At 38.3% G+C, this 126,086-nt stretch overlaps 3 protein-coding genes across 3 annotated transcripts; 2 read left to right on the forward strand and 1 right to left on the reverse strand.

Moving 5' to 3' along the window:
- The first annotated feature begins 2,684 nt into the window (after positions 1-2,684).
- On the forward strand, positions 2,685-31,553 carry LOC132559805 (uncharacterized). The gene is made up of 16 exons (XM_060224431.1): positions 2,685-2,689; positions 4,877-5,070; positions 6,071-6,151; positions 8,781-8,900; positions 9,976-10,142; positions 10,676-11,407; positions 13,302-13,436; positions 13,792-15,228; positions 16,210-17,330; positions 17,753-18,074; positions 18,787-18,949; positions 20,790-22,111; positions 22,699-24,171; positions 25,471-26,515; positions 27,310-27,427; positions 29,231-31,553. The coding sequence occupies exons 1-15, from the start codon at positions 2,685-2,687 to the stop codon at positions 27,420-27,422; spliced, it is 8,430 nt and encodes a 2,809-aa protein (XP_060080414.1). The 3' UTR covers positions 27,423-27,427; positions 29,231-31,553.
- A 6,168-nt stretch (positions 31,554-37,721) lies between these two features.
- Positions 37,722-43,015, forward strand: LOC132559806 (visual pigment-like receptor peropsin). Its single transcript, XM_060224432.1, has 3 exons — positions 37,722-38,390; positions 41,582-41,687; positions 42,588-43,015. The coding sequence occupies exons 1-3, from the start codon at positions 37,722-37,724 to the stop codon at positions 43,013-43,015; spliced, it is 1,203 nt and encodes a 400-aa protein (XP_060080415.1).
- Positions 43,016-47,720: 4,705 nt separating this feature from the next.
- LOC132559808 (GAS2-like protein 2A) lies at positions 47,721-114,056 on the reverse strand. The gene is made up of 5 exons (XM_060224434.1): positions 113,002-114,056; positions 70,068-70,175; positions 69,501-69,597; positions 60,836-61,412; positions 47,721-54,406 (listed from the first exon to the last, which is right to left on the reverse strand). Exons 1-5 carry the CDS (start codon positions 113,650-113,652, stop codon positions 50,878-50,880), a joined length of 4,962 nt encoding a protein of 1,653 aa, XP_060080417.1. The 5' UTR covers positions 113,653-114,056; the 3' UTR covers positions 47,721-50,877.
- Positions 114,057-126,086: the final 12,030 nt, after the last annotated feature.

The following is a 126,086-nucleotide window of genomic DNA, read 5'->3' on the forward strand; positions in this document are numbered from 1 at the left end:
GTATAGTATTCTTGCCTATCAACATGAGTGCCATGCTGAGAAACTTTGTTGAGAATCTGTGTGTTGTTGTCAGATGTGAGCATTATTTCTACTGTGTTTAGTCTGTGATACATTAAAGGTTAGAAAATAGGTTTTAATGAATCCAATGATACTAAGTTATATCAAATCAATATAAAATTCAGTCGTTCGTACAAGTACAGAGCTCAGATTATCATATCACAAAATGGTTGTTTTTAGGAATATACCTGATGTGTTTTTTGAGCCCACTATCACCAGTAGGTCAGAAGTTTGTAGCCCTTTGGTCCATCTGTGAACAACTTTTGTTATCACAATCTCTTTTGTGACATTCTGGATGGATCTTTCTCAAATTAGATTTGTACGTCCCTAGTTGTGCCCGTTTGATTTTGAGACCAATCTTTAAAATAAGGGCCGTCAGACAGCCATCTTGGATTTTGATTATAACAGTTTTTATGGCTGATACTTGTTCCCTCATTTGGGACTGATCAGAAATCAAAATGGCGGACAGGCAAATTCTATATAATTAACAACCAAAGACACAAACGGTAAAAATTATACTGCAAATGCAGTTAAATGTGATTTTTTTTTTAGTTTCTTGATATTGAATGGGCCAAAAAATCTCCCCAGTCTAATTTTGATCTTCAAGGAACTTTTCCAGCTACAATATAAGTAAGAAGTTCATCAACCAAAAGTCTGCAACAAATTGTTTGGCTTTTAATTTTAGGTTAAATCCTAAAATGGCCGGACTATATGTAAGTTTGATTCCGTAGATCTCCAGACATGTAAGTAACAGTCACCATGTCTGTTGTTGTCATTAATCAGAGATGAAAATCCAAATCAGAGGTATTATCTGTAGTACATCATCTTCCTTTAGAAGTTTTAAATTATTACATCTATACCAGAGGGACACGCTAGTCAATGTACATCTATCATTATCATGTGTTTTACACATAACCAGTCCCTGTAGTCTACCTCAGATTGTGAGATCAAGGGATATTGTGTGTTTTCCTTCATTTTAACTGTCTTAAACCTAATATATACATCTAAATATTTAGATACTGTGATAAACAAATGATTACCTAAAGTGTTGTTTATATGTTTGTCTTGTCCAGTTCAAACATTAAATGTTCTTTACTGTGGTCTATGTTTTCAGTGTTTTATTTTCATAGAACCTTCCTTCGATTCATCTATGTGTTGTGTTTTGTTTCAAAATTTTGTCCACCTTTTGATTATATCTGTACAAACAAAATTCTTATTAAAGAGGTGCTAAACATCGAGGAAACGCCTCCTCTATATTGCTGAAAACTTCAATTTAAATCCTGATCAGTCCAGGTAAGTAATATCATGTTCTCAAGTAAACATGTTATAAAAGCAGGCATGTGGCTGTCTGAAAAAGGAAAATTCACGTATAAAAGTTTTATATCTTATTAATTAAATCTTATATCTGATTAAGTAATATATATAGATTACTTAACTCTTATAAAGGAAAAGGAATTAGGTATCTAATAAACAGTCAATATTCTAGATAAAATATAGGATAAATTAATAACATAGCCGGTATTCTATTTAAAATATAGAATAAATTAATAACATAGCCGGTATTCTAGAGAAAATATAGGATAAATTTATAACAGCCAATATTCTAGATGAAATATAGGATAAATTTATAACATAGCCGGCTAAAAAAATATATGGGACAAATTGCATATTTCATTTAATGAAAGACTTGCACACAAACATATTTCACAAACACTGATGAGAGTTCAGATCTGTCTGGTCTTAAATATAAGTTCAAGAACAACGCATTTTGCCGTATATATGATTATGTATTGTCAACACACATGATGTGCACGTTCTATGTGTTAAATATAACAATTATTTCCTAAATAGCTGTTACTTAAAATCACGTCCGGTTTCTGTGATACTCACCGGAGAGCGGCGCGTGACAATTATGCGCGTCTCAGCTGAAGACTGCAGGTCAGCTTTAATTTACAGCGTAAAACGGGGGAAATTGTTTCGAAAGATATTGTTAATTGCATGTGTTCAATAGTAATTCTGGGGTAACAAAGGAAATGTAAATAATACTATTTCGAAGCAGCAAGCAGAAGGAAAACTTTAAAGCTGAGAGAAAACTAATTAAACATCCGACTTTTCTTACAAGGTCCTTACGATACCGTTATTAACCATATTGTCATTTTAATCACATTTTAAACATATTATTATTAAAGAAAGATTTATAGATTCATGATAAACATGTGAAAGTGATGAACAACCTTGTTACACCAACGTCCCTTTGTATTATTTTTTGTCTAACGTAATATGTTTATTTAACGTCATCAGGCTATGTGTACCTATGTCCATTTTGTATGCAAATGAGATTTCAAGCCCCGCCCACTTTGAAGGTTGTCAGACTTGCCGAACCAGTTTTCACACAGGTAAGCCAGTCTACTGAATGATCTAAAAATAGAACGGTTATTTTTACAACTGGGCTACTACCGTGCAAAACATTGGAAGGGCCACAACGTTGGGTTGGGCTGCTGTTTCTGTGAGCACGAGGGAGAGAAACCTCGGATCCAGGGGCCGAGAATCTGTGAGGATAACTTGTATCCGTGTGGACAACTTTCGGAGGGACAGGGCGAAATATCGCCTTCAGTTGCCTTTTCAACATGAGGTAATGTATGATGTATACAGCTACGCCGGGAGGAGTATAACGATTTGTGAATGTTTTGGAATATATGTATATATATGTTGTTTATATCTAACAATGATCGATTTCCAGGTAAGTGTTTCGTAAAATAATAATTAAAAAAACAAAACTAAAAACCTGCGATATCTTCAAAAAATAATTCCATACAAGCACTAAACTTTTTATTGAGAGATAATTTCTCCTTACCGAATACTGATACCCATACAATCATTTGACACCCTGTTCCATACACCTCCCAACTCCACTATCTTGACAGCCTGTCCCCTACACCTCCCCACCCCTATATCTGGACACCCTGTCCCCTATATCTCCCCACCTCTCTATCTTGACACCCTGTCCCCTATATCTCCCCACCCCTCTATCTTGACACCCTGTCTCCTACACCTCCCCACCCCACTATTGTGACACCCTGTTCCATACACCTCCCAACTCCACTATCTTGACAGCCTGTCTCCTACACCTCCCCACCCCTATATCTGGACACCCTGTCCCCTATATCTCCCCACCCCTCTATCTTGACACCCTGTCCCCTATATCTCCCCACCCCTCTATCTTGACACCCTGTCTCCTACACCTCCCCACCCCACTATTGTGACACCCTGTCCCCTACACCTCCCCACCCTCTATCTTGACACCCTGTCCCCTACACCTCCCCACCCGTCTATCTTGACACCCTGTCCCCTACACTTCCCCACCCCTCCATCTTGACACCCTGTCCCCTACACCTCCCCAACCCTCTGTCTTTACAGCCTGTCCCCTACACCTCCCCACCCCTCTATCAAAACAGCCTGTCCCCTACACCTTCCCACCCCTCTATCTTGACACCCTGTCCCCTACACCTCCCCACCCCTCTATTTTGACAGCCTGTCCCCTACACCTTTCCACCCCACTATCTTGACACCCTGTCCCCTACACCTCCCCATCCGTCTACCTTGACACCCTGTCCCCTACACCTTCCCACCCCTCTATTTTGAAACCCTGTCCCCTACACCTCCCCACCCCTCTATTTTGACACCCTGTCCTTTACACCTACCCAACCCTCTATTTTGACACCCTGACCCCTACACTTCCCCATCCCTCTATCTAGACACCCTGTCCCATACACCTCCCCACCCCTCTATCTAGACACCCTGTCCCCTACAACCCTGTCCCCTATATCTCCCCACCCCTCTATCTTTACAGCCTGTCCCCTACACCTCCCCACCCCTCTATCATGACAGCCTGTCCCCTACACCTTCCCACCCCTCTATCTTGACACCTTGTCCCCTACACCTTCCCACCCCACTATCTTGACACCCTGTCCCCTACACCTCTCCATCCGTCTATCTTGACACCCTGTCCCCTACACCTTCCCACCCCTCTATTTTGAAACCCTGTCCCCTACACCTCCCCACCCCTCTATTTTGACACCCTGTCCTTTACACCTACCCAACCCTCTATTTTGACACCCTGACCCCTACACCTCCCCATCCCTCTATCTAGACACCCTGTCCCATACACCTCCCCACCCCTCTATCTAGACACCCTGTCCCCTACAACTCCCCACCCCTCTATTTTGAAACCTTGTCCCCTACACTCCCCACCCAACAAGGCTCTCTAGGCCTCTTGTTTAGCTAGATCATCAGCTCTTTCATTACCAGGTATATCTACATGTGATGATACAAACTCAAATTTTACCTGTTGTTTTTAAGTTTTTAACTAGATTTAGTATAAAATTATTACGTTTGGTCTTACTTTTTCTAGTTTGTATTTATTGTAACGAGCCCCTACACTACCTCTACCTCTTTATATTAACACAAAAGAGTTCCACAGAGGTGATCTAGTCGTTCATTTACCAACAGTTCATTCAACCTTGACTGCGGAATACACAGCCATGTCAAGGGCACCTCTGTTGCACAGGGGTTTGTCTCTAAAATTTTCTTTCTAAACACCAGTGACTATGAAAATTGCTTGTCTGCAGCATTTTTGCCGATAGATATTTCAAATTTTCAGTCAATCACGTTTCACTTTCAGCCTTTGCATCGATGGTGATTGTGATTCGGAGCACCCATGGATCTCTTGTCTATGTATTTTACTGATATTCCATTGTATAGTTGTTACTGCCATTTTGTTAACCAATGATAGCTAATAGATAATTGTTTGTTCAACTAGTGGTGTCCAGTTGCTGTGTACTCTGGTCTTAGTGGTGACTTTGACCAGTGGTCAAAATCTAGAGAAGGAAACATGTGATGCCTCGCGTAGAGAAGTGGACGTCCAGATGACCAATGCCAACGCTATTATAGGTGGACTGTTTGGGATGCGAAGTCCAATTTTGGGGGGATATGCTTGTGGTCAGCCTCACAAAGGTAAGGATGTCTTTTGATTTCTGATTCTTGAAATGGGATGGAGAGGGAGGTGGGGCCAGGAGAAGTGAAATATATGTGTAGTCAGCCTAACAAAGGTAGAGATGGTGATGGAGAGGGAGGTGGGGCCAGGAGTAGTGAAATATATGTGTAGTCAGCCTAACAAAGGTAGAGATGGTGATGGAGAGGGAGGTGGGGCCAGGAGTAGTGAAATATATGTGTAGTCAGCCTAACAAAGGTAGAGATGGTGATGGAGAGGGAGGTGGGGCCAGGGGTAGTGAAATATATGTGTAGTCAGCCTAACAAAGAGAGAGATGGTGATGGAGAGGGAGGTGGGGCCAGGGGTAGTGAAATATATGTGTAGTCAGCCTAACAAAGGTAGAGATGGTGATGGAGAGGGAGGTGGGGCCAGGAGTAGTGAAATATATGTGTAGTCAGCCTAACAATGTGTAGAGAGAGAGATGGTGATGGAGAGGGAGGTGGGGCCAGGGGTAGTAACAAAGAGAAATATATGTGTAGTCAGCCTAACAAAGAGAGAGATGGTGATGGAGAGGGAGGTGGGGCCAGGAGTAGTGAAATATATGTGTAGTCAGCCTAACAAAGAGAGAGATGGTGATGGAGAGGGAGGTGGGGCCAGGGGTAGTGAAATATATGTGTAGTCAGCCTAACAAAGAGAGAGATGGTGATGGAGAGGGAGGTGGGGCCAGGGGTAGTGAAATATATGTGTAGTCAGCCTAACAAACCAAAGATCCCAAGGAAGACAAAACCAGTCATTATGTTTGGATGCAACAAACTGAAATGAGAAATTTCAATATAATCTTTAATTTGCCCAACCTAATAAATGCTTAGTATTCCTTTACAAGGAGTGAAGATTGAACAAATTAGGAGGAAGACACAGGACCTGGTTTTGGCTTAATGTTGATAATATTGTTGTGTGATTGTGATGCCTCTGAATGGCTTTGTTATAGAGATTTCATGTGTCTATCCTCTGATTTCCTCGCAGAAATGATTCAGGTATATGAAGCAGCCAGATGGGCCCTCAACAGAGTCAACACATTAAACTACATCCCTGGAGTCCGCCTGGGTAAGTCAACACATTAAACTACATCCCTGGAGTCCGCCTGGGTAAGTCAACACATTAAACTACATCCCTGGAGTCCGCCTGGGTAAGTCAACACATTAAACTACATCCCTGGAGTCCGCCTGGGTAAGTCAACACATTAAACTACATCCCTGGAGTCCGCCTGGGTAAGTCAACACATTAAACTACATCCCTGGAGTCCGCCTGGGTAAGTCAACACATTAAACTACATCCCTGGAGTCCGCCTGGGTAAGTCAACACATTAAACTACATCCCTGGAGTCCGCCTGGGTAAGTCAACACATTAAACTACATCCCTGGAGTCCGCCTGGGTAAGTCAACACATTAAACTACATCCCTGGAGTCCGCCTGGGTAAGTCAACACATTAAACTACATCCCTGGAGTCCGCCTGGGTAAGTCAACACATTAAACTACATCCCTGGAGTCCGCCTGGGTAAGTCAACACATTAAACTACATCCCTGGAGTCCGCCTGGGTAAGTCCCTGGAAGTCAACACATTAAACCACAACACATTAAACTACATCCCTGGAGTCCGCCTGGGTAAGTCAACACATTAAACTACATCCCTGGAGTCCGCCTGGGTAAGTCAACACATTAAACTACATCCCTGGAGTCCGCCTGGGTAAGTCAACACATTAAACTACATCCCTGGAGTCCGCCTGGGTAAGTCAACACATTAAACTACATCCCTGGAGTCCGCCTGGGTAAGTCAACACATTAAACTACATCCCTGGAGTCCGCCTGGGTAAGTCAACACATTAAACTACATCCCTGGAGTCCGCCTGGGTAAGTCAACACATTAAACTACATCCCTGGAGTCCGCCTGGGTAAGTCAACACATTAAACTACATCCCTGGAGTCCGCCTGGGTAAGTCAACACATTAAACTACATCCCTGGAGTCCGCCTGGGGTAAGTCCGCCTGGGTAAGTCAACACATTAAACTACATCCCTGGAGTCCGCCTGGGTAAGTCAACACATTAAACTACATCCCTGGAGTCCGCCTGGGTAAGTCAACACATTAAACTACATCCCTGGAGTCCGCCTGGGTAAGTCAACACATTAAACTACATCCCTACATCCGCCTGGGTAAGTCAACACATTAAACTACATCCCTGGGTAAGTCAACACATTAAACTACATCCCTGGAGTCCGCCTGGGTAAGTCAACACATTAAACTACATCCCTGGAGTCCGCCTGGGTAAGTCAACACATTAAACTACATCCCTGGAGTCCGCCTGGGTAAGTCAACACATTAAACTACATCCCTGGAGTCCGCCTGGGTAAGTCAACACATTAAACTACATCCCTGGAGTCCGCCTGGGTAAGTCAACACATTAAACTACATCCCTGGAGTCCGCCTGGGTAAGTCAACACATTAAACTACATCCCTGGAGTCCGCCTGGGTAAGTCAACACATTAAACACACACATCAACACATTAAACTACATCCCTGGAGTCCGCCTGGGTAAGTCAACACATTAAACTACATCCCTGGAGTCCGCCTGGGTAAGTCAACACATTAAACTACATCCCTGGAGTCCGCCTGGGTAAGTCAACACATTAAACTACATCCCTGGAGTCCGCCTGGGTAAGTCAACACATTAAACTTCATCAACACTGGACATCCCTGGAGTCCGCCGCCTGGGTACAAGTCTGGGTAAGTCAACACATTAAACTACATCCCTGGAGTCCGCCTGGGTAAGTCAACACATTAAACTACATCCCTGGAGTCCGCCTGGGTAAGTCAACACATTAAACTACATCCCTGGAGTCCGCCTGGGTAAGTCAACACATTAAACTACATCCCTGGAGTCCGCCTGGGTAAGTCCAACAGTAAACTTCATCTCTGGAGACTGACTGGGTAAGTCCAACAGTAAACTACATCCCTGGAGTCCGCCTGGGTAAGTCCAACAGTAAACTTCATCTCTGGAGACTGACTGGGTAAGTCAAACAGTAAACTTCATCTCTGGAGACTGACTGGGTAAGTCATACAGTAAACTTCATCTCTGGAGACTGACGAGGTAAGTCCAACAGTAAACTTCATCTCTGGAGACTGACGAGGTAAGTCATACAGTAAACTTCATCTCTGGAGACTGACTGGGTAAGTCATACAGTAAACTTCATCTCTGGAGACTGACTGGGTAAGTCATACAGTAAACTTCATCTCTGGAGACTGACGAGGTAAGTCATACAGTAAACTTCATCTCTAGAGACTGACTGGGTAAGTCATACAGTAAACTTCATCTCTGGAGACTGACGAGGTAAGTCATACAGTAAACTTCATCTCTAGAGACTGACTGGGTAAGTCATGCAGTAAACTTCATCCCAGGAGTTTAATTAAGCTAGTCTTACAAGTCCTGTTGCCTTTATTTTCAATTCTGTATATACATGTTCTATCAAGATAGATGTAGCTGTGAAGAAACAAGACATTATTATCAAATACACGTAGATCATTAAATCTTTGTCTAATAATCACCCAACACTTCTATAGCAGTTTCAGTATATGTATATAGATAAAAACTAAAGGAATTTAGATAAGTGACATCACTGATGTGATCATGTTTTTTCTATGTAAACTTTGGAGTTCCTATTTTATTTTTTATTGTACAGGGATGAAGGTGTATGACACATGCTTTTCCCAGATGATGGCAGTAAAAGCAGTGAACAGATTTTACCCACAAATCTCCAGTGCTTCCACTTCCTGTACGACAGGAAGCACCATCAATCTAGGCAAGTATTTCTGTCTTCATGACATCTTTCAAGCCTCAGAAAGTTTAATATTCTGTGGACTTTATTCACAAATTGATGCTTTGTGTAACCCTGGTGAAATACTAGCTACAACATATCACTCAGCTAGAGAGTACACAAAATTCTCTTTAGCTTGATCGGTTGTCAGACCAGTAAGACAGGGGTACCAGGTTTGAATCCTAGCAGAGGCATTGAAATAAATAAGGACCTCAATTAAAACTGTTATAAGATTCCTTAAAAGTTCTGGCCAACTAATCAGAATTTTGCTTTAAAATTTATCTGAAATAAGTTAAAATTTTAAGCAATGAATAAATCTAAAGAATCCGACTGAAACAAGGCATGAATACAATATGATGTGTCTATTAGAACTTCATTTTTAAAAACAAATAGTCATAATGCATTGATGCAAACCTTGGTTGATTTTCATATTTTGTTTGCATTACTGCATTGTCTTGGTCATATAATTCTGATAAATATGAAAGCCAAATTGGTCTTCTTAGACGAGAGTATTTGTGTAGTCAAAATATTTTATTACGAATTATATATATTTATGGCAAACTATATTTAGTTTGAATGCATAATTTTCTTCAAATTGTTGAATAAAATTCTTGTGTTGATGGATAAATCGGAACATAATTGTTGTAATTCAGTGAAAGAAAATGCACCGAAGCAACATTTGTGGTACATTTATATAATGGAGGTAACTCTGATCTTGGTCATCTGGGCACTTGTTTTCTTTGTAGAACTTTCAAGAGATGTTTGAGCAAGACCATTTCTCCAGTGGAATACTGTTACCAGAATAAGGATTATATGATTATCATGGTTAATACATATTTGAAGGGAGGCAACCCTGTATAACAGTCATGAAATCTTCAGGCTTTAAACAACTCCTCCAGAATTCTGGTCTCACTGCATTTAGTTAGAGTTCCAATATTTAGATGGAATTCCAAAGACAGCTTCTCTAAATATGTCCAAGAATATTTCTCAGTCATTTTTCCAAGTTGAAGGTCCATCCATCTTCATTATTTATGTCATCACTACAATATTCTCCATATAGGTATCCTCGGACCAATGTCCAGTTGGACCTCCAAGCCTGTAGCAGCATTAACAGCCAAGATTCCTGCCTCTGTTGTGTCACCACGTGCTGTGTCAGCCGAACTGAGTGAGAAGACAGATTACCCCTACTTTATGAGAACTACTCCAAATCTCGTTTCCCAGACAGAGGTTTGTACCACATGACTGATTTTATACCCTATTGAACAGGTGAAAACATTGTTCCTGCTTAACGCCTAGGAGGATTTCAACCAAATTTTGTCTGAAATATCATTAGGTGTTTGATTGGGCCCCTAGGGATCTGGGGATGGGGCCCAAACAGGTAGTTAGACAAAACGCTGCTCTCCCTTAATGCTTGAATGGAATTCATTCATATTTTTCTCTGCAACATCAGTAGGAATTTGCAAATAATTCTTAATTTCAGAAATTTGATTCAACCCCTAGGGATTTGGGGCAAAGATTATTTTTTAAAATGCATTTCCTTTCGTTAAATTAATCAATTTCAGCAAAGTGAACCAGGTGAGTGATAAGGCCCTATGGGCCTCTTGTGTTTTTTTTTTTCTTTTTTTGTCTTTTTTATTCACAAAGACTTTTTCAAATTTCTTTGAATATTTGAAAAAAAGATACTATATTTCAATTGAATTGTTAGACCTGGTTAAAGACAGTTATTGATAAAACCTATAATGTGACCATTGATTCCACAGGCTATGCTTGCTGTCCTTGAAAGGATGTCATGGAAGAAAGTGGTGGTTGTGTATTCTGACAGTGTTTATGGAAAGGATGGCTACAATACCTTCATGCATATGGCATACAAAAAGTCTGTATGTATTATAAAGGGAATTTCTATTCCCGTATCTGGATCAGTTACAGATATTCAACAGCGATTGGCAGGAATCGTCAACTATGGTGTCGATGCTGGATTATATGTTGGCTCCGCAACTCTGTCTTTGAAGCTTTTTAGTGCATTGGAGAACATACCAGATGCAGGAAAATTGCAATGGATGTTGACAGATATGAATTTAATGGAGAGCTACGCATCACCTCTTGCAAGGGGAACCATTTTTATAGGTCCAAGGACGGTCACTGTGACAGAGTTTAGAGATTACTTTTTGGGCCTTGATGAGAACAACCCATCTTCAGAAAACCCTTGGTATAAAGACTGGTACATGACCATGTACAATTGTCGCTTAAGTGGAGTTAACTACGCGCCCTATAACTCTCTAAATCTGTGTCCAAACCTCAGTTCAGCACAAAAAGAAGCTGATTACAAACAGGTGATACACGTTGAGACGACCATTAAGGCAGTATTTGCCTATGCGTCCGCTTTACGTGTGGCTCAAGGTGACCGATGTGGGTCAACAGGAACATACTGTTCTGCACTCCAATCTCTCTCTAGTAGCGAATTTTTCAATTACCTCCGCAACGTTGACTTCCAGGTATGTCTGCTATTAGTACTCCTATGACGTCTCATTTAGTTCTTAATCAACCCGATATATATATTTTTATGATTTATTACTCCTGGACTGATAATGAAAAAATACTACAGTGGTCAGGGTTTGCAACGCTGACCCCAAGTGTGACACATAATGCACACTGCTGCCAGTGATCGAGGAAAAAATTAACTCTCCATTCCATCAATTTTACAAATATCAATATGAAACTTAAAAATAGGCGTATTGTGATCATATCTATGATGTCACTAATTATATTTATTATTTTAAAATCTATTCTTAAAGAGTCTTTATGACTCTCACAGTCACTGATCATCACTTGTTGCCAACCGTTAGATTGACAGCTAAGAATCGATATCGTTGTTCCCATAATTCTGTGTGTTTCTCACAGGCCACTGTGATGCTAGTTACATTCACACTGTTAAGCTGTTTGTCCTTTTTTGGATGAGATGGAGAGTTTACATATAATAATTTTTTTTTTTTTTTTTTCATATTAAATGATTAATCCCGACAATCGATTAGGGCGACTTGCAAATCTTTGATCTTCCTAGAGTTACTTGATGTGTGCACTCTTCAGTTTGGACCTTAGATTTTTCACGAAAGATTGCACACTTTACATACTGTGGATTTATTTTATTTCGTGGGGGTCCAATTTTCGTTGTTTTCGTGGATGAGCAAATCCACGAATTTAAAAACACAACGAAATATGAACTACTTACTAAAGTAATTTTGAAATTTGACCAAGTAATCTTTGCCGACACCGGAAACGTCCACCGGTAATGACAGAAGCCCCGTAATTAGTCGGGAGTCGGGTTCTGAGGCTCGACATGGATACGCTAAATTGGTGTCAACGATATATAATTATATATTATTAAACATAACAAAGGGTAAGTACCCATTGTGATGCTAAGTATGATGGGATCGCAGTCGTTAGCGACACTGTGGACACTAGGCTTGATCGGACCATCCTGTCGATTGAAGATTTGATCCGTATTTCTATCCGACTACAGGTTCACAATAATTATTAATAATGCAGATCTTGTTTGGTCCAATCGATACGCGTGGTGTTTTCATATGACTGCGGTACACCGACTGATCAGCACACAATGTTTATCCACTGAAAACAATTGTTTCTGATAATTACCGATTGATTACACGCCAGGATATATACTGATTTGTGGTTTGATATTTTAATGCGAGACTGTTGTAAACAGCGTTATAAAAACACAGGACGCCATCTTGAAAAAAACCGTTCTTTTATTCTTGTCATTAGTGTTAATTCCTGTGAACATAGCCTTAATACAAACAGAAAAAAATTCGACTGGAAGCAAAAAGAGAAAATTCTAACGTTTTTGTTTTTTTCCCACAAAATCAAAAATCCACGAATTTATGAGTCCACGAAACTGTCTAATTTGTAGAAACAACGAAAATTGAACCCAACGAAAATAAATGAATCCACAGTACAGGTTTTTAAGATAGCAAAACAAACCATTTATAAATCTAGCTGTTCTAAGTACACTATACAATACCACTGCTAGTGGCAATCTCTTAATTTGAAACTTCAAATTTCTTCCTTGAATCGTACATTTTGCACAAATTTCACTTGATGATTTGATGGGAAATATATTGAAATGTCAATTTTCATCTGCTATTAACACGTATGATGGGTTAAATCTCACACTACTAGTAATCAACATGTTCAGCCTTTCAGTAACTTCATTACTCTGATCATGAAATTTTAACACTAATTCATTTCACAATGTTTTCAACAATTTTCCATAATTTCAAATTCCATCAGTAAATTTGTTCATGATTATCAAAAGATATTTAAGGACCTATAAATTAGTGTTGATTTCTGTGTTATCATTTTGTTTTGCAGTTTTCCTCTGCACAAGGTATCACTTCCCTTTTGGGACACAGAGTCAAGTTTGATAAAAATGGGGACATCACTACTCAGGACTTCACTGTATATAACTACAATAATAAAAATGGTCCCGGCTACTCCTTTGTGGAGGTGAGAAATGCTAGATTTATACTTTGTGTCAATATTTTACAAAAGAAATCACTCTTTTCATTCATGTTATGTAACTATTACAAGTTATATGTTACAGTACGTGATTGGGACAAGCAAAGAAGTTCCAAATCAATGAGAGCTTATTTCAGTCTTGTATCAATAACACATTTTCTAATTTTCTGTTGTGATTTCAAAAGTACAATTTTGGATTAGTTATTACATAATCCTCTCACTTTTTAGCAAATTATCAAGGAAGATAATCTATTAACACACTAATCAAATTCTTTTAACTTCAAATCTTCCGTAAACCTGTTCTTAAGATTGGTTTTATATGATAAAATTGTATGAATTACAGGTGGGAAGTTATCAGTCTGGTGCCCTTAGTCTCAATATACCAGACATAATGATGTACGATGAACTTCGAACCAGTGCACTTACCAGCCTGCCTTCGACATCCTGCCCCAGCCCTGGGTGTATGTATTGTGAGATCCCTAGGGACATGGTGGAATTCTTGTACACGCCTGGTGATGTCGTCATTGCTGGACTGGTCAACGGTCACTATGCAGGAATGGATCCCCTATCCTGTGGCCTTCCGAGTGGCATGGGAATGGCCGAGGCAGTGGCATTTCAGTACGCTATCAACACAGCCAAAACTGCACTACCTGGTGTCTTAAACGGTGTGAGTCTGGGAGGACTGGTGGCTGATATCTGTAGCCATCCTCTTATCGGTAGGATGTTTATAAACAACATCCTAGACGGCCGGAACAACGTAATGGACAAAATGGGGCATATGGTGGACCCACATGCAATCAAAGCTGTTGTTGATGGACAGGCTGACTTCTCCCTGGGTTTAGGTTCGAATATGGTGCCAGAAGTTGGTACAGTAGCAGGCAGTTATTCGTTTGCAGATAAGGAAATGTTTCCATACTTCACACGAGCCAGTGCAGGAGCTGAGCAGATGACCACAGCGCTCATAAATATTCTGTCTAATATGGGATGGTTCTATGTGCAGACAGTCCAGTCATCCAATTACGACATGGAAGTAATTGGAAAGCTCCGCGAATATGCAGCATTAGCAAAGGTGTGCATATCTGCATCACACATGGTATCAGAGGATGGCAATTACGATCAGGTGATTGACGAGATTCAGGAAAAACCTGCAGCTGCTGTTGTCATACTGTTTGTAAACCAGGCAGATATCAGGGGCCTGATGTCAAGTGCCAAGGCTAAGGGTCTTGTTGGCAAGATGTTGTTTATTGGAACTGCAAGCTGGGGAAGTCGTCTGAGCTCTGTTTCTGGGCTAGAAGATATTGCTCATGGCAGCCTCATTTTAGAGCCAATGGCGTCCCCTATATCTGGTTTCCGGGCATGGATCAACGGTCTAGATCCTCGCACAGCTGGAAATGTTCCAGGCTTTAAGGAATGGTATCAGGTTACTTTCAATTGCTACATTGATGCTGAAGCAAAGAGTGACTATCCAGGAGAATGTGGAAATAGCCCTATCACAAGTGGACCAAATTACGAAAATCCATTCCAGTTATCATACATGATTGACTCTGTGTATGCTGTCTCTAAAGCACTCGATGCTACATTAAAGCATTACTGTGGTGCCACCTATACAGGAGTTTGTGTTCAATTCCGTGCTGATCCAAAAGCTATGGATATGCTCAACCATTACATTCAGAACACTTCGTTCACTGGAGAGTCCAACTCACTTTTTCAGATGAGACATGGTGAAGGCACAAACGGATTCAACATCCTAAATTATAGGCAGGGCAGTGGATATGTTAACGTAAGTTATCTGTTGAAATTCAGATTTTATTATGTTGTGACCAGAAGGGTCAAGATGACCTTTAGCCATCATGTTTTGTCCGTCGTCATGCAACTTGTGATGCGTAAACTTTTCTTTACAACCCTACTCCTCTTTCATACCCAGATGGATTTCTACCAAATTTGGTTTGTTGTATCAATGGATGAGGGTTATCATTTTTTAAATCAAGATTTTTGATTCGACCCTTAAGGGCCCAAAGGGGGAGGTGCTGAAATTAGATTTAAAACCCTACTCCTCCTTTCTGCGTGGTTGGATTTCAACAAGCTTTGGCCTGATTCATCAGTTAGGGTAGGCAATTTTTTGTTAAATTCAGAAATTTGATTTGACCCTTAGGGATATGGTGATGGGCCCCAAAAGGGAAAATAAGACAATATTTTGCTTTAATATGCTACTCTTTCTTAATTCTTGAATGAATTTCAACCAAATTTGGTCTGAAACAACATTAAAAAAACATTTTTGAAATTCAGAAATTTGATTGTGACCCTTAGAGACTTAAAGGCGAGGCCCCAAAAGGGGAAATTAGCTTCAATTTTTGCTTCAAAATATCGACTCCTTTTTAATGCTTGAATTGATTCATGAAAATTTGATTGAAAACATTATTGTGATTAGAGAATCATTTCTGATCCTCAGAAAGTTTATTGGACCTGTAGGGACTTGATGAGCCATGGTTAGGGACATGTATTAATGAGGCATAGTAGGGGACATGTGTTTAGGGGGCCAGGTAGGGGACATGTATTAATGAGGCATAGTAGGGGACATGTATTAATGAGGCATGGTAGGGGACATGTGTTTAGGGGGCCAGGTAGGGGACATGTATTAATGAAGCATGATAGGGGACATGTGTTTAGGGGGACAGGTAAAATTAATAAGGCTTAATTTAGGATCAATGATGTTTTCAGTTGTTCATTTATTGTTCTTTAATGTTTTGTAAATTTGTTACAGGTTGGTAACTACAACGTGAGAGAAGGGCTGTTTACACTGGCTGCCAATAATATTCAATACCCAACTGGGACTGGAGCAGATTTCAAATCTAGTTGTCCTGGAAGTTGTGCCGAGTGTAGCTATGTTGCTGCATCATCTAATGCCATGGTTGATATTCCAGGAGATATCCAGATCGGAGGCATGTTTGGTGTACACTCTGTGTCCGATTATGATCCGTTTGCCTGCGGATGGTTGAGGGCTTCTAATGGAGTACAGTTCTTTACTGCAGTCACATACGCCCTTCAACAGATAAATTCCAAAATGTCGCCTGTGAGTTTGAATGGCGTTTCCTTGGGAACACTTTTATTTGATCATTGTAATGTCCAGGGACGTTCACTTGATTTGGTGGCCAATCTGTATGCTGGACTTCTGCCTGTATCACCAAGCAACCCAGATTCAGAGATGCTGCATGCCAGAAATGTCAAAGCATGGATCACCGACAGTACAGCGGCAGTAATTGACATGAAGGATGCCGCTATGACTCTCAACTTGCCTCTTATTAGTCCATTTGCCTCTAGTGAACCACTAAACAATGAAGAATTATTCCCAACATTCTTCCGTACCGTTGAAGGGGACGTCACTCTATCAGTTTCCATGGCAAAACTTGTAAAATCTATGAATTTTAGATTCTTAACTGTTGTCTATTCCGATTCTGATTATGGTCTGGCGGGCTTATCAACATTCCAAACTGTTGCTTCACAGGAGGGACTTTGTATTCTTCAATCTTTCATGGTCAGCGATTCTTCTCCAGCAGCAGACATTGTACAGAATATTGCGATTAGCACAAGTCAGGTAGTTATAATGTGGACCAATGCTGCTGACTCAATAGCTATGTTCCAAGCACGTAAAAACAATGTAGCAGCTGCCAACATCCTGTACGTGTTTCCCATGCCTATGATGACATTAGCAGAACAGTATGGTAGTGGAGGAAAGTCGTTGATGTTGAATATTAAAACGGGAAATGTGCAGGGTTACCTTGACTACATGACGTCGTTAACAACAATGGAGATGTTTTGGAAATATCCTTTCTTGATTGAGTACTACATGACTCTGTTCCTTTGTGATTTGCCAGGCGTATCAGTGTGAGTTTAGTAATAGAATAATTCACATAAAATGTAAAGACATGTCAGATTGTGATTGTCAGATAAAAATTGTGTTATAATACCATTCGACGTGAAAACTTCCTTTGTTGATTTTTTTTCTTTCTTAACCAAATTATAAAGGTCTAGTGCCTTGATTTACAACACATTTGGCACAAAGCGAAAATGATTTCAAATGTTTAATTGACACATGTGTGAAAATTTTAGTCGACATGACTCGACATCAGGAAAGGTTGATATATTGAAAATATAGTTCAGCTATCATTCTTTCTTCTTGTAATCTATTCATTCATGTAACTTTACAAAAATAAAATTTGGAAATTTCATACCGGTAACGTGTGGCTCTTGTCAAAGTCATATCGTTGTACATAATTGTTGAATGCATGTTTGTTTTCTTACTGCAGGTTCAAGACTCCATGTACATTCCCACTGAGACCTTTCATGGACAGTCCCTCCTTCTCCCAGGATAACTATGTGGTGCCAACCATCAATGCAGTGTACTCGTTTACTGCCGGCCTGGATGCCCTACTGAAGGAAAAGTGTGGACCTGATTATGATGGATTGTGTACAGCTTTCTTAACCATGGATTCCATGAGTGAAACTCTCATGGAGAAGATGGAAGGAATCTCCTTTGTTGATCCGACTGGAAGCACCTTCCGTTTCCTAGATCGAGAGGGCAATACTGGACTTGACTTATTCTATTATGATGGTACAACTACAAAACTGGTGAGTGATTTAGGTAACCTTGTCAGCACTCTTACCCCAATAAAATCACTACCCCATTTTATGTTTGGAAGGAAGAAAAAACTGTACGCCACAGGTCTTCTACTAAAACATAACTCGCAGTATCCAGCCTTGATTGTCTGTCTGTTGGATGGGGCCCAAAAGGGGAAATTTTGCAAGTTCTTTAAAATCTTACTCCTCCTATTTGAATAAATGGATATTGCCCAAATTAGGCCTAAAGTGGAAAAAGTGGACTGTATAAACAGTGTACCCTGGAACCCGTGGGACGGAAGGGAGGAGTGAAACCTATCAGGGAAATGTTATTTCTTAAAAGTCCTTCCATATAAGGATATTGTCCAAGTTTGGTCTGAAGAAATTTTAATGAACGGTGAATCTAACCTCTCATTGACCACAAGGGTAGGACCCGCTAGTGAAATTATATCAGGTATTGCTTGACATATTTTAAATTCTTTATTAAATGCCTGAATAGCTGAATTATCCAGGTGAGTGATGCAGGCCCTTTCGGCCTCTTGCTTAGAAAGTAAAAGAAAAGTAGAATTAGTAAAAAACCTTGATAAATATATCACTGGTATGTGAAATTTTCATTTTATTAATTTTTTTTTATTTATTTGTTGATTATTTAAGACCAGCAGCAATTTTTTTTACACATTTGAAATATGTCTTCTTGATGATTTGACCTTGATATGTTATCTAGGTCGGCGACATTGCCGGAGCTTCACTCCAGATTACTGATCCAACCTTGAAAAGCCAAGTTGTTAATACAGCATCCGCATGCTACAGTGACCCCTGTACAATCTGTATAAACAACATCAATACCTTCAACTTCACCTATAAAGAGGGAGACATCTTAATAGGAGGTAAATTAACAATTATTGAATGGTGGAATGTTGGTAGCAGGTAATTACACTGTCACTGGAGGGTGACATGTTGATATCCGGTAATTACACAGTCAGTGGAGGGTGACATGTTGATAGCAGGTAATTACACTGTCACTGGAGGGTGACATGTTGAGAGCAGGTAATTACAGTCAGTGGAGGGTGACATGTTGATATCAGGTAATTACATTGTCACTGGAGGGTGACATGTTGATAGCAGGTAATTACACAGTCAGTGGAGGGTGACATGTTGATAGCAGGTAATTACACAGTCAGTGGAGGGTGACATGTTGATAGCAGGTAATTACACTGTCCCTGGAGGGTGACATGTTGATATCAGGTAATTACACAGTCAGTGGAGGGTGACATGTTGATAGCAGGTAATTACACAGTCAGTGGAGGGTGACATGTTGATAGCAGGTAATTACACTGTCACTGGAGGGTGACATGTTGATAGCAGGTAATTACACAGTCAGTGGAGGGTGACATGTTGATATCAGGTAATTACACTGTCACTGGAGGGTGACATGTTGATAGCAGGTAATTACACAGTCAGTGGAGGGTGACATGTTGATAGCAGGTAATTACACTGTCACTGGAGGATGACATGTTGATAGCAGGTAATTACACAGTCAGTGGAGGGTGACATGTTGATATCAGGTAATTACACTGTCACTGGAGGGTGACATGTTGATAGCAGGTAATTACACAGTCAGTGGAGGGTGACATGTTGATAGCAGGTAATTACACTGTCCCTGGAGGGTGACATGTTGATATCAGGTAATTACACAGTCAGTGGAGGGTGACATGTTGATATCAGGTAATTACACAGTCAGTGGAGGGTGACATGTTGATAGCAGGTAATTACACAGTCAGTGGAGGGTGACATGTTGATATCGGGTAATTACACAGTCAGTGGATGATGACATGTTGACATCAGGTAATTACACAGTCAGTGGAGGGTGACATGTTGATATCAGGTAACTACACAGTCAGTGGAGGGTGACATGTTGATAGCAGGTAATTACACAGTCAGTGGAGGGTGACATGTTGATATCGGGTAATTACACAGTCAGTTTATGATGACATGTTGATATCAGGTAATTACACTGTCAGTTGAGGGTGACATGTTGATATCAGGTAATTACACAGTCAGTGGAGGGTGACATGTTGATAGCAGGTAATTACACAGTCAGTGGAGGGTGACATGTTGATATCAGGTAATTACACTGTCAGTGGAGGGTGACATGTTGATAGCAGGTAATTACACAGTCAGTGGAGGATGACATGTTGATATCAGGTAATTACACAGTCAGTGGAGGGTGACATGTTGATATCAGGTAATTACACAGTCAGTGGAGGGTGACATCAGTCGCCAGACCGTAAAGCTGAGAGTAGATCAACAATATATTGATATTTAGCTTGAATTATGTTAGTTTCCTGATAACAAACAAATGAGACATCAATTTATCGAACCAAAAGTTTACGAGATTTTGTAGATTATTAACACATTGAATCTATGTTTCAAAGAACAGAACGAATAGCAATGTTTTACAATTAATCTCTACCAAGTTACATTTATTAATAATGCTAATTTTAACAAAAGATAAATAGAGGTTTTGATAGTGAAATGCTTAGATGTAAACACTTAATTCTAATGGTACAGTAAGTGATACCCCAAGCAGGTTTCTACATGTGTGTTTGATATAAAATCATTGTTTTCATAATAGCATATGTTAGTGACATTAAATGAAAAATTATAATAAATGTATAATGTGTTGTTCTCAAAGAATCCAAACAATTTATTTCACCAATGTTACAGGTATTTTTGATGTTCATGTCCGGGACTTGACCCCTTTCTCCTGTGGCGATCTCAAGACTCTCCATGGGTTCCAGCTCTTAGAAGCCTTTAACTATGCAATTGACAAAGTCAACGACAAATCTGGTATCTTTGCAAATGTTCTCAAGAACGTCAAACTTGGAGGTGTGGCACTTGACTCGTGTGAAAGTGCAATTCGCACTGGATATCTTGTGTCCAACATCCACAATGGATTGACCAAGTTGACCCATAATGCGCAGACAGTGAACCCTGAAAATATCAACATGTACATTGGAGCCTATTCTAGCGACAGTTCTATATATCTGGCCAGGATTTTAAAAGCTTTGAAGATTCCCCAAATCAGTTACGCTTCAACAAGTACACAGTTACTAGATACCATAAGATATCCTTATTTCCTGCGATCTGTTCCAACAGATGACAAGCAAGTGGAAGGCATCATCAAATTCCTGGATAAATTCAACCTGCGATATGTCCAGGTGGTGTATAAGCGTGACAACTACGGAGAGCTTGCTACAGAAGCATTCACAAACATGGCTGCCCAATACAAAATCTGTGTATCAAACACCATTGGATTCCCTGACAACGGGTCTGTCACCCGAGAAAGTGCCAATGAAGTGGTGACCTACCTTCTGGAACAGCCGAACGCTAACACTGTTGTTGTTTTTGCTAGCACAGAGTACATCAAAGGCCTTGTACAAGGTATCAGCAGGAATCCAAACGCACATGGCAGATTCCACTTTGTTGGATCAGAAACCTGGGGCAACAATATGGAGGCAATAGCTGGAAACGAAGAACTAGTTAAAGGAGCAGTGACACTTACATTGGAATCATCAGACATATCCGACTTTGACATCTACCTGGGGTCAAAATCTCCTGGAAACTACCCAGAAAATCCATGGTTTCCGGAATTTTATGAAGAAATGTTAAATTGTTACCTAACCATACCAAACGGAAAACATCCATACCAGTGTACAAGTATCTCGGAAAATATTGTTGCCCAGAGGGATTACATTCAGGACCCCGGAATTCTTCACGTGATTAACGCCGTCTTTGCTGCAGCTTTTCTCATTGATAAGACACTGAAGGAGACCTGCGATTCAAACTACACAACAGTGTGCGAGAAATACCGAAACAACCAGAACCGTCATGATCTGTTGATGAGTCACATAGATGATGTCGATTTCAGTGATCCGACAAATACGCAATTTGAGTTCACTGACCGTAGGGAAGGCAACAAAGGCTACCAAATCTACTCCCTAAATAAGAAAATGATCGCTTTCGATGAAGGATATTCTTATGACAAGGTAGGTAGAAAACGTTTTTCATTTGTAGTGAAATTTGTAGTATTGCTTTACGTGTGTGATGACATGTGACTTAATGCTATAATTTAAAATAAAAGTGATATACACACAGTAATAATGATATGAAACAATCAGAATTTTTTGCACATTTTTTGTATGGAGGGGAAAAGTTTTGACAACATTAAATAATTGACTTAATCTTGTTTTGTTATCGACAAAATTGACTTGTCTCTGTTATCCCCGCCCAATATAGCTGATGGGGGATATTCGGATGGGTTCTGTTCGGATGCTGCTTTATGCATGATATCTTTTGAAGGACAGGTCAGATTTTGATGAAACTTGGTTGGTACACTTGTTACCTTAATCCCTTGTCCAAGTTTAATTAACGGCAGATTCTGCACATATTTAATGAAGCTGCTGTGACCTGATTGGCTGATATCTGTTTCAGTTTTCCATGTTGCTCTCATTAGATATATATATTTTACAATTAAACGTGGGCAGGGCATCTTGATGACTATGTCCTTTTAATATTCTGGATTATAGATAGATATAAGATATATATATAAAATGAGGTTTATTACTTCTTGTAGATTGGTTCATATTCATTTACTGGCGACCTGAACATTGACCCAACTTACTCACCGTCCTGGGACGGCAGCTGTGACCGACAAGACGCCTGCACTGAATGTCCTACAGTGAGAAATACGAAGGCACGTGACATGTCACAGCCTGCTGTCAATGCCAATGCTGCTACTTTCCTTCTTGTATTGGACGGCCACAATCAAGGTTCCGATCCATTTAGATGTGGAACTCTCAAAATTGGCAACATTCATATCGCTCTAGCATTTTTCTACACTTTGGAGAAGCTGACTCCAAAGCCGTACGACGTACGAGGTGTAGTTTTGGACTACTGTTCAAATACTCTTCGAATTGATCAGGACCTCTATAGCTTGCTAGCCGCAGGACAATTGTGCAGCACTGCTTTTGGAGCTAACGGGATGGTAAACAATAAAACCATTACTGGAATATTGACGACTTCCTCATCATCCACTGTTGCTGTCAACAGGGTAGTGAAACCTTTGAAGATCCCAATTATCAGTAGTCGGGCAACCTCCGCACTTCTGGCCAACCAAAATGATTATCCCTACTTCTCCCGCACTGTTCCTCCCGATGACCATCAGATGGGTGTGATTGCTGACATTTTGGCTTCAAATGACTGGACCTATGTTTCTGTTGTGTATTCAATGGAGTCTTATGGCATTTCTGGTCTAGAACAGCTACAACGGAATGCCAGGTCTAGAGGAGTTTGTGCCACCAATGCTGTTGGAATTTCTGTCCCAGGCAGTATGGAAGAAGCTAAAGCTGTTGTCCAGGAACTCACAACATTTGCTGGTGCTAATGTGGTTGTTCTTTGTACATTATATCCTGAAACCATAATGGCCGCTGCAAAGGAGCTAGATATGGTTGACCGCTTCATTTGGATTGGTACAGATACCTGGGGACGATCTCCCACCATACCTGTTGGAATTGAAAACAAACTTCATGGATTAATTACTGTAGATATACGTAGCGCCATTGTGCGTAACTTTATAGATTATGTTAAAGAAATTACGTACAACAGCCGAAAAAATATGCCTTTGGATTGGTTTGAAGAGTTCTACCAAGAAGTACACCAGTGTCAGCTGTCAGATGCTCAAACACCGGTCACAAAATTCACAAATCTCTGTAACAAAGCAGAAATTATTACAGACAGTATGGTGATGTCCAGTAATGCATATATCTTACATACCATAGCAGCCACTTATTCTCTAGTTAACGGTCTGAACATTGTCCGTACTGGAGACTGTAGTCTGGCTGCTACGTTCGCTGACTGTTTCTCCGATATGCATAATTGGGACCGCCTCCTGAATGCCATCCTTAGCACTGACTGGGATATGCACAATACCCTTGATCTCGAACCACCAGATACTTTTAATGTGCGTTTCAACAGCCAGCGTTTTGTTGATACTGGTTACAACATTTACACTTACATGAATGATGGAACAGGATACAAGTACCATCTGGTAAGCCAAACATTTGATACCTGTGTGTGAAGTAATCATGTCCCTCTGTCTGATAATAACACAATCTTTTGTCAACTTGAGGGTTACTTTTTTTGTAACCTTTACCAGCAGGTTTCGTGTATTAAGAAGGCTGAGACATCTCTTGTCTGCATTTTATTTCTCCCATACCTTTTTTATACCCTTAAAAATACTGCAGAGGGGCGGGGCCTAAGAGAGAAAATCTATCAATTTCTTCAGAATCTAACTTGTTCTTTAGGAATTGGAATTGCAGGATATTGTTCAGTTTTGGTCTAAAACATGCCTGGGTGAAGGAGAATCAGTTTTGTATAAACGGTGGGTCATGGGCCCATGGGGCCACATGGGTTGGGCCCAACAGGGAAAACTATCAATTTCTTTAAAATCTATCTTGTTCTTATGTAGGAATTCTGTCTTAACTTGGTGTGAGACATTTAACCCCATTTTGAGGAGGGTCAATCTTATTGCTGGGAAATAGATATAAACGTTTTAAATACTATTCCGTTAGTCAGCAAACTATATCAGGTGAGCAATACAGGCCCAATGGGCCTCTTGTTCTTTGATATTATGGTGCCTCACCTTTATTCTTGATGAAATTGTAGTAAGTACTCTTATCAACAATAACAATTATATGTCCATTTCAATTCTGTGTAGGGCAATGATCTTGTCAGATTAAGTGTTGTTTTGGAATTGTGAAGAGGAATTGAGTTATCCCCCCTTATCTGTCAGGGAAAGTGTTGATTAGTTTGGAATTGTTTAGGGCAATAGAGTTACCCCCCTTACCTGTCAAAGAAAAGTGTTGATTAGTTTGGAATTGTGATGGGGAATTGAGTTATGCCCCCTTACCTGTCATGAAAAGTGTTGATTAGTTTGGAATTGTGTAGGGGAATTGAGTTATCCCCCTTATCTGTCAGTGTTGATTAGTTTGGAATTGTGTAGGGGAATTGAGTTATCCCCCTTACCTGTCATGAAAAATGTTGATTAGTTTGGAATTGTGTAGGGGAATTGAGTTATCCCCCTTACCTGTCATGAAAAGTGTTGATTAGTTTGGAATTGTGTAGGGCAATAGAGTTATACCCCTTACCTGTCAGGAAAAGTGTCAGTTTGATGTTATTTATAAAAAGTGATTCATCACATTAACATAAAATATAGAATATGTGATTCAATTTTTTTTTCAAAGCAAACTTTCAATTTATACGGTTGAATTTAAGTAAAGTCGTTTTAATTCACTGATAGTTGATATTTTGTAATGTCTGTATTTCAACTCTTTCCGTGTCTCTTTAGGTTGGTTCCTCCACAGGTAGAACAACAAGTCTAGACGGTTATGACCACAACCGAGGTGAAAGTTTTACATCAAAATGCCCACCAGCTGCTGTTTGTGACTGCGATGTCATAACCAATTCACCTCAAGCTCTTGTTTCAAATGAAACAGACGAACGTTTCACAGAACCCAGAAATTACTACTTTTACAATGAGCGAGTAAATGACTTTGGACAGACAGTATTTGACCAAGTGTATACGTGGCCGATCTGGGCAATCGCGATCGGTGTCCTCACTAGTGCAGGGCTTCTGGTGGCAGTTTTACTTTTCCTGTATTTCTTGGTAGCCTATCCCGTTCGAGGCGGCACCACAATTCTTGGCTTCATGGTGCTGTTGGGTGTTATTGGAATATATGCCATTAATTTTGCATTCTTCTTGCCTGCGTCTGATTCTACTTGTGGGGCGAGGCGGTTTATGATGGGAGTTGTATATGCCATCGTCTTTGCTGCGCTTCTTGTAAAAGCCCTTGACAACTGGCGGTACAGTGACATGGAGTACAGCGTTCGCAAATACAAAGGACTCACCAGTGCGTGCTCTCTCTTCCTGGTGGCACTTGGGATTGTGGCCATTGAAGCTATTATTCCAATCATGTGGTTGATCCTTGTGCGTCCCACCGCCAGTTTGTACACAGAAGGAATGCAGATGGATGACTGGTCATGGTGTGACCCACACGACCTCTATGATCGTGCCTTAGTAATGTCCATGATTTTTGTCATGTTCCTGGTGGTGGTTACGGGAATTGTGGCATCTCTTGCCTGGGACAGTGACAGTAATTATTACGAATCACGCTGGATCTTTGTGTCCAGCGTGTGTACAGCAGGCTGTTTCCTGGTGTGGATGATAGTATCCACCAATGCAGGACCTCCGTACAGAGACCCTGCGGTCGCATTAGGAAACTTTGTAAATGCGACAGCTCTCCTGATATTTATTCCCATCAGGAAACTGGTGCTTCTCTGTTACCTAAAAAACAACGATGAGGCAGACAAAGTTCAACATCTGGGCGATGAACGTAAGTCTTTTTTTTTTTTTTTGCATGATACATATAAATAACGAGACATGAAACATATGTTCTGACATTCGCACATATGACTGACTCATCCTCATCATCAAAACACCATGATGATTTTCATCACCATGCAATTAACATTATCATGATGATCATAATTATTGAAATCATCACAGTCATTCTTATACACACAATTCACACACATTCACACACATTTTAAGGTTGAGAAGAGAGAGAATGGTTTGGAGAGAGTATAGAAGAGCAAAGTGAATTAGTTCTAATCTTTGAAGTAAGAGGTTATTGCATATTTCTAAAAGTTCGCTGCACTGTCAAGGCTTTTTTTCTTAAAGGAAACAGCTTTGTCAGAGGAAGACAAAAATAAAAACATCTCTACACAAAAGAACAAAAAGACACTTAATTGCAATATGAACACAAAAATGTCTGTTAATGACTGCCACATCATGTCAAAATATAAGCATATAATTCTGACTTGAAGCCACTGCAACTTTTTGTGAATTTCAAATATCTTTTTCCATTTAACTCGTCAAAGAAAAAAGAGTTTCCCCTTTTGTGCACTGGTGCTTGAGAAATGAGACATTTGTAGAAGTCTTTTGAAACTTTTTTATTTCTACAAAATATTTCCAAAAGCAGTGGTATAAAATATAGGGATGGTTTCACCATTAGGAATTCAAATTTCAATTAAAACCATGTTGTGTGACAGTCTCCAGCCATTTTAGCAGAAGAACAGAAACCGAAATTCTAGACCTGTTCATGATCTGAGATTTAATGTGTTGTAGGTGTAGATGTATACTCCACTGTTTACTCAAACCAAGGTTATGAAGGAGATATGTTCCAGCCCATTGAATCTAAACACAGCTCCGACATGGGCTTCGAAAACCACAACTTGTAATTGAGGTAAGATGATAAATAGAAGTTAAGCATCAGTTGTCTGTTTAATTTCTACAATGTATCAAGGCATTGGAAGAAAAGTGTTGTTGTTGAAATAGATTTCAAATATTACCCCTTGTGGATGGTCTTATTAGCGCAGTGGAAGCTAGAGTAACAGACAACCTCTGATGCAGATCTGAGGTGTGTGATTTGATTTTCAGTCCTCATCCGGAACAGATTTGTTTTCCTATGGTGTACATATGAGGTATGTTTTTCAGTCCTCACCCCAGAATAGGTCTGTTTTTCTATGGTGTACATATGAGGTATGTTTTTCAGTCCTCACCCGGAACAGGTTTGTTTTTCTATGGTGTACATATGAGTTATATTTTTCAGTCCTCACCCCAGAACAGGTTTGTTTTTCTATGGTGTACATATGAGGTATGTTTTTCAGTCCTCACCCGGAACAGGTTTGTTTTTCTATGGTGTACATATGAGGTATGTTTTTCAGTCCTCACCCGCAACAGGTTTGTTTTTCTATGGTGTACATATGAGGTATGTTTTTCAGTCCTCACCCGGAACAGGTTTGTTTTTCTATGGTGTACATATGAGGTATGTTTTTCAGTCCTCACCCCAGAACAGGTTTGTTTTTCTATGGTGTACATATGAGGTATGTTTTTCAGTCCTCACCCGGAACAGGTTTGTTTTTCTATGGTGTACATATGAGGTATGTTTTTCAGTCCTCACCCGGAACAGGTTTGTTTTTCTATGGTGTACATATGAGGTATGTTTTTCAGTCCTCACCCGGAACAGGTTTGTTTTTCTATGGTGTACATATGAGGTATGTTTTTCAGTCCTCACCCGCAACAGGTTTGTTTTTCTATGGTGTACATATGAGGTATGTTTTTCAGTCCTCACCCGCAACAGGTTTGTTTTTCTATGGTGTACATATGAGGTATGTTTTTCAGTCCTCACCCGGAACAGGTTTGTTTTTCTATGGTGTACATATGAGGTATATTTTTCAGTCCTCACCCGGAACTTCATTCCTCACCTGGAACAGGTTTGTTTTTCTATGGTGTACATATGAGGTATGTTTTTCAGTCCTCACCCGGAACAGGTTTGTTTTTCTATGGTGTACATATGAGGTATGTTTTTCCGTCCTCACCCCAGAACAGGTTTGTTTTTCTATGGTGTACATATGAGGTATGTTTTTCAGTCCTCACCCGGAACAGGTTTGTTTTTCTATGGTGTACATATGAGGTATGTTTTTCAGTCCTCACCCGCAACAGGTTTGTTTTTCTATGGTGTACATATGAGGTATGTTTTTCAGTCCTCACCCCAGAACAGGTTTGTTTTTCTATGGTGTACATATGAGGTATGTTTTTCAGTCCTCACCCGGAACAGGTTTGTTTTTCTATGGTGTACATATGAGGTATGTTTTTCAGTCCTCACCCGGAACTTCATTCCTCACCTGGAACAGGTTTGTTTTTCTATGGTGTACATATGAGGTATGTTTTTCAGTCCTCACCCGTAACAAGTTTGTTTTTCTATGGTGTACATATGAGGTATGTTTTTCAGTCCTCACCCCAGAATAGGTCTGTTTTTCTATGGTGTACATATGAGATTTGTTTTTCAGTCCTCACCCGGAACAGGTTTGTTTTTCTATGGTTAAAATCCCTACCTAGGACATGTTATTTGTTTCTTGTGCGAGGATCTGAGGTGTGTGGTGTGTTGCCACCATGTCACATACCAGCTATTACAGAACCCCTCCCCTTATAGAATTGCGTGTGTAGAATTTGTTTTGGAAATTATAACTTCTTTTTCATTTTGTAGATAGATGGTGAACACAAATGATGATTTAGATGCAAGGAAAGCTGGTGGCAAAATGCTTCATTGACAAAGGCTCCAAATGACAAGGAACCGTTATCACCAGCGACATAGATGTATGGATTTGTCATCTGCAAGCAGAAAATAACATCTTTATTAATTAGTTAACACAAGCATTTTCTGAATTTCATTATCCTACCACTCTTTATGTGAAAGAAGAAAACCACTTTCAAAAGATCATATAATCTTCCAGCAGAGGTTTTTTTTATGTATTTTTGTCCAAACTTGTTAAAATTGGATTACTTGCCACAAAAGACAGAAAAATTAAGGGCTGGATGTATATTATGAGAGAAAGAAGATGTGTGTATGTGTGTGTTTAAACAAAGTGTATATTGTATGTTTTAATGATGGTTAACATGCAAAGAGGACAAAAGGATCAAAAACTAAGCTGTTTTAATAAACATGCCATCTTTGTTAAAAAATTTTACAAAATGGTAATTTATCTTTCATTTGATATTCATAGAAGTGAATTTTACACCCAAAATCTGTTTGTTGAGATATTTTTTATTATTTAGGATGAAAATCTTGAGAAATTTATTTCTTTTTCCTCCACATGTTTGTCTTACAAACTGTTGATTATTTTCAGTGCTTTTTGGATTCATGTTTAAATCATATTCAAGAGTTTAGTGGGTCACAAGTTTGAAAGTTAGTTCAATGTTTGACTTAAAAGCATATCCATATCATTATTATTTGATAAACTTATAAACATTCTGATTTCATATCCTGTTTACTCATTTTCTACGGAACATGCTCAGACGAGAATAGTGTGTTTCATTAAAAGCTGTAAGAAGGTACCACTCTGAGACAATCTTAATATGGTCGTTAGGCACAGGTAATTAATACAACAAGGAGTATTTCAAGTGGTCTTCTTACACTGGTTGTTTAGAGATATCAAAGGTTCTCAATTTTTGTATTTTTAAGACTTTACTGTCTCAAATTTTAAACTTTTGATTTTTGCACATAATGAAAATCAGTTTTGACTGAGTGTATGATTATAGCACCAGCCGTGTTTCAAACATCACACAGAACGGTGATATCATCTTTTAAAATCAAATATGAAATGTCCATTTTTGTGATTGCTGCAATACAGCAAACTTGTAAGAAGGAATGAATGCTAAGCATAAAGTTAATGATAATTTGGGCTTACCTTTAAATAATGGCAATGTTACTGCTTGTATGGTTACGCAAATATCACTGACAAAGGAAATGTGTGTACGTTCCTGTACATGTTCATTTTGTTGTAAAGAAAAAAGTTACTAGTTCTCTTAGGGGCATAATGATACTGTTTACTTCATTAGCAAAGATTCACAGATGACCCTAAAGTTTGATGGTGAAAATGAATGGATAAAGTAAATTGACGTAAAGTCTTGAAATTTTAGGTCACCTGAGACAAAGACAAATAGCCTATTGCAACCTTCATCCAGAGTCGTGCATCTGTAAACAGTTTAACATTTTCGACTTCTTCTTAAAAACCCCTGAACCGATTTCTATGATATTTTGCAGAAAGCTTCCCTGGCTTAAGATGATGAGAAGTTGTGAATTTCACAATCCCTACCCAACAGGGGCCTGAGGGCCGGGGCTAAAAGGGGTCAAATTGACTTGGATTTTAAAAATCTTCTTCTCAACACCCAGATATGGTAGAATCAAATATTCTTCATGAATTAAAGCATCTTAAGGTACTTTACAAAAGCTGAGAATTTCATGGCCCCAGGGTCTCACATTTCCCCATCGGGAGGGAGTAAAGTTTATTATAGTTTATATAGGAAAACTAGATTTTTGAGAATAATTTGTGATCAAGTGCTCTGTGAATGAAAGCATGGAAGGTGCTTTAATTTCCAAAATAAGTCTCCCATTTCTTCCTGAGGAGGAAGTTTTATTAGACTTAAGTTTTCATGTAAAAGTTGCTCTTTGGAAATAACTTTGTAGGAATTATTAGTATAGGATGACAGTTTCGATGGTATGTATGTATTGACACTGGCTTACTATATTCAGTGTCACAATTTCTGTTTCGTTACACTTAACTGCTCTTTAAGCTTTATATTCAATATTGCTTGCCTCAGGTGACTGGCAAGGCCCGCTAGGCCTCTTGTTTATTATCTTACCCTACAGTGTTAGGGGAGGCAAGTATGTGTATGGTTGTTGATGAGCCTGTATGAGGACTATGATAAGTTAGATGTTGATAAGGCAATTGTATCTCTTGTTTAGTGCTGTTCAGTAATCCATACAAAGCGCTAATGCATTCCACGAAAAAAACATATCGTATATATATATTCCGTGTAAAAATGTATATTTACATTAAATATTATGCATAAGAATGTGATATTTTTACGAATAAAAAGTTTTGTACCTTTAAATATATTTCTTATTGTTCAAAGATGTTTCGAGGGTGAAAAGTTTCATCTAAATTAGTCAATTTATCAAAGCAAAACATCTTAACAACAATTAAATACTTGTTGGACCATTGATCTGACTGCAGTGCCACCTACATCAATACTGGGAGAAAACAGAACCCTGTGGGCCGTTTACCTGTCATAAGTCATCAGAAAATTATCTAAATCACATTTCAGTTACACAGCTATGTAATATATATAATGGTCTTTAAAACGATATATGACAAGTTTCCTGCAATTTCCAAATAATATTATGAACAGATCTTTCTCAAAGAAGATGTTGCATATGATTTCAAATGATTTAAGGAAGCCTACACTAAATCAAACATTTTTATATTGTCCCACGCACCATTAACTTGTCATACAGCAACACATTGACCATTATCAGTAGCACGCATACCTTTAAATTTCTACATTATAATCGGCTTTCTATATACTTAAAACACACTTGAACAGGAAAACCAATTAAAAAATGGACATCTTTTATTTTTAGAATTGATATTTTCAATAAGTATGATGCCATATGTGTTTATCTCCCTATGTACCAGTATTACTAACAGAATTCCCTATTTAACATATAAACTTGTAAATCTTTACAGGGCATCACAGCTTTATTCTTCATCAAACAAGATCGCTTCTTTGTTAGAACTTCATAAGTCAACTACAAGCAGGATATTCTAAATTATGTGTAAGGTTCAGGAATTCACATTTGTATAGTCACATCTAGGCCCCAATCATTAGTCAAAGGAACAAGCCTTTAAGCCTTAATACTGTTTTTACACAGACATTTTTTGGTAATTACGTGAACCTGATGCTTGATTGTACTTACATCTTTATTGGTAAAAGTGATGACCAAACTTTACAGAAAGAACCTATTTTGTTTAGAAAAAAACACTTCTGTCAAATTCTTGAGTATGGTATTTCCTAATGGATATATTAGACACTGTCGGTCCATTTCTAGGATCAGAAAATGATGCAGACATAACAGACGATATATTAAGGTCTGTTGATGACTGGAAGGTCATGTTGATTAATGAAGATTACATAATAATTGATGGTGTATTTTATCGGTATGTGATCACACACAGCCAGTGTTTTGTTTTATCTTGGTAAAACCATGAAAAGACGACATCAGTTCATGAATGAAATGTGTTAGATTCCACAATCACCAGAATTTCAAACAAAACAAATAATGCATTATAAATTTGAGCCTGTATATACCACGATTTCAACAACTGGGTATATGCCCCGTTTCTCCTGTATTAACTGGGTAACGTATATCAGCTGGGCTGCGTTGGTCCAGTGATTAAGGTGGACCGTACGTCTTCACTGTTAATGTTCAACTCTTGGTTGCGAGTTCGAGACCAATGTGGAGCAATTGCCATGAACTGACCGCAGGTCAGTGGGTTTTTCTCACGTAGTAACAATGGCAATGAAGTTACAAAAAAAGTTATGTGAAAATTGAATAATATTAAATATTGGCCAATCATAGGTCAGTATTTGTTTACAAGTTTAATGTTTTGTGTTTTCGTCACAATCCATTAAATAGAAGGTTATTGATGAACATGAATTTGACCAATCAGAGGTTATGGCAGCCATCTTGAATCAGGGAAACCCCGGTAATGGGACCACCATACAACCTTTATGAAATAATATATATTGTACAGTAAGACTGGAACACCAAGGGAGCAATGGAAGAGCATGGCAATATTTGCATCTAAGAATGTTGATGCAAGGTGATTTTTTCAGGTTAATGTTCATGTCGGTTGTATATTTATGATACAACTTGTCATGTTTAGACTAAAACACCACAATAGTCCATTAATGTAGCTATCTACCCGTCCCTTCAGTAACTATCTACCAGTCCCCTCAGTAGCTATCTACCCGTCCGCTCAGTAGCTATCTGCCCGTCCCCTCAGTAGCTATCTACCCGTCCCCTCAGTAGCTATCTGCCCGTCCCCTCAGTAACTATCTACCCGTCCCCTAGCTATCTACCCGTCCCCTCAGTAATTATCTGCCCGTCCCCTCAGTAGCTATCTACCCGTCCCCTCAGTTCTTCGTCCAATCTCTCTTCCATGACTAAGGTCTCCGTCCAATCTCTCTTCCATAACTAAGGTCTCCGTTCAATCTCTATTCCATGATTACGGTCTCCGTCCAATCTCTCTTCCATGGCAATGTTCTCTGTCCAATCTCTCTCCCATGACTACGGTTTCCGTACATTCTCTCTTCCATGACTACGGTCTCCGTCCAATCTCTCTTCCATGACTATGTTCTCTGTCCAATCTCTCTTCAATGACTATGTACTCTGTCCAATCTCTCTTCCATGACTACGGTCTACGTCCAATCTCTCTTCCATGACTATGTTCTCTGTCCAATCTCTCTTCCATGACTACGGTCTCCGTCCAATCTCTCTTCCATGACTACGGTCTCCGTCCATTCTCTCTTCCATGACTACGGTCTCCGTCCAATCTCTCTTCCATGACTACGGTCTCCGTCCATTCTCTCTTCCATGACTATGTTCTCCGTCCATTCTCTCTTCCATGACTACGGTTTCCGTCCATTCTCTCTTCCATGACTATGTTCTCTGTCCAATCTCTCTTCCATGACTATGTTCTCTGTCCAATCTCTCTTCCATGACTACGGTCTACGTCCAATCTCTCTTCCATGACTATGTTCTCTGTCCAATCTCTCTTCCATGACTACGGTCTCCGTCCATTCTCTCTTCCATGACTATGTTCTCTGTCCAATCTCTCTTCCATGACTATGTTCTCTGTCCAATCTCTCTTCCATGACTACGGTTTCCGTCCATTCTCTCTTCCATGACTATGTTCTCTGTCCAATCTCTCTTCCATGACTATGTTCTCTGTCCAATCTCTCTTCCATGACTACAGTCTCCGTCCAATCTCCCTTCCTTGTCTACGGTCTCCGTCTATTCTCCCTTCCATGACTACGGTCTCCGTCCAATCTCCCTTCCTTGTCTACGGTCTCCGTCTATTCTCCCTTCCATGACTACGGTCTCCTTCCACTCTTCCTTCCTTGTCTACGGTCTCCGTCCATTCTCCCTTCCTTGTCTACGGTCTCTGTTTATTCTCCCTTCCATGACTACGGTCTCCGTCCAATCTCCCTTCCTTGTCTATGGTCTCCGTCTATTCTCCCTTCCATGACTACGGTCTCCGTCCGATCTCCCTTCCTTGTCTACGGTCTCCGTCCATTCTCCCTTCCTTGTCTACGGTCTCCGTCTATTCTCCCTTCCTTGTCTACGGTCTCCGTCTATTCTCCCTTCCTTGTCTACGGTCTCCGTCCGATCTCCCTTCCTTGTCTACGGTCCCCGTCCATTCTCCCTTCCTTGTCTACGGTCTCCGTCCATTCTCCCTTCCTTGTCTACGGTCTCTGTCTATTCTCCCTTCCATGACTACGGTCTCAGTCCGATCTCCCTTCCTTGTCTACGGTCTCCGTCCGATCTCCCTTCCTTGTCTACGGTCTCCGTCCAATCTTCCTTCCTTGTCTACGGTCTCCGTCCATTCTCACTTCCATGACTACGGTCTCCGTCCGATCTCCCTTCCTTGTCTAAGGTCTCCGTCCATTCTCCCTTCCTTGTCTACGGTCTCCGTCCGATCTCCCTTCCTTGTCTACGGTCTCCGTCTATTCTCCTTTCCTTGTCTACGGTCTCCGTCCATTCCCCTTCCTTGTCTACGGTCTCCGTCCATTCCCCTTCCTTGTCTACGGTCTCCGTCCATTCTCCCTTCCTTGTCTACGGTCTCCGTCCATTCTCCCTTCCTTGTCTACGGTCTCCGTCCGATCTCCCTTCCTTGTCTACGGTCTCCGTCTATTCTCCTTTCCTTGTCTACGGTCTCCGTCCGATCTCCCTTCCTTGTCTACGGTCTCCGTCCGATTTCCCTTCCTTGTCTACGGTCTCTGTCTATTCTCCTTTCCTTGTCTACGGTCTATGTTCATTCTTATCTAACTGGCTACGATCTACAAACTTTTCTCCCTAACTATGGACCCTGTTCATTCCTCCGTTCCATGGCTACGGACTACAAGACACTCAACACATCTCTTGCAATACAGAACACTCAACACATCTCATGCAATACAAGACACCAAACACATCTCCTGCAATACAGAACACTCAACACATCTCATGCAATATAAGACACTCATTACATCTCATGCAATACAGAACAGTCGACATATTTCATGCAATACAAGACACTCAACACATCTCATGCAATACAAGACACTCAACACATCTCTTGCAATACAAGACACCCAATACATCTCATGCAATACAAGACAGTCAACACATCTCTTGCAATACAAGACACTCAACACATCTCATGCAATACAAGACACTCGACACATCTCCTGCAATACAAGACACTCAACACATCTCTTGCAATACAAGACACTCAACACATCTCCTGCAATACATGACACTCAACACATCTCCTGCAATACAAGACACTCAACACATCTCATGCAATACAAGACACTCAACACATCTCATGCAATATAAGACACTCATTACATCTCATGCAATACTAGACACTCAACACATCTCATGCAATACAAGACACTCAACACATCTCTTGCAATACAAGACACTCAACACATCTCATGCAATACAAGACACTCAACACATCTCATGCAATACAAGACACTCAACACATCTCTTGCAATACAAGACACTCAACACATCTCATGCAATATATGACACTCAACACATCTCATGCAATACAAGACACTCAACACATCTCTTGCAATACAAGACACTCAATACATATCATGCAATACAAGACACTCAACACATCTCATGCAATATATGACACTCAACACATCTCTTGCAATACAAGACACTCAACACATCTCATGCAATACAAGACACTCAACACATCTCATGCAATACAAGACACTCAACACATCTCAAGCAATATAAGACACTCAACTCTTCTATTGCAATACAAGACACTCAACACATCTCATGCAATATATGACACTCAACACATCTCATGCAATACAAGACACTCAACACATCTCATGCAATACAAGACACTCAACACATCTCATGCAATATATGACACTCAACACATCTCTTGCAATACAAGACACTCAACACATCTCATGCAATACTAGACACTCAACACATCTCAAGCAATATAAGACACTCAACACATCTCATGCAATACAAGACACTCAACACATCTCATGCAATATAAGACACGCAACACATCTCATGCAATACAAGACACTCAACACATCTCATGCAATATAAGACACTCATTACATCTCATGCAATACTAGACACTCAACACATCTCCTGCAATACCAGACACTCAATATATCTCCTGCAATACAGAATACTAAACACATCTCATGCAATACAAGACACTCAATACATCTCATGCAATACAAGACACTCAACACATCTCATGCAATACAAGACACTCAACACATCTCATGCAATACAAGACACTCAACACATCTCATGCAATGCAATTTTGTTACTTACAATAGAATTGCCAAAATTAAAAAATGTCATTCTAATTTTAGTAACAAAGATCCTCTAAAGAAACGTTTCATCTCTCCACTCGCATTGGATTTGAAAGTCGGGATGTCTGGTATGTTTTTCTTTCGTTAAAATTACATTTTTCCCAGTTTTTAGTTAATCCGACAAACATTCTGATGCATTTAGGATTTCGTCATAAACAAATTGAGACGAGGATTAGTTGGCTGATGGGGAGTCCTTCTGTAATAACATCCCTTACAGGTGTCAACTCGGTCAGCACAGCAGCTGATCAGCGTGAATATAGGTAGATACATACTCTCGTTGACAAACATCGATTGGATGGACATAGCAATACTAGCTATTTACAAACAATTTTGTTTGAGCTTCCAACATAATTACGAAAGCGATGTTGTTTTGTAATAGCGGAGATACACTTGTGTTGGCTTTGTCAAGACAAATGGAGTAAATGGGGTTGTTTTTATTCACCTGAGGTTTTTATCATTATAACATACGACTAAATAGGTTTTGCTGTTTTGTGAAGATGGAGGAAATTACTGAAACGAGTGCTTTGTTAGAAAATACTTCTGTTATGATAAACATACACGTGAATAACGCTGTATCTTTCCCTCTTATGGGACACGCCATGCTTGGAAGCCTCCTGGTCTTGTCAATGGTGGTCGGAATTTGTGCCAATTCTGTAGGTATTGTGATATTTTACAAAAACAAGAATTTAAGGTCACCGACAAACCTTTTTATAGCGAGTCTCGCGTTCTGTGACCTCTTGATGCTAGTTTTGGCAACTCCGCTTCCGACTGCTTCTAGCTTCGCTAATCGTTGGATTTGGGGGCATGCTGGATGTGTGTTTGAGGGATTCCTTGTTTTTTTTCTTGGATTGACCAGTCTTTATCTCCTATGCGCGATATCTATTGACCGTTACATCGTCATCGCTATGCCACTGAACAATGCTTTGATCACAAAATGTCGTGCCATTTGCTCCGTGCTTGCATGTTACGGTTTGGGTTTTTTTTGGGCAACACTTCCTCTGTTAGGATGGAATTCTTATCAACTTGAGGGACTTATGACGTCATGCAGCGTGCTATGGGACACGAAAAAACCGGCGGATTACAGTTACAATGTTGTTATTTTCTTTACCTGTTTCATGTTACCAGTTATCATCATGTCCTTCTGTTATTATAAAGTGTATCGCACGGTAAGTAGAACTTTTCCCTCTGTTGACGATGATATTTTTCTCGGCCAGAGTTTTGTCGAATTTTACAAGTGGTCTCCTGGCTATCATCATTAACGACTCCTAGTGGGACGAAACTCGTGTATGGTGCATTGATGCGAATTAATTCATTAATTGGCTTTAAATATTTTCTGAGTTGTATTGAACTGTAATGATATCACTGGTGTATTTTTTGAACAATTCCTTGAGATTGCCAGTTGCGGACTCTGAGTGTGGTCCCCAGGTTTGCCGAAACCTGTATTATTCATTCAACGCACTACCAAGTGCGAGACTTATGTGTCACGAGAAGAAGAAAATCATAAGAAAACGCACATATTTACAGAAAAACAAGGTTAATAGATAAACTTTGAAAGATGAATATCAATTTTGACAAGAATTTCATGGATAATAAATTATAGCTTGTATTTTGTTCTATTAATAGACACAATCGGCAACGTTTGACAAGAATATTAACCCTCGAATATGGTAACTCGATCTCAAACAACAGACTTGCTGTTAAAAGATTCCCACTGTCACCGGACTAATCTTAACTTTATTAGCAAAGGGCCATAACTATAATAAGTAACATCAAATCGATCCCATTGTCAAACATGCCTAAAATATCATTTTTGCTTATACAAAATGCCCAAGCTATATATATATTCTGTAGAAAGTGTCAAACTTGACATAAATCCAAAGCTGACAATGAAAGTAAAGAAGAATTCATTTTGAGATAAAAAAGAAAACAAAAAAAAAACAAAAAAACAAAGTTTCCGTTTCCAAAATGCTTCGGAGATGCCTTATATGCCCGTATCCGTTTCAAATAAAGGCTTGGACTGAAATGTCTGATGTTTCCTAGAAACGATGACCAGAAGATACGGAGAGGTCTCGTTGGAAGTGAGACTTCATCATGATTTAAGTATGTAATAATACCTTACTAATATTGTTTGTCTCCAGTGAGATTTATCATGAATATGGTATAAAGTAGCACCATTGTGAGCATTTAAATACAACCCTCACACTTATTCTAAATACACACTATTGAATGATAATGTATGTAAATCAATACACACAGCACGGAATTAATCATTGAAGAACTAGACAGTTCCGTGCCTTAAATTATCCTTAACACATTAATTAATTTATATTGTTCATATAACTTTTCGAAGATATATATAGAATTGACAGAACTATACACTGTAAAACAGTCTTCACATTGACCAGAACTATACACTGTAAAACAGTCTTCACATTGATCAGAACTATACACTGTAAAACAGTCTTAACATTGATCAGAACTATACACTGTAAAACAGTCTTAACATTGATCAGAACTATACACTGTAAAACAGTCTTAACATTGATCAGAACTATACACTGTAAAACAGTCTTAACATTGATCAGAACTATACACTGTAAAACAGTCTTAACATTGATCAGAACTATACACTGTAAAACAGTCTGAAACCCCATAAAATAACTTTATTTACGAAAGGTAAGAAATATTACATATAACGGATTGATTTCACAACTTGTTTCTGTAACAATCGGGGTTTTCAGTACCACTGGTTTCCTATTGATTGCTCTACCCGAAGGACACAGAGAATCGATGGACACGATAAATGTTTCATTATCATCTATTTCAGGCGATCTTTTTATTAGGTTGATCGCTAGTGCAGGTCTCCTAATGCAATGCTGTTCTTTTACACACGGAATGGGGTGATAATTGAACCCATTTGAGATAAACACACTTGACGGGCCATGTATTGGCGATTTTCACTGGTTTTGGAGTGTACTTGATCAGCAGGCGTCATATCAAACTTGGATAAATCAATATGTTAAGTGGCCTGATATTGAAAATGTTCCTAGACAGTAGCGGTTATGATTTATAGTGTTATCACAAAGAAATGATGAATAGATCACGGCATTAGGAAACGTTATCGAATATAGAGAGTTGAGAGACAGTTGTTGTGATTTTTGTGGTATTCTCATTGGATATTTTTCATTGTTTAATCAGTTTCAAAAGTTTATTTAATATAGACTGATGTATATTTACAATGTCATTGCTAACCTGATGATATATAACTGGTTATCACAGACCCGTGTCACTGCTAACCTGATGATATATAACTGGTTATCACAGACCCGTGTCACTGCTAATCTAATGATATATAACTGGTTATCACAGACCCGTTTACAATGTCACTGCTAACCTGATGATATATCACTGGTTATCACAGACCCGTTTACAGTGTAACTGCTAACCTGATGATATATAACTGGTTATCACAGATCCGTGTCAGTGCTAACCTGATGATATATAACTGGTTATCACAGACCCGTGTTATTGCTAACCTGATGATTTATAACTGATTATCACAGACCTGTTTACAGTGTCACTGCTAACCTGATGATTTATAACTGATTATCACAGACCCGTTTACAGTGTCACTCCTAACCTGATGATATATAACTGATTATCACAGACCCGTGTCACTCCTAACCTGATGATATATAACTGATTATCACAGACCCGTGTCACTCCTAACCTGATGATATATAACTGGTTATCACAGACACGTTTACAGTGTCACTGCTAACCTAATGATGTATAACTGGTTATCACAGACCTGTTTACAGTGTCACTCCTAACCTGATGATATATAACTGGTTATCACAGACCCGTTTACAGTGTCACTGCTAACCTGATGATATATAACTGATTATCACAGACCCGTTTACAGTGTCACTGCTAACCTGATGATATATAACTGGTTATCACAGACCCGTGTCACTCCTAACCTGATGATATATAACTGATTATCACAGACCCGTTTACAGTGTCACTGCTAACCTAATGATATATAACTGGTTATCACAGACCCGTGTCACTCCTAACCTGATGATATATAACTGATTATCACAGACCCGTTTACAGTGTCACTGCTAACCTAATGATATATAACTGGTTATCACAGACCTGTGTCACTGCTAACCTGATGATATATAACTGGTTATCACAGACCTGTTTACAGTGTCACTGCTAACCTGATGATATATAACTGGTTATCACAGACCTGTTTACAATGTCACTGCTGGCCTGTTTGACCATTTTCATTTTTAAATATGTCGAAAAGTTAAATAATTGATAGAGACTAATTCTTGGTTTCTTGCAGGTTCGAGCGGTGTCTCGAAACAATCAATGGGACATTAACAATCGTATGACTGAAAGAAAATTGAAAGTAGAACGGAAGATTTCCAGGACGATACTCATCATGATTGGTGAGAGTTCATTTTGTTTTTAAAAAACCGGATATGACGTAAACATGAAACAACAGAGTTACCTCCCTTGTATGTTTATTAACGGATGTAGTGTAATAAAGAGTTTGTTATTGAAAATTCAGTACAATCGCTAGAGTAGACAAAGCTGACATCACTAGATAATGGCCAATAGAAAATGAAAAAGTGAATACCCTTTAGTAATCACTTGTGATCTTAATGTTTGCTGTAGATATAGATACGTAAGCATCGATTTTCATATTGTGTCGGTGAACATGTTGTACATAACAACGTCAAGTATCATCGTGAGAGGGGACATTCATTTCGTCATTCATTTGTTTCCAATTAGTATAATTCTGTTAATTTCAATGTAACATCACTTTTATCAAAGTGTACATTGAAAAATAAATTAGAAACTGAAATTGAGCATGATATTTACTACATGTGGGAATACATGATTTCAAGTTGTTTATCAAGTAAAAGTACTGATTTACAGGATAGCATGTTGTGATATAGCCGGTCTGTGTTCCAGTGAACTCGGTCCATCTTATATTTTTGCATGAGTCACTTTTGTGCAACATTATGGAATGTTTTTCACTGGCTGAGCAAATAAGTTTTTGATTATATCATAACAGAGACAGTGAGTTAAAAATGGCGAAACAAAATGACATTCTGGGGTTGTTTTCTCCTCCACATGTTCATTTTAAATTCTGTCATAGTATAACTCTTCCTGCGTAATGTGATGAAATATATCTTAAACTTGTCACTGTGACTATTATCATATGAAAGAAAAATCTGTGTGTAACATTTAAAATATTTGCTATATATGTTTGCTTATGTCTCATTTCACTGTTCATCAACTTGAGCGGAAATATCTTTATAGCCCAATATGTAATGTTTCAGGAGTGTTCCTGGGTTGCTGGTCGCCATATGCTATAGTCTCGTTTTGGGCGGCATTTGGAGTTGCCAACGATATTCCTGTAGGTGTGACGGGAATACCACCTTTCATTGCAAAAACGTCTTCTGTGTGGAACCCAATCATCTACATATGTACAAACAGGCAGTTCCGAACGGCCTTCTTGCATATCCTTCCTTGTGTCAGCTTACGAAGAGAACAAGCTGAATCAAGCGAAATGATTCATGTCGGTTCTTCTCGAGTCGTTGCCATCGACAGTCCAACTCCGCCATTACGACAGCAGCTCAACTGTTTGACCAACCAAAATGAGAGACCTCATCTACCAAGTGGCAAGAACGTAATATTTGATGACGTCGTCGAGGAATCCAGAGTTGAGCCGATTAATGTCCCTAAACAAGAAATGGGCGACGTTTAAATTTGATTAGGTATCGAACTTTCCGTCAGGAAAATATCCACATGCTATCCGTTCGTTATTAATGTACTTGTGTGAGAAGTAAAACAATTTAAGTATAAAACTTTTTTCTGGTGATGATGTTTTGAAAGGTTTGAGTTTAGAGAGTAAATTGAAAGCGAACAAAAAAAAACATCAATTCGTTGCTGCAATACTTTTTTCCGGTACAGGCGTCAGAATATGCTATTTTCTAATAAATGTTCGTCTTTCATTACAAAGTAAGTATGATACTTTTGATATTGAGAAATCATCATGTGAAAATGCTAGGTTTTCATTTGATTGAAAGAGCTTTAAACTCCATGGCAATCAAAAAATGAAAATGTTCCAAAATTACATAAATATTTTATTTGTCCATATTCTAGTAACAAACTTTTTTCAAGACTATAATTTTTCGATAGAGACATTTCGATGGTACCTTTCATGACAACAAAGAGCGGATTTCTTTTCTTTATTTTTACAATTTTCACCTTAACATCTAGTTGTTCCAAGATCAAGATACCAGCTGAAATATTCATTTTCGGGTGTTAAAATTCCGAGAAGGTTGTCACCAAGTCGGAATTCATGAATTAGAAATCAATGGTTTGTGATGATAATTCTACCCAAGACGAAACACCTTAGCAACAAGAAAGCATTGGCATTGTACACGCTATTAATCGAATCACGCCGTCAACTATGCCCTCAAAAAAGTAGTCCATAGGTGAAATTTCTTCAAAACGTTACACAAATCGCATGTTTTCAACCTGTAAGTATAACTATTTTATGATGAAATGAATGTTAAACTGACTTATGTCTTACTTCCGGTCAAAACACCAGAGGAGTGAAACTTTAGGCACAACATTGTCTTCAGGACAAACTACTGTAATGTTTCCAAAACCGTACTTCCCTCGACTTGCTCTATCAAAATTACTAATGACCTTTCTGACTTTGATAATCGTTCAATTCTATCTGAGAGAATCTGTTGGACTCAAATCTTTTGTGTGTTGCTGGACGTGAGATTTTAGAATTCAAAAACTGGAGGCATATCTAATGAAAAATTTAACCTATCAGCTGTGGCATAGTTTTGCTAAGCGATGATATTGATTTCTAAACGACATCCAAAGACATCCATCGACATATAGGTTTATGGTCACGATCTACGACATGACCTTTCTGGTGTAAATGTTATTTTTCTAAATTGCGGCAACTCGTTAATGATGCTCTTCATCCTTATTCCGGAAAACCTGAACCACCTGAACACCTCATTATCTTACCAGCATTCATTGGCCATCATTATCGTCACCAAATCGTGTACCGCTAGAGAACGCACGGCCTATTTCTATCGTAATTTTTAGTCTCTCTGGAGACTTAACAGATGTTCTATATGACAATGTCTCCATTTATTTGTCCAGCTTTTTCACTTGCCATCATTCTGTACTGTTATTGTATTCCGTTAAATCTATTCTTGTATTGAATGCATGTGATATTAGGCAACTTGTAAACAGCTGAATATCAATTTCTTATATATTTTTTAAAATTTTGTCTACTTATGAATATTGAACACAATTATCTAAACAAGGTCAGAGTCTGTACTAAATTATAACCATACTTCCATGATCACTGTCGTCAACCTGTTCAAGAATAATCTTTTCAAAATGGCGGACCAAGACGTCAACGAAAGTAGGTGCCCTCTTTAAGCTACAAAGACACTGTTTTCGGCCCTGAAAACACCGGTACCCCTACAAATGTTTAGAATATTCTATTTTCAACGGCCCTGAAAACATCGGTACCCCTACAATTGTTTAGAATATTCTATTTTCAACGGCCCTGAAAACATCGGTACCCATACAATTGTTTAGAATATTCTATTTTCAACGGCCCTGAAAACATCGGTACCCATACAATTGTTTAGAATCTTATATAACGGTCGTATGGTTTACAAATGAATGTGGAATCAAAATATTCTCTTGTATTTTTCATTTTTGTTTTGTGACAATGATACAGAACTGGGTTTACCCTAGGTATTAGATTATTCAGGTGATAACTTTTTGTCAGGTCGGCGAGAAAAAGCCTGCGTTGTTTCCACAGACCGTGTTTGGAAGATTAGACATCACTCATGAACTTGGTATAGTTAGTGTGATGGTGGTGTCCTACTGCAGAGAGAGGCTGTTTTATCATTAGTATAACCTATACAACAGAAGTGAACGTATTCCCTGATTTCGTTTCTGTTCATTTTGGATGGTTTTTTGGGGTTTTTTTTTTTAAAACATTTGTGTCGATTTCACATTTTATCAGCACCTAACCAGAAAGGTATCTTGAAAGTGCAAGTTTTGTTGGTACTTCCTGTTATATATTGGTTGGAAAACGACAAGCCAGTGAATTACAACAGGAGAATGATAATTTCTGACGACGTCAAAGCTTCGTTAAATAAAACGTAATCTTTAGCGTGACGCCAAAATCCGTTGACACCTTCGAAATTTATAAGGCGAAATCGGTTTACAAGTTCCACTAGGTTGAATAACGATTTCCGTCAGCAACTGGAAGAAGAATGTCTGCGAAAAAGAACATAGAGAATAGACTTCACAGCTCTAGATTACGCGCTCACAAACACGCTGCGCCCTCGACTAACATAGTCGCTCTACACCCTTGACTCACTGACCCGCTGTACGTCCTCGACTCGCACACTCCCTATACGCCATTGACTCACAGACACGCTGTTCGCCTTCAACTCACAGATCTGCTGTACGTCCTTGACTCACTGACCCGCTGCAAGCCCTCGACTCACTGACCCGCTGTACGCCCTCGACTCACAGACCCGCTGTACGTCACGACTCACACACTCGCTGTACGCCACGACTCACAGGCACGCTGTACGCCCACGACTCACAGACCCGCTGTACGTCACGACTCACACACTCGCTGTACGTCATGACTCACAGACACGCTGTACGCCCTCGACTCTCACACCCGCTGTACGTCACGACTCACTGACCCGCTGTACGTCACGACTAGCTGACCCGCTGTACGTCACGACTCACAGACCCGCTGTACGCCCTCGACTCACAGACCCGCTGTACGTCACGACTCACACACTCGCTGTACGTCATGACTCACAGACACGCTATTCGTCACGACTCACAAACCCGCTTAACGTCACGACTCACAGACCCGCTGTACGTCACGACTCACAGACCCGCTGTACGCCCTCGACTCACTGACCCGCTGTACGCCACGACTCACAGACCCGCTGTACGTCAAGACTCACAGACACGCTGTACGCCACGACTCACAGACACGCTGTACACCCACGACTCACAGACCCGCTGTACGTCACGACTCACACACTCGCTGTACGTCATGACTCACAGACACGCTATTCGTCACGACTCACAAACCCGCGGTACGTCACGACTCACAAACCCGCTTAACGTCACGACTCACAGACCCGCTGTACGTCACGACTCACAGACCCGCTGTACGCCCTCGACTCACTGACCCGCTGTACGCCACGACTCACAGACCCGCTGTACGTCAAGACTCACAGACACGCTGTACGTCACGACTCACACAAACGCTGTACGCCACGACTCACAGACACGCTGTACACCCACGACTCACAGACCCGCTGTACGTCACGACTCACACACTCGCTGCACGTCACGATTCACAGACCCGCTGTGCGTCACGACTCAGAGACCCGCTGTACGTCACAACTCACAGACCCGCTGTACGTCACGACTCACAAACCCGCTTAACGTCACGACTCACAGACCCGCTGTACGTCACGACTCAATGACCCACTGTACGGCACGACTCACAGACCCGCTGTACGTCAAAACTCAATGACCCACTGTATGTCACGACTCACAGACCCACTATACGTCACGACTCACAGACCACTGTATGTCACGACTCACAGACCCTTTGTACGTCACGACTCACAGACCCACTGTACGTCACGACTCACAGACCCACTGTATGTCACGACTCACAGACCCGTTGTACGTCACGACTCACAGACCCGCTGTACGTCACGACTCACAGACCCGCTGTACGTCACGACTCAATGACCCACTGTACGTCACGACTCAATGACCCACTGTACGTCACGACTCACAGACCCGCTGCAAGCCCTTGACTCACTGACCCGCTGTACGCCCTCGACTCACTGTCTCGCTGGGAGTCCTCGACTCACAGACTCGCTGTACACCCTCCACTCACAGACACGCTGTAAGTCAAGACTCACAAACCCTCTGTACGTCACGACTCACTGACCCGCTGTACGTCACGACTCATAGACATGCTGTACGTCACGACTCACTGACCCGCTGTACGTCACGACTCATAGACATGCTGTACGTCACGACTCACTGACCCGCTGTACGTCACGACTCATAGACATGCTGTACGTCACGACTCACTGACCCGCTGTACGTCACGACTCACTGACCCGCTGTACGTCACGACTCACTGACCCGCTGTACGTCACGACTCATAGACATGCTGTACGTCACGACTCACTGACCCGCTGTACGTCACGACTCACAGACCCGCTGTACGTCACGACTCAATGACCCACTGTACGTCACGACTCACAGACCCGCTGTACGTCACGACTCACTGACCCGCTCTCCTTCCGTCACCTTCTTCCAATCCCCTATCTCTGACATAAAATAGATAAATAAAACAAAAATAGGATATAGTAAACACTTTATTGTCTACAAGTCGACACCTGAAAAAGTGTTTACAGTTTGCATATCATATTTACAAAATAAATAATTATAGGAATCACAGATAGGCATTATAGATTAAAGGCGTCCTTACGTCCACGCGCCATTCAAATATAACTTAAGATATATTAAATATAATGCATAAGAACTTTTGAATATTCATGACATGGATACAAGAAATTATAAATTATATCGCACACTGAGACACTTTTATTTTTCAATACATTTATATTACTATAGATATCGGCAAAGTAATGAGTGGTAGGGATATAATGGGTGAAGGAGAGGACTGGCACAATATAGTTCCCCATGTTTCAGTCTGTAGCTCCGAGAGACAGTGCCTCCTAGCTCAATGCATATTTTTAATTATATCGCTTAAAAACATCTGATACAAACTGATAGGGATGATATAAATTTACAATATGGAGGGCTCCTTGGGTCCTCACAGCAGTGTCAAGCTATTGAGAATGCCTCGCTCTCGCTCGCTGTTGAAACTATTTTACATTTCAGCACACAACCAATGAAATGAAACATGAAGACAAAGTATGGACGAAGTGTTAATAATTTGTATTCAGTTCCTAAGGCTTTGAACTTTTTTGGTGGCAAATGTCAACAGCGATGAAACCAGTAAGTTTTGTTTCCTTTTTATAATTTTTTAAAATGTAACATCATTTTAAGATGCAAAACAAGGGGCCTTACGGGCTTTTATGGTCACCCGAGTTGTACAAAGCTGTTTGTCAATGTTACAATACAACAAAGTAAACATGAACGAAATTGCTGATGCTTTGCAAACTAAACGTAAAGTATACAAAATATTAACTACCTTTCAATGTTTATAATTCTAACCAAGTTTGAATTATTTCCAACCGGCAAAAAAAAAAAAGAAATCTTTCTCAAAACTGAAGCTTTTTGTGCTATTGTAGCTACACTATACGTTACCCGACGAAGGAGACCACTGGTGTGAAAATTTCTGTAATTTCATTCAATATAACTTTAATTGGTCCGCTCATTAACTCCCGCGGCGGCTCAGTCGGCCACTGTATGATATTGTTATACTTTACTAACAGTTCTAACCAAGTCTGAAAATATTTTCGATGGAACGATTACCGGTTGATGGCTCTAATGACCATTTATGTGTTGACGGGCCCTTAAGAATGTCATAATAATAATAATAATAATAATAATAATAATAATAATAATCAATTGAACACTTCTGCAAAATTTCGTCCAAATCGGTTTATGTATTTTTGAAAAAAAAAATTTAAAAATCGAAAATGTGAATTGTTAACGGACGTAGGACGGTGAATATTTTACGTGCTGGGCCCCAATATACTGGTTTCCCAAAATAAAAACAAAATTTGAGGCATCACTTGTATATGGTTATCTAATGTTGTCTAAGCATGTTTGATGATAAAAAGGTTTTCTGAATCTATAGAACACAAACTACTGATCAAAGTGACAAGTGAGATATGTTTAAGGAAACACGAGTAGGTGAAGAATTGTATTTTGGGGTCAGACTTAGTAAGTGCTGATAACCTATAGACTATTAGTTATAATTTGTAAAAAAAAAATTATCACATCTTTATTGCAATACAGTTTGGTATCTCAGCACTTTTTATAATGAGCATCATTAAAACTATCACAGATAAAAATTGCATTTTATAAGAATGATATGGAAATATAGCTTGTTTATATCTTTTGAATAGTATTCAGTAAGTTGTTCCAAAGATGCAAGAAAATGTAACTGAAAATTTTAACCCTGCTTCAGGTGTAAATTTGATTATCCGTATAATGCGAAAAAAACTTTACCGAACCAGGCCTCTTTAGTCCGAACCATACCTCTTTAGTCCGTACCAGACCTCTTTAGTCCGAACCAGACCTCTTTATTCCGAACCAGATCTCTTTAGTCCGAACCAGATCTCTTTAGTCCGAACCAGACCTCTTTAGTCCGAACCAGACCTCTTTATTCCGAACCAGACCTCTTTAGTCCGAACCAGACCTCTTTATTCCGAACCAGACCTCTTTAGTCCGAATCAGACCTCTTTAGTCCGAACCAGATCTCTTTAGTCCGAACCAGACCTCTTTAGTCCGAACCAGATCTCTTTAGTCCAAACCAGATCTCTTTAGTCCGAACCATTGACGACATTTCGCTTTTTATAGTTTGAACTTCGAGCGACACCTCTAGATCCGAACCGTGGAAAAATTCATCTTCAGTCCAAACACTGAGTGATATCCCAGTCTTTCGAGGATATCTCGCCGGAATCGTTACTCTGTATTAATCATGCATTATTTCACTAACCAACAGTAACCACAAACTCACGAAGAAAATTGCTAGGAAATGGAATCAAACTGACATATGGAAGCGCCAGAGAGGACTCTTTGTCGAAGGAAACCAGATCAAAAGATACGCAGATACTACCTCAGGAATCAGGGCCATCTTGACGAACTGGCAAAATCGTATCCACCATGTCATATTAATGGCAGTGCATTGAAGTGTTGGAAACGGTCATTGTTAAAGCATTTTTTTCACTTGAACTTCATATAAAAGCGGTGGTAATGGTACATTTTAACAGGCTTATAAGTGTCCGGCTAGATTTCCAAATTAATGTTGTAATCAAAGATGGCGGATTAGGAAACCAAACTGACCTAAGCAGGGTGACACAGCGGTAACGTGAAAGCATTAAGTTCTGATGTCCGTGACAGGAATGGATAAGATATTGTAGAACATCGGATGATTCCGACAAAAAAAATCATTGCCGGAAAATCTATTTCTAGTATCGATTAAGTAATAGATGTGGTGGAACTTAAAAATACACTTTAAATGATATAAGGAATGAACAGTCTGGAATGTTCTACTTCTCTCCCCCTCGTCATACTACTTATAAACTCGTGTATAAGATCATCTTTCATTAAATTAAATGGATTTGTTTCACGCATTATATTATGACATTAAGCGACATAGAGATGTTAGATGGTGTGGTTAATGACGAACTAAACTCCAAATCTTGGTATTGTTCTACAAATAAAGACACACAAGCAACGAAATCGCAGCCAACACCAGAAATTGCAGACATCCAACAATTCGGCATCAAATATATAATATCACTCCTGTGTTAATCATCACACATAATCATCCTCATCCCCTACGTTACAAGAAAGGGTATTTGACGAACTAGACAAACTACCTATAGAAACTGCACGGACGAGTTTCGGTGTGCGAGTGCTCTCCCTTTGATTGTTCAAAAACTCTTTTCTTCCTGTTGTCAGAGGAGTTGATAATTTTGGAACCGGCGTTTCTGAACCATTCCGGATCGTTTCGTTATATCCGTTATAATCCAACTGATCCCGAGAAGAATATTTTGATATTTCACCACATACATCATCAGTAAAGTCATACGTCTGTGACAAATCACCGTTAGAGATTCCTTTAATTGGAGACATGTTTTCTAAATTAGAAGATGACAGTAAATTAGAAACAGATTTAGATTTTCCTATCCCTGATAGCGACTTAGGTGCCGGAATTCTAGATCTAGGTCCGGATTTTTCGTCCTTTCTTGGTTTTGTATTAATTAGCTCTTTAATCTTTGACACTAGCATGCTTGTATGATCCGAAACACTTCGTTTCATGTTTGTTTCCGGTGCAGGTGCAGAATGCACACTGTTTGAACTTGACTTCCGTGAAATGGATGACTGCGTTGGAGTACTAGGCCGGGGTGGCATTGAGTTTGCCCGCGTGAACTGTTGTGGTGTTCCACGCTCTTTTGTTGGAAATGATGGAGTCTTTGGTCGAGAAGGAGTTGAGGCTGTAGAGCCCCGGTTGCTTGTAGAAGGCGAGCTTTTGAAGGACGACTTGGAATTTTTCCGTTTCACATTTTCGTTGCTGTCTAGAGACCCCACATCGCCACTAGCAACGTCTGAGTCATCCTGTTCACTACTAAATTTAGTTATCAGTTCACCATTGCCACCAGGAGTTTCGTTTACGGAATCTCGAAGCTCCTTCGCTTTCAGTCTTCTGAATAATTCGTCCATCTTAGCGTACGCGTCAGCGTCCTCTGGTGGTGCATCAAGGCCATCGAGGTCGACTTCTTTTAGACCATTGATTGGGAGAGACAGTGCTGCCTTGATCTCCGCCAAAGGGCGCGATTCTAGCTCGTGCTCGTGAATATCCCTGGGGTTAGGGGTTTTGCAGCGTCTGTGCACAGACTTCGGGGGAAAGGATTTGGTCGGAGTTTTTGCCTTTGTATTTTTAGCAGCTGATTCTACCCAAGCCTCAGTTCGATTATTCACAAAATGTGTACCATTCTCGCCGCGTTGGACAACTAGCACGTTTTCCTCTAGCTTCTTCGAGGCAGCAGATTCTGGGTCGACACTTCGCGGTCTCGTTCGAAGAGATGACGTTGCCATCACGTTTCGTGCCCGTGACCTTGACCTATCCACATCGGATGTTGGTTTCTGGTTTTGAGATGCCGTTGACGCTCTCGCAATAATACGGCATCCACTAGGACGAGGTGTCTTTGTTTCCTTTGTATCGCTTACTGACAAGACATGTCTTCCACCTGACCTATTTACCGTTAGAACAGTTTCTCCCTCCGTCGAATTTTGTGCACTTAGAGATCTGTGTTCTATGCTGGGTGTGCGCGACCTGCGTTGCGAGGCAGGGCTATCTGAAACATTACGAGCCCTTGTTGAATCTACCGTGCGACTACCGTACACGTTGCTAACGCTCTCTGTGACAGACTTCTGGGAAGGCATACTTAAACCCCTGTCTCTGTCCTCGGGGCCCGGAGTTCTTGACCTACGGGGTGTAATTACAGCGGCATTCATTGTAGCAGGTCCAGGAGTGGAGGAACGTTTTGCTAGAAACATTTTAGTATATGAAGAACTATTGCTTGTATTCGAGGTCTTGGATGCGCTTGATGCCGATGGAGCCTTAGCTAAGATAGTAGCTTTTCTTGGCGTGGGCGGTTTTCCACTGCTTGCTTGGGAACTTTGATTCTGACCGGAATACGCTGGTTGCTTTTCCAAATTATGAATGGAATCCTTCAAACTGGATAACGGCGTGCACGGTCGCGGAATTAGGGAGGGGGTGGAGGGGCGAGCCGGTGTGGATGGTCGTGCTAGTCTTTCTTCGGGAGAATGCATAACAGGTACGACGGGAATTTCATCTACGGTAGATGATTGTGACGCGTTTGCTGTTTTGATGATATTATCATCGAGACTTTGTGTTCTATTGATTTTGTCTTTCGATACCAAATGGAATTCGTCCTTTGGTGAAGAGTCTACACTCGATAAAGAACTTTGACGGGATGCTCCGTAACTACGTTCTACAGAGGAACTTTTACTGCCGTCTGACAAAACACTTAACGAAACGTCACTTCCGGAATTTGTAATATGTTTTGTATCGCTACTTCCTGAATTCAATTGTCGCAGAGCTTGGTAAGTTTTTGAAAATGAACCTTGATTAGATTCAGTTTCCGCAGCAACTTCGCTTGTAATGGACACATAACTCACATTTGGTGATGTCTGTTCCGGTTTCGGGGAGACATGTGCTGTCGAATTAAAATTATCCTTCCGATAAGGTGTACTTGAAGAGCTAGTATTGTGCGCTGTAGCTGAAGCGGAAACGCTTTCTGAACCAGTTCCATAGCGACTCGCGGCAAGACGAGCACGAATTTCAGCGATCCTTTCACTTCTAGAACTCGTCGTATCGGATGACAAATCACTTTTAGAAGTTGACAATGTCCTAGTATCAGATACCTTTATATCATTATCACTTTGCCTGTCGCTCGTAATCCTACTCAAAGAATTTGAACGCATTTCATTTCGTGTTTGCTCCCCAAACGTTCGGTTCAGTGATCTCGAATGCTGTTCCGTTTTAGTTTCGAATGAATTCCTTGTAAAATTCCCCTTTGAACTATTGTTTGTTTCGTTTCCACTGTTTTGAAATCGCGTTGGTGTTTTTGGACGACTAGTTCCGGATGGCCCACTTGTCTGTCGTGTGACCCCTGGCGAAGGTCGAGGTACACTTCCGGTTGCGGATCTCGAAACAGTCACTGGTGTTGTGGACCGGAACTGACTTGTAGGTGTCTTGGGTCGTGACACCGAACTGGCACTAACTGGTGTCTTTGGTCGAGTGACAGAATTAACAGGTGTTTTAGGCCTAGGCACAGTATTCACTGGTGTTTTTGGTCGCGCGATTGACGTTTTCCTTGATGGTCTATCGAGTTCATAGTAATCGTCAGAAGACTGGGTGGATTTGAGTATCTTATCGTGTTTGCTAGCACTACTTCCTGTATCGAAACTTCTAGAAGTGTTCTTGTTTCCCCATGTTCTATACTTTTGTGTTGCCTCCATAAGTGGAAGCTTTTTATTCGGATATCCAGTGTGTGTGTGTTTAAAACTTTCCGTACTGCTTTGCGACCTCGGTGAATCTAGACTTCCTTCCGAAGTGTTGCCGTTCGGAACAGACAATGCATTATTTAAGAGACTCTTAAACTCGTCCAATGTCATAGTACTTATTTGGTCCAAACTAAGGTTGTTTTGATTTGGCGTGGATCCTGACGTCACATCCGTTTCCTCACTATCGTTACCAGAAGAATCCATACTTGGTCGTGATGGTAACTGTCGACGGTCGTCTAGTCTGGAGACTCTGCAATAACAAAGCATCAATGAGTACTGCAATATTATACTATGTCGTGAAATGGCGACTTACCTAGTTATTCGATATAACTAAGTTCGTTTTACTGAGGTATTTTGAGATCAATTATACTTCTCGCCATTAATCCTTCAGTTCGTATGCAGTAAAATACACCATGATTATCACGGCGCATTTCATGTAAATCTGTTCTTGTTTATACATCAATACCTATAATATGAAATCTAAAAAGTAGACAGGTTATCATCATATATACGTTGAAATAAAAAAAAAAACCGGCTATGGTGATGATCACAAGTGGGTTATCATGAAACATACTTGTTTAAAAAACAATGCATTAAATAGGTAAAGATGGTAACCAATCTATTGTTGTATATACTGAATGGTCCCGGGTGTTTTTAATACGAGGACAAGATACCATTGAACCCAGATAAAAAGTGTAAAGGGTCACTGTAGTTGTAGTGTGTTCGTTTTACGAATGCAGTTAGAAAAGAGCTGTAAGATAAATGTTGAATGTGGTTAGTAAAGGAGTGAACCTTTACATGGAGTAGACATCAAGCTTCCTTATAATTACAAAAATGATATAGAGAAACGTTCTCAAATGGTATTAATTATACTGTTAGATATCTCCATCAACGGAGGCTTGACGAAACCTAAGTACACACATCTATGATATTAACTGAGGTCTGACGACATCCCAGTACACACACTTCTATGATATTACCTGAGGTCTGACGACAACCCAGTATACACATCTATGATATTATCTGAGACCTGACGACACCCCAAATACACACATCTATGATATTAACCGAGGTCTGACGACACCCCAATACACACATCTATTATATTAACTAAGGCCTGACGACACCCCAGTACACACATCTATGATATTAACCGAGGTCTAACGACATCTCAGTACACACATCTATGATAGTAACTGAGACCTGATGACGCCCCAGTACACACATCTATGGCAATAACTGAGAACTGACGACACCCCAGTACACACATCTATGATATTAATGGATGTCTGACGACACCCCAATACACACATCTATGATATAAACCGAGGTCTGACGACACCCCAGTACACACATCTATGATATAAACCGAGGTCTGACGACACTCCAGTACACACATCTATTTTTTTAACTGATGTCTGACGACACCCCAGTACACACATCTATGATATTAACCGAGGTCTGACGACACCCAAGTACACACATCTATTATATCTATCGAGGTTTGACGATACCGAGGAACACACATCTATGATATTAACGGAGGTCTGACGACACCCCAGTACACACATCTATGATATTAACTGAGACCTGACGACACTGATGATTAACTGAGACCTGACGACACCCCACTACACAAATCTATGATATCAACTGAGACCTGACGACACCCCACTACACAAATCTATGATATCAACTGAGACCTGACGGCATGTACCACAAAGACAGACCATTCCATTAACCTGAATGTTGTAGTACCACAAGTCGTTACTTTAAAGCATGCACTGCCAAAAAATGTCTGCCTGTCCCCGTCTGTCTTATAATCTGTTTGTTAAAACGACTTGTGAATATGATAAGTGTATTGAATTTCTGAAAACTTGTAAAATCAAATGGATATTTTAGTTTTGGAACAAACAAGTTCACAAATACATCTTAATTCTATTGAACGAATGATTACGCCAACCAAACAGTCAGAAAAAAAACTTACGGTTTGTTGTTATTAGATATATATGTATCCTTCGGGTCATACTCGGGGCTCGTTATAGACACATAACTCACGTTAGGGGCCGTCTTCAGGGGCCCATCACTTGATGACGTATTGCTGGTACAGTAACCATATAAGGGCATGGCCGTGCCCCTTATAGGGAGACCATTTAACACATCCATTTTATCGCCAATCCAAGTATTAATACATTTATAAATCCACAAGATTTGAGTTGAGGATCGTCACTACCCCGGAATGCATTTTAACAGAAGTGGAACCTTATCGTACCGGGTTATAAGTCTTCTTCTCGTCTTTGTAAAATCACGTCTGTTGAAATTTCAAAATGGCTACGAATTTTAAATATACATGTGTAAATGTTCGATATAACATTTACACGGGTAAACACTGTAGAAGTATTTACCTGTATGTGTCAACCTTGCCTACAATCTAAGATCGAATTCTTTGTCCGTGACCCATACCAATATATACAGAACGCTGGAACCGCGCCAGGGGGACTCCTTTAAAAATGGCGGATCAGATATTGTAGTGGGTTTGCCTTGTATTGAGTGGAGAGACTTGAAAAGGTGGTGATGGATTCGATGTCAGATCCAATCAGATATAGGCTACCTATAACGTGTTTAGAGTTTATATGATACACTTCATAACAATTCATGAATCTTTCATCTTTGGATTCTCATGTAAGAAAAGGAAATACATACGAAAAGAAACACTTTTTAAGATTAAATTGATTACGATTGAACACAACAAACAAACACACACACCACCTCACACCCACACACAAACAACTGTCCAGACTACAGGGGTTCTATTTTACACAATCGTCCAGGTTATCATGGTTCTATTGTACACAGTTATCCTGGCTATCGGAGTTCTATTTTCGGATAAACATGTAGTTTAGATTTACAGTTTCAAGAAACATGTATGACACATTTCATAGGTTGATATGTGGCACACATCTCAAGTTAAACCCATGTCACATAGACTTTAAAGACAACTTTAATTACACGTGTGTCTGACTCAACTAGGACACAGATTCATTACACGTGTCTGACTCAGTCTGGGACACACAGTTTCAGTTACACGTGTGTCAGACAGTCTGGGACACACAGCTTCAGTTACACGTGTGTCAGACAATCTGGGACACACAGTTTCAGTTACACGTGTGTCAGACAGTCTGGGACACACAGCTTCAGTTACACGTGTGTCAGACAGTCTTGGACACACAGCTTCAGTTACAAGTGTGTCAGACAGTCTGTGACACACAGCTTCAGTTACACGTGTGTCAGACAGTCTGGGACACACAGTTTCAGTTACACGTGTGTCAGACAATCTGGGACACACAGCTTCAGTTACACGTTTCGCACTCATCCACACATTACATTCAGGTTGTGTACATTTTATAACACATAACAGTACGAGATTGGACACGTCCACGCACAGATGTGTATACAACCAATTCAAGTGAATTCGACACCGAACTATGGCAATCTATACCTGTGTTAAAAGCTCGTATCTACAGAGTACTTTATATTCTTGTCAGCAAAAATAACCGGAACGTCACGATTATCCTTAGTACGAGTTTAAAAGAAAAAAATTCGAAACTTATTATCAAATAAAAAAAATCTCGTATCTAATTAATACCTTTACAGCCTCTAATAATTTCGGCTGATTTTTAAATTACAATTGATTTTAGTCATCAGCTTCCTGACAACGATGAATTATGCATAAAGTTCGTAAGTTTAAAATTTGGTATTGATATAATTATATCAACACGTGGCCTACAAGATAGATAGGTATTTTACTTACTTCTTTGTTATTCATTTATGAAGGTTTTCCATTCGACAGCATTTTAAATATTGGGAATTTAAATGTCCTTACTCAGACTTTTGTCAATAATGGTCTTTGTTGTGTGAACAATGTCGGCTGATTTGTGTTATGTGTCGGTAGTCAGCGATGTCCAACTTTAACGTCACACACACATAATACGTCCATCCTCGGCAATGAAAACACACCATACATTCCATAGAAAGACGATATACATTGGATTTGTTTTGAAAACAAACATGTCACAGCATACAGTACTCAGAGGAAATGTTTATAGATTTTAAATAGCGTCACTGTTGTAAAAACATACATTCTACATGTCGGTACATAATGAGTGTTACTGTCCACAACCCCTGAAAATAACCCCAGTAGTTCACATTGTAGAAAGATGTCACTACAAAGTAGAATTTATAAATCTGTTTTTCTATTCACCAGTTTTATGAAACACTTTCCTATCAGAGCTGTAGCACTGACTGATTAAGCGAAAGGTTTACAAATATTTCCATAAAGTTGTATCTTTTAAACAGTCAAAGCGATATGGAGTGCGTCTCTGCTGGACCCGCAAACTTAAAATTATGTCACTTTCACAAGTTACGTACATTACACGGACGTTGGTACACACGGACAGACATCAACATGTATGTACTTAGCAGTCACGATTCCAAACTATTCTTTGATATATATATACCCTTTACAAGCATTCGAAAGCCTAACTTAATTTCTTAAATAACTGTGTTTCAAAAATAGTGTTTATTTTAAATAATGAAAAATCATCATACGACTTTCTGTTTATGTTGTATATGTGTATATTTCTTTAATACAGAATCTTGAGTGTTAGATTTTTTTAACCCTATAGATAATTGTACTTTGATGTGGAATTAGCCGGGAGTTCCGGGAAGGATTCAAGATCCGGGCTATCGGATAAGTGGATGTTGGATGACACATGGGGGTATGGAGAGAGTGGGTGTTGATGAACATTATGTCCAGGGTGGGTATATGACACATGGGGGTATGGAGAGAGTGGGTGTTGGAGAGCATTATGTCCAGGGTGAGTATATGACACATGGGGGTATGGAGAGAGTGGGTGTTGATGAACATTATGTCCAGGGTGGGTATATGACACATGGGGGTATGGAGAGAGTGGGTGTTGATGAACATTATGTCCAGGGTGGGTATATGACACATGGGGGTATGGAGAGAGTGGGTGTTGGAGAGCATTATGTCCAGGGTGAGTATATGACACATGGGGGTATGGAGAGAGTGGGTGTTGATGAACATTATGTCCAGGGTGGGTATATGACACATGGATGTATGGAGGGAAGTGGATGTTGGAGAACATTATGTCCAGGGTGGGTATATGACACATGGATGTATGGAGAGAGTGGGTGTTGGAGAGCATTATGTCCAGGGTGGGTATATGACACATGGGGGTAGGGAAGGAAGTGGATGTTGGAGAGCATTATGTCCAGGGTGAGTATATGACACATGGGGGTATGGAGGGAAGTGGGTGTTGGAGAACATTATGTCCAGGGTGGGTATATGACACATGGGGGTATGGAGAGAGTGGGTGTTGATGAACATTATGTCCAGGGTGGGTATATGACACATGGGGGTATGGAGAGAGTGGGTGTTGGTGAACATTATGTCCAGGGTGGGTATATGACACATGGGGGTATGGAGAGAGTGGGTGTTGATGAACATTATGTCCAGGGTTGGTATATGACACATGGGGGTATGGAGAGAGTGGGTGTTGATGAGCATTATGTCCAGGGTAGGTATATGACACATGGGGGTATGGAGGGAAGTGGATGTTGGAGAACATTATGTCCAGGGTGGGTATATGACACATGGGGGTATGGAGAGAGTGGATGTTGGAGAACATTATGTCCAGGGTGGGTATATGACACATGGGGGTATGGAGAGAGTGGGTGTTGATGAACATTATGTCCAGGGTGAGTATATGACACATGGGGGTATGGAGAGAGTGGATGTTGGAGAACATTATGTCCAGGGTGGGTATATGACACATGGATGTATGGAGGGAAGTGGATGTTGGAGAACATTATGTCCAGGGTGGGTATATGACACATGGGGGTAGGGAAGGAAGTGGATGTTGGAGAGCATTATGTCCAGGGTGAGTATATGACACATGGGGGTATGGAAGGAAGTGGATGTTGGAGAGCATTATTTCCAGGGTGGGTATATGACACATGGGGGTATGGAGGGAAGTGGGTGTTGGAGAACATTATGTCCAGGGTGGGTATATGACACATGGGGGTATGGAAGGAAGTGGATGTTGGAGAGCATTATGTCCAGGGTGGGTATATGACACATGGGGGTATGGAGAGAGTGGGTGTTGGAGAACATTATGTCCAGGGTGGGTATATGACACATGGGGGTAGGGAAGGAAGTGGATGTTGGAGAGCATTATGTCCAGGGTGGGTATATGACACATGGGGGTATGGAAGGAAGTATGAAGGAGGAAAGGAGGGAAGTTAACAGAACACATTTATATAATGTAGACAGCTTTGGGGGAGGACAAAGAAGTAAGTGGAAACAATAACAGTTTAAAGAACATATCAAGTAGTAATTCAGAATTCTAACATATTATACCATACACTGTCGTTCTCTGCGTATCAATACTCCGCATTACCGTTACCATATATTATAGATTTAATCTCTAGCGAAGGTCTATAGGTAGGACAGACCTCGGAGTAATCAATTAGACTACCCACAATGTTATGTACTATTCATTCAACCAGTATATTCTACCTGTTCATACCTGCACACATTCACCTTTAATGACAAATGAATGCTGTCTACCTGTCTATATATAATGTAAATACATACCTGGGGGTAGATAGACTAGATTTCCTCCTGCTGGGTCCCGGAGAGACACAGTGACGAGAGGGCCCCGGGGAAACGCATCGTCTGGTCGGGGAGGGGGACTTGCATCTCCGTGGGACGGGCACTGCTGATTTGATGGGTGAGGCAGGTCTTACTACCTGTGGCACCTGGGATCGACTTCCAGCTGTTGTTGTTGTTGTTACCTGTGAGAGCTTATTTGTATACGAAACCGGAGACGGTGAACGGAATTTAGCCGGAACTGGTGACTGGCTTCGTCTCGTATTATTAGTTATAGATTTCTGTCCAGTTGATGGGTCCGATGTACTACAGCTAGAAATAGATTCACTGGTCATTTTCTTGGTTGATTGTGAAGCGATTTTCCTGGGACTCGACGCCGGGGAAGGAGACATACTTCGCATTCGTGCTGGAGACGGTGGCCTCTGGTTGACTGAGACTGCGGACGGTTGGACAGACATTTTGCGGGGAGATCTTGGGGTCGTTGGGACGGATTGTGAGACAGCACTTGTGCTTGACCTTCGCGCCGGGGTTCCTCCTACCCGGGACACGGGCTGTCGGTGACCTGCAATATGCATAAACCATAATATTTTAGATAATTTTATGCAGGCAAATAACGACTCCGAATTATTCTGACATTCTGTCGTCTTTTTCATCAATCTGAAGAAATAAACATTGAAAATCTGGCTCTATAAAAAGTGCAAGAAATCATGACTCGTGCTTGGGATGACGTTCGAACAAAAATAGTCGAGTTTTACAATAATGAGTCTCAGTTTTCCAAAGTATAATAGCACACGTATGCGAAATCTGAAAGAAATTAGAAAAATGTTTATTGCTTGGTGTATATCGTTCTGAAATCACGTCTGTTTGACAAACAGTGGACAATACCTACCGAATTCTTTGTTGATTTCATATTTCTAAGAGGACATTACTATCAGTAATACGACATCGCGCCAGTAGCAACAAAATATATCTCATATATGTATATTGAAATGATTGGTCTTGTTTGTCGGTGACAACACAAAGTTACAATAATAATATGTATGTAATTATGTATCCCTGCAGTCAGACAGGGTAAGGACGGGCCATGAAAGCGCTCACTATCTTGCGAATGCAAATGCACGTGCAGTATGTCACTGTCTTTGAAAGTAAAAGAATAATACACATTTATAACGGAAAATAAAGGTACTTTTTGTAAAGATTGGGACCAAATGTATGCGTAACTGGTTTGAAATGGCAAAATATACTTTTTGTTGAACATTTGATTTATAAGCTGTCAAATAAATGCAAGCAAAAAGCAAATATACAAACACGCTGTGCACAGCATGTGTCTTATAGTAGAAAAAAAATATTAGAATGAATCTGAAAACCATGCATTTTATCAGAGAAAAACGTCAAAATATTCTCGGAATGGCGATTGAAACAATTAAACATTGACCTACTTTCAGTTATCATTCATGGACATATGAATGCCAACAGGATAAGGGAAATTTTGAAAAAGTGCTTGCCCTTATCCAGTTACCATAGCCCATGAATGACAACTGATATCAGTTTAATGTGTTTATCAAGTGTTTGTATTTAGGGAACACAAACCTCATTTTGTTTATATCAGTTGCAATATCCCTACGCTGTTGGTCATTCATGAGCTGGTAATACACAACAAACTTTGGGAAAGTCACATTATAGCAATGCCATACAATCATACATTAGTATAAGCATTCAATTGTCTATTACGATACTCCCAAAACAAAGCATTGCAGCTAAAGATCTCTCCAAATAATCAAGCATTTGTACCTACAGCCGGACCACGCAACTCCGAGAAAATATTGATTTTCAGATTTTAGTGGTTAATTTCGGAGAAGTTGTGGACCGTTTCAACCAAGACCAGGACATAATTTAGTTAAAGGAAAACCAATTACCTTAATAAACGATTACAAGACAACGTCTGTGTTACACACGATACATTTTTAATAACAAAACACAGGCATACTTGTAGTAAGACGCGATAGGTTTGAAAACCTTTAATTAGAAATTTTGTAATTTTTTTACTATTTTGTTAGGAGATTGCCATTTAGAGTTTGATTTTTTTTATTGTATTTGCATTTGTCACGGTAATTTTGTTATGGTACTAAAGTAAAGACCTAAATACAATTATGTTTGGTATGTATTGTATATCTCATTAAAAAGAAGCAAGACGCTTCAACGACAATCTTTGTATACAAAGCTATTATTTTTTTCTACAATTTAAAAGCTTAACAACCAAACATACTCAAGATATCTTAAATTAATTTCCTTAACATCTGAAGTGAACTCTCGCTGTTTCAAGAATGAAATCGCGATTTTTTTTCAACCCATCAATCCTACATGAAAATGGAGACAAAATGCTGGTTTTTGTTAATGTTCTCCTGTTGTAACAGATTTTTTGCATGTGAAAAGTTATGTACAGTGAAGAAAATAGGCAGTATAGGACGATCGGACCGACGAAATGCAAGTATACCAACCAAGTTTCATCAAAATCTGACCTGTCCCTCAAAAGATATCATGTGGAAAGCAGCATCCGGACGAACGGCGGGACGGACGAACGGAACCCATTTGAATATCCCCAACTTTGTTAGGCGGGCGATAACTAAGGTATCTTTTTACACAGGGACATTTTAAAGATATTTATATACTATATATTTTCTGAAATAAAAGGATTATTCAAATATAGATATACAGCGGGATTGGTAATCAAACGTAAAGCCTCTGGTTGTATTGATTATCGATTATCGATTATGAGCTACCCCTTTATGTAAATACAATGTATCTATGTATCACCGCCTTCTGGAGTATTGCCATACCATATTTATAGCAATATAACAAAAAGGTGAATAATATTCACATTAGCACTGGCTCCGAAATCAATTTAATATACTGATGCTGCCATTGATGACCTACCGCGTCGCGCATGCGCGAATTTCTCGTTCCAAGGATGTTTTACTATAGATTAAATAGCGGCATTTCAGGAAAATATCAATATATCGTTAGGTAAATAAAAGTTCCAAAATGTATACCTCTGATCAGCAAATTTAACATTTCTTATTTACAAATATATATTCTTTTTTTTTAATTTTTAGATAAACATCAGTTGTCATTTTCAGTGGAAACTTACACATGGATTTTCTTCATAGTCTTACCAAATTTTTAACAAAACGATTATTTTGACAACTCCAATAGACATAAAATCATTATTATGTATAAATCTCCAAATTTATGCCTCTGACAAAAAAGTATAGTAACTTTCCAACACATTGATATAACTTTGACAAACTTTTATTACAAAATTAATTGTGTTACTTTTAGGTGAAAATGGCACACAATTTCAGTTCACGGCAATAAACACAGCATCAATGTACGTGTATCGATGGGACAGCTGTTATATATAATAAATTGTTATATTGTTTTCTGATCAAAGTACGTTTGATAACTTCGAAATAAAGGATTTTTAATGTAATTTACGAAATAAACATTGAAATATAAACGAAATTTCCAGATAGCGGCAAAGTTATAATCAAAACATAGTTCACCGCATGTGAATATCAACAATCACTGGAATTTAATTTAATGCCTAGGTTTTTTTCCTTTTTTATTTACAATTTTATCAACCTTTCGTTTATTTCGTTCGTCTATATGCATTGTAATTTCAAAGACATATATACAAACATTATTGAAGAGGTGTACAATGTATATACTATGTTGATGCCGACACTTACATGTACAATCATTTTTAACGAGAAGTGTACGATGCTGCCAAGATTTTAACCGAGACCTTCATTCTTGAGTTTGTTATATCTGGGTTCAGAATGCTTTCCGATACTTTCGGAAGTATAAAAGGGGTTGGACGAAACGTCCATATCATACTTATACTATAGATATAAGAGCTATTCGATCAGATTTTCAGAAAAAACGGTGTACGGAAGTGATTACGTACAAGTCACGGCTAATTGCTTTATTGTTTGTTTGTTTGTTTTTCAATTTCTACTCAGTCAATATCCATACTTCTATAACTAATTCGTATAACCAGACCGTGTCAATAAATATCGGACGACGTGATCCTTACGTAATGATCGTAATGACAAGGGACGTTACGCGTGGTAATTTACAAATTCATTATTGCTACATTGTTTTAAATATTTAAGTAAAGCACGTATCATAAAGCGGTACTTTTTCCTTCCGAATCAAACATAATCAAACAGAGACATTTAGGTCTCACACTCAAAATTATAAACAGACATTTTGTCCAGGGACATATGACAGAGGGTAGTGGATGTTTTTCCGGTGTTAGCTTTAATGTTTGTTCATTGAGTATGAAGACCTTGCAGTTGCTATTTACTTGAATTGTAACAATGATTTTATAATAATCGTTGAAGGTGGCTATTTTTTGTTTGTGATTTTGAACATAGGAATGGGTTTTTCTAGAACTGTGTCCCTTTATGCGGACATAGGTATGTAACAGGAATGGATTTATCGAGAGTTGTGTCCCTTGATGCGAACAAAGTATTACTGTATTTTATACCCAATATTCAAAAATATAAATAAACTGTTTGTGTAAGATGGTATTTTATGTGTCAAGAATGTGTGGCATATGTACTTTGAGAGTATTTGTGTATTAAGAAATGTTAATGTGTAATAGTATTTGGGTTGTAAGTGTTGTGAAAATTGTTTTATACTAATATATATGTACCATCATTGTCGTGATTGTATAAATGTGAAAAATGTGGAGGAGATGAGGGAGTTGGAAAACTATACAGAAATCATTGGCTGGTATTTCTCCATGTTGTATACATGTAGGTAATGTAGCTAATTAAATGTGGTTTTTGGTTTGGTCTTTGTTATTTTTTTGTTAATAGAATTTTTATTGAGTAAATAGGGAGTAGGAGTTGTGTACCTAAAGTGTTGCGTATGTCTGTATTTCAATGTATGGGTTGCTCCTGGCTGGTTTGTCGACGCGGCAAAACGTACTGTTTCACCACCACGCACTCTACTAGTACAGACTAATAGATGTGTAACCTCCACCATCACGCACTCTACTAGTACAGACTAATAGATATGTAACCTCTATGTAGGCTACAACAGATACCTTCATGGCAGTACGTGTCTCCGAGTACAACGGTACCTACTAAGTCCGTATTAGTAATTAAAACACTTACCCATGAATGGTCCCATGCTACCTGTGCGCTCTCGTGCCTACGACTCGATACACGCTAAGGGACGTAACCCACGTTATCACGTAGAAATAGCTAATAACACTGAATCTACCATATATGACATAGAAAACAGTTTTAAATATAAACAAAGGACGACACTTTAAATTAAATAATGCTAGTTTCGATCAATAGTTTGTGTATACACCGACTGGAGTACGATTTTGTTCAATTCCATGTGCAAATATTGATCTTAGATATATTTTGTCGATACAATATTCGTCCTATGTTTCCTCTATTGCTATCTTCACTACTAACATGACACATGCTTTATATATGCAAATCCGATTTTAAGAAGGGTTATGTTTTTTCTTTGGGAAAGATATTTACATACATGAATATATATTTATAGAACAAATCAAACTTGTTCGAATCGTTAAAGAAATGCATATTACGTACTAATGTCTTCCACAACCGGCTCTTTCATTTTAATCTACGAAAACGTTTCTTTCACATAATTATTATGTAACAAAAACCATGAGAAAAAACGGGTATACACCACTAGTACATGTATCTACAAAGACGATATGATGTGTCAGCTGTATAAAGAACTATGACATTGTTTAAAAGGTTTCAAGCATGAACCAAATGAATGAGAAATGGCTCTTGTTTATTATTGTAGGAAATCACTTCTATTTGCAAGTCTTTTTTCTTGTGAAACAGCGTGTAAAATTGATCATTTTTCCAAACGTTAAGAAAATGACGAAGTCGGTGTATTTAATTCCTCGCGCGACCGTGATTATTGAACGTTTGATGTTAAGATATCCATAACTGAGAATTTAACGTGCCATTCCGTTATCGATTATTAATATCGAAAACTGGAAATCGATAATGATTTCGATGTTGAAGACAGCACGTGCACAAAAATCGGATCAGAGTCGCTGTGACCGTTCCGTGAGGATCAGGCGAAATGTTTTCAGTCTTATGTGTATAACAAATGACAGCCTTTGGAAAATGATACTAAACTACTTGCGTGATCGATCTTGGACCTGTAATTTGGAAAAGACCCACGCTTTCTCTTAAGTTCAAGTGCCGAGTTTGTAATACAAAAGAACAGTGTTAAATTGAAACTCTTATTTCACGATAAACAGCATAAGCATGCAATGTATCTCCATAATCATGCGACAGGGTTGTTGCAAGCTTAGTCAAAAGTAAACATATTTCAAAAGGAAAGACACTTTCTCCTCATACCGACCCAAAAAAAGGTTGTACAGAATGAGATAACAGAAGACCAATACATTGTATTTGGGAACTGAGACAATGTTAAAAGTAAGCACACAATTATATCTCCTTGTCGTACACATTCCCTGCACTTTACATGAGAAAATTAACCTGTTTTATTGATTATATATTGTAGTACCAATGTCAATCTAGGGACGGTGCTGCAAATCATTATTTGTATGATAATGTAAGAACACAGTGTACAGAATTTAAGCCCTATTAGCGGATAGATATTTAATATATTTCAATTGGTGAAAATAATTTGAATGTTTCACTGTCGCCATAACTATGTCATTGGGAAAACAGATTTCTTTGTGCGATATGACGTAGAACGTGTTTGACGCCCATTACTATTCTTGTATACTTTGTTTTCACTTGAGAACGTGACATCACTGACTTGGATTGACCAAGATTTACATGGCGGGGGTCATCGATGAAGCAGAAGACGCTTACTCTTGCAGAACACCTTGTTTTATTCTCCTTTCACTTTTTCTGGAGTATTTGTGTACATTGTAATTTTGTTCATATTTTACCCTAGTTTACTTGAGTTTGAAATTGTTTAATGATTCTGTTGACATGTTGGCATATTCTAATTTGGTTCTAGTCGCAGAGATCACAACAGTAAATTCTCAATAAGTTCTTGAAAGATATGAAACGAGTGTGTGTTGATAATTTTCCCCATTTTTTATAAAACAAATGGCGTTGATGAACTTTTCCTTGCTATATCCTTAACATCCTTACCAATGTTTTAACACATCCTTATCAATGCTTTACACATCCTGACCAATACTTTAACACATACTTACACATGCTTTAACACATAATTACCAATGTTTTAACACATACTTACCAATGCTTTAACACATCCTTATCAATGCTTTACACATCCTGACCAATACTTTAAGACATACTTACCAATGCTTTAACACATACTTAATAATGCTTTAACACATCCTTACCAACGCTTTAACACATCCTGACCAATGCTTTAACACATACTTAATAATGCTTTAACACATCCTTACCAATGCTTTAACACATCCTTACCAATGCTTTAACACATCCTTACCAATGCTTTAACACATCCTTATCAATGCTTTACACATCCTTACCAACGCTTTAACACATCCTTACCAATGCTTTAACACATACTTAATAATGCTTTAACACATCCTTACCAACGCTTTAACACATCCTGACCAATGCTTTAACACATACTTAATAATGCTTTACACATCCTGACCAATACTTTAAGACATACTTACCAATGCTTTAACACATACTTAATAATGCTTTAACACATCCTTACCAACGCTTTAACACATCCTGACCAATGCTTTAACACATACTTAATAATGCTTAAACACATCCTTACCAATGCTTTAACACATACTTACCAATGCTTTAACACATACTTACCAATGCTTTAACACATACTTACCAATGCTTTAACACATACTTACCAATGCTTTGACACATCCTTACCAATGCTTTAACACACACTTACCAATGCTTTAACACATACTTACCAATGCTTTGACACATCCTTACCAATGCTTTAACACACACTTACCAATGCTTTAACACATACTTACCAATGCTTTGACACATCCTTACCAATGCTTTAACACACACTTACCAATGCTTTAACATACACTTACCAATGCTCTAACACATCCTGACCTATGCTTTAACACATACTCACCAATGTTTTAACACATCCTTACCAATGCTTTACACATCCTGACCTATGTTTTAACACAACCTTACCAATGCTTTAACACATCCTTACCAATGCTTTACACATCCTGACCTATGCTTTAACACATCCTTTTTTTGACATTTTAAATATAACTTCTGCCACATGTACATTATTATGTAAGTATATGTATTTTTAGAAAATGCGTTGCCATTTATTTATTAACTCCCTTATTAAGACCCCTTCATAATAATTCTGAGTAGCGATAACTCTCTTTATTTTGTCTAGTAGCTTGTTGTTCACCTACAAGGCGAAAAGACCTGAGTTGAGATGTTGCAGAAATTATTTATCAGTTTTGGAAAAGATATAAATATATTAGTGAATTGAGATAACAGAAGAGATTAAAACCATTCTTCACCTAAGTTTTAAATCTCGTTTAAAGTTGTGACTGGCTAAGGTTGGGTGGAGACATAGAAGTGACATCACTTACCTGCGAAGCCACAGCGACATGGGTCGTGCTTGTCTAGGTAGTGTTCTAGTGTGTCCCAGCCCCCGCCCACACGGATCATCACGTGGTTCCGCAGAATCTGAGGAGATAATTACGTCAGTGGTCTCAGCAAAATATTATTAACAATACGTGATATTCAGAACCCTAAATATTTCGGACAACTGAAGTCCGATATAAAGAACACATTTATTTTGAAATATTCTGTCATGCTTTCCTTTTATTTGTATGTAGTGTGAGAGGTCTGTAAGGCGGTTTATACCGTGTCAGTATAATTGATAATGAATTTTAATTTGGAGATTTTGTGATGGTCTATCATGTAACAATAACATCATCAAAAAAACTTAATTTTCATAGCGTTGCAGCTTCCTTCTCAAAGAAATCTTTTTGATGATTTGATTCATCAAAGAAATTTTTCTTCTGTGCGTTTATCGACCTCTCAAATGAATTATTCTCCCGTGTTTTAATCAAAGAAATTACTATCAGATACAACACTGTACTTTAATATTTTCGTCTCTACAGGGAGGCTAGCAATAATATGTCAAGACTTACCCGCACAAAAACAAGAGTCTGTGAGTCCCCGATTTTGTATTTGCCTTCTCCGACCTTGATAATCGGGAATTGAACAGGACAGGTACATCTTCCAGCCAATTCCTGCACCTGGAAAACACAAAATAGAAAACACCGCTGATAAACAACGTACCGTAGACACAGCCCTGGAAACTTCCAAAATTTCAAAATAGTACAAATTATAGTTTTATAAAATGTCCATGGAATATTTATCATCTAAAAGAAAATTTTGAAATTATATCATCGTTGTAATGATATTTCAATTTAATTCAAGTTTGACTTGGTAAAATGTTGAAAAATTCCGTTCGTTCCGATTTACTCTGTATTTTACCAAAGAATGTGCTTTTACTGAGAAAGAAAGCAAAGCCGATCCCTTCGTTGGTGTCTGTCAAATACAATCCTTACATATATCTGAATGTAACACGATTCTGCCTCATAACACATGTCGTTAATGTTCTCGTCGCGGTTTATATCCATTGTAACACAAAGAGAAATCACATGAAAAAAATGGAAATCTTGAAATTCACGCAATGCATTGCATGTAAGGTTTTGTTTCGGTGAGTACGCAGCAGGACTGGGAAAATGGAATTTGTTTCAGCAAGCACTCGCACCAAATAATAAGCTACTTATCACAATACCATATGTCAAAGAGAACGAAAAATCGATGATTGAAAACCGGTTCCGCCGTTTATCTACAAATGTACCGAGGAATGTATCGATATTCTTACGACCATCGGCAAAATGGCGTTTTATAGTAAACAAAGGCAGACGACACTTTGCTTACAAGTACGACACAGTCTACAGTGTACGCTGTGACCTTTTGAACTTGTTATTCTATTTCAACCATTGATTTATTGTCATTGATGGTTCCTCTAGTGGTGACTGTAAACACAACTAGTATTTTATCATATTGTTTTCTTGTATATACAAAATTTACGATTAAAGTTTACTTGTATGTACAAAATTTACGATTAAAGTTTACTTGTATATACAAAATTTACGATTAAAGTTTACTTGTATGTACAAAATTTCAATTAAAGTTTACTTGTTTATTCAAAATTTACAATTAATGCTTACTTGTATATACAAAATTTACTATTAAAGTTTACTTGTATATACAAAATTTACAATTAATGTTTACTTGTATATACAAAATTTACGATTAAAGTTTACTTGTATGTACAAAATTTCAATTAATGTTTACTTGTATATACAAAATTTACTATTAAAGTTTACTTGTATATACAAAATTTACAATTAATGTTTACTTGTATATACAAAATTTACGATTAAAGTTTACTTGTATGTACAAAATTTCAATTAAAGTTTACTTGTTTATTCAAAATTTACAATTAATGTTTACTTGTATATACAAAATTTACTATTAAAGTTTACTTGTATGTACAAAATTTACAATTAATGTTTACTTGTATATACAAAATTTACTATTAAAGTTTACTTGTATATACAAAATTTACAATTAATGATTACTTGTATATACAAAATTTCCGATTAAAGATTACTTGTATGTACAAAAATTCAATTAAAGTTTACTTGTTTATTCAAAATTTACAATTAATGTTTACTTGTATATACAAAATTTACTATTAAAGTTTACTTGTATGTACAAAATTTACAATTAATGTTTACTTGTATATACAAAATTTACGATTAATGTTTACTTGTTTATACAAAATTTACAATTATTGGTTGCTCAAATGGTTTTTTTTAAAATCATCGAATATATTTAACTTCGTGGTGACACTTGATGTGATAAGAATCTGGGATTTTAAGGGGTACAACTCGTGCTGCCTTGAACTTATAACTATATTCTATGTATGATTATAACTATATTCTTTATATAATCATAACTATATTCTATAATTATAACTATATTCTATAATTAACTATATTCTATAATTATAACTATATTCTATAATTAACTATATTCTATAATTATAATTATAACTATATTCTATAATTAACTATATTAACTATAATTATAACTATATTCTATAATTAACTATATTCTATAATTATAACTATATTCTATAATTAACTATATTCTATAATTATAACTATATTCTATATACTATAACAATAATCTTTACCTATGCTATCTTCAAACATATAAATATATCACAATCAGAGATGTATGATAAAGAGTAATATATGTGTTATACGTCCCTGGCACAGTACACCACAATCTGGAACATCGCGCGATATACACGTTTAAAATGTTGGAAAATTTTAACATTAAATTCTGACCCTATAGCGAAAAGTCCAATATATCATAACGTTATAATATCTGTTTTCACCAGTCATATCTCTGATACTTTATCAAACACGCCTCGTGAAGTAGGGCGGCCGAAACGGAAACTGACTAATATGTAACATGGGTAGTCGGGAAGTGACCAGAGAAACACAACATAGTTTCTTTATTCTGAAAAAATGACATAAATGCGCTGTTAAACTAGCCCCATTGTTCCCAAATCTGAAAACGGCGCCTATGATGTCCCAGAACCAGTAGCAATGACAGAACTTCTCGGCATGAGGCTAATATTGATTTTTATAGGTTTAACTGCGATGTTTAAATGTGAATTGTAACAGTAAGCATTGTTTCTCCGCCTAATTAACATTTAATTGGTTTGTAGGTGAGGAATGTTTTGGATTTAATAGAGGTGGCCGACTCCGGCCATCCATCAAGATTTCGCTCGATTTACCAAAGACAAAACATGGCCTTATCTAACCAGCGTATACGTCACACGCAATCAGCCGGTACACCTGTAATATCTCGCACGTATCCTTCTCAGTGCTAGGCGTAAATAACAACACCCGGTCTGACGACTATCTCATTCACCGCGATTAAATACAAACACACAATTATAAAATCTACTTAAGTTTGTCGTAAGATCAAGGTACAATTCACCTGGGCCAGGTAAAAGAATGTGTGTGAAGGGGAGGGGAAGCGAGGGGTAAGCAAAGCGGAAGGAAAGGGTGGGGGGGGGGGGGGGAGAATGCGAGACAGGGAAGGAGAGAGAGTTAAGAAGAGAAGAACAAGAATGGTACCATTTTATTCATTTGTGTACATGAAAACATACCAATGTAATCGAAAATATCAAAATATAGTCCTGAATTGCAATTCCCAGTTAATGAATCAATCAATGTTAATGTGTATAACAGCATCATCTGAGTTAAGGCTGTATGGTACATTACAAGTCAAAAAGGGTTATCTCTGATGTTCATGTAAATGTGTCCTGTGCACTTTAAGAAACGTTTTCCTTTCATCCATTCTTAGTGTGTTAGTTTTAATTGTGGGACCAATCACGATATATCAGGCTATTAAACATGGGCAGTGACATTTATCAAAACAAAACAGTGTAATTTATCATAAAGAGTCAATAGTAGTTATAAGAAAAAAATCTATATCATTTATCAGAATGAATCATGTTTCTGAACTACTTCTGTTTTCAGGTGATTGACAAGTTAAGAAGCATATTAAACGCTAAAATAAAAACGCTGTAAGTCAATATAGGGATGAAAAGGAAGTCTTCCATGAAGCCATTATTGTGTAGTTTAGCGTGACAGGTGTACATCAAGAAAAAAGTCCAACATGCGTTTTGATGGTTTTTTTTAAGTACGTATGGGACTGCCCTAAATCACTACAATTTTCTATGTATTGATCTAAAGATCGATATACAATCAATGAATGCTACCAAAGAACTTTAACAAGGACATTGTTTATTGCTGTCTGTCAAACACGAGCGCGTGTTTTCAACACACGAATAACATGTCGAAAGTCACTTAGGCTTCCTTGTTACGGGAGAGAGAACATAAACAGAAAACCTATCTCTATTGGGTTGTTTGATCAATTTCCAAAAACCTAGTATATCTGGTACATGATCAAATTGGGAAGTCTTCGTGTTTACATGATCCAACACAGCTTTCAACCTGGTTATATCAATTCTATAATCGAAATGATTCATCTGAAATTATTATTAATAAACAATCTGGGTCAGAGCGTTCGAGTATATGTTGTTAAAATTTTATATAATAATGTAATGATATATGGTAATCTGGGCTGGTGATATATTAGACAGCAGATAATTACAATAATCTCACATCATCTTGCCCTGTCACACCTGATTTATTTATCTCTATATAACTTATATGACGAAATTATTTTTGCTCTCTTAAAATACGGCGGTTATTAAAGAAATTATCATACATTTTTGTGAATTGGTTTTTGTCTACAAAATTTAATGCTTTTAAGAAATGACTGAAATGTCGTCACATCTGAATCACTCGTAAGGTTGTACAAATGACATGCATATAATCACACTTTAATTAAGTACTGCATCATCCTTCTAAGACTCTCAGTCAAACTAGGTCCAAGTTCTGCACACCTAAGATTTTCACCTGAGAAACACAAACCAACCTAGGCAGAGTCGAACCACACACCTCATATCATATGTTCGAAAATATCATGATACCTTTGTATACGTTTAAACCAGTGTCAGCGACGAGGCTATCAATCGATTTTACAGAGCAGAAGAAATAATTTATCAGAGAAAAAACAAAGGGACTGCATCGCTCACCTGGCAAATAATTTCTGAAATTATTTCACTATTGGATCCCTACTTTGTGGTCAAACGAAAGTCAGATTCACTATTCATTAAAAAAATGCCTCATACCAAACTTGGACTACATCCTTGTATGGAAGAAGGGTTTTTAAGAGCTTAATTTGGTCCCCAACCTTCCCGCCCTCTACGGGGCTAAGACCTAAAGTACATACTCTCAAGAATGATTCAGATCATGTTTGGAAAGTATCTATTCATTCCTATAGGCGGAATAGAATTTCAAAGAATTTACTCTATTTCCCCAATAGGGCTCCTTCCCTCCCGTCTCAAGGGTTCGAAACCTAACGTTTATACAAGACTGATTCCCCTTCATTTAGAAATGCTTCAGAACGAAGTTAGAAAATATTCTTTCATTCCTACAGAAGGAGTAGGTTTTAAAGCACTTGCGAAATTTCCCCTTTTAGGCCCGCCCCTCGGGCCCCCTGGGGCCGAGAGCCAATATTTTAGAAACTTGATTCCCCTGCCCCCTATTATCTTTCTGACCAAATTTGGTCAAAATCTGTTCAGTCGCGCATTACTAGTAGCGATTTTTTAGTAAAAAGTTGGCGGACGACAGACGGACGCTCCGCCATAGTATAAGCTCACCGGTCCTTTAGACCAGGTAAGCTAAAATATGATACATAAACTTACTTAATGTTTGACTGGTTGAACAAATACTCAAATAGAAAACCATTAAGATCTGCATTCAGACATCTTATAAGAGGTTTTGGTAATTTTATCGTATCGTTACTCGTATCCACGTAGATCCTCCCGCTCATTCAAGAACATTAAGCTTTGAAATCGATTATGCTTAAAGCGCCAATTTAAATGCGCTTTTATTTCAAAGAAGATGATTGATAAGGGCAAAAAGCTCAGATGTAACATATTATGGGATGTATTTAAATACTTAATACTTGGAATTTGAGAAGTAAGCACTGTAAAAACGCACCACGTGATCGATATTATGAGAATCAAATTGGCTGTGCCTGAGGCAAACTATGATGCTGCGTGATATTGTTTTTTCTCTAATTAGTAACATCGATACGTCAATATCTGTCAATCTTACACCATAATAAATGCTGAGACGAGAGTTCTTTAATTAACATGCATTACTAGTATATACCATCTTTTCTCCGTGTCGTATTTCAGTATCATTTTCGCAAGACTCCGTGTAAATCTTTTTTTTTATATATTTCTCTCTAGTTGTATTGAGAACAACACTCACCGAAATTTCCATTCAAAATCAAATTCGATTAAAATTGGGCAAAATATGAACCAACGATTTACATGGAAACTCCTGAAAAAGTTTAAGGATGTTGCGAAAGAGTAAGCGTTTTCTGCTTCATCAAACACACCCGCCATGTAAATCTTGCTCAATGAAAGTCAGTGATGTCACGTTCTCAAATAAGAACAAGGTATACAACATTGGAACCACAAGGAAGTTTGGTTTAGGATTCTGCTGACAAGTTGGTATTTTCTTCCTAGATTTTGTTCCGTGCCATATATTTCCGTGTTTAGTATGTTTCAGGAAGATATAATATGTACTCATCACGTTATATGACTGTCTGTCAGCAATTCACCATCCAAACATGTTTCAAAATGATGTTATACAATATTGTTAAATACTCGGCCTACAACAAAAGGTGTTAGGACGAGGGATACTAGAAAATTTATCTTCAACTTTCTATAATCTTTTACAAATATTGAAAGAAAAATGAGTGCTTACTAAGGTGAATCTTGATTTCTGTTTTCACGGAGGAAAATGTGTGAGATAGTACTGTATAAATGTGTGTGACAGAACTGTATAAATGTGTGTGACAGAACTGTATAAATGTGTGAGATAGTACTGTATAAATGTGTGTGACAGAACTGTATAAATGTGTGTGACAGAACTGTATAAATGTGTGTGACAGTACTGTATAAATGTGTGTGACAGAACTGTATAAATGTGTGTGACAGAACTGTATAAATGTGTGTGACAGAACTGTATAAATGTGTGTGACAGAACTGTATAAATGTGTGTGACAGAACTGTATAAATGTGTGAGATAGTACTGTATAAATGTGTGTGACAGAACTGTATAAATGTGTGTGACAGAACTGTATAAATGTGTGTGACAGAACTGTATAAATGTGTGAGATAGTACTTTATAAATGTGTGTGACAGAACTGTATAAATGTGTGTGACAGAACTGTATAAATGTGTGTGACATAACTGTATAAATGTGTGTGACAGAACTGTATAAATGTATGAGATAGTACTGTATAAATGTGTGTGACAGAACTGTATAAATGTGTGTGACAGAACTGTATAAATGTGTGTGACAGAACTGTATAAATGTATGAGATAGTACTGTATAAATGTGTGTGACAGAACTGTATAAATGTGTGAGATAGTACTGTATAAATGTGTGTGACAGAACTGTATAAATGTGTGTGACAGAACTGTATAAATGTGTGTGACAGGACTGTATAAATGTGTGTGACAGGACTGTATAAATGTGTGTGACAGAACTGTATAAATGTGTGTGACAGAACTGTATAAATGTATGAGATAGTACTGTATAAATGTGTGTGACAGAACTGTATAAATGTGTGTGACATTACTGTATAAATATGTGTGTCAAAACTGTATAAATGTGTATGACAGAACTGTATAAATGTGTGTGACAGAACTGTATAGATGTGTGTGACAGAACTGTATAAATGTGTGTGTCAAAACTGTATAAATGTGTGTGACAGAACTGTATAAATGTGTGTGACAGAACTGTATAAATGTGTGTGTCAAAACTGTATAAATATGTGTGACAGAACTGTATAAATGTGTGATAGTATTGTATAAATGTGTGTTACATTACTGTGTAAATATGTGTGTCAAAACTGTATAAATATGTGTGACAGAACTGTATAAATGTGTGTGACATTACTGTATAAATATGTGTGTCAAAACTGTATAAATGTGTATGACAGAACTGTATAAATGTGTGTGACAGAACTGTATAGGTGTGTGTGACAGAACTGTATAAATGTGTGTGTCAAAACTGTATAAATGTGTGTGACAGAACTGTATAAATGTGTGTGTCAAAACTGTATAAATATGTGTGACAGAACTGTATAAATGTGTGATAGTATTGTATAAATGTGTGTGACATTACTGTGTAAATATGTGTGTCAAAACTGTATAAATATGTGTGACAGAACTGTATAAATGTGTGTGACATTACTGTATAAATATGTGTGTCAAAACTGTATAAATATGTGTGTCAAAACTGTATAAATATGTGTGACAGAACTGTATAAATGTGTGTGACATTACTGTATAAATATGTGTGTCAAAACTGTATAAATATGTGTGTCAAAACTGTATAGATGTGTGTGACAGAACTGTATAAATGTGTGATAGTATTGTATAAATGTGTGTGACAGTACTGGTACTGTATATAAGTGTGTGTGACAGAACATTAAGATATGAAGAAATATATCAGATATGATGTTCGATCAACTGTAGTTAGGCATTGAATCTGATCTCGTTTATAATGATAACGGAACTTTGTCAGCGAGCTTGGTATTTCATACTCACATGCAAATCAATTTGCTTTGATAGTACAATACCCATGTGATCCCGGCGGAGTGCTCACAAAGTTAAGGGGCCCTCCACGTAATCCTTTGGCTTAAGAGTCCATATCAACACATATAACTTTCCCTGGCGTTCTTCGTTCACCAAGGCGCACATGTCCAATTCCTTTCTACTTTAAATTGATTTCAAATCGAAATCACTTAATATGACTGAGATGACTGAGCAGTATGATATCTGTTAAATGAATGATTTTCGACAAAGACGTCAAAATTATCGCAGAATGACACTGTATGTTCTGTTGTAAAACACGAAATCTAGATTGTCCTAGCCTACTGGTCATTTCTTGTCCAGTCCTTATCGTGATCTAAATGAGGGTCAAGTGTCCGTTGTAATCAGGTTTTAACAAGTAATAAATAAATGTGTTGTGTCTCGATATATATCACAACAGAGAGCCTACGGTAAAGTGTTTAAAGATTCTACTTATCGTGGATTAACGCCACAGATATCTCCCATTGCCTTCAGAAAACTTTTGTAAACTTAATCTTTACCGCCACAATGACGTTACATCCAGGTCATAATTTTACAATTTCCTTTGACAGCGTTAATGAGACTGACCCGTCTGAAATCAAACCCTTCTCCGTTATGAAGTTCGAAGAAAGACTGTGTAACCAATACAACTGCGGACATTATAAAGCCCAATCTATCAGTATAAGTGTACTGAAGGATGGAACAACGATTGTAAGTGTCGGATTTAAACCTTTAATAACATAAAAAAAATCATTACAAGAGAAGACATGTTAAATGACAGATCTATGGTTGGTTAGTGGCTGTTTTGTTGGGGTTATTAGGACGAATCTGTTATTCCCCGTATTTTTTTTATATTCTTTATCTATAATCATTGTAAATTATCAAGAATTGTAACTAACATCAATTTATCAAAGTCAGCATGTCATGTATCTTTATTCAGAAAATGTGATTAAATAAAAGCTTAAAAAAATCAAATGTTCCTAAAACTTCACACGTCCTGTTGAAGCTACAAAATGTAGTTTGATCCAATATCACTAAAACTCCACAAGTCCTAGTAACGTTAGTTTGATCCAATATCGTACCAACAACAGTTTAAATTTCAACACCTAACTCCTTATGAGATTCCATCCACTTGAAGCTTATTGTCCAATACATGACGTTCCTTCATTATTTTATCCAAATGGTTTCTTTTATATCTCCCGCATGCCAGGGTCACTTTAAGGTAGAGGCGTCCTTGTAGTGGTGTGTTGCTACCTAAATGAACACCATACGGGAGGCCATTCTCACACCCAAATCAATCGGTAAGTGACATTTTCATGGCAAACAACTATAGCATCGGACGAGTATTTTGTCCTTAGCTTGGATCAAACCTCATAAATCTCATTCATAAATGATACCGGCTTGGAATAAATCTGTATCACAATAGCAATGTTTTATTTTGTAGCACTGCCGTCACATACGTACATCGTGTGAAAGTTTGGTTACAAACATACTAACGATAGAGGTGTCTTTAAATAAAGAAACTTGAGAGAGTGGCCAATTATCTTTTTATCTATGTTAATTATGAAAACTTGTTAACAAAGTATAACAAAGCCATTCCATCATGTCATTTTATCTTATCTACAGCTTATATGAAACCTGAAACATCCTCGTTGTACTGTAGATGAATTAACTTGTCGACATTAAGGAAGAAAAACCTGTTCTTCAACTGAAATAAACATTTTAGTGTATTCAGCGTGGAAACCGACACCGTGACAAATTTATTTTGTTCGGAAATAATGTTTCTTACAAAACGAACGTGTTTGTTGAAACGTATTGTTGAAAGCCGTAGATGGTTATATCAGGGCAATAAATTCACAAATCGCGAATAAAAGTCAACGGGGGATCTAGGTATCACAGGTTGTTACACTTTTTACAACTTGTTACCAGTGAGACCGGGTTCCCGTGTCCACGGGGGATCTAGGTATCACAGGTTTTTACAATTTTTACAACTTGGGTTCTCGTGTTATCTGTTGGTACAGCTGATCTCCTACGGACGTGATATCTGTCGGTACAGCTGATCTCCTACGGACGTGTTATCTGCCGGTACAGCTGATCTCCTACGGACGTGTTATCTGTCGGTACAGCTGATCTCCTACGGACGTGATATCTGTCGGTACAGCTGATCTCCTACGGACGTGATATCTGTCGGTACAGCTGATCCTACGGACGTGATACGGACAGTGATCTATCATGATATCTGTCGGTACAGCTGATATCCTACGGACGTGATATCTGTCAGTACCGCTGATCTCCTACGGACGTGATATCTGTCGATACAGCTGATCTCCTATGGACGTGATATCTGTCGGTACAGCTGATCTCCTACGGACGTGATATCTGTCGGTACAGCTGATCTACTACGGACATGATATCTGTAGGTACAGCTGATATCCTCCGGACGTGATATCTGTCGGTACAGCTGATATCCTACGGACGTGATATCTGTCGGTACCGCTGATCTCCTACGGACGTGATATCTGTCGGTACAGCTGATCTCCTACGGACATGATATCTGTCGATACAGCTGATTTCCTATGGACGTGATATCTGTCGGTACAGCTGATCTCCTACGGACGTGATATCTGTCGGTACAGCTGATCTCCTACGGACGTGATATCTGTCGGTACAGCTGATCTCCTACGGACGTGATATCTGTCGGTACAGCTGATCTCCTACAGACGTGATATCTGTTGTATTGCCAATATACTACATGGGGGATATTTCTTTCGTTGATTAGCAAGCTTGAATCTGGTAATGTTCGTTGTTACAGCATGACGATGCATCATGAGAGCTCTCGACTCCCCAGAAACCTATGTAGTACCCTTCATGAAAAAGCTCTAAAAGCTTAACTTTTTTGATAATGCTGAAATCCAATGTGTACCTGTCATACAGAAACATGACGCCTGCCTCGGAGTCGGCGGAAATCTTGAAACAACTTTTGATGTTAGTTTGTGTGCTTGTGTAGGAACAGAAATCATAAAGCAAGTCGACTTCCTGACTGTTAATAACATTCCACGAGAGTAAGTCATGTCTACGTGTTATCTCAGGGTCCCTACCAACTTCTCGACATGGGGTGTGATTCTGTCTTACGTGTTGGATTCCTTAAACTATATCATTTTACTGTTATAATGATGCAATTGTTTAATATCTTTGAGAACAAAGATATAACCGATCATTGTCATTATCAGCAGGTTTGGGGCTAACCCCCACCCCACCCATCCCCCACCCCCACAACCCACCCCCTCCCCCTCCCACAGCCATAGTCTCTTGGAAGAAATAGGCCCACTGTCAAACTTCGTAATGTATGTGGGACTTACAAAAACATTATATACAGTACACATTGAATCCTTGTTAGTGTTATATTCTGACTTGGAAAGTTTATATTCGGGTGGAAGTGGAGGGGGCATTCTCGCAATATTTCCTCGCCTATATGTCCGTTAAACAACCTAGAAACATGTTACATCATCTACATAATACTATAGATATCATGGATTTTTATCGTCGTCTACCATATAACTTTCTACTGGTCATCAGGCTCGTGATTCATGTGTTAATGTAAATGTAATGTAAATCAAAAAATGGAAGTTAAAGAAAATGAAAGTGTCTGGTTTGGAGTGAAGCGGTGATAAAGATTTCCACGTTAAATAACGCTGTAACGTTAATACAGTGAATGCTTTGGGTATATACTTCTTACGCCATAGATTAGAATAAGAGGATGAAGAGGATTGCAGTCACATCGCAAATGTAAAATACATGATAGATACACTTTAATGATTTGAAAACATGAACAAGGGCGGGGTTATCTGTAATATTTCTACAGAGCGTGGTTGGCACTAGTCCTGTCTAACACTACATAAAGCGCTAGTTGGCCGTATTTTTTACCTTAAGCGGAATAATATTTTAGATGATTACATTGTGATGTAGATAAGTTTTCGTGTGATATCAACAAGACAATAATTCAGTCGACCAAGTGCTATTTCACTGATAACACAATGAGGGTCAATCACGTGACATTGCACGTACAGTACAATACATAGTCAACCATGTGACTTTACTTGCAGTACTATGCAAATAATAAGGTAATCGGATGGCGCAGTGGTAACGAATTCGCATTTCACCAAGAGGCCCAGGGTTCGATTCCCGCAACGGATGTGAAAAGGTAAAGGGTCACCTGCCCGACCACGTGGGTTTTTCCCGGGTACGCCGACAACATTTCACTGTACATACAATACAAAGTCAGTCACGTGACAAATCACTCACTGTACATACAATACAATGTCAATCACGTGACATATCACTCACTGTACAACACAATACAAAGTCAGTCACGTGACAAATCACTCACTGTACATACAATACAATGTCAGTCATGTGACATATCACTCACTGTACATACAAAACAATGTCAATCACGTGACATATCACTCACTGTACATACAATACAAAGTCAATCACGTGACATATCACTCACTGTACATACAATACAAAGTCAATCACGTGACATATCACTCACTGTACATCACGTGACATATCACTCACTGTACATACAAAACAATGTCAATCACGTGACATATCACTCACTGTACATACAATACAAAGTCAATCACGTGACAAATCACTCACTGTACAATAAAAAATCGTCAATCACGTGACAAACCGGTGTCTGACCAATATAAAGTCAATGCGGTCAAAGCTTTTCGTTTTAACATCAAAAAGAGCGAAAGAAAGGGACATAACTCATCCCAGTATGACTTGTCTCGTTATAATGATCTCCAGTTTCTCTCGTTACCCGGGACAACAGTAAATACTGGATACAAATATTTATAAATATTTTCCGGCATTAAAACCTATGATATATATACAGCACTTCGCTTACAGTTTCTTGAAGTATAAGGAAGCTTTACATTATTTGTAGCCTAGTTCCCATTTTGTCTTCGGAATTGGATATGGAATTTTAAAATGTTTACATTATGTACCCTCCATGGCAATCGTTGGACGCTGGAGAACGTAAATGGTGTTTTTACCTCCACTACCAAAGAATTCTGTAAGTTTCCTTCACCACGCGCGGCTTTTTATAAAAGATTAAGTGTGGCTGTTCACAAATCTTTTAAATCAGAAATGATACAACTGGTCACACATTGTCCTACTGATATTTTTACATGTCACGATTGGTAACTATATGTACTACATAAAACCCAACAATGTTAGGACACATATAGTATACACGGGAAGTGTAAAGGATATCGATATATAGACCTCTGTCTAGTCAGTTAGTAGACCCGTACTTTTAACGGAATACATATTGGCCTAATTAAGGTATAAATGTACACGTAAATACACGTACTGTTGAAGTAACTTCTGTATTCACACAGATCAAACACTTACAATGTATAGAATATCTAAATAACGATTTTTTGTATAATTGAACAAGTTGCACTCAAAATAAATTCCTTACATTGACTGATTACCGATATCCTTTCGGCAATTGTCCTCTTGTTACATTGTACAATATAGTCCTATGTTTCAACACAACATATTTCTTCTGCCGTACAAACACATGATATTTAAACATGTAACACTTTTGAATAACCAGCAGGAAGCTATACCTAAACCTGACATATACCGTCTGAGGGAATTAAAGACGATATTCATGACTTCCACCTCACGCGATTTACGTTTTGTCGAAAAGACTACTGCCCGCGGTTTGACACTTACCAGAGATCATAACAATTTTGATTCTAGTGTGCTTCGATACACTGACGATGAACAGACCAACTGTGTGACAGCTAGCTGTCGTAATTAAAACAAGAGGCTGATGGGGCCTGTTTCGCTCACATGGATTTGCTTGGCTGAATTTGCTCTATCTAATCTATAGGGAAAGGATTTCGTAAGGGTTTTTATATTGATTTCTTCCTTGGGGCCAACCCCACTGCCCAGGAGGGTCAGCAAAACTATAAATACATAAATTTTCTGCCTTTAATCAAATTGGAACAGAATCCTAATTTTCTTATAGAAGAAAACATATTTCTTTTTAAAAAATGCACTATTTCCGTCATAGAGTCTCACAACATCCCCCCGAAAAACAATCGTTTATAAAGTATTGATTTCCTTTTCCCAACGATACGTCAGACCAAATTCAGGCAAAATCCAATCATTCATACGCGAGGAGTATAACTTTAAAGAATTTCCCCGTTTCCCTTGTTTAGCCCACTCTTGCCGCCCTAGGGGGGCATAGACCTACCGTTTCACAAAATAGATTTTCAATAACTCAATAACGCTTCATGCAGAACTTAGACAAATTTAAATCATTCTAAATTATCACGATTTTGAAGAATTTGATCTATTTCCTCCGTCCGTCCCGCGCAAGGGTGCCGTTGCCCAGCTTCTAGACGGATGATATCAAAAATATTTTCAATGTTACACACGATACATCGAAGAGGATCCGTGGTGTATGTTTGTGTAGAAAACCGAATGTGTTCAACACCTACTCTAATGAACAAGGAATCCTTATCAAATACGTCCTCATATAAGCATATCATATCCCCTTAAATAATAGCGAGCATACACCGAAATTATACGTCATCAAAAATAAAGGATCTATCTACACACCTGTCTTAACATGAACACAGCACATGTTTCTCTTACACAATACCAGGTTCTCTAACACAGCACACGTTTATCTTACATTATACAAGATTTTCTAACACAGCACACGTTTCTCTTACACAATACCAGGTTCTCTAACACAGCACACGTTTATCTTACATTATACAAGATTTTCTAACACAGCACACGTTTCTCTTACATAATACAAGGTTTTCTAACACAGCACACGATTCTCTTACACAATACAAGGTTCTCTAACACAGCACACGTTTCTCTTACACAATACAAGGTTTTCTAACACAGCACACGATTCTCTTACACAATACAAGATTCTCTAATACAGCACACGGATCTCTTACACAATACAAGATTCTCTAATACAGCACACGGTTCTCTTACACAATACAAGATTCTCTAATACAGCACACGGATCTCTTACACAATACAAGATTCTCTAATACAGCACAGGGTTCTCTTACACAATACAAGATTCTCTAATACAGCACACGGTTCTCTTACACAATACAAGATTCTCTAATACAGCACAGGGTTCTCTTACACAATACAAGATTCTCTAATACAGCACACGGTTCTCTTACACAATACAAGATTCTCTAATACAGCACACGGTTCTCTTACACAATACAAGATTCTCTAATACAGCACACGGTTCTCTTACACAATACAAGATTCTCTAATACAGCACAGGGTTCTCTTACACAATACAAGATTCTCTAATACAGCACACGTTTCTCTTACACAATACAAGATTCTCTAACACAGCACACGGTTCTCTTACACAATACAAGATTCTCTAATACAGCACACGGTTCTCTTACACAATACAAGATTCTCTAATACAGCACACGGTTCTCTTACACAATACAAGATTCTCTAATACAGCACACGGTTCTCTTACACAATACAAGATTCTCTAATACAGCACACGGTTCTCTTACACAATACAAGATTCTCTAACACAGCACACGATTCTCTTACACAATACAAGATTCTCTAACACAGCACACGGTTCTCTTACACAATATGGTGTTCTCTAAAGAGTATTAATATCGCCGAAAGGAAAAAATAGCAAAATAACCTTGACAAGTTTTTTCTTACGTCAGGCAAGGAAGACTGTGTATACTGATCAGCCCAAGGCTGAAACCCATCTTGAGCAAACGGTTACATGGAACATCAGAATACCAATGGGGTGATGAATGTTTTATACGCTACGTCTACATAATGATAAGGATGATATTGAGGTGGATATATATGTGTTATGTTTGTATACCCACTTCAAACCCGCAGGGGCATCCCACTGGACGGCAAAGATTTGTTGATGCTATGGATTAAAAGCTGAGGTTCCTGACGAAGTAAAACAGAAATGGATAACATTCCAAATTCCTGAATCTCACTTCAAGGAAGAGTCAGCCGGTTTTATAGATACAACCGTATCTGTATAAATGTCACCATTTACAGTCTATAAATAGACCGAAACTCGTGTTCAGTTTCCCTACCTTGTCTTATTTTTTTATTCCATTGTCCGGTTTAGTTGAGAAGTTCAGATAACCTCGCGATGTATTTATTTATGATGTAAAATACACAGGTAAGGCATGTTTTTTGATAGAACACAAATAGCATTACATGTAATGTAGACAAATAGGTCTCTTTACTCGTCTATTTAGTCTTCATAGAATCAGTAAGTTGTCTTGTAAACCTTCATGTAACAGGGAAAAGGACATTTTCAATGATAGATAACATTGCATAGCAATATGATGATATATGTTTGTGAACTCCACCTACAAAATGTTAATATCCACGCATTCCATCAAAATGGTTAGATAAACAATCATTAATATTTAAGTTCATCAATAATTATCCGGCTGCTGCAATGATCATAACACTTGTTTATGCTTTTACCGACTCGGTGTCGTGATGGGTGTGGTTACCCAGGTATCACATCTCAGACCCAACAGAAGCGCCCAGGTACAAAATATTATAAACAGCATACCAGGTAGAACAGGTTGTTAAAATTAGAAAACATTGACCATTGTTGTGTTTTTTCACCAAATAGCCTGGTGTCTGCTTTCTGATTATCTTTCTGCTTGTTACCTTCATATTGTATTGTCTGTTCCCACAACGCAGCTGTAGTTATGCTTGACTTGTCTAAACCTGTAGTTTAATTGAATGGTCTAAACGGGTCTGTTGTACATTGTATGTATACTCAACAATATAGGCGATATTTAGCAATAAAGGCGGTTATTCAGCAGTATAGGCGAGTATTAGCAGTATAGGCGAATACTCAGCAGTATAGTCGGATACTTAGCAGTTTAGGCGAATACTCAGCAGTATAGGCGGATACTCAGCAGTATAGGCAGATACTCAGCAGTATAGGCGGATACTTAGCAGTTAAGGCGAATACTTAGCAGTTTAGGCGAATACTTAGCAGTATAGGCGGATATTTAGCAATATAGGCGGATACTCAGCAGTATAGGCGAATACTTAGCAGTATAGGCAGATACTCAGCAGTATAGGCGAATACTTAGCAGTATAGGCGAATACTTAGCAGTATAGGCGGATATTTAGCAATATAGGCGGATACTCAGCAGTATAGGCGAATACTCAGCAGTATAGGCAGATACTTAGCAGTATAGGCGAATACTTAGCAGTATAGGCGGATACTTGGCAGTTTAGGCGGATACTTAGCAGTTAAGGCGAATACTTAGCAGTATAGGCGAATACGCAGCAGTATAGGCGGATTCTTAGCAGTTTAGGCGGATACTCAGCAGTATAGGCGAATACTTAGCAGTATAGGCAGATACTCAGCAGTATAGGCGAATACTTAGCAGTATAGGCGAATACTTAGCAGTATAGGCGGATATTTAGCAATATAGGCGGATACTCAGCAGTATAGGCGAATACTCAGCAGTATAGGCAGATACTTAGCAGTATAGGCGGATACTTAGCAGTATAGGCGAATACTTAGCAGTATAGGCGGATACTTGGCAGTTTAGGCGGATACTTAGCAGTTAAGGCGAATACTTAGCAGTATAGGCGAATACGCAGCAGTATAGGCGGATTCTTAGCAGTATAGGCGAATACTTAGCAGTATAGGCGAATACTTAGCAGTATAGGCGGATATTTAGCAGTATAGGCGAATACTTAGCAGTATAGGCGGATATTTAGCAAAATGTGTTTGTACCGAGGACATCCTGTATGTGTACAGAGGACACCCTGTATGTGTACCGAGGACATCCTGTATGTGTACCGAGGACACCCTGTATGTGTACCGAGGACATCCTGTATGTGTACAGAGGACACCCTGTATGTGTACCGAGGACATCCGGTGTGTGTACTGAGGACACCCTGTATGTGTACCGAGGACATCCTGTGTGTGTACCGAGGACACCCTGTTAGTGTACCGTGGTCATCCTGTATGTGTACCGAAGACACCCTGTATGTGTACCGAGGACATCCTGTATGTGTACAGAGGACACCCTGTATGTGTACCGAGGACATCCGGTGTGTGTACTGAGGACACCCTGTATGTGTACCGAGGACATCCTGTGTGTGTACCGAGGACACCCTGTTAGTGTACCGTGGTCATCCTGTATGTGTACCGAAGACACCCTATATGTGTACCGAGGACATCCGATGTGTGTACCGAGGACACCCTGTGTTTGTACCGAGGACATCCTGTATGTGTACCGAGGACACCCTGTATGTGTACCAAGGACATCCGGTGTGTGTACCGAGGACATCCTGTGTGTGTACCGAGGACACCCTGTATGTGTACCGAGGACATCCTGTGTGTGTACCGAGGACACCCTGTGTGTGTACCGAGGACATCCGATGTGTGTACCGAGGACACCCTGTGTTTGTACCGAGGACATCCTGTATGTGTACCGAGGACACCCTGTATGTGTACCAAGGACATCCGGTGTGTGTACCGAGGACATCCTGTGTGTGTACCGAGGACATCCGGTGTGTGTACAGAGGACACCCTGTATGTGTACCTAGGACACCCTGTATGTGTACCGAGGACACCCTGTGTGTGTACCGAGAACTACCCAAGCACTATAGGACATTGATATGAATTAGCCACAGCATGTCTTGTAGATATAAATTTTGTATATTTTATGTTGTATATCCACGTAGACAAATTAAAAACAGTCGTCTAAGAAAACAAATCGTATCGCTATTTCAGCTGGCATGTTTTTTATCAGAGAAAATGACGTAAATCATACAGCGTGAAGAAACCTTGTTATGGTTGAGATAGCTTGTTTTCAACCACCATGATGGATATGTGATACTAAGCCTTGTCAACACACTTACACATGTTCGGGTACGGTATCGTTGTATTATTTCAAACCTTCTAAAGTATATCTACATTCTAGTAAGAACAAAGACACATTACAAAATGTGCACGACATAATCAGCAGTTAAAGTGACAGGGGGTGGCGGGAGGTGGTGCTAGAATGTAGAATTATATCAAGTATTCAGTGATACAACAAACAACATTTCCAATTTGATAGTAGTTAACTTGTATTTGTAAAAAGAAAAAAAGTGACTTTCATCTCTTTGACTGAAAGGACAAAGACGTAAAGGCTCGGTGTTCACACATCAACACATCAACATTTTAAAACACCTATGGTAAACCTCATACAGGTATATATGTATATAGGCCTAGTCTTCTGGTATTGTTTCATAAAATGCTGACACATGAATAACAGTACTTAAATGAAACACTGACAAATTATACAGCCTTAAGTAAACCATATTCCTTACATTGCTTCATAAATTGCGAACTATTTTCGTACTTAACATTTTCATTTCCAAAATTGTTTTATGACTGATGAATTCGGGTTAAAGAAAAGGAAAGGTCAAACCTTAAACTCATACATCTTACTGACAAGTGAAAATTAATTTAATTGATACATCTCTTTGTCGTTTGTTTGAGAAATACTGTGGAAAAATAGCCGTCATTTATTGCGATGTTTGGTACACGTACACTTCTTTCTACCAACACAACCGTCCACACACATTCTTTATTTATGTCACATATTCTTAATTTGTGTCAAGGACATTAAACTCCCAAACAAACAAAAATGCCAGGTGTGGCGATTAGATATCACATAAACAAGAACCGTAGGACTACCTCTATCAGCTCGTAATCGCTAAAACTCCATATCAGAAATAAATTTGTTTACGTTATTGAATAAACTTAAAATATTTATGAATATTCAAAAATGAATTTTTTCCATATAAAGACATACATGTATATTTTATCAACACCAAGTACCTGCTGCCGAAAAAAACAACCCGAAAACAGTGACTTCAATAAGAACACTCACCAATATGTTACAAAAACAGTATGGTAGCCCGTACAGGAAACACCGACATGACCCGAGGTCTACGTCATCAGGAACGTCATCATTGTCGTAAAAGGTCGCTAAAGTATGACTTCCTCTCGCTTCCGTGTTATCCATGTTTGATGCCCATCACACAGACGAATTATCCAAAACTATATATACTCCTGGATTCCAAGCTTTTACTTCGTAAATTATCAAAGAAACGATGCTATGATACTACACGCATAGTTTGATGTTTCCGTGCAAAAGAAACTAATCCTCCAAATGTGCTGGACTCCTGGATTGGAATTTTTTATTTCCGGAGCTACGTTTATTTCGAACTTTATTGGGATATCTTTTTCCTCTCTGGCGTATCATTCACATGATTTTTATCGTGAAAGTTGATTCCCTGTTGAGCATCTCAAATTCCCAGAGTTCCACACCTAAATCTGTATTTAGTGTCATCAAGGTCACAGAAACACTTGTAATGTAAGCCGCTTGGCGTAAGCATTACACAGACATATAGATTAAGATAAATCTTCAATACTTGGCCTGTGTCAAGGTAACTCTGACAAAAACTGCACGAAACGCCGTAAGAATAAGCATTGTACACTCATGTCCACAATAGCAGTGTCCGTTTACAAAAAGGTTATGTACTTCTCATTCTGCCATGAACTCTCTCGTAGAGATATAGGACTAGAATTAAAACACAAGAAATACTCCAGATTACAGCTGTTCAGTTCCGACGTATATCAAATGTAAAACAATTACTAAAAATCGCCTACACGATCGATATTACAAATCCATAATATATTACTCCCGTACTACCAGTCAACACATGTTCATTTTCCCGCCAAAAGGTCCAAAGCACACTACATACGAATATACTCATCTTGAAGCTATTTCTCCGTCTGTCGCATGGCGTCCATCTGTGAGGTTACATATAACTTTAGAGGGACGTCACGTCAACACGTCGTGTCTACCACACCAACAGTCAGTGTTCAGCAGCCGTATCCGTTCTGTACATGTCTGTAAAAGGTATCTTTGTCGTTTGAAAAATTAATGAGAGAAATATGTCACTTTGTATTTGTGTCTTCTGGTGTACGATGTTCCGTCTCACACAAAACGCTGAACCTTATTTAACTGTAGTCGTTTGTATTAAACAATTAACATGTGACCCATTTACGTAGCTGAATGGCAATCTTAGCGGAGACTTGAATTCCTTAAAACAAGGCGAGATATATCAGGCAATTATGGTATGTTATTAAGGAATTACTTGGCGTATTTCATACAATGGTGTCCTGTCAACCGACTGTAAACAAACAGAGGCTATCATTGATCGATGATCACCAGCATTCACAAATGTATGTGTTTAATATCCCGTGTATCAATGTCAGTAATACGGTACAGTATCTAAACTGAGATAAATGTTTTCATAACTATTTTTGTTTCATATGCCTGATATCTATCATTGAGTAAACCAAACTTATCTATTTATAGATTCCCCGTAGTTGGTGACTAATCGTTTTCGAACCATTCCATTTTTAGGTTAGATGTTGGCACTTCAAACTAAAAATAGGCGTTGATGACGTCATTAAAATCGACCAGACCTGAGCTTCTCTGGTAGTAAACAGAATCACCGACCATAAAAATATTCTCTAGTAATAAACAGAATCACAGACCATGACAAATCCTCTCTTGTAGTAAACAGAATCACCGACCATGACAAATCCTCTCTTGTAGTAAACAGAATCACAGACCATGACAAATCCTCTCTTGTAGTAAACAGAATCACAGACCATCACAAATCCTCTCTTGCAGTAAACAGAATCACAGACCATGACAAATCTTCTCTTGTAGTAAACAGAATCACCGACCATGACAAATCCTCTCTTGTAGTAAACAGAATCATAGACCATGACAAATCTTCTTTTGTAGTAAACAGAATCACAGACCATGACAAATCCTCTCTTGTAGTAAACAGAATCATCGACCGTCACAAATCCTCTCTTGTAGTAAACAGAATCACCGACCATGACAAATCTTCTCTGGTAGTAAACAGAATCACAGACCATGACAAATCCTCTCTTGTAGTAAACAAAATCACCGACCATGACAAATCCTCTCTGGTAGTAAACATAACCACAGACCATGACAAATCCTCTCTGGTGATCAGAATCACCGACCATGACAAATCCTCTCTGGTAGTAAACATAATCACCGACCATGACAAATCCTCTCTGGTAGTCACCGACCATGACAAATCCTCTCTGGTAGTAAACATAATCACCGACCATGACAAATCCTCTCTGGTAGTAAACATAATCACCGACCATGACAAATCCTCTCTGGTGATCAGAATCACCGACCATGACAAATCCTCTCTGGTAGTAAACATAATCACCGACCATGACAAATCCTCTCTGGTGATCAGAATCACCGACCATGACAAATCCTCTCTGGTAGTAAACATAATCACCGACCATGACAAATCCTCTGGTGATCAGAATCACCGACCATGACAAATCCTCTCTGGTAGTAAACATAATCACCGACCATGACAAATCCTCTCTGGTAGTAAACATAATCACCGACCATGACAAATCCTCTCTGGTGATCAGAATCACCGACCATGACAAATCCTCTCTGGTAGTAAACATAATCACAGACCATGACAAATCCTCTCTTGCAGTAAACAGAATCACAGACCATGACCAGTCTTCTCTGGTAATAAACAGAATCACAGACCATGACAAATCCTCTCTTGCAGTAAACAGAATCACAGACCATGACAAATCCTCTCTGGTAATAAACAGAATCACAGACCATCACAAATCCTCTCTGGTGATCAGAATCACCGACCATGATAAATCTTCTCTAATAGTAAACATAATCATAGACCATGACAAATCTTCTCTGTTAGTAAACAAAATCACGGAGCATTACAAATTGCCATTAGACTATTAACGACACAACAGAAAGCGACAACTTTGTGTTATACTATTAACGCTGTTTTACACTTATGTGTTGTCAATTCAATAAGGTTTAAGAAACTATCATTATTCCGTGCTTATTTCCGAGAAATCGTAAATAGTTATTTATATCTTCAAAGTTTCCATATCGGATCGAACAGTGATGGAACCTCCACTATAATGAAACCAGAACAATCACTAGAGAGGGGAAAAAATTGCTTTTATTTTGATAAAAAAAAACGGCCTCGTGTAAGTCTACAATGATTTAAGCTATTCAAGCAATGAATTCAGTAATCAAATACAAACCTTATTTATTTGATATTTAGATATACAGATATATATTTTTTAGTTCCAGAAAAATATTGTCCCTGCTTTGAGGAGCAACTACCATTATGAAAGATATGCCACTCGGAGATTATTCAAATATTCAAATTACGTATTGTACTCTAGGCGTATGCTAATCTATTTCTGGTCTGTATCTACACAAGTCATTCAACAGGCAAAGATTGAAAAAAATTATACTTTTTTCTCCAAATTGCTCTAAGCGACAAAAAAACTTTGTATTTCAGTTAACTAGTGTATTCAGACGGCACGTTTTGATACCAAAAAATATTTTTCAAGTTATAGATATCTGATTTGAAAATTTTAGAATAATTGGTGATCGTTAAGCTATCAATGCTTTGAGCGACATGAACATGATCGCAATGAAGTTTTATTACTGCAAACGTTTTTAAATCGCAATACATATATGTAAATGATTAAACGTCCCCGTGGGTCCTTATAAAACCCGCATGTTCGTCTACATATGCTTAATACCATTCAGAAATATTTAATGGATAAAAAACAATGATCCGTCAATATGAAACACAGCATGGCTGAAATAACAAAGACTTTCGGAATCTTCTTGATCAACATCCGTAGGCAGAGCTAAATATGATTGAGTAGAATAGTTTAGATCGTGAAAACACCAAACTGCTAAAGTTCAATAGATTAAGTCATTCAGATTAAGGTATGTTCCTTTAAAACACGCTACACCTTAGTCTGACCATTAATCTTATTTAAAATATCCTTACTTTCAATGGCGTCCTTGACTGGAAAAGCTGTTAAGTTCACTACACATTTTTAATTCTTTCGTACCCGCTATTGATATTTTGTAATCAATAAAACTGATATTCCCGTGAAGTATTTGTCGCACAAACTACCGGTAAACAATAGGCATCTCCACATCGAAAACACCGTTCTATTACTTCTTAACTGGCACTCGTTTTTCAGTTTTACATTCGAACTATAAATAGGGATACATGTCCCATTGACACCTGCCCTCTTCTTTATTTCTGAAGATTATTTTTTTTACAAATCATGATGTGAATGTAGTCACATGTCGTGACGTAATCATTTGATGTGTATTACGTATGCGAATAGCATGTCGGTTTCAGTGTATATTTCAGGATAAGGTTTGCAATGTATTTTTATGATGTTCAAGCAAATTAATGCATTTGGGACAAAACAAACAACCGTCACTACATTTCATTTTGTACGCTGGCAAAATGACTGACCACACTTGAAATTTTTTACATATATCCACCGTAAAATTACATTCTGAAACCATTAAAAAATTAATACCACAATAAAAATTTGATTTTGGAAATTTTGGCCTCCAAACCTTCATATTCAGTTAAGATTAGATTGGTGGTCGTTGTTTTTATGGGAATATACTGGAAAGCTGCAAATTACTGCCACACCTGTGTTTTGAGAACTTTCAGTACTTTGATAAACTATTGTTACAGCGCTCTTTGCCTTTTAAAGTAGCGATTGACAGCCAATGTATTATCGACTCCATTGTCCATATAAAACAGATTTCTATAAATGTCACCATGATTACATGTACCACGTGCTACTTTCAGCTGTTAAAGGGGTTTCAGTGATTTAAACGTCATTTATTCAGCCAGGAAAATTAGGGCCGTGTCGGTTTACCTGATTTCTGTCTCATGTCAACGGTATTGCCTTCGTCACTGGGATGACAGGACTAATTTTGACGTCCTTTTATCATCTCTAGTATATGTCAATTTGCTGAAGAACTATCCTTTTATTTTGATGGAAAAAAGCCAAATCAGCGCCGAGATACCACCGACAAGGGCATAAAAACGAAAGTTATCTCATCAATGTCACATAAATGTTTGACCTTAAGTTTATAAATGTATGCATTCTTGTGACACAAATATAATACATCACTTACGATTTTTTGGAACCAGACAAACTATTAGTATTTCTCATAATACTTTTTTCCAGCCAAGAAAATAAGAGTGCATTTTGTTTCTAAACTATTTTCAAAGGATTTAAAGTAATTTAATTTCGGATGTAGAAATAATTTTATCAAATTAATCACAATCACGCAAACTTGATTGTAAATACAGTCACAAACATATAGCGGAATGCGTGCTAAAAATCCTATACCAGGTACAGTCTACATGTATGCAGACATGCCTAACAACGTCTTAATATTAATTTTTGATACCTGATCCCTATTCAACCGCTTCGTTTTGACTTTGAATCTTTTTACATATGTAAAGTTCAAATTGTAAGAAAATATGTCTGAACCTTGACCCGACCATACAGAGATTTATGAGAGATAAACGAGGCTTCATGTAATGTGATGGTTTGTATCCGATTTATAGTCAGATAATATTATAAACTGACAGATCTGTGGTGTAAGGTACACGCGACTAGACAGAGTCATTGACAAATGCTAACTCTCTCTCAACATTTGCGGTGCCAGTCGAAAAAAAACTCCTCGATAAATTTCGGTAAACATCGGGAAACTCCGATAAACATCGGGAAACTAATACGTCGACTCCATATTCGAAAGCAGTGCATAGGTTTATAAATAAACCTTGAATTACCTCATAATTCTCAGGTAAGTTTGAGACCAGGAATTCGAATACATCAACGAGTTAACATCGCTTGTCGTCTTTCATGGGGTTGTGTTTAAATATACGTTTTACCAAATTATGTTACTACTCGTTTCTCTGATCCGTTTATCTAATACTGATAAAAAAATATGTTTAAATCAGTCGTTTCTCGGCCAATTTTGTTGGGGTTATGATGGAATGTCGACATAACAAATGCTAATAATAATGTTTTGTGGATAAATTCGACTTAACAAGTGTACTGGATGAAATTCTCTTACTATGCAGTTTAAGTAAGACGCTAACTGTACATTTTATGAAACATATAGAGAGATTCTACTGGCGTGTTTTAAATTCGATCACGGAACTGAAATTCATAAAAGAAAATATGTAAAGACCTTGAGTTTCTGAAGTGATATGTTTCATTCTCGAGAGAAAGAGAACGAGTTTATAATTCAAATCGGTAGTTTTCAGCTAGAAATCGCACAAGTGTCATTTCCCAATTGGCCTGCTACTTCGGAGAATATATTAATGTCGGTTCTGGCAAATTTTCACAAGTATTTCATATATATGAACAAAACACATATATGTATGCTTTTGTTGTTGTTGTTTTTTTTTTTTTTTATTTTAACTCCTTATTTTGTTTGTTTTGTTTTCTTTGCGTGATGATCTATAACATCCGACACAAGCCAACACACAACCAGAATGACACCATTCCCTGTGTTAACAAGTATGACACGCAGATGATGTCTAATCGTTGACGACATGAAAGATCTTTGAGGATAACAACTTACACAGTTCCCTTGGCAAAACACATTTTATCTGCAATGAAGTTTAAGCAGAATAAATGAAATTCGATATAACAACTGGGGTTTTACAGTCTGAAAAGAGGTTGTCGAAAAACGTGTTTTATTACTGTCTCTATCACCTACATGTTTATTGTTTTTGTTTCTGCCTCTGACACTTGAATCTCTAAATCAAATCAAGAATGCAATTATTCGTAACTGCATCCAGTTCATGGCAACCGTTTAGAAATATTTTAATCTTAAGAGGAATACGACAGCTTAGGTCAGAAAGAAAAGTAAAAAGGAAATGTCTTCGGTAAGTGAACAGAGGACACTGAAGAGACAAGACGCCTACGGGCCTTAAGGGTCATGAATGAGGCCAAATATCAAATTAATTGCTCAACTTCTCTACAGCTTACATAAAACACATTGGTTGGTTCATAAGGACATTTTCTGGAAACTTTAAAACATATTCTTTATACATGCACTACACAAATGTCATTACTCCGGACATACTGTTCGTTGAAGAAAACATGCTACTGACCCTAATATCAAGACTCTTGGCCTTTTGGTTATTGAGAAGAAGTTACACACGAATTTCAACACATTTGACCTCTGTGACCTTGTAAGTGGGTAAAGGTAATTCATTTTAACAAACTTGTTGGCCCTATCTCCAAGCATACTACAGGCCAAATACCATCACCCTGAGCATTTTTGTTCCTGAGCAAAAGTCGTTCAAAGCATTTTAACATATTTGACCCATTTGACATTGAAAGCCTGTCAAGTTCATTTATATTAACAATCTTGGTAGCCCTTCATCTAAGCATGCTTCTGGTTCAATATTAGTACCCTGGGTTTTTTGGTTATTGAGAAGAGGTTGTTTAAATATTTAAACATATTTAACCCCCCTGGGACATTGAAAATGGGACAAGGTAATTTATTTTAATAAACTTGGTAGCCCATCATCCCATCATGCTACAGGCCAAATATCAGCATCCTGAGCCTTCGGTTATTGAGAAGAAGTCGTTTAAAGATTTTAACATATTTGACCTTTGTGACCTTGAAAGCGCATAAATGTCATTTATATTAACAAACTTGGTAGTCATTCTTTCCATCATCCAACAGGCCCAATATCAGCACAATGAACCTTCTGGTTATTGAGAAGTAATCATTTGAACGGAAGGCTTACGCACGGTGGACGGCGCACTTCGACGGACGAAACACGATGGCTAAAGGTCATTCTGACTTTTCGGGTAAGATGACCTGAAAAGTGAGAACAGTTTTCAACCGGATCACTACAGGCAGGGCTATTTATTAAGTCATAATTAAATAAATCGGTGTTATGTTACTAACAGAACTGATATAAAGTTATATTAATGTTCCTGCTTCGATTAACTTAGTAAAAGAACTGCACTGGTGTTTGACGTCTAAAATGGGTGGAAATAAGACATATTTTTAACTGCACTAACGGAAGACATCTTGGGAAACAGACAATTTGATACAAAAGATATTTCGTTTTATATTGAAATGTCCTCGTTACATGGACCTGAGTTAGGAACTTATGTCCCCTATACGCTTCCGTACCCGAGAAAGAAATTTTTGAAAAGATTACTATTATATAAAACCTGGTACGTTTAAACTAAAGGAAATTTTTAACGGGAAAAAACTAAGAAATTACTAAATTGTCTAAATATTCCAAGGCTGTTTACGTTTTAAGAGATCAATTGAGTCAACACTTTGCACGTTCAGGGTGTGTATTGTGTCTGAAATCATGTGTTTGTATATATAATAGATGTATTGTGTCTGTAATGTGTTTGTATATTGTTATATATATTGTGTCTGTAATGTGTTTGTATATTATTATATATATATTGTGTCTGTAATGTGTTTGTATATTGTTATATATATATTGTGTCTGTAATGTGTTTGTATATTGTTATATATATATTGTGTCTGTAATGTGTTTGTATAGTGTTAGATATATATTGTGTCTGTAATGTGTTTGTATATTGTATATATATATGTATTGTGTCTGTAATGTGGTGGTATATTGTTATATATATATTGTGTCCGTAATGTGTTTGTATATTGTTATATATATATTGTGTCTGTAATGTGTTTGTATATTGTTATATATATATATATTGTGTCTGTAATAATGTGTTTGTATATTTTTATATATATATTGTGTCTGAAATGTGTTTGTATATTGTTATATATATATATTGTATCTGTAATAATGTGTTTGTATATTGGTATATATATATATTGTGTCTGTAATGTGTTTGTATATTGTTATATATATATTGTGTCTGTAATGTGTTTGTATATTGTTATATATATATTGTGTCTGTAATGTGTTTGTATATTGTTATATATATGTATTGTGTCTGTAATGTGTTTGTATATTGTTATATATATATTGTGTCTGTAATGTGTGTTTGTATATTGTTATATATATATTGTGTCTGTAATGTGTTTGTATATTGTTATATATATATTGTGTCTGTAATAATGTGTTTGTATATTGTTATATATATATTGTGTCTGTAATAATGTGTTTGTATATTGTTATATATATATTGTGTCTGTAATAATGTGTTTGTATATTGTTATATATATATTGTGTCTGTAATGTGTTTGTATATTGTTATATATATATTATGTCTGTAATGTGTTTGTATATTGTTATATATATATTGTGTCTGTAATGTGTTTGTATATTGTTATATATATATTGTGTCTGTAATGTGTTTGTATATTGTTATATATATATTGTGTCTGTAATGTGTTAGTAAATTGTTATATATATATTGTGTCTGTAATGTGTTTGTATATTGTTATATATATATTGTGTCTGTAATGTGTTTGTATATTGTTATATATATATATATATATTGTGTCTGTAATGTGTTTGTATATTGTTATATATATATTGTGTCTGTAATGAGTTTGTATATTGTTATATATATATTGTGTCTGTAATGTGTTTGTATATTGTTATATATATATTGTGTCTGTAATGTGTTTGTATATTGTTATATATATATTGTGTCTGTAATGTGTTTGTATATTGTTATATATATATTGTGTCTGTAATAATGTGTTTGTATATTGTTATATATATATTGTGTCTGTAATAATGTGTTTGTATATTGTTATAGATGTTCTATGTTGTTCCTGTTCTGTAACCGATGAGTCAAATGACTTCAGGTAATAAAGAACTTGAACTTGTTAAAAAAACACAAATACTAGGCATACTTTTGAAAGCACATCAAAACATTCCAATTCCAAAATCAAGAATCCTGCACACCTCTAACAAACTAATATTTTATCTTCAGAGGAACAACTGGTCGAAAGTGGGGGTAGACCTTACCAGGTTAATGGTGTACGGTACCGGGGAAACCACTGTGATGAAAAGTTAAATTTCTTGAGGCTAATTCAAAAAGAGAACGTTACACAACAACAAAGATAGAACATAGAAATAAACGAACCATTTGTTTAAAAAAAAATATTATTCACGGAAAAAAGAGAGTTGAATATTTTAAGTATTCAGGTTTGATCACGAATACTTGATCTTAAAGATAGTACACCATTACAGGAAAAGATTTTTTGCATGTGTTAAGATGTAACATGAATTATCTAGAAATATCTACATGTAATTTAAGTGTGAGATCAATGTATAGCGTAAAGGAATAGTTTTACTGTGACCAGGAGCCTTGGTATGTTATTTCGGTCTCTGCTGTGGTATTATACATCTTCATCACAGAAAGCCTCCATTGGAACTGCGGCTATTGTGCCTTCGTTTCCTCTGGGCTTCAGACACGTGTCTGTAACACCCATCAACGATGTGAGGATGAATAAGTAAACAATATGTTGAGGGAATTAGTTGTAAATCAAAGGTACATGTATCAAACAGAATTACTGTGTAATGACCATTAGTACTTAATATCCGTATACCACACAGTGGCATTCATACTCTGAACAACACTAATTAGATAAAATTGTCCACTCGTTGTATTTGAGAGAGAGATATATATGTTCGTGTCCCACACAGTGGCATTCATACTCTGAACAACACTAATTAGATAAAATTGTCCACTCGTTGTATTTGAGAGAGAGATATATATGTTCGTGTCCCACACAGTGGCATTCATACTCTGAACAACACTAATTAGATAAAATTGTCCACTCGTTGTATTTGAGAGAGATATATATATGTTCGTGTCCCACACAGTGGCATTCATACTCTGAACAACACTAATTAGATAAAATTGTCCACTCGTTGTATTTGAGAGAAATATATGTTCGTGTCCCACACAGTGGCATTCATACTCTGAACAACACTAATTAGATAAAATTGTCCACTCGTTGTATTTGAGAGAAATATATGTTCGTGTCCCACACAGTGGCATTCATACTCTGAACAACACTAATTAGATGAAATGGTCCACTCGTTGTATTTGAGAGAGAGACATGTTCGTTCAAGTATATCGTCAGGGTTACGTAAACTCATATCTGTATCTATGTTTCCGATGGGAAGAATTATACCAGCAACATATAGAAAAACGACAATGTGGTCTGAATGAAATCTTGTCCTGTTTTGCTAATTTTCCAGAAATAGGGAATAAAAAATGTCAAGGCCTGCCAGGATTCCAAAAGTAAGCAGAAATAAGGCAGAAAAGACTCACACCTTTCCAGAAATAGGCGGGCATCAGATAAACCAAGGCCTTCTACAACGCAAGAAATAGGCAGACATCGGGTAAATTAAGTTTACGACAGACATCGGGTAAATTAAGTTTACGGCAGACATCGGGTAAATTAAGTTTACGGCAGACATCGGGTAAATCAAGTTTACGGCAGACATCGGGTAAATCAAGTTTACGACAGACATCGGGTAAATTAAGTCTACGACAGACATCGGGTAAATTAAGTTTACGACAGACATCGGGTAAATTAAGTTTACGACAGACATCGGGTAAATTAAGTTTACGACAGACATCGGGTAAATTAAGTCTACGACAGACATCGGGTAAATTAAGTCTACGACAGAAAACAAGCTTAATTTTGTATGTATGAAAAACCATGGTGACATAGGGAAAAATGTTATTTTAAGGAACTTGATTCGAGAACACACCAGCCAGTAAATATGAACATCGAACAATCGTTGAACGACGAAATTGGTGGTTCTGTGTACTGACCATAACTCACTGCCAAAACCAAGCCCTCTCCAACTTTCGTCTCTCATATTGTATAAGGTCTGTAACGGGTAACTTCGAGAATTCCGGATGATATTAGTACCACGAGAAATTTCTATTACAATAATTCTTATAAAGTTATTTCCAGAGGGAAATTACCAACGTTATGCTCAAAAATACTATTTTTCCAGGAAAATTACAGTAGGCCTAAAGTTTAAAATAAATTTTCTCCCGAAGAAGAAATGAGAGACCCATTTTGGTAATTAAAGCACATTATGATATCACTCATGAAGAGCATTTGATTTTACCATATCTGGTTGTTGAGAAGAAGATTTTTAAAATTTAAGTCAATTTGACCCCTTTTGGCCCCACCACTAAGGCCCCTGTGGGATGGGGATTATATAATCCACAATTTTGGTTCAGCTTAGACCAAGGAATGTTTCTGCAATTCATTGAAATCGGATCAGGAGTTTTTGAGAAGAAGTCGAAAATGTTAAAAAGTCCGACCACATACAGTCAACAGTGATGGACTTGATATGCGTGATAATATTCAATGTCACTAAAGCATAATAACGAAAATCTAGCTACTTTAAAATGAAATATATACGTTAAATCAAAATTCATTTCTTTGTCAACAACGTTATTCTTGGGAAAGAAGAAAGGTTTCCTAAGAACAGTTCACGCTTTTAAGTCTCTGTCCCAGTTTTCACTTTAAGGGCGAATGTTTAACGGATAAGAACACGTATAGCGTACACACGAAATAAATATATATGTTTCTCTTCTCAAATTTATATTAATCTTCACATATTCAACAAAATACACTGTTAATATACCTCCCCAATACTATCTGCCTCTCTTTATATCTCCCTCACTACCTCACAAAAAATATATTGTACTTTGTTGTACCTTTGCTATTTATGATCTACACTTTTCTATAGTTCGCCTCTGAACCATGGTAACCGGTCAACAGTGGTAACGTACTCGCCTTTCGTCTTGCCGTCCGGGGTTTGTTTCCCAGAACGGACGTGAAAAGGTAAGGGGTCACCTGCCCGACCACGTGGGTTTTCCCACAGTACACCGGGTTTTCTCCCACAATAAGATCCCTCGCATGTTTCCATCCGGGCCAATATAAGTGATCAATATGAGCTGATGACTTGTAAAATTTACTTCAGATCGATCGTTACTTGTCAATTCCCGCCATTTAGCAACATTCTAGGAACCATTGCTGACGTCAGCTTCCGGCTCGATGTTTATCTGTCGTCTGCCTTCATTCAGATTTGGTGAATATACAGCTGAAGACATTGATGACATTCTCGATAGTGGTTCGTTTTCTTAGATATCAAAGACAGGAGGTATAACAAAACGGATTTTCGGTCATTATGTCTTATGTTGAACCCTCGGACCAAACTGTTTAGTCCTCTGGTTCAGCATAACACATGTTGACCTCAACCCCAGTCAACAAATGTAAAATATGAATGTGATAAAATGTTTTGATTGAAAGTCAATGTTTTTACAAGTCTACAAGATATCGACGACTTCTTGTTCCATTAACTGACGAATTTTTAAGTCGGAGAAACAGACACGTGAAACTAACGTCATCACGTGACGACCAGTCATTATATATCCATGAACGCGTCATATATATACTGCTGATAGTACACAGACCATGAGTATTTCACCAGCAACTGACCTACCTCGTATTCATCGACTATATGTATCGATTTATAGTTAAGGATGAACACGGAATCAGACACGGGAAAATAAGACGGAAATGTTGGAGCGTATTAGAATTCAATCATGATGATGTTGAGTTTCCGACCGGACGAGGTATATATTGTTGACAGACAACAATGACAACCTCAACAAACATTGTGGGTTCAACGAGTTTCTTAGAAACCAGTTATTTTTCTGCCTGTCCGTCCGTCTTCATATGCTTTCATTGTGCATATACATGTGTACCACAACCATGAGTACTTCAGGGACATTTTTTATAAGAATATCAATCGATTTTAACATTTCCTACATATTGATATTACACTAAAACCTTGGTCAATGAGCAGTTCTTTCCGTATTGGGGTCTGTTTGGGTTTCTCGCCAAACTGCGATCACGGACTGCTATCGTGGTTGCGCCCTTCAGGTTTATGAAAATCACTTTGTCCCATTTGTTATATATACAGAAACCGACGGACCTCCCGCATCGTGTTCAGTGAGGTAGCGGCAAGATACACCCTAGCCATTAACGGGTCAGTATAACAAGTAAGTCATGGTTAAAATCAACTCATATGCGATAAGCCTTGCAAACACACAAAATATAGACGTCCTTTGTTAAGGGCAATGTCAAAGGTCTATATTTCAGATAGAGGTACATATTGAACTTACGAAGCTGTATACCCAATTATTTATTTTTACTTGTTAAACACAATGCAGGTCCGTATTACACAATAAATTCGTGAGTTGGAATTATTTCAAAACAAGTAACGTGACGAATATATAACAGTGTGAAGTGGTCGTCAGTGAGGCCAATCTCATGTAACAACAAACAGCCTTCGGTGTCAAGGCTTTATATAGAAATCAGGGTTCGCAAATAATTAGAAATAAACGATATTCTTTAAATACCTTTAAAGTTATGTAACTGCTAAGTCAACCATGAGACACAATTCGACGTGATATGAATATGTTGTGGTAAAAATTCTCGAATGAAATATTGGTCTGGCCTTATCGTCAATCTACCAACGACACGGTTTTTTTATAAGTTATACAAACTAGCTTTGTGTGTTCCCTGTTTGATGTTTTCACCTGTCTATTAATCCCGTGCGATATGATACATTACTACAGACACGAATATTTGAATTTAATGTCTTATAACAACAGTCCACATGGACCAGCACAGATCCGAAAATAGAACTATCTATAAAACTGTAAACATATGATATAGGGATTACTACTTCAAACAGCCGAGAAAACTATCCCCGTATTCATGAACAGTCACTAACGTCGTTTCTGTGTTGAAGATCGATCAGGAATAGTGGACAACAAAACAATCGCCCTTTGTCTCAATAACTATCAAGAACATTTTCGCGGAGTTTGGTGTCAACAGACGATAGACATACCTATGGGAACTAACTGTGTTCCCTTGTCTGTTGACTTTTTGTTTTCATGTGAGGCTGAATTTATCAAAACAGTTCATAAAGACCTAAAAATTTCACTTTCGTGTATATCGATGGCGTCTTGTCTTTCAATACTGACCACGTCCATACTAAATAGGTATACCCATCAGAATTGGAAATCACGGACACGGCTCTTCTACACGTATATTAGCACGTGTGTCGATCTTTTCCTTCAACGAATCCAACATGGACAGCTTTCCAACGAGCTGTACTGATTTCAGTTTCTATAACGTGAATCCAGTGTTGTCCTCTTGGGTCTACTGTCCGGCCACTGGGTCTGCTGTCCGGCCACTGGTTTACCTGAGTGAATGACCTGCGATCTAGAGTATGTTGCTCTAGTGAAGAGAGGCTTAGCTGTTGAGTAGAATATTTCCTTCTTCAGTCGTTTGCTCTACGTTTATTGACTTTGAGTTTGGATTATGTTCATGTGGTGGTATTTTCTTGCTTTTTTTTTGTCCTTAGCCAGGTACAATGTTGTTCATTTGATGGACAAACCTAAAGCAGTGTTCCGTGATGGTCAGGAAAACAGGAGACTCATTGGGTCTGTATTGTTAATCTGGTTTGCTTTTAGGTGAAATTGCTTCATTTAAAGTGCAGAATTTTTTTAAAGGTTTGCATAAATTTTCATAATTTTCCTATCAAGCCTCGCTCCTAAGTCTCAATTCAGCCAAGAGTGATTCTGATTGAATTTTATCAGAATATCTTTATCCAAAAAGGAAAAGGATTTTTAAAACTCCTCTATTTTTGTCTACTGGGCCACGCCTATCTAGTCTCGTGGGGTTCAGAGTCAATTTGGTCAAAATACATGCATCCTCAACAAAAAGAGAATTATATGTGTAAAGCTTTTCTATCGCCTCCTCTACTCGACCAATCCCCTCTGACAGTTTGACAGCCGAGAGGGACCGAGAATGTTCAGGCCACAGGGGACCGAGACACGATATATTTGTATATAAAACATTGCAGTTTCTCCTCCACCCTAGAATGCTTCAGTCCGACTTCTGACAAAAAAACCTTCATCTCAACAGTAAGCAATTGGTTTTAAAACTATTCATCTTTATTCGTATTGGATCGTATAATCTACTGACGTCACATCGAACGTAAGACTAGTCTACTGACGTCACATCGAACGTAAAAGTAATCTACTGACGTCACATCGAACGTAAGACTAATGTACTGACGTCACATCGAAAGTAAGACTAATATACTGACGTCACATCGAACGCAAGACTAATGTACTGACGAAATACTCAGCATCAGATTCTCCTTTTCACGTCATAATGGGAGTCAGATTATTGAATGAACGTCATACTGAGCGTCAGACTATTGTAATGACGTCATACCGAACGTCAGACTATTGTTTTGGCGTCATACCGAGCGTAAGAGTATTGCACTGACGTCATACTGAGCGTCAGACTATTGTACTGACGTCATACCGAGCGTCACACTATTGTTTTGGCGTCATACCGAGCGTCAGACTATTGTACTGGCGTCTTACCGAGCGTCAGACTATTGTACTGACGTCATACCGAGCGTCAGACTTGTTTTTGCGTCATACCGAGCGTAAGAGTATTGCACTGACGTCATACTGAGCGTCAGACTATTGTATTGACGTCATACCGAGCGTCAAACTATTGTACTGGCGTCTTACCGAACATTACACAATGGGCTGACGCCACATCAGAACAGGTGGAAACATGTTTCTATACCGAACATCTTCTGTATTGTTAACTTTGATGATGTGTCTTGTACGGGTAATGGACCTGTCCGAGTCATGTGTCTTGTACGAGTCATGGGCCTTGTACGAGTCATGGATCTTGTACGAGTCATGGACCTTGTACGAGTCATGGACCTGTACGAGTCATGTGTCTTGTACGAGTCATGGACCTTGTACGAGTCATGTGTCTTGTACGAGTCATGGGCCTTGTACAAGTCATGGACCTTGTAAGGGTAATGGGTCTTGTACGAGTCATAGACCTTGTACGAGTCATGGACCTTGTACGAGTCATGTGTCTTGTACGAGTCATGGACCTTGTACGAGATATTGCCTTGTACAAGTCATGGGTCTTGTACGAGTCATGGATCTTGAACGAGTCATGTGTCTTGTACGAGTCATGGCCCTTGTACGAGTCATGGAGCTATACGAGTCATGTGTCTTGTAGGAGTCATGGACCTTGTACGAGTTTGCGTCTTGTACGAGTCATGGGCCTTGTTCGAGTCATTGACCTTGTACGGGTAATGGGTCTTGTACGAGTCATGGACCTGTACGAGTCATGGACCTTGTACGAGTCATGGACCTGTACGAGTCACGGACCTTGTACGGGTAATGGACCTGTACGAGTCATGGATCTTGTACGAGTCATGGACCTTGTACGGGTAATGGATCTTGTACGAGTCATTGACCTGTACGAGTCATGGACCTTGTACGAGTCATGGACCTTGTACGGGTAATGGATCTTGTACGAGTCATGGGCCTTGTACGAGTCCTGGACCTTGTACGAGTCATGGACCTTGTACGAGTCATGGACCTGTATGAGTCATGGACCTGTACGAGTTATGGATCTTGTACGAGTCATGGACCTTGTACGGGTAATGGATCTTGTACGAGTCATGGACCTGTACGAGTCATGGACCTTGTACGGGTAATGGATCTTGCACGAGCCATGGGCCTTGTACGAGCCATGGACCTTGTACGAGTCATGGACCTGTAAGAGTCATGGACCTTGTACGAGTCATGGACCTGTACGAGTCATGGACCTTGTACGAGTCATGGGCCTTGTACGAGTCATGGACCTGGTACGAGTCATGGATCTTGTAGTTATTCTTGTGCCGGTTCAAAGGCTGTCTGAACCTAGAGCCCAAACTATGTAAACAGTTTCTCAGTAAGGAACATGATCTGAATGTGAAAGATGATATCACAGAGATGAACAATTAATTGATCAAACGTTTAGGTAATTCCGTTTGCAGAGAACTGACCAAACGCCGCTGGTTTTGTGTACTCTTTGCTTATTTTTTTCAAATTCAAACTAAATTGAAATATTGGACTATAAGTGTAGTCTCCATTTCGATACTGATAAAATTTCCTTTTAAACTGTCAGGATTTACGATGAGACAAAATGGACGATATATAAGAAAATATACATGCGAGTTTAAATGTGTCTAAACAATTACATTCAAGGATTTTCAGCACAGCTATGCAGAATTTCTTTTTGTGTATTCATGCATTACCAAGATATGAAACACCCAGATGGCGTGTTCATCTTATCTACGAGGTGACTCAACGATCATCCGCAGATCCAAGCGCTGATACGTTACCCATTGAGCCTTTAGAGAGACTAAACAGGTGGACTTCCAGATTTTCTGCACCCAGTCCGTCCGTTCTGAGCGTCCATATGCTATATCGTTTCTTGACAATTTTTGTTTTTCAATAGTGACGAGGGGGGGGCTATTGTTCAATAATAAAGAGAGTTACAGCCCAAAGTTGATTTGTGATACCAAGGAGTGGAAGAGTGTGAAACGCCTGTAATATTTAGTTATGTATTGTCGATGGAGATGTAGATTTCAAGCAAACATAAATGGCTCTTTAACGCGTGTTACAACACAAAATGTCCTTGGTCTCCGATCTAGAGTGTTGACTTTACTCCGTTCACCCAATGTGTGAACTGAAAACGGTAAGATCAGGTCATGTTGATACAAAATATATTGGAGGACTTGAAGTGCTTCTCACGTATCCTTCTTCAGCCAACTACCGCTTGTCAGCTAATGACTTCTATTGAGGTTCGAAACGGGATATTCGTTTTCTTTATGTCATGATTCTGTGTAATCGTAATTAATATTATTTACCTAAACACCAAATAAGATTTCAAAATTAATGAAGAACACAACTAGTTATTTGTTTTTCTATTATTACTCCTGTCAACATCAGAAAATAATTACCACGACATCCCACACATAGCCCCTGAAATATAGTCATACATTTTCCTTCGCGTTTATGCAGTAATGTGTGCTGTATTTCTGAAAAAGTGCACTCCGCCAGAATATATTTTAAAAAATGATAAAAAATGGAGGATGCACCTGCAGTTTAAAAAGTTACAATACATTTATATGTAAACGGAATTTTCTGAGTAATTGTACTTCAAAAGTACCTTATATGTATTTGATTTGAAAACGTGTATTCAATTTTCTTTCATTATTTTTTCGGTACAAATACATGTAGATACATTTAACACAGGGATGCGGTGTACTCTTAAAACAGCTCCCCTCTATAACACAGGGATTCGGTGTACTCCCATGTACGTCCCTGATGGTATATTTTAATACTGATCTGTATTACACGCCCTTGATGACGAATTGAAATTGGATTTGGCGTTTAACATCTTTCCATTTTGACTGATTATTGTTTTTCAGTGACGTCACACAGGTAAGTTATATTATACGTTGAATGAGTTTTAGGTGACATTACGGTAAAGAATATTAAGTTATAAAGGTCCAATGGACGGTTTGTCGAAACATGTAGATAATTTGGCACGAATTGAAAATCGTAACAATCAATAAATCCAGTATTGCAATTAAGACTAATTCAGTAATTCATGTAAGATATTTATATAAATATATCTAAAGTAAAGGCGTGCGCGACCACAGGGTTGTACACACCGAACGATAAGCCTCTCATCGACCCCGAATTCTTGTATTGGTATGTTGTTTATTGATTACACGGGTCTTGTAATTCATCGTGAATAAAGAAGAGATTAAACTTGGTCGAAAATATCAGCTGTAAAGATTTCGGGATAATACAATTTGATTAAATACATTTTGTCGGTTTTGGATGTTAGACGAAAACATCTGCTGAAAAATTTAAATATCGTTCGCTAATAATGTACCGTTTTGCCTTAATTAAAAGAAAGAATATTTAGCTGAACAAGTCGGTAAAATGTTTAACACAGTAGATATGTGTGATACAGTGTATTGGAGACCCGCGGTTAACACGACCAATAAAGGAGCTACACTCGGTACTTTAAATCTGCACTTTCTTCTTAATATTTTATCTCAAACATCAAGTGCTCTATATATTGACATACATATTGTGACAGGTACGATCGATAAATCGGTGGGGTTTCCAGATTTCCTTGTACGGGGTTCAGTTGAGAAAAATAAGAAGCGTGCACATGTCTTAAAGGAGAATGTCATGATACCTTCTAAATCCTTCCGACTAAAATCTCACATAATTACTGACAGAGATGGTACTTGTCTGGTTTTATATACTAATACTAGCTCATCTATCTGTTATTATCTATATGTATATTTACATCTACATATATATCTAAGTATAAAACTTCATTAACAGTTGAGTCCTGATGATACTATTTATAGACATCAGAAGCTGTACAACACTCACGACAAGTGAGCTTTAATTTCACTACTTCCGGTTACAGGCAATAGTCACAGAAATCATGCTACGTTGAAGATGTTGGATAATTAGACATAGAATCAGTATTAATCACTAATAACGATTTTTTTTCTAGTCCAACTGATTCACGAAGGTCAGTCAATATTTTCAGCAGCCATTTCAAAATTACACGTGCCTACATTTAAAACCATAAATACATTGTGCAGATTTTACCATCCATTCATCACAATACAAATTACCACCAGGAGGTTTCGTTCAGAGGAAGCAAGTCTATTCAGAGTTCTGTAACTACAACATATCGGAGAGTATGTATGACTCAGTTTCAGGGTAGAATTGAGATATAAAAAATAACTTCTCCACGACGAACGCTGATTTCAACCTCTACACAAACAAAGACTAGCCCTTGATTAAAGATTGTAAACGTGAAAAGTTCGTCGTTATGAAGGGTGCATTCCACTGTAAATATACATCCTAGCAATGCTATAGTAAAACATATGCCATTTCAACGTAGGACGAGGATATCTGTTACTATTACACTAATTTGAAATAATCAGGCATGGAACTGGAGCGTTGAAGGCTTTAATCGGCCGAGGAACTCAGCGTTTTGCAGCTGACGAGGTCCCAGCTCCCTTATTGTGGTTGGAGTGAAAAAACAGCACGCATGTGCTTGTGCATGTATATTGTCTACATTGCATTTGTGCTGCAGCCAGATTCAGTCTCCCATCGACACACAGACGCTGCTGCCTGCCCCTCCACCTCAATTTAATCCTCTCCCTGCCTAGACTAGTCCCACAGCCCCTTTTTTCTCCCACTACAGACCACGCGGTCTCAAATACTTGTTAAGCTAGCATAATTCCCTTACTGTCACATTTGAACAAATTCTTTCTCATCAAAGAACTTCTTTCCTTATCTCTCCGAAATTAACCCTGTCAAACATATGTAAGGTACATTTCGGAGTACGCCAGTTCTAGAACGGTCAGAAGTTGTCTAATGGTATATATAATATAAACTGACATTCTACTATCGTTTTGCACATGTTTTGTACAAGTAGCACAACCAACCAGTGATATGACTACTTTTAACTAAATTCCTTATCAGATTACCTCGAGATAAGTATAGCAATGATCACAATAGAATAGGCTTGTATTGTACGGACCATTGACACATATACTCACATAATGAATTAACACGCATCAGTTAATTAGGTCCTACATTCTGAAGCCTAGGAGGCGGTTTAGGAAACCCCAGTTTGATCAATAGATATGCCAAAATGTAAACGGGGACGTGTACTAGCACTTCAATTCGATCAATTTCATAATTTTTATATAAACATAACAACATAAAACAGCAGACAGATGGTGCTGCTCTGGCGGGGGAGAGGATCTGGGGAAACGATCAGACGAAGGAATCGTTTACATGAGGAGGGGCATCGTTTGCTGGTGGAAGGGGTAACGATTGGGGGAGGGGCATCGTTTGCTGGTGGAAGGGGTAACGATTGGGGGAGGGGCATCGTTTGCTGGTGGAAGGGGTAACGATTGGGGGAGGGGCATCGTTTGCTGGAGGAAGGGGTAACGATCGGGGGAGGGGCATCGTTTGCTGGTGGAAGGGGTAACGATCGGGGGAGGAGAATCGTTTGCGGGAGGAAGGGGTAACGATCGGGGGAGGGGAATCGTTTGCGGGAGGAAGGGGTAACGATCGGGGGAGGGGAATCGTTTGCGGGAGGAAGGGGTAACGATCGGGGGAGGGGAATCGTTTGCTGGAGGAAGGGGTAACGATCGGGGGAGGGGAATCGTTTGCTGGTGGAAGGGGTAACGATCGGGGGAGGGGAATCGTTTGCGGGAGGAAGGGGTAACGATCGGGGGAGGGGAATCGTTTGCGGGAGGAAGGGGTAACGATCGGGGGAGGGGAATCGTTTGCTGGAGGAAGGGGTAACGATCGGGGGAGGGGCATCGTTTGCGGGAGGAGGACATCATTTGAGGAAAGAGGGGATTACGTGTGTGGGAGGCGGGGTCATGGTCATTCGCTTTAGGAAGGGGTGTCGTATGCAACGTTTCTATAGCTGGTCGGCTGATGTTTAATATGATGATCAAATATACTTGTAAATTCACTTATTACACTATACAATCTGAAGACAATAAATCTGTAAAACTGATAAATACCTGGTACCTGTTATATACATGTAACAAGTAATAACACTCACCTTTAGGCTCCATACCTATTTATATCAAATTACGTAACAGAATGATGTGAATGGGGTACTCACCATTTCATGGAGAGATTTTATATCACATGTTTTTATTTGCTTTGGAGGTTCTCCTGTTGCGAGTTCCTCATCAATTTCCTCTTCCATTTGTACAAGTGTTGGGGCTAACATCCCTAACTTCGCTCCAACTCGAGCTATTTCCAAAAGACACAACACGACACTTTTCTCATTTTTCCTTAAAACCAAATCATCGGTTTCAAAGCACAAAACATCTGGAATTCCTAACTTCTTGGTCCACGCTATAAATTGTGATATGTTGTCCCTTGCTTGGAAGGTTTGAGGACGTACGTCGACACGATATTGCACCTCATACTGGGGAACTTTGAGATCACGAATAAAGTTAGAATGCATTTCTGTTAGAATACCTTTCTGTGTACGCTCTGTCGCATACCTGCGAACTTTATTTGCATGTTCACATAACATAACACCTGTTTCCAAAACTTCAAAGAAGTTGTCCACTGTTATGGTAAACTTATAAAGGCATGCAAACCAGTCGGCCAAATCCTCCTTCATCGCATACAGGTATTCGTCATTAGATTTGAAGGTAGCAATGGGTTTCAGTTGCAGGACAAGAAGCGTACTGGAGCCCCCGTTTGTCCCGTTAGGGTCCGAATTAGCATGAGACGAATCTAAGGTCGTAGAAACGGACATCTTGAATGAATGTATTTGTTTTAAATCCAAAATGCTTAAAATATTTAACTATTAAAACAATTTCACATGCCGAGACAGTTTCGTCGGTCCGTTAACAGCCCCAAGACCCCATTGAATATGGAGGGGGTGGGGCGATTAATACGACCCAGATAGTTACATATTGATAATCGCATGTAAAACCCTGTTAAAAGATCGACTCACACGGTACTCTGAAACCGTCGAAATATCCCGTCATTTTTAGTGTGTCAGTATCCATCACAGTACACTCCTGGTTAAGGTTATACTGGCGATCTCGCCTGACATAGCTTCCTATACCGGTCACGAACTCTGTATACCTGTACATTTGTACCTGTGAAATGTACAGCGCTCTACAGGGGGATTAATCTCCCGTTAAAGGTAAAAGTCTGAAGGCACCCGACCATTCCATACTAGGTCTATTGTATACATACATATATGTGTATATTTACCTTCTGCCTGGCGTTTTGTCACCAATCCAGCACGTGACAACCTATAGGTATATCATTTTAAATATCCTGTATGCATTTATCCAAAATACCAGTTCAACGGCTGCCAAAAAAACACTCCTACTTGTTTAGCAGTATACAAAACTATACTGCTGTTTTGTGGAGTGTAGGGACACACACACACATATATGTATCAGTCTGGCTGGTCGGCTATCTCGTTCCTAACTCGACATTGGGCCGGCTGACTTCACATGCTTACAGCCAAGTCAGGTTAATATCCGGCATCTAGATACGATCACGTACATACACATCTCTTCTCACACGGTACCATCATTTACACACAGAACGATTACGTATTACTCAGAAAACACGTGTGTGGGAGTGCTTCAAGTATGTGTATCTGTCGTAATGATTGCCACAGATCGATATATGTTCTGCCCAACAACACCAGAGCCATGTAATCCTAAGTTTTGTGCTGCTGCCGCAGACCTGGCTCGAAGCATAGTCAGCTTAAAAAAATACTACTCTTTAAAAATCCATAAAAATCATAACATTTCTGGAATTTTTTTTCTTGTACTTTGTAAGAAATTGTCTTAGGTTGGAAAGTGTGTTTTAATTAATGAGCATTGTTTTAGAGATTCTGCAATTTCACGTTGTAAATGTAAATATTTCATTAGTGAGATTAATTGTAAGCTGATAAACCATTTTTGCAGGGGATAGACCTGCTGTTGAATTGTTTATCATAAATTAATGACTCGTCGTGCAATCAAGCTAACATTTCATTTCTAAAAACGATTTCCACTCGGTTGCGAAATCGACATCACAGAGAATATAAAATAGTTAAATCTTTATATGTGCTCGACCCTCTTAATATACTTGAGTGTCCAGCCCCTGATGTCTATGTATACCAAGTGCCAGAGTCTGATCAAATTTCCTCATATCTCACAGTGTATGTAATTAAATCTGCAAATTAACCAACACATATAATGTAAACATATTATAAGTTTACTCCGTTGATTTCGCCGTCGATGAAATCAGATCACATTTCCATTCTCTCCATTAATGACACGTGTAACTGGGACTGTGTTTATTTACAAAACTCTTTACTCGCCGTTTTGGTATAGCGAAGTCTTGAGGTAGCACATGATTTACCAAAGTTTGAAGAGATTAACTGATTTCTCAACGGAAACAAATATTAAAAATTAAAATTCTTTATACAGCTCATTTAGAACAAATAGAAAAGTATAAATTAAAATTTCCACTGGTTGAAACAGACAAGGTTCACAATTTTTATTTAATTTATCAACAAATGCCAACAGTATTCACAAAGCCGATTACGAATAGAATTTTAACTGATAGGTCATCCAGGAAGATCTTATTTAACCCCACTCTCTGAAGAATTCAAGTCATTCATTTTGGTCAATAAAACCGAAAGACCCCGGTAATTCGTCTAGACCTGTAACGAAGACAGAGAGTCCCGGTTATTCGTCTAGACCTGTAACGAAGACCAGAGAGTCCCGGTTATTCGTCTAGACCTGTAACGAAGACCAGAGAGTCCCGGTTATTCGTCTAGACCTGTAACGAAGACCAGAGAGTCCCGGTTATTCGTCTAGACCTGTAACGAAGACCAGAGAGTCCCGGTTATTCGTCTAGACCTGTAACGAAGACCAGAGAGTCCCGGTTATTCGTCTAGACCTGTAACGAAGACCAGAGAGTCCCGGTTATTCGTCTAGACCTGTAACGAAGACCAGAGAGTCCCGGTTATTCGTCTAGACCTGTAACGAAGACCAGAGAGTCCCGGTTATTCGTATAGACCTGTAACGAAGACCAGAGAGTCCCGGTAATTCGTATAGACAGGTAACGAAGATCGCAGGGCCTTTGTAATTCATTAAGACTCATCAGTAAGACATCTTGGCCTTGGTAATTCATTAAGACTCGTCAGTAAGACCACAGGGCCTCGGTAATCCATTAAGACTCGTCAGTTAGACCACCGGGCTTCGGTGATTCATTAAGACCCGTCAGTACGAGTAAAGGGTCCCGGTTATTCGTTAAGATCTCTCAGGAAGATCACAGGGTCCCGGTTATTCGTAAAGATCTCTCAGGAAGATCACAGGGTCCCGGTTATTCGTTAAGATCTCTCAGGAAGATCACAGGGTCCCGGTTATTCGTAAAGCTCCATCAGTAAGACCACAGGGGCCCGGTTATTTGTATAGATCCATCAGTAAGACCACAGGGTCCCGGTTATTCGTTAAGATCCATCAGTAAGACCACAGGGTCCCGGTTATTCATTAAGATCCATCAGTAAGACCACAGGGTCCCGGTTATTCGTTAAGATCCATCAGTAAGACCACAGGGTCCCAGTTATTCATTAAGATCCATCAGTAAGACCACAGGGGCCCGGTTATTCGTTAAGATCCATCAGTAAGACCACAGGGGCCCGGTTATTCGTTATTTAAATTATTCGTAAATATTTCCTCTGATTTAATGGAAAGTAATTTAGTATTTGAGTTGACAACTCAAAGGTCATAAGTTCAGTTTTTCGACTGCCGGTATAGTATCATTTCTGGAAGATATGTAACAATAATTCAACTACAATATAAATTGAGAATCCTACGTAAACGATAAACAGTTTTCACACAGCCTACCCCACTACAATATGAAGTGCATTCCATCCTCAACACCCTAATTTTCGATAATGGATAAGATTTCTAATGCATTGAGAAGGAGATCATTACCTTGAACGGGAGTACTGTGCGATTTGTTGTTGTAATAATTTAAAAAACAAGAGGCCGATGGGGCCTAAACGTTCACCGGAGTGAACTCACAAACTGACACAATCGGAATGAATGTGTAACATAGAGATGAGAACATGAAAAAAGCTATGTGTACAGGGACTGAAGCGTGTTATTGAAGTTGTAATTCATTATTATCAAACATTCATGACATCATGAAAGTAAAGCAGGTGTTTTAAAACTAGGTTACAAATAACACACAGATAGAACATGGATAGAAGATGTGGATGTTGTTATTCAACAAATCTGATTATATACTTAAAATACTTTTCTATTTGTTTACGTACATTTAATACTTGTGTTGTCACAAACAGGTATTGGATTTCCTTGAGAGTATTCTGTTTGTTTACGTTTAAGGACACGAGAGAATTGGTTTGTTTTGAACGTTAAGAGTATGTATACATTTCTACATTAACATCTACGCTGGTATTTACTAGTTATCAAACGACAAGATCTGTACATGTCATAAAATGTTTGGTAGTAGCCAGCTTTGTTTTACGTCACGCTGCCACCCCAGACAAATAATTCTAACCAAGTGCGAACAATTTCCCATAGGAAATAAACAATGTATGCACAATAATGTGATTTTCCTTTATAAAACTATTTTAAATGTATCCCCTCCCCAGGGGGAAATGTGAGACCAAGAGGTCATGAAAATTTTTCAATCAATTTTACTCTTTTCGATTCCGCCCATATGGTGCCAGCCAGTCTCAATACATTGTATGTAGCCTACACATCATCAAACATTTTATCCGAAACAAATCATTTGATTTACAATACAAAATAAACAAATTGTGCTCAAGAATAGGAATTTCCTACTTTTGTAATGTCGTTTATTCATCCTCAATTCTCTCAAATCTCTCTGTCTCTGCTCTTCTTCTGAACTCTGACTTCTGACGTCATTGATGTTTTTAGCTGTAGTAAAGTACGTAATTCGACTGACGGGTTGGTTTTGGTGACGTCATTGATGTTTCTTTAGCTATAGTAAAGTATGTAATTCGACTGACGGGTTGGTTTTGACGACGTCATTGATGTTTTTAGCTATAGTAAAGTATGTAATTCGACTGACGGGTTGGTTTTGACGACGTCAGTGATGTTTTTAGCTATAGTAAAGTATGTAATTCGACTGACGGGTTGGTTTTGACGACGTCAGTGATGTTTTTAGCTATAGTAAAGTATGTAATTCGACTGACGGGTTGGTTTTGAAGACGTCATGAAGTTTTCGACGGTACCGTAGAGTGTATACATCCTTTATCTTATAACAGAACATGACTTGTATGGCGTGTATTATTGGTATTTTGCATGCAAGAACTTAATTCTAGCTGTTTTATGCCGAAAAAAACCCCATAAATTTATCATACTTCTTTAAATTATCACATTTTCTATTTGCAAATGTACATTTTTCACTCACACTCACTCATACATTTTTATTACTTTTTATTTAAAAAAATGTAATGATGTAAAAAAAATCCAACTTTTGCTGTTTGTTGTTGTTTGTTGTTGTTTGCTGCTGTTTTGCTGCTGTTTGTTGTTGTTACTTTTTATACAATTTTTACTTACACAAAATATTACTGTTTAACATTTTACACTGCCAAAAACATTATTAAAAAAAAATGACAAAAAATATTTACATCTTACTTACTTACATTTGCTGTTTGCAAAGCTTTAATTTTAAAAACATTGTTTGCCTCGAAATGTTTAATTTGACCTTTTCAAGTATTCTGTGATATTCTAATGATGGCTACGGCCCCCCGGGTTGTTTACAATTGTCGAGAAACTACAAAGAACCCGTATTAAACAGGGTGTCATCGATGACCAATCGACTCATTGTTACCCGCTAGATTTTTAAGCTCTAATAGGATTTTTTATATTTTGTTTTTGTTTTTTTTTAACATAGTTATTCCTCTTTAACTGTCTGACCACTTATCATTCTTTGAACGAAACTATCTACAAGATAACTTTGCATCGAAATCTTTTCTAAAAATTTCCGTAAAACCAGACATCGACATCTCCTTTTTCTCTGTATACCAAATAAAATATGCAGTGCGGACCACACACAAGAGAGTTCAGTTGCCGTGATCAATTAGGGTTATGTGTCTATGTTATATACTGTTTGGTTAAAAAGCTAGCGAAAGCGTTGTGGAAGGGGAGTAATCCAAACGGACCGTAACACTCTCCACTTGTTTCTTCGTCTATGGATACGACAATCCAATGTTGGCCTTGTCTCGTATCCGGAGCGGTATTACAGACTAACGAACATGGCGACGACATGCAAAATCGGGGAAAAGCTATATCGTCCTAATCCATCCAAACCATCGTAGAAAGTCCAAACTGGACATCAATGGACACCTTACTACCGTATAATTAATCAGACAACGCCAGAAAATTTTAATATAAAGAATCAACTTATTGGCAGATGCGCAACACAAAGACTCATGCATGATACCTTCTGATGTACATCAATGGCAGACTCCAAAACAACAGAAAAATTTAAAAGAGAAGTCTGTATGCCTCAAGACTCTAAGAAATAAATGAAAAATTGTTAGCAACATGTGTATATTTGACGAATTAAATGCAGAAATCTACACAACATATAGCTATTCTATTGAATTGTGTTTAAAGTCGTTAATGCTTGAAGATGTTAATTAAACATTGCTTTATATTCCTGTGTTTCAGATAACAATATGGGATGCATATTTCACTACGGCTGTTTTCTGCTTTCCTCGTTTAAATCCTAACAATGATTTACTTAGTTAAACATTAGCCTTACCGAAGTTGACCAACACATAGGAGATTTGGAAACTCTATGACAGCAGGCAAAGTTGAACTAGAGCAGTGAAACGGGTTAGTAATACTTTTAAAAGTTCTACGACAAGAAGTTGATAATTTACAAAAAAATATTGGTATATTCGGAATGAACTGACGAATTTTTAAACTATTTATTTGGCTGCCTGAAAAACTGGGTATCAAACCTAAAAGGTTTGTCATCCCGTACTTGGAAAGGCAATTTCTTTCATCGGGACGTTTAGTGAAGATGATGTTGATTCTATAAAAGCCAATATCAACAGATTAGAACAGGGATAACAAGCGCTTAGATATGTTTTCCGACAAATTATCGTGTCTCCTCTAGTAAGTAATCCGTGCCAATTAAGCATCCTACTATTGGGGAAGAAAGGACAACTCTTATCGCAACTACGTTTTGGTCTGGACACTGACCTTTGGACATGCTATAAGATATTGTCGTGTACAACCTTAATTCATAGTTAGGAGCTGGTCGTAGTCAAGGCTATATCACTTCTTCAATTTGAAATATTCAAAATTCAGAATCTACTACTCCCACCTTCAGATACTAGCAACTTGCAGTGGTTTTGTACTGTTTTCGGTTAAGGCTTCTACAATGTTTAAAAAAAATATATTCAATATCAATGGTTTGGAGTAAAAGAAAACGGAGATTCGAGGGCCTGAACCACAAAAAACTACAATTATCATCAACACAAACGGTCTACCATGCTGGGCAGCCTCAAATCAACAGGCAATGACGACAGCGAAACGTTGATGGCACCGTAAGGTTCTTGTTGTGATAAAACATCAGGAACTTGAAGTCTTGGCCATCCGAGGGTGATGTCAGGGAAATTGGAAAGCGTTGTCCGTGGTTAAACGAATCAACTGGTTCATCACAGAACTGAGAGAGAAAAAAGAACATTCGGTGATATGATATAAAAATACACCTACAGACATATAAATATCAGCGACGTTCTAAAATATATTAGTTAAGTATGGTGGCTGATTCGGGACATCGTAATATCGCTTCGTTTAATGGGAAGCGATATTGCGATATCACGATGCGATATCACGATACCATATCACGATATCACGATGCGATAACATGATATCGAATCGTGCTATCGTAATATCGCAATCTCGTTTCCCATTAATCGAAGCGATATTACGATGTCCCGAATCAGCCACCATAGTTACATGCTTTGTAACAATGTACTCAGTTATATGGAACTGTGGCTTTCGTCGCGTGGCAGTATCGCTATCTAAAAGTCAAAACAAATTCCGGAGGATTATCTCCTTGAATGTACACGAGTGGATACATACTTTACTATATGAAAGGATATGTGATAAGATATATCCTTACCGTGCAGCAATACCTTGAATGCTTTATTGTCTGTTTAAACTATCGAACTTTCTATTTTTCTTGGACGTTTTATCTAACAAAACTAACTATGTGTGTTTTCCAGAATCTAAATTTACTCAAAATTGTGTATATTATGAAATGATACTTTCGTATCGAACGATATTGGTTCTATCTTACACCGGATAATTTATGGTGGGATCCTAAGTGTTAACAAAGGACACGATTTATTGTGAAATGGAACTTTGGATTAATTATCATAACTTTTTACATGATGTGGTCTTATAGTGCTTGATAATATTAGCTGTGGACTTTCACTGATAGACGATTTACCTGCAGAAATTGTGTTCCTAACTGATGAACTGGATATAAAACCATACGATCACAAGCCGGAATAACTTTTGTTGATTTAACACATGTTTAATTGAGTTTTAAAAATCCGCGAATTATGCCTGTCCGTATTGATATGTATATTTATAGGGATTAAATCGATTGATTTATTGGGGAAAATTATATATATATAGTATATATGAAGGACGCCCCGGCCATAACCATGACAACTTTATGTACCTGTCTTAAATGAGAGTCATAGTATTTTTAAGTATTTATCATTATTTAAAAAATAGAAAGTTTCTAGAATAAGTCAGGGTGGTTGTAATACTGTGGCAGTGGTGTATTTTTGTCAGCAGTAATTGTTTTCACAGGTTTCAGATTGAATTGTCACATGTCCAAAATTACTACAGACAAGCCGGAAGTATCGAGAGTAGAACCTGGCACCCATTGTTCCCAATATTGCATACCTTGTTATAAGTGTAGGCCAATTTTGGACAGCAGAGCAGTGCTGTCCTCAGTCTAGATTTTTACCATCAGTGGTAGCAATCACAACCATACCCCCGGTCCAGCTCTATTATGCTGTGGTGGACCTTCGTTTATGTTGCCTATGAACAAAACATAGTTGATAAGAACTCAGAGTTTATTTCTCTGTCCTGCCACACGAGCGCGAAGTAGTTTTCACCAGTAGATCACCGATAGCTGGCATACCTTAAGATGACACTCAGTTCAGGTCGACGCATTGCAGAATTCAGTTTTTTTTATCTTTTCGTCGCCAATTAAAATGCTTTAATTTCCGAAGAACAACTATTACTGACTACGGTATTTATTCGAAGCTATACAACCCAAATAAGATGAATAATACGGACCTATATATTGTTAATACAAAAAGAAACTCCAGGGCTGAAAGAGTAAATTCGAGTGTAGACACTAAATAGATTAATACAGAAGAGAACATTACCTGGCAGAGAAATGGTAATAAAGAAAAAAATAAGTTCAATACTGATAAAGAAGAAAACATTAGTCAAGCAGCCTTCAGTGTTCAAAAAGAAAACAATACTGTGCAGAATGGCTAAGCAAGTGTTTAGAAGTCATAAGGAAGAGAAACAGAGTAGCAAGTTAGCAGACTCCTCTGAGTGTGGTAGGGATACTGTAAAATGTTATTTGTCCAATCCCATAGCTAGTGACTTCAAGGATGAGAAAGAGATGTCAAAACCGAGGCAAAGTCTGGGAAAAAGAAAAAGGAAAGACTTACAAAATTAAAGGGCAATGCGAGAGTTAAAACTCTGACAGTTCCTACAGGAGAAACTGGGCATCAGTGGCCTTTATTGTGCCTGTACGTGTACCTTATAGAGGTAGTAATGATATGCTCAATTTTGAAAGACTACTTTTCAAACTGCTGGCCTAAATTCTAGATTTTTCTCAATGTGTGTTGTATATATGTATGTTAGGATACTCATGTAAATTCACCTAATTAGGTGGATCAGTTTGACACAACTAGCATTTAATGGAGACTTTAGTTATACCTACTCTACACCTTTACATGAATTTTAATGATTCCATTCTAGTCTTACATTTTTGTATAAGTTTGTAGGGGTGTTCTCTGATTGATGTCATGTGACCCGTGTATATCAGGTAGATATACAATTGACAAAACCAGATCAATCGATTTATACATCAATTACGTTTACTGAATTAAACAAAAATTCGAAATATCCTATTTTAGTTTAAACTTTATTTTATTTTAAACTGTATAACATTTCAGCAATACAAACAGTATACATAAGGATTCGAAAACAAGTACAAAGTACTTATATTAATCCGTCTCCTGAATTTACGAAGCATCGATTGGACGGCACTGACTAATATTATACATTATATATTGAGCATATTGGTACATAATTAGGGAAATGACGATATTTGGGAAGAAAGGGGGGAGGGGGGGTGCAAAGGAGTTGACAGAAAAGTTGAAGGAGTTAAAGAATGAAGCAATGCAAATATGCTGCATTATGGAGGGGAACCGAGCTGAAATCAAACTTAAATTTGGACACACATGGTTGACCGTACATGTCAAGTAAGTCTATAATACATCAGTGGTAAGTAAACACAATTTTACAAAAACCACCCGTGAGTAATTGGAGAATCAGTACTGTACCACAGTCTACTGTAATCTCACATATTACAAATATCATTACACAAAACTATGACAATATGCATATAAAATTTTACATACGTAATCTACATTGAAATGCCATGCCGAACAAGTCATCATCATCATCATCATTCTTTATTCCTCAAAGCTGAGAGTACAGAAAAAGAAAGTTTAAAGCGAAATGGATAAATTTACATGAAGAAAATGAGTGCTAAAAGCACATTGCAATCAAGGATCACTTTTGACCAATTTTCTGAGCTCAAAATACATTTATATTTCACACAGTTCACCAGCATGGAAATAGATTTCCGCTGTTTTATGCAGTAGATAGGCACAGTCCTTTGTAAATTCCTCTGTTATAGAATTACTTTCAAATTCAAATCCCGAAATGTTCCCTCTAAATATTGTCTGGAGCAGGAGTTCTTCTGCAAGGCTGGACATGATCAAATATGGTTGTACACCGTAATAATCCACCACTTTTGTCATGAATGTGTCTTTAAAAATAAATGTACTTGTACATTCTGTGACAAAATGTCTTATTGTGTCGTAAAACGGATTGTTACACAACCTACATGTATTGTACTGTTCTACAGGAACACACGTTAGCATTTTACAAATATAAAGGACTGTCCTTTTGTCGATGTCCGGTGTTTTGAGCATGACATACGGCTTATTATAGGTAGAGTGGACAGATCGAAATCGAACGAATTCGTTATCACTGTTCATTCTCTCGATCAATAAGCGATCTTCGCGTATTTGAATAGCTCCTTTAACTAAAAGTTTCCATTGAGCCTTGGACGGGAATTCTGCGCATAGGATATAATACTGTATCCATTCTAATAATTCATATTTGGTTAAGATTGCTAGGATATCAGGGATAAACCCCATTTGCTTTGATTTCGGTCCATCTATATATTTAAGAACTCTACGAATAAAAATACTTTTTGGAATGCTGTTTGGTGAACAATCAACAATACAACGTAAGAAGTACATTTTTCTTTTCTCAATTTCACACTGGATCCTGTGTAGTCCGACTATACTTTCGCACATATCCGATCGAGTGGATGTCCGTAGATTAAGTATATGCTTTACTGCATAGTGTTGGAAAGTTTCGAGCTTTCGGATATCGCATTTAGTTAGATTATTCCATAATTCGCATCCATATAACATCGACGGAAGTATAACTTTCCTGTAGATGCTAATAAGAGTAAGCGGTTTCGTATAAGTACAGTCAGTTCCCATGCGTGTGATTGAGTGTAACATGTTACGGCCTTTCTTACAAGCGTTGTCAACGGCGTCGGCGTTTTTCAGGTTGGAAGAGAGAAGTACTCCTAAGTGTACCTCCTTATCGACTATACGAAGTGGGTTGCTATTAATCATCCAATTCAGATTTCTGCATGTACTTCGAAAAGCTACTATGTTGCATTTTGATGCATTAAACTGAAATTTCCATTTTTCAGCATACCTTTGTGTGACATCTAGCAGAGTTTGTAAGGCCCTAGGGCTAGTAGTAACAAGGGCAACGTCATCAGCTAAACATGGATTGCCACATTCAATGGATTGTACTTTCGTGCCAACGTTAGTAGTCTCCAATTCAATTAGCATATCATTAATATGCAGCAAGTATAGAAATGTCGAGATGATTCCACCTTGTCTGACTGATCTTTGGACCTTGAACCAACGAGATCGGGCACGATTGTAAACTACCGCGCTGTATATGTCCTGATATGCGTTACGCAATATTCTGTACAAATTTCCAGTGACTCCAATCTTGTAAAGTTTACTGAATATACTGTTGTGTTGCACCGTGTCAAAAGCTTTATATGTATCTAAGAATGCTACATAGACTTTGCTGTTCTGTTCTAAATTCTCATATATACACTCACGCAGACTAAATGCTGTAGTTATACAGCTTAAACCTTTCTGAAAACCCTGTTGTTGAGCAGAAGGAAATTCAACGTGGGAATCATGAAGCCAGCGTGATACTCGTTTGCAAATCACTCTTTCCATGAGTTTGTAGAGTACCGGTAGCAAGGAAATCGGTCTATAGTTGTTAGGGTCATTCTTTTTCTTAAAGCCTCCTTTATGAATAGGAACAAGGATTCCTCGTTTCCACGTTTTTGGAATATATCCTGTGGTTCGGATGGAGTTCATTAGTTTTTGGATAACTTCGATGAGGGCTTTTCCTCCAAAGCGAACGTGTTCGTTTGATATCATATCTGCTCCAGGAGCTTTTCCAAGTTTCATCTGCCTGACAGCTGATACGATTTCTTCAAAAGTGAACTTGATATCAAGATCGTCCTTTACTGCGAATTGCAAATTACAGTCATCGATGATCGTGTTATCTGCATATAATTTTTCGTAAAAGTCCGCAAACGTTTCGACTATGCTTTGGGGGTCACGGGCAAGTGTTCCCTCGTAGACTAGTTCCGTGCAAGCATCGAGTGTTTTGTTTTTACGCTTCCGCACAATTCTCCAGAATAATCTAGCATCCACATCCGCTGTCTCGTCTAGCTCGCTATTAACTTGATCTAAATATTTATCGTGTGTTTCTC

The sequence above is a fragment of the Ylistrum balloti genome, unplaced genomic scaffold (genome assembly GCF_031769215.1).
Source record: "Ylistrum balloti isolate Yb309-2 unplaced genomic scaffold, AGI_CSIRO_Ybal_v1 Utg370970, whole genome shotgun sequence".
Classification (NCBI taxonomy): domain Eukaryota; kingdom Metazoa; phylum Mollusca; class Bivalvia; order Pectinida; family Pectinidae; genus Ylistrum; species Ylistrum balloti.

Excerpts from the sequence above, each read along its gene's own strand:
- LOC132559805 (XM_060224431.1), top strand. Across the intron at positions 6,152-8,780 it reads CATCCCTGGAGTCCGCCTGG|GGATGAAGGTGTATGACACA; the intron begins GTAAGTCAACAC and ends TTTATTGTACAG. Across the intron at positions 11,408-13,301 it reads TCCGCAACGTTGACTTCCAG|TTTTCCTCTGCACAAGGTAT; the intron begins GTATGTCTGCTA and ends TTTGTTTTGCAG.
- LOC132559806 (XM_060224432.1), top strand. The coding sequence starts at position 37,722 with ATGGAGGAAATTACTGAAACGAGTGCTTTGTTAGAAAATACTTCTGTT. Across the intron at positions 38,391-41,581 it reads ATTATAAAGTGTATCGCACG|GTTCGAGCGGTGTCTCGAAA; the intron begins GTAAGTAGAACT and ends GGTTTCTTGCAG. Across the intron at positions 41,688-42,587 it reads GACGATACTCATCATGATTG|GAGTGTTCCTGGGTTGCTGG; the intron begins GTGAGAGTTCAT and ends GTAATGTTTCAG.
- LOC132559808 (XM_060224434.1), bottom strand. The coding sequence starts at position 113,652 with ATGTCCGTTTCTACGACCTTAGATTCGTCTCATGCTAATTCGGACCCT. Across the intron at positions 70,176-113,001 it reads TAAAATCTCTCCATGAAATG|GTGCAGGAATTGGCTGGAAG; the intron begins GTGAGTACCCCA and ends TGTGTTTTCCAG. Across the intron at positions 69,598-70,067 it reads AGACTCTTGTTTTTGTGCGG|ATTCTGCGGAACCACGTGAT; the intron begins GTAAGTCTTGAC and ends TTATCTCCTCAG.